The sequence below is a fragment of the Phascolarctos cinereus genome, unplaced genomic scaffold, assembly GCF_003287225.1.
Source record: "Phascolarctos cinereus isolate Bilbo 61053 unplaced genomic scaffold, phaCin_HiC Scaffold_3;HRSCAF=262, whole genome shotgun sequence".
NCBI classification, from domain to species: Eukaryota; Metazoa; Chordata; class Mammalia; order Diprotodontia; family Phascolarctidae; genus Phascolarctos; species Phascolarctos cinereus.
In genome coordinates, this window is record NW_027555736.1 from 187,037,435 (window position 1) to 187,181,613 (window position 144,179).

The 144,179-nt window shown below is 41.7% G+C and overlaps 4 protein-coding genes across 8 annotated transcripts in view; 1 reads left to right on the top strand and 3 right to left on the bottom strand.

Moving 5' to 3' along the window:
- Nucleotides 1-2,630: 2,630 nt before the first annotated feature.
- Nucleotides 2,631-33,423, bottom strand: PLA2G4F (phospholipase A2 group IVF). The gene is given in 23 exon segments (XM_021009410.2): nucleotides 2,631-4,587; nucleotides 4,691-4,930; nucleotides 5,793-5,979; nucleotides 9,761-9,927; nucleotides 10,811-11,005; nucleotides 11,656-11,718; nucleotides 11,721-11,762; nucleotides 12,193-12,330; nucleotides 12,572-12,686; nucleotides 14,007-14,229; nucleotides 14,567-14,703; nucleotides 18,176-18,311; nucleotides 18,668-18,705; nucleotides 19,448-19,552; nucleotides 21,466-21,617; nucleotides 22,276-22,342; nucleotides 22,962-23,004; nucleotides 23,790-23,830; nucleotides 28,338-28,466; nucleotides 28,652-28,788; nucleotides 29,515-29,587; nucleotides 30,575-30,854; nucleotides 31,299-33,423. Coding segments are annotated over 21 exon segments (2,508 nt in total). The 5' UTR covers nucleotides 30,686-30,854; nucleotides 31,299-33,423; the 3' UTR covers nucleotides 2,631-4,587; nucleotides 4,691-4,721.
- Nucleotides 33,424-34,252: 829 nt separating this feature from the next.
- On the bottom strand, nucleotides 34,253-95,166 carry VPS39 (VPS39 subunit of HOPS complex). 2 transcript variants are annotated; one of them, XM_021009298.2, is made up of 25 exons: nucleotides 94,930-95,166; nucleotides 87,124-87,189; nucleotides 84,081-84,145; nucleotides 83,727-83,769; nucleotides 80,625-80,719; nucleotides 77,752-77,850; nucleotides 77,047-77,139; nucleotides 74,054-74,237; nucleotides 69,936-70,056; nucleotides 69,711-69,831; nucleotides 65,037-65,166; nucleotides 55,512-55,654; nucleotides 53,365-53,508; nucleotides 52,137-52,278; nucleotides 51,912-51,998; nucleotides 51,517-51,590; nucleotides 47,702-47,800; nucleotides 46,526-46,643; nucleotides 45,567-45,695; nucleotides 41,174-41,276; nucleotides 40,839-40,884; nucleotides 39,131-39,280; nucleotides 38,708-38,842; nucleotides 38,328-38,419; nucleotides 34,253-36,752 (listed from the first exon to the last, which is right to left on the bottom strand). In XM_021009298.2, exons 1-25 carry the CDS (start codon nucleotides 95,000-95,002, stop codon nucleotides 36,677-36,679), a joined length of 2,628 nt encoding a protein of 875 aa, XP_020864957.2. In that variant the 5' UTR covers nucleotides 95,003-95,166; the 3' UTR covers nucleotides 34,253-36,676. The 2 variants fall into 2 exon arrangements, with proteins under 2 accessions (XP_020864957.2, XP_078007483.1); XM_078151357.1 differs by lacking the exons at nucleotides 80,625-80,719; nucleotides 83,727-83,769; nucleotides 84,081-84,145; nucleotides 87,124-87,189; nucleotides 94,930-95,166 and having other exon boundaries at nucleotides 77,047-77,164; nucleotides 77,752-77,823.
- A 1,808-nt stretch (nucleotides 95,167-96,974) lies between these two features.
- TMEM87A (transmembrane protein 87A) lies at nucleotides 96,975-127,253 on the bottom strand. 4 transcript variants are annotated; one of them, XM_078151362.1, is made up of 20 exons: nucleotides 126,926-127,253; nucleotides 124,538-124,601; nucleotides 120,789-120,880; nucleotides 119,155-119,271; nucleotides 117,647-117,700; nucleotides 117,520-117,564; nucleotides 114,932-115,049; nucleotides 114,225-114,286; nucleotides 112,569-112,752; nucleotides 111,628-111,727; nucleotides 110,607-110,700; nucleotides 108,883-108,955; nucleotides 107,386-107,490; nucleotides 103,402-103,460; nucleotides 102,831-102,934; nucleotides 101,836-101,909; nucleotides 101,478-101,539; nucleotides 100,199-100,251; nucleotides 99,490-99,520; nucleotides 96,975-98,232 (listed from the first exon to the last, which is right to left on the bottom strand). In XM_078151362.1, exons 1-20 carry the CDS (start codon nucleotides 127,157-127,159, stop codon nucleotides 98,191-98,193), a joined length of 1,767 nt encoding a protein of 588 aa, XP_078007488.1. In that variant the 5' UTR covers nucleotides 127,160-127,253; the 3' UTR covers nucleotides 96,975-98,190. The 4 variants fall into 4 exon arrangements, with proteins under 4 accessions (XP_078007488.1, XP_078007486.1, XP_078007487.1 ...); XM_078151360.1 differs by having other exon boundaries at nucleotides 100,199-100,254; XM_078151361.1 differs by lacking the exon at nucleotides 108,883-108,955 and adding an exon at nucleotides 109,634-109,709.
- Nucleotides 127,254-127,316: 63 nt separating this feature from the next.
- GANC (glucosidase alpha, neutral C) overlaps nucleotides 127,317-144,179 on the top strand; it is a 59,149-nt gene continuing 42,286 nt past the window's right edge. The window contains exons 1-5 of the mRNA XM_021009299.2: nucleotides 127,317-127,724; nucleotides 128,349-128,555; nucleotides 129,755-129,817; nucleotides 130,340-130,445; nucleotides 139,963-140,090. Coding sequence (XP_020864958.1) covers nucleotides 128,524-128,555; nucleotides 129,755-129,817; nucleotides 130,340-130,445; nucleotides 139,963-140,090 — 329 coding nt within the window. The 5' untranslated portion in view covers nucleotides 127,317-127,724; nucleotides 128,349-128,523. The remainder of the gene's footprint in view (nucleotides 127,725-128,348; nucleotides 128,556-129,754; nucleotides 129,818-130,339; nucleotides 130,446-139,962; nucleotides 140,091-144,179) is intronic.

Here is a 144,179-nt window from a genome sequence, read left to right on the forward strand (position 1 = left end):
TAGTCTGGGTAGCTAGTTCATGTCTAAGAAGAGGCCTGAGTGCCAACCAGGGATGTTGAGGAAAATAATCCCTTAATGAGTATGTGTGCTGGAAATAACATGAAAAACAACGGGAATAAGTTCAACACAAAACTTTATGGCAAGCTGTGGGGAAGGGGAGAAAGGGAAAACGAATAGGGGACCCAATACACAACTCAGGTATACACATTAACATAGAGTATAACTCACATAAGGGCAGCACTACGTTGGGGAGCACAGAGGCACAGCAGGAAGTGGGGTGCTCCAGTAGGAACGGGTGCTCCAAAGTGCTCTTCTGAAAGTGAGGTTCTTAAACTACGATTTTGGATGGCCGCTATGGAAGTGGCCCAACTGCTTATCAAGGGGTCAGGGCAAAATATTATTTTGGGGGGATGGTTATCAGGGAGAAAAACAAGCTGGTGGTAGACAAAATATTATTTGAGGGACTCAGCTGTACCTTCTTTTTTTTTCTTTTTTTTTGTGAGGCGATTGGTGTTAAGTGACTTGCCCAAGGTCACACAGCTAGTAAGTACCAAGCGTTTGGTCTGAGGCCGATTTGAACTCAGGTCCTCCTGACTCCAGGGCCAGTGCTCTATCCACTATGCCACCTAGCTGCCCCTGTACCAACTTTCAAAAAATGTTATTGTCAATATTTTTCCATGAGTATGTTCTGTAAACTTAAGCCTCTCCTAAGGGGAGACTGTCACGATGCCCTCAAAACTATTCACGCCTAATCTTAAAACAATGGTTTTCATGCATAGATTCTACAAGCTACAGCCTCCCTTAAGGAGAAACTGTCATGGTGGTCTCCAGACTTCCAGGCCCAATCTTCTAACTGTTTCTCTCTGATATTTTAGGAGCTTTTAACTAAGAATTGCTAATAAAAATTATCATCATAAAATCCCCTCACACACACAGTTAATGGAGACTCCAGTAAGAGAGAAATCCTAGTGTTTGAACAGAGATTTAGATCCCTGACCCAATTAAATTCAGAGTATTTCCAGTTAGTCACTGGCATCTTCCATTTGCCCTCCCTGGCACAGAATTCACATACAGACAGGTATCAATCATCAATTTTTTTTAGAATCAATTAGATTTATTTTAATGAAATAACACAAGAAAATAGAAACAGCTTTTTAAAAATAATGGGAAAAATCATATAGAAATATGTAGTAGCAGCAGACATTGGGTAGAGAAAGTTAGTAGAATAAAACCTCCTCAATTTTTAAAAGGGTGGTGAAAACCAGCAGCTTTGATCTGAATTCTTTGTTCTGAGGGGGCAGAAGTGTGTCTCTGAAGCCAGCCTGCTACGCTGAGTCCCTTACCCCAAGACTCACACAAGAACCCCTGCAGGACTTCAATTACTACCACACTGGTGCTGCTGCTGCTGCTGCTCCTCTGGATGTAAGATGCTCCTCTGGGTTCTGCATCTTCCACTCTCTGTTGACCAGCTAGTTGGAAGCTCCTGGTACAACCAAAACCTGCCTTCTAGCCTAGCCCTGTGATAGTTCCAATCTTTCTCAAGAAGAGGAGAGAATTCTTTCTCCCTGGGACTATGAATCCCCACATTCATAGCTCTTTCAAATCTTCTCCTCCCACCCCCTACCCTTCACTCATGGGAAAATCAATCCTAATAATACATCTAAAAACATAGTCACACTTGATTTGGGGGTCTATCTGATTTGAACCAAAAATTAGGATCTGTTCTAGGATAGATCCCAGAAGGCTGACACCAAACCAGATTCTCAGGGATGTCCTAGTTCCACCCTATACCCTGGCCCACCTCTGGTCTCTCCAAGGTTCTTCAGACTGGCAGGGCCCACAGCAAAAATGGTACCTTTGCTGTGGATTTTAATGGGCTTCCACTGGATGGGACCCCTTGTCCTTGTCAGACAACCATCCTACACCAGCCCCATCATACCCCATTACCAGTAAATCCAGTTTCAACCCAGAAGTCACTAATGGAAATCCATAAGCTTTAAGGATTTCTTCAGCCTGATCATACACAACCATATCCCTTAAATCAAGCTCTAAGACCTTGAAACTTGTCTAGGCTGGACCTAGGAAGGGATTGGAGGCCATCACTAGGGGAAGAGAAAGTCCCAAAGTCAGAATCTACCTGTACTCAAGTCATAAATGTGGAAAATCAAATATGCTTGAAGCCCTCCCTCCCTCCCATACTTTGCTCCCCAATCTAATCTGCTCTTCCTTCACCCCAAATTCATCCCTGCCTCTTCTGGCTTGTTTTCAGGTTAAACTATAGTACCACCCTTTTCCTCACTGCCCTTGTTGCTACAGTTTATGCCATGGTCCACCACAGCTCCTCTTCTTGCTATCCTAACCCTCATCCCCTTCCCAACTGGAAATATTTCCCCAATCATCAACTTCTATGCTGAATTGAGTCTTTTCCCCTAGCAGTGCCAAGGACCTCTCACAACACCCAATTCCTTCATAACTCTTCATCCTCTACAGCAGATGTATCAAACAGGAAACCTGTAGGCCTCACAAAGTCCACAACACTCCTCCTGAATCTGATTAAAATATAACTGGGAAATATTTTTTTTAAATGTGATTGGGATATATTTAACAAAATTAATGAAAATACAATAAAATGTAGATAACATACTGTGTATTTTATTTTATGCATTTAAAACATTATTTTGAGAAAGGGGTTGGTAGGCTTTAATCAGATTGCCAAAAAAGATCCATGACACAAAAAAGGTTAAGAGCTGCCAATTTTACAGATAACAAAAGTGATCAGAGAGGTTGCAACCTCTTTAAGTTCACATAGGTGAACAGAGCTGGGGTAGTCTTCTGATTCCAAATTAGGCATTTTCTTCCCAGCACCATACTGCTGACATTGGCTGGATCCCAACCCCTTCATCTTTCTTAAAGGTTCTGCTTGGCTAGAGCTCTTTCAGTCTGGCCAGCTAGAGAGGATGTGCTTAATCCTGGCCAGTTACAATCAGCTCGTGATTGCTGCTGGCATAGTCTACCCTTCCTTCCTCCCCTATCCATATATAACCTGGTCAGAATATGTCCCTTGCATATACTGCCTTAAAATCTGCCAGTCCTACTGGAGCTGTGAATCTCATGTGGATCAGGGGGAATTGGAGAAGAGGGAGACAGAGAGGGAGAGAGAGAGAGAGAGGGAGAGAGAGAGGGAGAGAGAGAGGGAGAGAGAGAGGGAGAGAGAGAGGGAGAGAGAGAGGGAGAGAGAGAGGGAGAGAGAGGGGGAGAGAGAGGGGGAGAGAGAGGGGGAGAGAGAGGGGGAGAGAGAGGGGAGAGAGAGAGAGGGAGAGGGAGAGGGAGAGTGAAAGGGAGACAAACAGAGAGAGTCAGTCCCAATCCATTACACACTCTGTCCTTCACAGCCTTGACCATGACATTCTCTGTGTGTGTCTCTCTCTCTTCTCTCTCCTACTATTACAAAGAATTCTATATTTGCGTAAGGAGGTGACTGTACTCCTCAGGAATGCTGCCCAAGTTCAAAGAGCCAAACAGGGGCAATTAGGGGCAGTTCTAGAACCTGCTGGCTTGGATTCTGCAAGGGGCTCCTGGGAATCTTAGTACAGCATAGAGGAGCTTAGAGAAGCAAAGGGAATGGAACTAAATTGGATGGTAGATTCAGAGACGCTGATCCTGCTGCCCTCCAGTTCCCAGCATTTCAGTGCCCATCGTCACAGGTCACTCAGAACTGGCACCCTGGGCTACTCAATGCAGAAGAGCTGGTGTCCAAGCATCTTTGGTGTTTGATCTTAGTCAATTCCCCGGGGGCCTGAGCTCTGGTTCTTGTTTTTTCTTTTTTTTTTTCCTTTTTGTGAGGCAATTGGGGTTAAGTAATTTGCCCTGAGTGTCACAGCTAGTAAGTGTTATGTGTCTGAGACCGGATTTGAACTCAGGCCCTCCTGACTCCAGGGCCAGTGCTCTCCACTGTACCACCTAGCTGCCCCCTGAGCTCTGGTTCTTACCTAACATCACAGATCTAAAGCTGGAAGAGTCTTCTAAAGGCAACCTCCCTCATTGTTGCAATGAGGAAACTAAGGTACAGGCAAGCCAAGTGAATTGTATAAGGTCATTCGGGTAGTAAGCATCACACGTAGCATTTGAACCCAGGCCTTCTGACTCCACAGCCTGTGTGCTTTCCACTACAACATATTTCAAGCTTTGCTGGGCTAGGTCCACAAGGAGCCTTTAGGGTTCTTACTTCTTCACAATGGAGGCTTTGACTGTCCAGGGATCTTTTGTGTGGAATTTGCATGGGGGCCCACTTAGCAGGAAAAAAAAAGAACTTTCTGAACCCTTCTCCCTCAGCCTGACTACTCTGGACAGGCACATGATGCAAGTGTGTACACACATATACACACAACCTTCTTTTCATGCTATATGTACACAACCATCTTCTATTTCCAAAGCAGTTTGAAAGTCTCCACCAGTCCCTGGAGAGATAAAATAGAAATCTCTGCCTCATGGAGGGAGAGGGATTCAAGAAGAGGATTCTACTCCAATCAGGCTTCCAGGCTAAAGCTGCTTAAAGCGTCTTGGGCCGTGGAGCTGCTGTGGCTGATCCTGGAGGAAGAGGAAAGAGATTATCTCCCTGCTAAGTCTCCTCCTCTCTCCCCCTCCCCATCCTCAGCATGCCTGCTTAGGACCCTCAGGGCCAGTGACTCACCCCAGAAGCTCCCCAGAGCCCCAGAAGATCCTCATCTCCCAGCCTGCCTCCGCTGCAGGGCCTTGCGTAGAGCAGACCGCACAACCTCAGCATTGTTGAGGACGTTGTATTTGTTCAGCACCACTAGTCGTTCAAACTCGTTTGGCTGGTAGGTGAAGTTCATCATTCCATAGGGAGAGTTCTGCTGCTTTATGTCAAAGCTGGCAAAGTCCTTCTCCTCTGGTGTCTCTCGCTCCACTCCTACAGTCAAAGGCGGCAGGCAGGGAAGGGACAGGGCAAAGTCAGGGGGTCTCTACTTTCTATAAAATTCAGCTGCCTAGTGCACAGACCACACCTCTTCCACTTGGAGAATCTGGGAAGGGTTCCCCAACCCAAGCTTTTCTACTCTGATTTCTACATCTGGAGGAGCTGGTGGGCACCTCTACCCAGCGTGAACTCACTGAAGTCCTTGAGCCCCAGCAGTGGGAGGGGAGCAGCAACCATGCTGGACTCATCTTGGATTTCTGGTATGGTCTACCTCAGTGCTTCTGCTGGGGGAACCATGTGAGTCAAGTGCCAGGCTTGGAATCAGCAAGACTGAAGTCTGAATCCCACCTCACACACTTACCAAGCAAGTCTTACCAAGCCTCAGTTGTTTCTTCTGAAAAATGGTAGGGGAAATAGCACCCACCTCCCAGGGTTGTTGTGAGGATGAAATAAATGTTTATAAAGCATTTGTAAATCTTAAAGCACAATACAAATACTAATTACTACCACCACCACCACCACTACTACTTGTTTGTTTAGTAATTTCCGACTCTTCGTGATCCCATTTGGGGTTTTCTTGGCAAAGATACTAGAGTGGTTTGCCATTTCCTGTTCCAACTCATTTGATAGACAAGGAAACTGAGGCAAAGAGGGTTAAATGAATTGCCCAGGGTCACACAGCTAATATCTGAGGTCAGATTTGAACTTCAGTCTTCCTGACTCCAAGCCCAGCACTCTATCCACGCACCACCCAGCTGCTCCTTTTCCTCCTACTACGATTATTATTACCACCATCACCTGCTTTCTGACCCCACTTAAGACGGCCAGCCAAGGTCCAGGTCCTCACCCATCCTACCTGGTGCCTTGTATTTTTGGAAGGTGCGATTCACGAGGGGGAAGTGTACAACAATGGGCACGCGGGGGTCCTCTGCATCCTCAAACACATAACACTCCTGGGGCTGTGACATGTCCTCATGTTTCAGCTCTATCTGAGGAAAGGGAATGTCTCGATCTTGGCAGTACTTCTCAGTTAGCTTCAGGACCTTGGACAGAAAAAAAAATCGTCTCTGGCTCTTCCTGTCCTTGCCCCAACACTCATTATCAAACCCTGTCACCCCACAAATAAGATCTAAGCTGCAGCCCTATGACAGAGGCTGGTGGGGGAGAGGAGGAAGGCTGTCTCTTTACCTATCAATAGCTGTGAAAGAGGTAGTAAGGCACAGGGGATAAAGACTGGACTTGGAGAGTCAGGAAGGCCTGGGTTCAAGCCCCATCTCAGACATGTCCTAGCTGTGTGACCCTGGACAAGTCACTTAACCTGTTATCTTCAGTTTCTTCATCTGTAATAGAGGTGCAATAATAGCTCCTACTCCTCACAGGGTTATAGTTGTGAGAACACGCTTCTTTGTCAACCTATTGTTGGCCGAGCTCATGCCAATGTCATTCATGGACATTGGTTGTTTTACAGGCTCCCTCCAACAGTAAGGCCATATCAACAAAATCTAATGTGATAAACTTGTTACCAGCCTTTAGCATGGTTCTCTGCTTATTCCAAAACCATTTCTGCGAGGTTTTGACTTGTTTGCCAATGTTCTAAGAATGTCTATCGATTTCCTCCTTCATTTTTGCTGTTAAATCTTTCAATGATTGTCTTGGGGTAATGGACCCTCTGTTTTATTAATATTGTATGGGTTTTCATTAAGATGCTTCCCAAATGTGTTCCCTTTTATTTACAATTCCAAAAGCATGCATTAAGACTAATATGGTGTAGGTATTAATTATTTTAAATATGTTCTTCCCTCCGACTTTAACCTAAGAATGTCAATCAGTCCCTTACGGTATTCCATCTCCTCCACACGCCCAATGCATCTTGCCTGGGGGAGACCAACATATGTGTAGATATTGTCTTTTTCTAGGGGTTCACTGTAACCTCTGAATTCAAACACAAAGACTTCAGTCTCAATCTTTCAACAGTATATATAAAGAATTGTACGTTTGCCAAGTCCAAATGACATTTTGATCTCATTGGAAAAAGATCCCATGAGATGTAGGAACTGATGAATTAATTATTTGGTGGAGTTATATAGCTCGATGCCTCCACATACATCAAGTGGCTAGTGTTTTGGTTCAACCCTTTAATTTGGAAGCCATCCTTAATTATACTTGGATGATAATGGATTTAAGGTTAGGCAGATCAGTTCATGTAAGTCTTTCCAGGTTTTTTCTGAAATCATTCTGCTTGTCATTTCTTACAACATAATACTATTATCATAATACTTTAATTTGTTTAGCCATTCCCATTTGATGGGCATCCTCTTTGATTTCCAATTCCTGACTATCCACTGTGCAACTAAGCTGCCCTTGTTTAATAATTACTGACTCAATAACATGTCGCATTTTATATTCTCAAAACTTTGAGGCACACCCTTTTCCTTCACAAACAATATATTGCCTTCCTATGTCTGGACAACATGTACATTGTTACCTGTACAAGAAGTCCAACACAATGACAAAAGTAATTTGGATCAAACAAGAAACAAAACTCACACCATTAACATAATGAACAACAGAAATTATGTAAGCATGGTTATACCACTGTATCATATACAACATGATACAATCTTGCATCATGATTTTTTTTATAATACATGTTGTGAATACCTTATAAAAAGGACACTAATGGCCTATATTTGGAAGAGTCCCTGCTGTTCTTACCCTTTGGTAATCAATACGTAATGTGTTCTGCTAAGAAAAGTAGCTGCTATGGGCAGCTAGGTGGCTCAGTGGATACAGTGCTGGGACTGGAGTCAGGAGGATCTGAATTCAAATGCAGCTCAGACATTTACTAGCTGTGTGACCCTGGGCAATTCACTTAACCCCTCTTTTGTCTCAGTTTCTCATCTATAAAATGAGCTGGAGAAGAAAATGGCAAACCACACCAGGACCTTTGCTAAGAAAACCTCAAACGGAGGTCACAAAGAGCCAAACACGACAGAACAACAAAAGAAAGATAGATTCCGGCTTACATCTGAGAGAAAACTGGTCAAGCACTTTACAAATACTTTGTGTACCACTGTGAAGTCTTTTAGCCAACAATTATGAATCTTGTCTGGCCCCACCACTTTCCAGTTCTGCAGTGATGTTGAGTCTGCCACCTTCCTTCATGTAAATTCTGTTGTTCATTACATTAATGTTATGTGGGTTTTCTGTTTGATCCAAATTCCTTTTATCATTATGTTAGACTTGCAACAATACAGACCTGTGGTTTCTTCACTGGGGGCTCTGTAAGGCAAAAGGCATTGGCAAAGACTGGTGGAGGGGGCAGCTAGGTAGTGCAGTGGATGGAACATTGGCCTTGAAGTCAGGAGGACCTGAGTTCAAATGCGACCTCAGACCAAACACTTGACACTTACTAGCTGTGTGACACTGGGCAAGTCACTTAACTCCAACTGTCTACAAAAAAAAAAGATTGGTGGAGAGGACTTGAGGTATTGAGAAGACTGGGGTGGGGGAGGGAGAGAGAAGGGAGATGAGGACAAGATGGCTATCTTCCAGTATGTGAAGGGTTGTCACATGGAAGATGGATTAGAATTTTCCTGGCCGGCCACAGAAAGCAGAAGTAGGAAGAGGAATGGGTTGAAATTGTAGAGATAAACTTCAGTTTGATGCAAGCAAAATCTTCCTAATGGTTATGGCTATCCCAAAGTGGAAGAGAATAGGCCCCTAGAAGGCAGAGGGTGCCTGTCCTGTGAGATCTTTAAAACAAATAACCCCATGCTGGGTATCTTGTGAAGGGGATTCTTGTTAAGGTATGGATTGTACTAAATGTCTTCTGAGTTCCTTTACACTCAGATGGCATCCTGTCTCAGCCCCTTTCTATATAGGATAGGACTGAGGGAAGGGTCTTAACAATAACTGACATTTATATAGCATTTTAAGATTTCCTAAGCAATTTTACATATTCAGGGTGTCCCAAAAGTCCTAGTGTAGTTGTAAGCTATTGACACTTAGACCCTGTATGATCTTATTTGATCCTCACAACAACCCTGGGAGGTAGGTGCTATTATTATTATTAGTATTACCCCCGTTTTAGAGATGAGGAAGCTGAGGTAGAGAGGTTAGGTGACTTGCCCAAGGTTACACCATCAAGTAAGTTTCTGAAGTGGAATTTGAACTCAGGGCTTCCTGATGTCTGTCACTCACTACACTGCCTAGCTGCCTCTGCTTCAGTTTGTGAGACAGGATGGACAGGGTCAGAGGGGCTCATCACCAACACTGTTATAACTGTGAAGGAAAAGTGGCTCTAGACAGAGCTGATGCAGGATCTCTACAAGTAAAGGATCTCATGCTAACCCTGAATGAATCACCTCTGGCCACTCTTTTCCCTCCTCCCGACCCCATCTCCAGCTTCCTTCTCCATTCTAACCACCATCCTCCTTCCCCAAAGGACTTTCCCTCAGCCAAGCAATTCTTTCTCCTCCCCCAACACACAACTGCCATCCTTAAAACTAACTCAGCAACTCCTCCCCTGCCAAAGCCTGGGTCTGTTCAATCCATCAATAACATTCATCAAGAACTTTCCATGTGCTGGCCACATTCTAGCTAAATCTATTCAAGAATCATACCCACTTCTGTGGCCAGGGCCCCCGCCACCAATTCATTCACCATGGCACCCCCAGGAGATGTACCAATTCACAAGCATCTGCACAGAAACCCAACATTTCCAAGGAAGGGTGAGGTGACTATCAAAATGAGCCAAGTCTGGCTGCTGGAGCATCACGCACACACGCACGTGCACACGCGCACACATACTTCAATTCCTACCTCGAATGGAGTTTCCAAGGAGTAGTCGAAGGACAAGATGACATCCACATCTCTCTGAGGCAGCAGAACCAGGGGGAATGGTGAGTTGATGGCAAAGCCTCCATCTACCAGGTAAAGGTACTCCCTCATGGGCGTTAGCTTATTGGGAAGAGTATCTGGGTGGCTGACTGGAAAGAAGGAAGGAAGGGAGGGAGGAAGAAAGGAAAGAAGGAAAAGAGGAAGGAAGGAAAGAAGGAAGGTAAAGAGGAAGGAAAGAAGGAAGGAAAAGAGGAAGGAAAGAAGGAAGGCAAAGAGGAAGGAAGGAAGGAAAGAACGAAGGAAGGAAAAGAGGAAGGAAAAAAAGGAAGGAAAGAAGAATTTAATAAATGTCTACTATGTGCCAGGCCTTGCACTAAACATTTTTGAGAACCTGGTTAGCTAGGCAGTATGGTAGATAAAGGGTCAGATATGGAGTTGGGAAGACCTGAGCTTAAAGTGTGTCTCAGACATTTCCTAGCAGAATGTGACCCCGAGCACATCATTTAACATCTCTTAGCCTCAGTTTCTTCATTTGTAAAAGGGGATAACAAAAGCACCTTTCTTACAGGATTATAGTGAGGACCAAATGAGCTAAGATGTAAAAGAGCTTTGCAAAGCTTAAAGCACTTTATAAATGGTGTTATTGTTACTGGCCCCAGTAAAAGGACTGTACTTGAGGACCCGGAGGGCCACATGTGGCCTCAAGGCCACAGGTTCCCCACCCCTGCATCTAGACTAATATGCAAGAGATGTATGTGAGGCTTGGGGCACAGGTTTGAACTCACAGTCCCTCCCTTCTTACCCTCTTCCCTTCTCCCTCTCCCAGAATCCCCCCTGGCTATGAGACAAAAGCATGGGGACAGAGAGAGAGAGAGAGAGAGAGAGAGAGAGAGAGAGAGAGAGAGAGAGAGAGAGAGTGAGAGAGTGAGAGAGACACCCTTGAGATCAGACATCTAAAGAGATACCCCCTTCACCCAGGAGACAAATTCACAAACAGGAAGGCTAACTGTCAGTGTCTTTTGGGGAAGTCACCTTTCTGAGCAAAAAATTCCTTGCTCTCAGTGTAGTGTTTGTGCAGGCAAAGTCCTCGGGTAAAATTGAAGTTTTCCCCAGAAGTGAAGCGGGTGGTGAAGAGATCCACAACGGTCTGGATGAAAATGCCTTGTGGGACATAGAACTGTGTCCTTAACTGGGCTGGGTTAAGCAGCTGTAGGGTCTCACAGTCATCTGAAGAAAAATGAGGATGGGGCAGAACTAGAAGTAAGATGGTAGGTATAACAATAATAACAGTAATAGCTAACATTTACATAGTGCTTATTAAGTGCCAGGCACGGTGTAAGCACTTTTATAAATATTATCTCATTTGAACCTCATAACAATCTTACTATAAGGGCTATCATCTCCATTTTACAGATGAGGAAACTGAGGCAAATTAGAAGTTAAGTGACTTGCCCAGGGTCACACAGCTAGTAAGCATCTGAGCTCAGATTTAAACTTAGATCTTCCTGATTCCTGGCCCAGTAACACAATTCACTGCACCAATCATAGTAGGGGATGATAGAAGGAAGATAGAGATGGGGTAGACGGTGGCAGGAATAGGGTGGTCAAGGTTCTGGTTTTAGATTGCCCCAGGCTGCCTCTAGTTCAGACCTTGAGTTTCTCTGTACTCTGCCTCTCCTCCCCCGCTTCTTTTTTCCCCTCCAGAGTTCTCCTGGTTTTAAAAGCTTCCTGAATTCAGTCCAATATCCAGATTCTCTATTGACTCTCTACCCTCACTTTCTACCAAAGACCCCAGGAATAGGAACCAAAGGTCAGTCAGGTCTCTGATCAATCACCTCCCTCCCCTCCCCTTTTTCCAGCCCCCCTCCCATGCCCACTTTTTTCAATAATGCTAGTCCTCTGAGAGTCCAGGAAGCTGATGCCAGAGCCCATTGTCTCTGGAAGATTTCATCCAGGTTGATAGCAAAGGCGCTACCCCACACACCTGCAGAATGAGAGGTGTAGGTAAGATGCTTGTGGTCAGGGCACTTCGTCCCTGGCTCCAAAACCCAAACCACAACTCATCTCTTTCCCGCTCCTCTCTCTAGACTTCCCTATCTAGCACCCACCCCACACACACAGAAGGAGAGCCCTGTGGCTGAGATATCAAAATACATGGCCCACAACACTCTTGAATGCTGCCAGCCCAAACCAGATTAAAATGTAAATGGGAAATATTTAACAAAATAATAAATAAAATATAGATTGTATTATATTTTAAAAAGAAATCAATAGGTGGCTAGCAAGGATCTTTATATACAGTTTAGTGGCCCCATTTCTTTTTGGGTTTGACACTATGGGATGGGGGGTACAGTGACTGAACCTATGCCCTGACCCCTCTCCCATCATACCTACCCCTCTGCTGCTGAACTTACCCTGCAGGTAGCAGATCCAGGGCTCTGGCCGAAACCTAAGCAGTCGCCCCATGAAGAATTCGGAGCCAAATAACTCTGTGGGGACAAAGGCCCCATATTTGGGAAGGCCAATCTCATAAGGAGTGAACTCACACCACTCTGAAAAGGATGGGAGGGAGTATTATCCAGAGAACCTCCCGGTGAAAGGGCCCTGCCTCCCATCCTCCATTCCTAGTATTTGAAACTGGGAACTCTCCTCAATCTTCCCACAGCCCCATTTTATGGCCATCCCCCAACATCTACAACTTTCCTAGTATACCCTTCCCAGTGATAATTCCCTCCATTCTCTATGGGGATCACTCCTGCCCCAACTTCCACCACCCTCCTCAACCCAGGAAACCTGCAAAATCCTGGCTGGACACATTCCTGTGGACGTTGATGCCTGCATAGATGGGGTAGGGATTCTGACCCTGAACAACTGCTGCCTGCTGGTCAGACAACCTGACTGGGTTTTCCTGGATGGGACAAAAGAAGGAGGCTCAGGCTTTGGGACAGAAAGACTGGAAGGGTTTCTGTCTCACTCCCCCCTCCCCAACCATGTCTTTGCCATCTTTGTGGCCTTGAGGTCCACATGCTCCCAGTATGCTCCAAGCCAGGTTACTAGCTTATTATAACCTCTGGCTGTGATGTTCACCCTCATTTTATTGGTTTGGATTTTTGAGGCCAGTTTTTTAGAGGCTACTTATTTCCTTCTAGACACCAGGGTCACAAAGGCCTGTTACCAGGCACCTTGGTATCTTGATTTACAGAAGCATAAGCCAAATTCTCCCATAAATACCACCCCTACCAGGCCTATGCTACAAAAGGATCAAAGAAAAAGGACCTATATTTATGTTTTCTCTATAGTGGCAAAGAACTAGAATCTGAAGGGGTACTCAATAGTTGAGAAATGACTGAACAAATTATGGTAAAAAAATGTGACGAAATACTACTGTGCTATAAGAAATGATGAAAAGGAAAGTTTCAGACAAACCTAGGAAGACTTGTATGAACCAGAGTAAAGTGAGCAGAATAAGGAAAACAATTTATACAGTTAACAACATTGTAAAGACAAATACAGTTATCCCTTCCACATTGTGACTTTTCCCATCATGGTTTTGGTATGTCATGAGCTGGCATAAGAAATTAAATGGGAATTTGGGGGGAGGTTTGTGAAAACCGCAAATGATACAAGAAGGCCAACAAACAACACAGAAAAAGTTTAGGAACTCAGAAACACGTAAAATATACATATGGTATTACATAGTATCAACCCAAATTCTGCAATAAAGTACTGTAAAAATCCCATAAAAGAAAAAGAAAAAAAATTCAGACTTCTCTGGCACAAAGGGAGGGCCAAAAAAATTTATGTGGTTTTTTCAGATGGTGAGGGCCCTGCGTCCCTAATCTCATGATATGGAACTGTAATTTTGAAAGACATTTGCACTCCAATCAATGCAATCACTAAACACACAACCCACCTCCTAACAAACTAGTGACTGACTCCAGGTACAAAATGAGACGTGTATGTTTAGGACACGGCCAATGCCTTTGTTTTGTTTAACTATGCATGTTTGTTACAAGGGTTTTACTTTGGGTTTTTTTTTGGGGGGGTGAAGAGAGAGAAAGTGGGAGAGAAAGAGAAAATAAATGCTTGTTAATTTAAAATTAAGTAAATTTTTTTAAGTAATTTTTTTTTAAAGAGTCAAGAAGCAATGGGGAGCAGGAAGTCACCTTGACTTCCCAGAGGGGAATCTGCCTCCTCCTCCTCCCTCCTCCCCTAGCTCTTCTCATACCCCCCGATGCAGGAAATACTCAATAAGGAGACCCCAAAGGTCAATGAGAGACACATTGAGGCCACTCTTCTCTCGGGCCATCAGCTGCTGGCTGTAATAGAGCAACCGGTCAGACGAGAAGGCTCCTATTTTGCTGCAGCACACGAAGTTTCTTGCTCGATTCGTTGGGCCCTGTAGCGATGTCTGGGACCAAGCAGGGTCTTTGTAGATGGTGGAAATGCACCTGGAGAACAGGGAGCCTCATCACTACAGGTCTGAGATGTTGACGGAGGAAGGAGAGAGGAAAAAAGCGGGGCAGTCCAGCCCAAGACACCAGGGGTCACTACCATCCCACTCACTCGTGTCTAGATCCATTCCTAAGGCAGGAACCTGAGCTTATGTATATGGGCATTGTTGGGCACCGAGGCCAATTTCCCTTCAGTGGGAGTGTTATGATACAAGCTATCTCCTCAGTGGTACCTGATCCCACAGCAGACATTCATTCCCGAGTCCTTGAGAGGATAGCGTGGCTCCTAAGTTGAGGAAGCCAGAGCCCTCTTGTCTTCTTGTCTGTCACCTACCAGGTAGAACCCGAGATCCCGCTCAAGTAGGTCACAGTATCCAGGAAACCCAGGTCCTGTAGCCCAGTCAGGCTGCCGTACAGGGATGTCATGGCTCTGGTCCCACCCCCAGTGCCCAGCACAGCCACCACTGGTACCTGAAGATCACATAGAAATTAATCAAATATGTATTAAGGAACTGTCTTTTGCCTCTTTTTGTATGCCCAGTGCTCAGTGTGGTGCCTGGCACATAGTAGGATCTTAACTTCATTGATTAATTGCCTACTATGTGCTAAGGCACTATGCTAAGTGCTGGAGACACAAAGACAAAAGGAAAGCACCTGCCCTAGAGGACTTTACATCCTAATGGAGGAGACCAAATTGCACAATAGATACAAAATAAATTAAGGTAATGTGGAGAGGGAGACCACTAATGGGTGGTGAAGGAGGATGGAGGAAGTGCAGGGGAAAGACCTGTCATAAGATGGTGCTTGAACTGAAACCAGCTGTTCCAAGAAGCAGAGATGAGGAGGGAGAGATCATTCCAAGCACTGGGGACCACCAATGTAAAGACACAGAGATGAGAGATGGAATAGCATGTGTAGATGGGGTGGGGATGAGACCAAATCCAAAATAGTTGAGGAAACACAAAAATCCACAAGATTCTCCCTTCCCCCTTCTACCCACCAAGAAAGTTCAATCAGGCTAAAGGCAATAAGCAAAAAACCCCACCAAGACACTAAAACTGATTAAAAGTAACTTATGATTTGACCCACAGCCCTCCAGGACATTGTTCTGCAAGTCCAGTTGGGGATAATGGGCTTCATTAGCAAGCCACAAATATGGGACCCAATATCAACCCACATCAGAGTATTGTATATTTTGGAGGGGGGCACAAATTTATTTTCCTACAGACAACCCCCTTCAAACCACCTAGGACTGCATTTACAACCAGAATTTATCCTCCAAATATTAACAGTAATGACAGTACTTGTCTCGATATGCCAGGATCATAGTCATGCCCTGCTACAACTATTGCTAATGGTCATTAGTCTGTTTGTTCACTGCTATGTGAGTCAAATCCAGACGGCCCCTTCTGTGCCAGGGAGTGCATGGATCTATACAGCACAGAGACACCTTCAACAGATCATCTCGGGAATGAGCTCAGAAGGATGCCAGATGATGCTCCCTTACAGTCGGAACAACCCGCATTTTTTTGTTGCTGCTGTTCAGTCGTCTGCAATGCTTTGTGACCAAATTTTGGGTTTTTATGAAAAGATACTAGAGTGGTTTGCCATTTCCTTCTCTAGTTCATTGGACAGATGAGGAAACTGAGGCAAACAGGGTGAAGTGACTTGCCCAGGGTCACACAGCTAGTAAGTGTGTGAGGCAGGACATGAACTCAGGAAGATGAGTTTTCCTGATTTGAAGTCCAGTACTCACCACACCATCTACTTGCCTCACCTGTAGTATAGCTGGAATAAACTTTAAATTACTGCTCCTTTTTTAATTTCACTTTCTGACTGCTCCTCTATCTGGCCTCATCTTTTTAAACTTTTTATTATTTGTTTATCACTACCCTCCTATTCATGAATATGTTCATCTGAGAAAACAAGTTCATACAGCTTTGGAGAATAAACACCTTTAAAAACTGAAATGTATACCACGATTAGGTCTGTTTCCCATAGTGGTCAGGGAAAAAGGAAAAGAACTTAGGGTCAGAGGTGGGGAGCCTGTGGCCTCGAGGTCACACGTGGCCCTCTAGGTCTTCAGGTGTGGCCTTCTGACTGTGTCCAAGTTTTACAGAATTAAAGGGACTTGAGGACCTGGAGGGCACAGGTTCCCCACCCCTGAAGATGTTCTAAAACATATATAACAGCTCTCTTTGTGGGGGCAGATTACTGGAAATTGAGGGAATGTCCATCAACTGAAGAACAGTTTAAATAGTATTGGTAAATACGTTTTTGGTAAATTGGTAATTTGGTGAATATTAAACAGTAAATATGATTGGGATAGAAACTGCTGTGCTGTAAGAAATGATGAGCAGGTTGATTTTAGAAAAATGTGGAAAGACTTGTAGGAAATAATGAAGAGCGAAATGAGCAGAACCAAGAAATGCTGGATACAGTCATAGCAATGCTGTTCAAAGAACAACTGTAAACAACTAAGTTACTCTGAGAATTGTAAATATTCAAATCAACTGCAAAGGCCCTATGAAGAAAGATGCTACCCACCTCCAGAGGTGATAAATAGAACTGATAAATAGAAGTATGCACAGCATACTTACATACATGCATACATACATATATACATATATATGTGTGTGTGTATGTGTGAGAAATGGTGGCCTTCTCCAGAACAGGGTGTACAGGGAGGGAAGGAGACAGTTCTGTTAGAAATAAATGTTTCTCTCTTGTATTTAATAACTAATTATTGTATCAGGATTTTTTTTCCCTTTTCTACTTCTTCCTCCAGAAACCAACCGGTGTGGGAAATCTCTCTTAAAGGTTTACCCAGGCCAAGATCTAATCAGACAGTAAAAGAAATTCTAAGTTTGGGCTAATGGGTGTATTCCTGCTCATTGTGTTTGCCCAGACAGGTCTGAGAAAATGTTGATTCTCCCTTTTGTCAAGACAGGTGATTATGGAAACTGATGTCTCTTTGACCAAGATCTGGGTGATACACATCATGTACCCCAAGACCCTCATTTTAATATAGCTCACCTCCCACTGGGTTATCCAATCAGCATTGTGGGCCACCCCTCAGAAACATCTACTCTTTGAAGGGTATATGAATTGTGAGCCTGCCACAATGATGGTCTTTGTTCTAAGAGGGATGGCCAAATGACCATCCTTTTATTAATAATGTGGTGGCCTTATTAATAAAATAATTAAATTACCCAGAAACTATGTCTCTTGAATCTTTTTAATCACCACAGTTAGGAACTGAAAATGTAACCAAAAAAATTAATTTTAAAAATATTAATAAGAATTAAAACTGTTATAAGAAAACAATTTCCAAGATTCAGAATTTTTTTTTAAAATGCAGCATGAATATTATGTGACCCACATCTTCACTCTAACTTGGGCAACAAGATTAAAACCATTCCTCACTATTCAAACATTGCCAAAGATCACATCTGAGTGGAGAGGGAGACAGATGCTAGGTTGTCTTGTATCAAATGAAACCACATTACTGTAGCAGCATCCATCTTGTTTAAACCTTCTACAATTAGAGATTTAGATGTCATGATATACTTTCTGACTCCAGCCATTTTCACTGGATGTCCCCTATGCCTCAAATGCACGCACTCACTCTCGCGCTCGCTCGAGCTCTCTCTTGCTCTCTCTCTCTCTCTCTCTCTCTCTCTTCATCTGGGTCTCCTGGTTTCCCTGATTTCCTTCAAGTCTCAGCTAAAATCCCACCTTCTACAGGAAGCCTTCCAATCTTTCTTAAGGTTAGTGCCTTCTCTCTGTTGATTATTTCCATTTATTCTGTACATAATTTGTACGTAGTTGTTTGCATGCTGAACTAAGGCACTGTGTGAAGCACAGGGATACATGGACAAGGCAGTCACCCCAAGGTAATAAGTCCCACTGACCCTGTAAGTCCAAGGGCTGTATTCCATACCTGATCATTTCGGGGGGCTTTGTCCAATTCCAGCACCTTCTGTAGAGCCTTCGACACCACCGGTTTCCTCCTGTCCAGGAACATCTGCTCCCCTTCGCACAGGTTGAAACCAAGGCGAAGATCAAGGTCCCTGGAGCTGCCCTCCATAAGAGAAGATAGTTGGGAATGCATACAGAGCTTGGAGGGCAAAGTCAGGCCCCTCCTTGCCCACAGGACCCCCTCTCTATAGAAGCAGCTCCAGTCTAGGCCCAGATCTGCTGTTTTCCATAGATAGACCCCAAGAGGTCCTCAGGAAGAGATTTCCCAACCAACCAAACATTACGGGCCGGCATTAGACAGCCTGAACTTAGTCGAGAGGGGGAAGGAAGAGCAAAGGGAACCGGGGGGGGGGGGGTGGATGCAGACAGGAGTGTTCATAGGAATGGCCCAGGGTACTGCCTGGGGACTCAACCCTGGATGGCCGTTGCCCATCTTCTCCTGGAGTCATCTCACCTTAGTTCTGCCTTGAGGCTCACAGTCAGCTCAAACGCCTGAAACAGAAAACAGCCCTGATCTTGAGCAACTGGCTCATGTTTACATACCCATCTCCTACTGCTACAATCTTCACTCCTCTCTATGTAATCCCAGCCCCCAATGTCAGAACTCATTTCTAGAGTAACTCTTGGGATCACAGAATTAGGGTTAGATGCAGCCAGGTGGAATCACAGACAGAGGCACAAGGAGGACTTGAGTTCAAATTCTGCCTCAGACATTTGCCATCTTTTTTAATCTCTTGGCCTCAGTTTCCTCATCTGTCAAATGGGGATAATACCACATAAAATGTCACAATATTTGTAGAATGCTTTGCAACCCTTAAAGTGCTATATGAATGCTAGTTATTAGTTGGAAAGGACCTTAGAGAGGTCAGTTAGTCTAGCCCCTTAATTTTACAAATTAGGAACCCAGTCCCAGAGCAGTTAAGTGACTTGCCTATGTCACAGCATATGTTAGGAAGGGAGATTTGAATCCAGGTCCCCTGGGTTCAGAGTCAGTACTGGTTCTACCCAGAAGGTGTCAGGGCTGTCACATATTACCACACCTTCCTTCCACCTGCCTTTACAGTTAGCACTGACCAAGCAAGACAACAGATCCTCAGAACTGCTCCTCATTCACCCAGGCCTGAACTCTACATAGACTGCCCCCAGACTCCATCTTGGCAATTCAGAGGACATGCAGAGATGATGAGATTTGCAGAATGTGGGGCAGCTAGGACCTCAGATGTTAGGATTTTACCTCTCCCAGAGCCACCAAATGCTGCACCTCCTGGTCCAGGGGTAATGAGGAAAGGGGTATCTCCTTTCTACCCAGTATCCTGGTTTGGGTCTCCATTTCAGGACTCTGGGGGAAAAGGAAACAACCATGTGAGACTCGTTAGGACAGAAGAGAAGCTGAAGGCAGAGACCACTGGGGTCCCCCAGAAAAGGCTGCCCCAGATCAGAAGCTCCTGAATAATGCAGTTTTTGTTTATTTGTTTGTCCAGACCTATTTATTTCATTGGTGCGGGCACCTGCTAGTGAACTCGCTACATTTTCCCCAAAATCCTCCCTTCTTTCAAATTTCCTTTTTACTATCAAGGACACCACCATCCCCCCATTGCCCAGGTATCAGCCTTGGCTCTCCTCACTCTCTCTCCCTACTACCCCCCAGATACAATCCATTGCCAAGGCCTGTCAATTTTATCTTCTAACCACCTCCCTTTACTCAACTCATTTGCCTCTGACACTGCCCTCCATCACCTCACACCTGGACTACTGCAATAGCCATCTAGTGGGTCTCACCACAAATCTCTCCCTCCTTCTGTCTAACCTCCACTCAGCTGTCAAAGTGACCTGCCCAAAGCGTAAGTCGGACATGTCATCCCCTTATTCGATAAACTCTAGCAGCTCCCTTCCACCTCTAGAATCAAATAGCAAATCTTCTGTTTGGCATTCAAAGCCCTTTTCAACCTGGTCTCCTCCTAGTTTTCCAGTTTTCTTACACCTTACCTAGCTCCAAATACTTTGTGATCCAGTTACAATGGCTTTCTTTCTGTCCCTCAAACAAGAAACTCTATCTCTTGACTGTGTATTTTCAATGGCTGTCCATCATGCCTGGAATTCTCTTCCCCCTCATCTCTGCCTCCTGGCTTCCTTCTAGTCCCAGCTAAAATCCTGCCTTCTATAAGCAGCTTTCCCAAACCCTCCCTTAATTCTAGCACCTTTCCTCTCCTGATTGTCTCAAATCCATCCCGTACATATGTTGTTTGTATATAGTTGTTTCTAAGATGTCTCCTCCATTAGGCAGTTCCCAGACAGCAAAGAAAGTTGTTTTCCCTTTCTTTGTATCTCTAGCACTTAATACAGGGCCTAGCCAACAGTGGGCATTTAATAAATGCTTGTTCACTGACTAATGGATGAGGAAATTTCTTCTATCCATGCAGGTCAATAATTTGTCTTGGGTCAAGAGTTCTTAACCATTTTCATGTCATGGACTCTTTTGGCAGTCCGGTCTGACAACTCCATGAGAGAAATTATTACTAATAACAAATGATTTGGCTTTTTTTACAGTCCTCATTTCAAAGTTCAATCTCTTGAAGGACATTGAATTAACTCTCCCCTCAGTCTTGGTCAGATACCACCCAACCTTACAAGGAATCTTTAATTTAAGGTGAATTCCACTCAGTAAAGCTTGGGTAGAGATAGGACCTTTTGTCTAGACTGCCCAAGGTTGGGCAGGTGGGTCTGAATATAGGATAGGCTCTCTGTCCAAGAATGACATGATGTCACTCTTAGCCCTCAATGGAGTGAGTTTACTTCGCTCTGTAAAGTCCACCTCTCATTAACTGTTAACCAATCAGAGTTGATTGCCATGCTCAGGGACATTGCTCTTCCAAGCCATGAGCCTGCCACCATAACTATCTTTGGCATTCAAGAGTGCCACTGACCTTTTATTAAAAATGCAAGCATTATTAATAAAATGACTAATTATCCAGAAATTCTTTCTCGAACTCTTTAAACACCACACCCTTCTGGCCTATATGCTACTTTTACTACCATCAATAACTCTGCTCTCATTGAACACTTACTGTATACTGCCCTCCCCACCATTTCCAAAGCCTAGCACGTAGCAAATACTCAAATATTTGTTGATTTCTTTCCTCCCCTAAAAAAAAGATGGAGAGTTTGCCACACTAAAACGTTAAATATAATAAAGATATTAATCAACGTAGGGAAATAGAGGTACACAGGACCAACAAAACGGGCCTCCCTCACCTGCTGCAAAACTATGTTCAGCTGGGATTGCAGGATAGGGTTCACATGAAAGATGAAAGTGTTTGAAGAGCCCTCCTCTTCAGGTGGATATTTGGGAAAGGACTGTGTCTTCTCATAGGCCCCAGGCACTGACACCTGTATCACCCTGTCTCCTGAGATCAAAGGGCCAAGAAGAAAAGGTTCAGGGGGTAATCCCAAAGACACCAAGTGCCCTACAGCTAACTCCTGTTCCTTGGCCTCATGGCCCTGGGCTGATGGCACTCCCCACGTGGCCAAGGCAAGAATACTAGTGGATAACCCAGGAATCCACAGGAAACTAGAATGATTGTAAGGGGAAGGTGATATATGACAGAAGAAGTTAAATGGGGGGGGGTAGAGCTCAGAGGTAGAGATAGTATAGGATCACAGACTTAAGAGCTGGCAGGGACCTTGGTGGCTGAGGCCAACCCTTTCATTTACCAATAAAGAAACTGAGGTTGAGAAACATTAGGTGACTTGCCCAGGGTCACACAGCTAGTATATGTCTCAGGCAAGAGTCATACCCAAGTCTTTCTGACTCCAAGTCAAGTTCCCTGACTCTCTCATGGCTGCTGGAAAGGACAGAGAAAGCTTTCCACCCTCTTCCTCCCGGCCTCTCTCTCAGGGCCACCAACCTGGATTCTATTCATTGCTATCACACAAAAAAGGTTGAGATTGGCAAATCCTCCAAGAAATTCCCCTTCTATCTCAGTTCCTTGAAAAGAGACCACTGAAAGCCTTAACTTTATCCAAGCAGAAAGTAAGAAACCAAAGGCAGCCAGAGAAACTCACCATCTTCCTGCCACAGGGCAAGAGTCTTTTCTTCTACAGTGCCTTGGATTCTCAGACAGGGATGGGCCTATGGATAAGGAGAGGACTAGAGGAATCATGGACAGGGCAGGTGAGCTGAAGAGGCCCCTCTCAAAGCATCTTTTAGTAGCCCCTTCACTCCTACTCAGGACTCATTACATTCTGTTCCTCACCAGAACAGGGTCTCCTGACCCAGTCCCTCGGGATTCCCATTCAGCCTCAGCCTTTCTAATGAAGAGCTTATTTGAAACCTCACCTAGGGATGTAGTTAATGTTGCTAGAATTTCAGAGCCCCAGGAAACCCTAGGAAACCAGTCCTAAGAAAGGGCCAGATGAGCCAAAGTCTTGAGGCAGAGAAGAGGCTAACACTGGTGACCTTTTTAAAGCAGGGACAGTGAGGAGGGACTGGTAGGGAGAAATCTGGGTCTTCATAATGCCTTTAGCCATCACAGAAGCCCAGGAGTCTGGAAGCTGAATTGCCCCCATGATGCTACCTACAGCCTCCCCAAACCTTCTGAGGATGGTGCCATCATTCTATCTAATTCTAACACTCAGAGATAGCTTAATCCTTGGTGATTAATATATAATGTATAAATGTATGAGGAGGGATTAAATAGATGCCCATCACCTAGCAACAGGATCTCCTCAAGCTCCTCTTCCCTACTCACCACCAGGACCCCATTAGTGATGACTTCAGAGGCAGGCACATTTCTGCAGAGAACAAGGAACTTATGGAACTGGGTGCTACTAAAACATCATAACCAAAACAGCTGAACAAGCCTAGGATGCTGGGTTCCCCATTCCCAAAGCTGGGGTAAGAGTTGAGTTCAAACAGTGGCATGCCAAGGATGGGGGGAACAGCAACGTCTTGGTTAGTCCTGATTTAAGGCCCCAGGAACCAGGGTGTTTCTGAAAATTAGGTCTGTGGACCCTAGAGTGGGAGCAAAATCCTATTCAAATCAGCACACAAAACAGTAACTAGGACAGTACCACTGGGCTTTTCCCCAGGGTGCTGACACACAAAGGAGCTGGTTCCCTCCCTTTATAATGGTTCTTCATGCACAGTTGGCAAGGGAGATTCCAGATGGATCCCCTGGAACACTGGGAAATGGGCTATACTTCTTTGGATTTTTTCCCCCATTCAGTTAGAGATGTAGATAGCTCCCAGGAAGCCAGGGGACAAGCAGAGGATTGAGAAATAGTTCTCTGACTACATAGAGAGAGGGGGCATATCAGGTTCCCAGCTGCACTGAAGTAGGGGTCATTCTTCTATGCACCAGGATCAAATGAAATAGGGCAACTCTCATACATTTCCGAGACGAGTAGTAAACTGGGAATCAGTCCCCTGGACCACAATCCCTCTCACCTCCCTTCTGTACTGAATTTGCCTCAGGGGCCAGAATTCATAGATTTTCACAGAATGACCCAAAGACTCACTTCATCTATGACAGTATGGCCTAAGTCTGAGGGCACAGACAGGATCTTCCAGAACTTACCCGTTTTCCAGGAGAAATTCTACCTGCAGTTCCTCTTTGTCCTGTAAGGAGGTGAATGAGCATAGTTAACCAGTTCAACTTTTAAATCCCCTGGCTTTTCAACCTAACCCTCTCCAAATTCCAGGCATGGAATACCCAAGTACTAATGGAAATGGAAAGAACTACCACCTAACAAAAAACCAAATGTTTCAGAATCTTGGTGCCAAAGAAAAGATATGAGAAGACACTTCCCCTCACTCTTTTGCAAAGGTCCATGGGTGTGGAACATTGCACAGAACATCTGGGGGTTTTGTAATGCATTATTTTCTTGATTTTTTTTTCTCTTCCTCTCTCTCTTTTTTTTTTTCTTTAGTTTTCTTTGTTGTAAGGACTGGCTTTCTGGGGAGACACATGGAGAATTCTTGGTGATGCAAAAACAAAAGATAATCAGTAAAAATCTACTTTTTTAAAAAGTATACTAAACTTTTTTTGCCTGTAATTCTTCACCTCTCAACCCCTTGCAATGTGACTTCTGACCCCCATCATTTGAGTGAAATTGCTCTCTCCAAATCACCAATGATCTTCACTGCCTGAGACTACATGAACTAATCTCTTCTTCCCTACTCCGGATCTCAGATCCCTTTCATATCCTCACTCCATCCACTGAGGATAAGGTGGTCCTTTCTCCTTTCCAAAGCCAAGTCCTTCTCCCTGCACCCTCAATATATCCTCTCCTCCAAGAGTGTGGCCCATCAATGTCTCCCTCTCTATTTCTCATCTTCAGTTACTCCCCTCCTAGCTTTTGCCCCGGTAGCTACAACATACTTCTATCTACCCCACCCTTACAAAAATAAAAATAAACTTCATTTGTCCCTGCCATCCCCTCTAGTTATCATCCTATACCTTCATTTTTATTGTTCAGTCATTTCAGTCATGGCCATTTGGGGTTTTCTTGGCAAAGATACTGGAGTGATTCGCCATCTCCTTTGCCAGCTCAAAATGAGTTCCCCGAACTCAGCAGATGAGGAAACTGAAGCCAACAGGATTAAGTGACTTGTCCAGGGTCACACAGCTAGTAAGCGTCTGAGGCTATATTTGAACTCAGGAAGATAAATCTACCAGACTCCAGGCTAGGCACTCTATCCACTATGCATCTAGCTGCCCTTCATTTTACAGATGAGGAAACTGAAGCTCAGAGAGGTTGTGACTTGCCCAAGGTCACACATAGGTAGTAACTGAGGCAGGATTTGAACTCGTTTCCTCTAACTCCAAATCCAAAAGCACATTCCATTGCACTACACTGCCTCTTTCACACACTCTAAGAGGCCTTTTCTCTATAGGTTAAAAGTCCATAAGATAGCAGTCAGAGTCTTACCTTGAAAGCCCTCTTTCTGTTACCTTTCTAGTACCCAAATACTAGTAGTAAGATCTTAGAATAAGAGTGATAATCAGGAATTATCTCTGGCTTCTGTAGGTGAGGATAACTCACTTGGACTAAGTAAGCCTGGATAGGAGGTAACCTAGTTCTACCACAGAAGGCAATATTAGGAGCAAGAAGGACAATTTTGCAAAGAGAAACTTCTGGGCTTGATGCAAAGAATACTCGAATCTTTTACCTAATCTTCTTTCCCCTCCTACAGTCCCACACAGCCAGATGTCTTCAAGTTAGTTCTTTGGGGTCCCCACAGCTCAATACGTCCAAATGAGACGCTTAATCCTTCCCCATAAACCTACTTGCTCCTTCTGCAAACTTCTTTATTTCTGTTAAGGCCACCATCATCCTCCCAGTCACCCAGCCTCACATCCTTGGAGGCATCTATGACTCACCCCCACAGTCAGTCAGTCGCCACATCTTGTCAATTGCATCTCCACAGTATCTTTCATACCCAAAGCCTTGTCTCTACTCACGTGTGCTACTTTAATAGCCAAAGTCCTGATCCGTCTCCTCGCTAATCCATCTTCCGTGCCTCCTAGACATTTTACCTCAAGAAGGTGAGCTCCTCGAGAAAGGAATGGGCCCTGCCTCAGTCAAACTCAGACAGATCTGTTAAAGACTTAGTTGAAAAGGCCAACATCCGCCACTGCATCCTGGGCCATCTCCAGTTGCCTTGATCTCCATCTGGCCACTGGAGCCAGATGTCTCCGGAGGAGAAAGTGACTTTGCACAGCCCTCCCTCACTTAAATCCAATTCACTTGGGTGTCCTGGCATCACCTCCCTGATATCATGGTTCTCTTTGAGAACGAAGCACAAGCAGCAGCAGCAACAATCTGGCTTTTCTATTTTTGTCCCTAGCACCAACACAGTGCTTTGCATGGAGTAAGCTTTAATGATTTCTCATCCATTCATTCACAGAGCAGCCAAAATAATTTTCCAAAGAAAAAAGCTAGATTATGTCACTTCTCCTTTTCAAAAATCTTCAGTGGCCCCCAAATTTCTACAGCAGAAGGTCTGAACTTCAGTTTTAAAAAAATATGTGTTGATAGCTATATTTTAATATAATTGACATTTTGATAATTATAAAATATAATTATAGTATTTTAATAATTTAATATAATTAAATATAATGTAATTAATTTTTTAATAATCTCATATATTTTAATTTACACATTTAAAAATCTTATTGTGAGGAGTCTAAATGCTTTACCAGACTGCCAAAAAGGCCCAAAACACACACACACAAAAGTTAAGGGGGCAGCGAGGTGGCGCAGTGGATAGAGCACCAGCCCTGAAGTCAGGAGGACCTGAGTTCAAATCCGGCCTCAGACCAAACACTTGACGCTTACTAGCTGTGTGACCCTGGGCAAGTCACTTAACCCCAACTGCCTAAAAAAAAAAAAGTTAAGAACTTCTGTTCTAGACCAGGGCTTCTTAAACTTTTTCCACTCAACACCCTTCAGCGCTTCTTAAACTGTGGGGTTGAGATCTACAGTTTAAGAAGTACTGTTACAATGAAATACAATCTCTTTAGCCTGGCATTTAAGGCCTTCATGGTCCTTACTTAATTAACCTTTCCAATTCTATTTCATATTACTCCCTTTCTTTTTTTTTTCAATTTATTTTCTTTTCAATTCAGGGAACAAAGCAAAATTTCCATAACACAATACAATAAAAAAGATTGCACATGAACCCGCAAAATCTATTACGTACAACTTGCTATTCCCTCCAAATATTATGTTAAATAATATTATGTAAATTTTATATATTACATTATGTAATTTTTTCCCTTTTTTCCTCCCTCTACCCCAATCCCCTAAGATGCCTACCATATGACACAAATAGATACGTATGTAAAATTATTCTATATATCATTTTATTTATCAGTTCTTTCTCTGAATGCAGATAGTGTCTCTCTTCATATGATCTTTCTTTCTTTCTTTCTTTCTTTTTCTTTCTTTCTTAGGCCATAGGATTAAATGACTTGCCCAGGGTCACACAGCTACTAAGTGTCAAGTGTCTGAAGCCAGATTTGAATTAAAGTCTTCCTGAATCCAGGGCCACTGCTCTACCCACAAGGCCACCTAGCTACCCCTTGACCTTTATTTCTAATTTGTGTACTTACAATAGTCAAAATGATTTAGTTACTCAAAGTCACTCTTAAAACAATGTTGCTGTATACAATGTTCTCTTGGTTCTGCTCACTTCGCTCTTCATCATTTCATGCATCTTTCCATGCCTTTCTAAGATCACTGAGTTCATCATTTCTTACAGCACAGCAGTATTCCTTCACAACCATACACCACAACTTGTTCGCCATTCCCCAATTCCCTTTCATAAGCCCTATATTCTTTTTTTGTTTTGGTGTGTGTGTGTGTGTGTGTGTGTGTGTGTGTGTGTGTGTGTGTGTGTGTGTGTGTGTGTGTGTGTGTGTGTGTGGCAGCTGGGGTTAAGTGACTTGCCCAAGGTCACACAGCTAGTGTCAAGTGTCTGGTCTGAGGCGGGATTTGAACTCAAGTCCTCCTGACTCCAGACCCAGCACTCTATCTACTGTGCCACCTAGCTGCCCCGAGCCCTACGTTCTTGTTAAGTTGGAATACTATCTGTTCTCTGAACTCAACATTTACAATCATGCCATCTCACAAGTCCAAAATGGATTCTTTCCTCATGGTTGCTCCTCACAATCTTGTTTTACTTCAAGATTTTGTTCAGGTGCTACCTATTTCCTCTGTGATGCCTCCTGCAAACTATTAGTGCCCTCTGCTACCTCAATTTTTGTTATATATATCTCCTAGTAGAATGTAAGCTCCTTGAGGGCAGGAATTGTATCTTTCTATCCCTGACACCTTACCCACAGTAGGAGTTTAGTAAATGCTTGTTATTCATGTGTAATATGGAAATATGCTTTGCATGACTGCACATGAATAACTTATGTGAAATTTTTTTGCCTTCTCAATGAGGGACAAAGGGAGGGAAGGAGAGAATTTGGAACTCAAAGTTTTAAGAAATGAATGTTTAAAAATGTTTTTATGTGTGATTGGGGGAAAAGATAAAATATTAAATTTTAAAAAGAATCCCTTAGAAAAACAAATGCTTGCTTTATTGATCTGAAAGTCAGGTGGGGTCGACTCACCTTTGGGTTGAACAGAAAGGTGTGATTGTGAGAATGGCCAGGCTCCAAGCCCCCAAGATCAAACATAACAGAGGCCAGTGGGTCACTTTGAAGAACATTTTCATCAAGGAGGGTGAGCTCCAGTACATTCTGAAACAGGAGAGGCAGCACATGGGAGTTGGTCATACAAAATGAAACAGCAGTGGAGTGGGATGGGGTAGGGGATTTCAGGAACAGCCTGGAACCAGCCCCTGAATGACTGGGCCACTGGAACAAAATCACAAAGCCCTCAGTTCTCCTCTCCTCTTCACTGCTTGACTTAACTAACTCCTCACCTTCACAGCATCATGGATCTGAAAGTGGAAGGTTTTATTCCACTCTGGATGGCTGCAGTTGGGAACCACCTTTGTCCGAGAAGTGAATGGCGAGGACGTAGGGAGTCGTACTTCCACAAAGCAGTCTGCCTCAGACACTGGAAGAGAGGGGTGGTAGGTGAGAGTAATCATCGTCCTACTTCCTATAGCTATGTGGCCTCTGTCCCTGAAGAAGTCATCTGGATAGTGAATAGTATGCTGCACGTGGAGTTAGGAAAACCTGAGTTCAACTCTGGCCTCAGGCAGCTACCTGTGTAACTCTGTAAATGACTCATTTAACCTCTCTTTGCCTCAGTTTCTTCATCTGTAAAATGGGGACAATAATACCTATTTCACAGAGTTGTTGTGAGGAGCAAATGAGATAAAATGTATATATTATATATGTACATATATACCATATACACTGAATATATAACTACGCTCAGGACTCATCAGGACTAGTTAACTGCTAGAACCTGCTGGGATGAGATGGGGAAGTCACAATTTTATCCCTTCCAGTGAGATGAAGAACCAGGCTTTACCATCTATCTGTCTTGTCTCTAAACCCTCCAGGCCCCGGGCACTTTCTTCTGACCAGCTACTGACTTGACCTAAGGATCTTACCATCTGAAAGCCAAACTTGCTTTTCTGTGTTATCTCCCCCAGTGAAGAGTTTGACCTTCTTGAAAGCAGGACTGACTCAGTTTTTCTATCTGTATTCCCAGCATTTAGCACAGCGATTGGCAAACAGTTAACACTTAATGAGTGCCTTTTCCATCCATTCATTCATTCGTTCACTCATTCAAAAGGAAAATGAAAGGAAATGAGATTAGTGGAAGACTCACACAGGTCTGTGCCCTTGACGTTTCTGGCTCTCATCACTTTCACCTGAAGGTCGTAATGCGGGTAGATCTCACGCTGCAATAACAGAAGCTTCTTAGACACAATCCCAGGGAGTCTGAAGGCCCAAACAACCTCTCTCTACATCATCCCATGCCCAAAAAAGCAGCAGCCCAGTCTCTGACTACAAAAGCATTAAAGTTCTGGACCATGAATGTTAGGGGGAGGGAGGTCCGAGGATCACACATGACGCTACAAACTCCTGATCCCCACTTGACTAGAACTGTCCCAGGCTGGGTAGCACCAAAGGCAGTTAGGGAGTCAATCTGCATAAACTGATCATATGCAAATGAAGCAACTAAGGCCCACCAGCTCCAAAGCAGAGGTCAAATGTCTCAACCTCCCACACAAGGTCGTAGAAATTTTGAGGTCATGGTGGGTCATGGCTTGAACAGGTCTGACTGGTTCTGGAAGAGCCTACAGTTCTAGATTCCTGGGTGGGGAGGGAAAAGGGGAGAGAGAAGGTGGGGAACGTTAAGCTGCTGCCAGGGAGTGAAACTTTTCCATCAAAAGACCAGGGGAGTGGGACACAGCAGACAGGGGCTAGGGATGGCAGAGAGGAGTTCTGATGACACTATGCCTTTTGGAAAGGAGCGAAAGGGTAGAATTCTAGAGATACCTCTACCCCTCCTTCCTCAGGCATTGTAATCAGGTACAAAGACTATGACTTTAAAAAACAAAAACACTAAAATAAAAAGCACATTAGTTATTCGACATTCGTTCCACAATAATACTGTTCCCCTTTGAGAACAGATAAGCATTTCCCAACCCTCTTCTCCATTCAATCTCGCCAAAGAATAACACTACCAAATTACCAGCGACCAGGATGAGATCAGAACACTCCTAAATGAAACAACCCTTTGCAAGGTTGGATTTGTGTTCACTTGGGTTCCCTGGATTCCGGAGCTGGGACTCTTCCTCCTTTGAAACCAAAGTCCCTGCCCACTTACCTCCAACTTCCATATTCCCCATTTCCTAAGGAAAAACTGCTACCAGTTTTATTACCTGCCAGTGTCTTAGCTGAAATCCCCTTTTTTCTCTCTTCTGGAACAGCACTGCACCCAGGACTGGCAGCACCCTGCCTACAAGCTGCCTTGGCAAACTGGTCCACAGCATAGCTAGGTGAAGATCAATTCTCAACAGCTGGTGCTGTCTGGACAGTATGCTCAGTTGTGACGGCAGGCAGTCAGTCACTCATTCAGCCTCTCCTCTAGTTAACATTTAACTTGCCTGACCGGCGACACCACCAGGTAAAATAGGGTGGGGCCAGGCATCTTGGCTAAGGCTAGAGATAGAGATAGAAATAGAGTAATTAGGCCCGGTAGTCTCTGCTCAGCCAACCTCCCCTGAATATGGTTCATCCAATTTACTAGGTGCCAAACGTATTCTTTACAGAGAAGAGACACAGTAGCCAATCTGGCCAGAGAACAACCTGACCCCTCAGGAGAATCCTCTCTCTTAGCAAAGACAGGAAGAAGGGCAATAGAAGAGATTATAGGTCTGTCTTTTCAGTAACCATCAGCCCTCAAGCTGTAACAGGAGGACCTCATATAAAAGCTAACCTTTACCTCAGGCAACCACTACCACCATTGACATAGAGGTAGAGTTATCAGAGCCATTTGTCTCCTGCAAACATCAGGCCATTCCTTTCCCAACCCTCATCCCCAAGGTGGAGTCTGGGAAGCAATATCTAAAAGTAAAATTATTCAGAGTAAAAAATAAGTAATACATAGGGCAAGTCGAGACTGGAAACTCAAGTGGTTGTATGTGTACCAATGAAGAAAGCTGTCTTTTCTTCTTAAGCTGAGGCACCAGCTCAAATCAAGAGGCCTTTGCCACCTTAAGGTGGCTTACCATACTACCATAGCTTCCATATGGCAGTATGCAGAACTCTGCAGAAATCACAATCCTAAAAACTAATTCCCCTGGTGAGGCTGTTGTCCACTAGAAGACAGCGCCACTAACAAGGTCTGATCTCAGACTTGGGAACTCGGGAACGTTCAGCTCCACTACAATAGTGCCATGCCTTCGCTCACGGCACTGGCCTTATTTGTCATTTTCAGATCAGCCCAGACAGCCTGCTGAATGCCATTCTGAGAGAAAACAGTAAAACAGAGACACAATTTGCCATCTTCTCCACTCATGGTGAACTACTCTGGTATCTTATTGTAGGGTAGAGGATGAATGGCCTGTCTCGGAGGAGACTGTTCATCAGCACCCCACCTATCACATGCCAATGCCTCACAATGATCATTATGATGACCCTGGACAAAGTGACAAGAGAGATGGGGAGCAGGATATGTGGCTGACTCCCAGAAGTAAAAGGTGGCCAAAAATAAGAGAAAAGGAGAATGTCTGGGTCCTTCACTTTTAGCTGCTCCAGGGAATAAAAGAGAAAGGGGAAAGACATTCACGACTCCTTCTTCCAAGAGGACTTGTGGCTCCTTCCCTTCTGTTTACAAACAAGTCCATAGTTCCCCCATTGTGTAAAACCCCTCACTTGATCCTGCTATCCCCCCAACATCCTATATCTCTTATGTCCTTAGTAGCTAACAGACTCCTAGAAAAGGCCATCTACACAAAGGTGCCTTCATTTTCACTCTTCTTACTCCATTAATCTCTTACAATCCGGCGTCCAACCTCTCTCCAAAGTTACCAATGATCTCTTAGGTGCCAAATCCAATGGCCTTTTTTCTCAATTCTCATTTTCCTTGACCGCTCTACAGCCTTTGACACCCCTCATCCCTCTCTCCTTCTTGATACTCTTCTCTCTAGGTTTTTGGGACAAACACTCTCTCCTGGTTCCCCCCCCCACCTATGTGACCACTCCTTCTCCCTCTCCTTTGCTGAATCCTTTTCCAGACCACACCCTCTGATTGTAAGTGGCCCTCAGTTTTCTCCCAAGCCCTCTTCTCTTCTCCCTCCATACTACATCAGTTGGTGATCTCATCAGCTCCCATGGATTTAATTAACCATTTTCTACCCTCGTGATTCTCTCTCATATCTACCTATTCTGCCCCAACCTCTCTGCCAACCTCCAATCTCTAATCTCCAACTGCCTTTCATCTCAAACTGGATGCACAATACACATCTTAAACGCAATGTACCCAAAACAATACTCTATCTTTCCTTCTAAATGCTCTCCCCCTCCTATCTTCCCTATTACTGTAGAAAGCGACACCATCCTCCCAGTGCCTCAGGCCCACTACCTAGGAGTCATCCTGGATCCTCACCATCTCTCACCCCCTACATCTAAGCTGTTACCAAGGCCTGGTGATTTTTACCTTTGCAACATCTCTTGAATTTGTTTCCTTCTCTCCTCTTGGCACCACCACCCCTCTGGTGCAGGCCCTCATCACCACATGCCTGCATTACTATAACAGCCTGCCAGTTAGTGGGTCTGTCTGCCTGAAGTCTCTCCCCATACCTAGATATCTTCCATTCAGCCACCAAAGGGATTTTCCTCAAGTGCAGATCATGATCATTCCGCTACTCAGTAAACTCCAGTGGCTCCCTATTGCCTCCAGAAGAAAGTATAAAACGCTCTGCTTGGCATTCAGAGTCATTTATAACATAGCCCTCTCCTACCTTTGCAGTCCTGACACCTTACTCCCCAAAACGTACTCTTCAACCCAATGACACTGGCCTCCTGGCCATTCCATGAACAAGACACTTAATCTGTCAGCATTCTCTCTGGCTCTCCCTCATGCCTGGAATGCTCTCCCTCCTCTGCTCCAACTACTGACCTCCCTGGCTTCCCTTAAGTCCCAACTAAAATCCCACCTGCTACAGGAAGCCTTCTCCAGCCCATCTAAATTCCAGTTCCTTCTCTGGTCATTACTTTCTATTTATCCTGTATATATTACATATTGTCTCACCATTAGATTGCAAGCTCCTTGGCACCAGAGACTGTCTTTTGCCTTTTTGTATCCCCAGAGCTTAGCACAGTACCAGGACACAGGTGCTCTAAAAAGCTGACTGATTTATTAATCGATACTGAAGAAACAGCAATGTGAAAAAAAGCCAAAGAGATAATGCTGTAATATAAACAATAACTCTGGAATTTCTGAAGTTATTTGCACCCTGCCATAATCACATTAGTACCAAAACCATTTATTTCCTTCCAACTGTCTTCCTGTCACCCTCCCCTTACTCTCCCCTACCCCTTAATTTTATAGAAGGAATGCCTTCCAGGGCACAGGAGGAGAAGGAGGAGGAGAAGGAGGAGGAGGAGGAGGCAGCGGTGGCAGAAGGGACAGATTACTTTTGAAGTCAATAGTAGAAGTGAGTGATGAGGGATAACTCAAAGACCTAGAGAAAACACACCTCTATGAAACATTCCAGACTCATTCCCTTCACTTTTAGCCCTAGCCCCAAATCACCCTCCTAGAGAGGGTAGGCTGGGGGAGAGGTGCCAGATCCTACCACAGGAGATGAAAGGGTTGGGCCAGATGAGCTCTAAGATTCCTTCCAGTTCTGAATCCTAGGATTTCATAACATGGAGGCAAGAATTAAAGTTGGATAAGCCACAACAGCTCAAATACATAAACCTGGCATTGTCCACACTTTACCCTGCCAGTGATCCCGACTTTCTTCTTAGCTCCAAGAAACATGTGAGCATGAAACATCATTTGCTTTTTGTTTTTCAACCAAACCCCACAAAGGAAAAAAAAACTAGAGATAGAAAGGTTCGTTAAATTTTATTATCATCATTATTGAAGGGAACAAGAGATCGTCGTCACCAGCTCACCCCATAAAGCTACGATCCCCCCACTGCCTTTCCCACACCTCACTTAGCAGCTGTGACAATTTCACACACAACTGAGATTACAGCAGGTCAAACCTCATGTTGGGTAGACTTCTGCCAAAAGCAGGTGCTAGGTAGGAGGATGGCCCAAAGAGGGCTAAAGGAAGAGGGATGGAGTTGACAAAGCAGCAGCTTGCTACATGTAAGACCACACATAATCTCTATTCTATTGCTTTGAACAAATCTGGCTCACAGTAAACAAAACCAGAGCCGGAAGGTGCTGGGCCAGTGCAGCATGTGCTCTAGGAGGGCTTCAGGAGGAAAGCTGAGGAGAGGCCTGTTACCCACCTCCAAGCTGCCTTCTTGGCAGCTGGCTCCCAGTCTCTCCTTTGCTGCCATGCACATACGGACAAACTGGTAACTGTCCCTGTCTCTTCCTGCTTACTTGCTTCACGGCTCTCCTGAAAGACGCCTCATTCTCGCTGACCCATTCCCAGTTGTCTCCATCACTGCTGTCAATAATTAGCCAAAATGTTATAGCTGAGCTGGGGGCTAATACTACATCTTGAGACAGTACACACAGGTCCATGTGGAGGACTAGGATCCCTTCAGTTCACAACTGGTCTCCCTTAGCAATAGAGTCTACAGACCCCCACACAAGCCTGAAGTCAATACTGACAGGGAAAGAGATGCCAAAATGCCACAGTGAAAATTCACTATATCATAAAGGAAACAGAGCTGGCCACTATGCTGCTTCCTCCAACGAGGAGGAAAGGAGCCACTGCTCTATCACTCAGCCCTGCTTCCCACAACCCACTAAAGGTATCAGGGCGACAAAACTGAAGTGGTCAAGTGTACAGAATCCCCATTAAGGTCAGGAAGCAGGACTCCTTATCCTTCATGTCCTCGGCCTGTCTATTGAGGCTGCGGAGATAGTAGGTCCTAATCCTTTTTTAAATGGGGGATGCTGCAAATTGTACTCCATGAAACCACAAGGAATCCTGCAGGTGGCAAGAATACAATCTAATCAGTGCTTTAGAGAACTTGCGGGAAAGGAGACAGGGGCTGGGGGTGGAGGTGGGGTGGAAAGAGGGAGGGGAGGATGTACTTTAAAAGCCCATTTTCACTGTTGCCTTTTTCTCCCATCCTCCCTGAATATGATCACAAATGTACTTGAGCTCTTGACTGAAGCTTTTCTCTAAACTTCTCAGAGACCCAGCCACCTACAATACTGCAACCCAATCCACCAGCTCCCTCCAAACATCAGCAGACTAATAATCAGGCTTATTCTTCATGGCATGCAAGCAGGAACTAGCCAGTGGCACAGCGAGGAGAGACCTGAAACAAGGCATAGCATCATCAACAAATATTAAACTAACTTTGCTACTGGTGAATGAGCCTTGGAGGAGCCAACACTGCAGGGGTGTATGAATATGATCTCACACCAAGCGCTCAGAAGCTGGTCCAGTCTTTATGATGTCATAACTTGGACCCACATTCTCCACTGGGATAGAGGGTGGATGTAGGACTCCTTTCCTAGAAAGGTAACGCCCTCCTGGTTTCCTGTTCATGAAGGGAGGAGTGATTGATTGTGCAGTGCAACTAGGACGTATTTACATCTCCCACCCACGTCCCCCTAACACCTGCAGGGATGATGCAAAAATTCTGGAGAATTAACCCCTTGCATGTCAAACGTAACACAGTGCCAAATACTAGTCATTTCTGACCTCAGGAATTGTGGAAAAAAGTGAGAAGGAAAAAGTAACCAAATGAAAGTGAGACAAATATAAAGGGGAGGGAGTACAGAGGAAAATGTCTTGGGACTGTCTAGCACCAACACTAGACAGGGCAAAAAACAAACATCCTTAAATAGAAAGCTAGCTGCTCTGTCTACACAGATGGCACAGCTCTTAGAATTTTCTCTTTTCACTGGACTCTCCAGTTAGCCTGGCCTCCAAGTCCTTGTGAAGACATGTATGTACCTTTATAAAAAAGGTTCTTAATGAAAAATTCCCCTTCAGTTACAAATGTTCAAAACAAGTTTTCTTAGTGTGTAATAATGCAAACACTGGAGGATGCGTCTACTTCACATCCTAAGTATCAAAGAGATTTTGTGAAGTTGCCAGCAACTTAACCGTACAAGTCATTTTTTTCCTCTTAAAAAGCCAACATTTTTGTTGTCAGGGTTAGGAGTAGTTAGTCCAGAGATGCTCCAGGCTGTAAGGTACCAAGTAGTGTCCAAATGAGAAGACTCCCCCTCCTCCTGGAGGCATTCTTGTTTCCTAAGGAGCTTCCACTCCTTCCGTTCTTCTGGGAAAGGCAGGAATTGTAGTCTGCTGACCTCAGAGCATGGCTCCAGTTCAGGTATCAGTCGGGTTGACCTCTTTGGAACAGAAGTAGTGCACAACCACTCCATTGGGGTACCTGGCAAACGCGCTGCGGGAGGAAGAAGAACGGAATGAGACTGGTCCCCAGAAAGGAAGCACCCTCCTTTACTAGGAAAAGCTTCCTGCCTTAAAACCGGTACAGAGGCAGCTCTGGTCAGCCTATGAAAATCAAGCTGCCTCCTGGACTACTTGGACTGACAGAGCCACCATTCATCTGTCTCTGACCAAAACAGGAGCAGAAACTGTGCCTATCTGCTTTGGTTTGTCAAGTATAGACCCAGAAAGAATTTAGTAATCTCTTCCAAGGCTGGAAGTACAAGAGAGTCTTAGATTCCTCAGAGTTCTCCATGATGCAAACATACTATATCTACTGTGCACATATCTCCTGTTAATCAACATGTTAATCAACAGCATGCAAACACCAAAAGCGGGCAGAGGGAACATGCAGGCCCATGTATCAAAGCTGGCTTAGCCTGCAGGCTTGTCCTGACAAAGTATCTGAAGAAACCAGACCTGAAGCCTCCCAGTCTTCCAGCTCCACTCCCACACAAAGGAAGTCACACAACATTTGCTTTGCAGAGTCATCTATACTGAAGCCCTGCAGGAATGGCAGGCTCACTCTCTGCTGAGACAGCCCGTTCCCTCTGTGGGCATGACCACTGCAGAGTTCTTCTTTATACTGAGTTGAAATCTGTGTTTCTGGCACTTCTACCCCTAGTGCTGGTTTTATCCTGCAGGGCTAAGGGGAACCAGTCTAATCCCTTCTCCACTATATCCTCCCTTAAGTCACTGCATCTCCAAGCTAAACAACCCCAGAATTCCTTCAGTTGTTTCTGATAGGCTATGGTTTTAACCACCCAGGACTCAATGCCCCAGACATGACCTGACTGCTTTGGACGATAACTGCATTAAATCTCTAAAATTTCAAAAAAGTAGCCAAGTCAGTCACCAGCTAGGTGTCTAATCTCTTTGGGCTGCTTAGTATAAGCCCATTTCAAAGGTCAAAATTCAAAATTATAAATCTGTCTTTTCAATAAATGAGCCTGGAAACAGAACAAGCATTTACTCCATCTGTTAAGGCCAGAGATGGCACAAAGGTGAATTTCAAACGGCTTAAAAGCAGTAGGGTACATCAGTAGCAATTGTGCCCACCTTTCAAGAAAAACAGAGATCCACCCCTATACATCAGTGGTCCTGAAACTGGCCCCCTCCTCCAAGATTTCCATAAGAAGCAGACTGTTCATTTTTTTAAATTCCATTTTCTTTTCTTTTAAGGTCCACATTATCTCCTTCCCACTTCCCTCCATTCTCTATTTTCCCAAGTTGAGAAAGCAAGAAAAACAAAACCTGTTACAAACACATGTATATAAAAATATAAGAAAATCTAGGAGGATTTTTAAAAATCCACTTCCTGTATTGCTTCATCCCTGATCAAGTCACTTCAGAACCAAGAGTCTGGGCATGGGAGCATTTCAATACTCATCCCTGCTTACTGTCTTCCCTGAGACAGTGTCTCCAAGGTACCCACCCAGTCCTAGGGGTCTAGGTGTGGAGCAAGGCTGCGGGTTGTTAGAGGAGAACCTGAAGAGGCAGAGGCCAGGCCAGGCCTGTCTGGGAGGCTCACCTGTTCCCTATCTTCTTCTTACACACCATGCACAACTTCTCCTCTGTGATGATACACTTCACTTGCTGGTGGAAAATGCGCTCCTCCTGGACCTGGAGGGACATGACCAAAACCCAACTGCATGTGAACCCCACGCAGCTATCCCCACAAGAAAGGAAGGCAGAAAAGTACATTTATGGCATCCCTGCTCCCTCCCTTTCCCCACCTTGGTTTTCACCAATTTCTTTCACTAAGAGAGCTGGGAACTAAAGGTCAAATTCATCTCTGGATGTGACCTATGTGTAAAGCACATGGCTGAAGGCACTCTGATGTCAGTTCACAGAAAGAGATCAGGACACAGACTCAGGCAGAGAATGAAGAAGAGCTCTGGTGTTCTGTACCCTTAGGAACTCCGCCTGAAGAAGGTTTTTGAGGACTTGATTGAAACGTTTCTTTTGTGCGTTTTCCTCCAGGACCTTCTCCAGAAAGATGCGTATCTCATTAATCTGAGTGTTGGCAGGAAGAAGGTTGATGGCCTGAGGGCAGAGGAACACAAAGGAGGGATGGTGAGCCATGCAGAACAGTGAAAGATGCAGAAACCTTTTCAAATAGCTGAACTTGTTTCTCTGTCCAGCCCTAATACTATGTATTCCTTCCCCTCAATTCAAAGAAGGTCAAATAGCTGAACTTGTTTCTCTGTCCAGCCCTAATGCTATGTATTCCTTCCCCTCAATTCAAAGAAGGTAAACTGATGGGGGGAGAGAAAGAGACAGAGGAGAGATAGAGACAGAGAGACAGAGAGACAGAGACAGGGTGATCCTGACCTTGGTGGTGTCCAGCTTGCTGTGATGTAATTCCAAAACCTGCAGAGCAGCCTGGAGATTAGCTTGGGGCTCCAGCAGCTCCATCTTGATTGGCCCCAGGCAGTGAACACTAGGTGGGGACAGATACATCCGAAGCAGGGACAGATATACCTGTTTCACATAAATCCAGTCAAAATATACCAATCAATTGACATTGAGTACTAGTGACCTTCAGAGAATCCCAAAATACCAGCTGAATCGGAGGGATGGTGAAAAGCTCAGTTTTATACAGAGGGAAGTCTAGAGGCAGTGGCTGTCATCTAGCTCACGGGAGTCACAGGATCATAGAGTTAAAGTTGAGAGGGACCTTAGAAGTCATGGAATCCAACTGCCTACCCTTAGACACGAAGAAACTAAGGCACAAGAGAGTTTAAGGGATTTCTTGCCTAGAGTCACACAGCTAGTGTCTTAAAAGTCATTAATTTTTATATATTTAAAATGTACATGACAAAATGACTGATATGGAAAAGTTTTACATAATTGCACATGTATAACCTATATCTGACTGTTTACCATCTCAGGAAAGGGAGAGGGGAAGGAGAGAATTTGGAACTCAAAATAAAAATGTTTTTTAAAATATATATAAAATTAAGTTGGCAATCAAAATAAAAAAAGGAGGAAAAACTAAGTGTAACTCAGTAAAGGTTTTTCCTTTATGCTGGGGTTTCAAAGCTGAGGCCCCAGTCTATGCCAAGGCCTTGATAGGTGAGAGCCAAGCCCCAACGGTGATTCAGTACAATGGACTGGTACCAGTTCTAAAACTGACTTGTACAACATCACTGTACCAAAATGAAAAGCTGAAAAGAGCAACCGCCAGGGAGTTAGGAGGCCCAGGCTCTCATTGTGCTCCAGTAATTGGATAACCTTTGACATATGCCATTTAGGCTCTGCTTTCTTCACCAATACAATGAAGAAGGATTAGATTAGATGATCTCTAAAGATTATCTTCAGCTCTAAAATTCTATGATCCTGATTCTTTTTTGTTGGGTTTTTGTTGGATTTTTTGGTTGGGCAATGGGGGTTAAGTGACTTGCCCAGCGTCACACAACTAGTAAGTGTTATGTGTCTGAGGCCGAATTTGAACTCAGGTCCTTCTGATTCCAGGGCCGGTGCTCTATCCACTGTGCCACCTAGCTGCCCCTATGATCCTGATTCCTTTTTTTTTTTTTAAAGGCAATTGGGGTTAAGTGACTTGCCCAGGGACACACAGCTACTAAGTGTCAAGTGTTTGGTCTGAGGCCAGATTTGAATTCAGGGCCGGTGCTCTACCCACTGCGCCACCTAGCTGCCCCTATGATCCTGCTTCTTAAAAAAAGCATATACCTAAATCTAGAGCATCATAGGAAGTAGGATAAATCAAGTCAACAAACATTTATTAAGCACCTACTACGTATGAAGCACTGTGCTAACTGCCGGGGATATAAAGAAAAACGGTGGCAGACAAGCGGCTCACTTTTAACTGTTCCTGGTTATAATGTTTGATCCACCTACAGATCAATCACAGGCATCGAAATCGCACCAACACACTGACCCACGCTATCTCAGCAATTCACTCCAATCAGAGTAACCTACGATCAACCTGAAGAGGGCTGGGTAGGTCGTGCACGGTCAGACACACGTGACCACATGCAATAACCACAAGACAGCCAGGACTGGGGTCACTACTCACATCTTTGTGGCCGTCTTTGTTACGGTCATAGTGTTTATGGCAGTACCTGGAAGTGAAACACAGCGAGTCAGAAACGGGATAAGGCCAGACAAAGTTTAATGGACTAAGGTAATTTCCATTCATCTAACAGCTTTATGATCTATTAGAGATTGCATTAGAACTGAGGGCCATTGTAGCAAACCATTTTCACTCTAGTGGGTACTCAACATAGGCAGCTGGCGTTCCTGTGGTGGGATGTTTCCAGCTACCCTTCTGGTCTCTTCTGATTCTAAATAACATACACCCAAATCTAGAAATTCACAGAAAGTATGATTAGGATCAGAGAGGTCACTTACTCTTCAGCCATCCTTGTATCCTTCAGAATGTGGACATAAATGAAGAGGGCTTGTTCATGTTTCCCCATTCGCCCCAAAAGGAGAGCTCTTTCCTCTAGGAGACCTACAAGAAAAATTTTTTAAAAATTTAACCCCATGCCATATCAACCAAACTACCTAAAAATTATTTTACAGAGCTAGAAAAAAAAATAACAAAATTCATCTGGAAGAACAAAAAGTCCAGAATATCAAGGGAATTAATCAAAAGAAATGCAAAGGAAGGTGGCCTAGCTGTCCAGATCTTAAATTGTATTATAAAGCAGCAATCATTAAAACTACTTGGTACTGACTAAGAAATAGAATGGTGGATCAGTGGAATATGTTAGGTATGCAAGACATAATAGTCAATGACTACAGTATTCTACTATTTAATAAATCCAAAGACCCCCAGCTTCTGGGATAAGAAATCACTATTTAGCAAAAACTGCTGGGAAAACTAGAAAAATGCACGGCAGAAACTGGACATAAACCAACATCTTACACCCAATACCAAGATAAAGTCAAAATGGGTACATGATTTAGATATAAAGAGTGATACTATAAGCAAACCAGGAGAGCAAGGAATAGTTTGCCTTTCAGATCTATGGAGAAGGGAAGAATTTATGACCAAACAAGAGATAGAGAACATTATGAAATGCAAAATGGATAATTTTGATTACATTAAATTGAAAAGTTTTTGTACAAAAAAAGCCAGTGCATCCAAGATTAGGAGGGAAGCAGAAAAATCGGAAAGAATTTTTACAACCAGTGTCTCTGATAAAGGCCTCATTTCTAAAATATATAAAGAACTTAGTCAAATTTATAAGAATACAAGTCATTCTCCAACTGATAAATGGTCAAAGGATATGAACAGGCAGTTTTCAGAGGAAGAAAATAAAGATATCTATAGTCATATGAATATTCTAAATCGCTATTGATTAGAGACATGCAAATCAAAACAACTCTGAGGCACCACATCACATCTATTAGATTGGCTAACATGACAAAACAGGAAAATGATAAATGTTGGAGAAGATGTGGGAAAATCGGAACATTAATGCATTGTTGGTAGAGTTGTGAACTGATCCAACCATTCTGGACAGCAATTTGGAACTATGCCCAAAGGGCTATAAAAATGTGCATACCCTTTGATCCAATACTTCTAGGTCTGTATCTCAAAGAGATCACAGAAATGGGAAAAGGACCTACATGTACAAAAATATTTATAGCGGCTCTTTCTGTGGTGGCAAAGAATTGGAAATTGAGGGGATGCCCATCAACTGGGGAATGGCTCAACAAGTTGTGGTATATGAATGTAATGGAATACTATTGTGCTATAAGAAATGATGAACAGGCTGATTTCAGAAAAATCTGGAAAGACTTGTATGGACTGATGCTAAGTGAAGCGAGCAGAACCAAGAGAACGTTGTACACAGTCACAGCCACCTTGTGCTATGACCAACTTTGATAGACTTGGTTCTTCTCAGCAATGCAAGGACCTAAGACATCTCCAAAAGTCTCATAATGGAAAATGCTCTTCACATCCAGAGAAAGAACAATGGAGTTTGAATTCAGATTGAAGCATACTATTTGCTCTTTTTTTTTCTTCTGTTTTGTTTCTTTTTTCTTGTGGTTCTTCCCATTAGTTCTAATGGTTCTTTACATCATAACTAATGGAAAAATATGCTTAACATGAATATATACGTAGAGCCTATATCAGACTGCACACTCTGGGGGGGGGCATGAGGAATAAGTGGGAGGGGGAGAAAATTTAAAATGCAAAAGCTTATGGAAATGAATGCTGAAAACTAAAAATAAATTAATTATAAAAAAAAATTAACCCCTACTGCAAGAGGAATGGCACAGCATGGGACTAGAATAAGAGAAGAGATATTATTTCTACTATTAAAGTTTTCCCCCCAAGGAGTTAATAACTAGAAACACTCAAAATATGAGCAATCACAGGACTGACCTGTACCCGAGTAAAGACAATTCACAATTTTTTCCAGGAAATCATATCAATCACTGAGTTTATGGTTCTACTGAATCAGAAAAGAATAAGCTCGGCCACAAACACATGCAATGGAACAAATTTAAACTTGGCTGGTGATAAATGTGTGAGCACACAGCCAAAGAGAGAAGGGAACGCTTTTAGACACAATGCGGTTACTCCACAGGGAAGAAATTGGAGCACAGATACCTAAACAAATGGACTGCATGTTTTCTTCACCAAGTTGCTGTGAGTTTCATTTCAACTCAATTCAACAAGCATTTACTAAGCACCTACTACATGGCAAACCCCTACTACATGGGGTACAAAGACAAAACAAATGTTCCCTGCCTTCGAGGCACTTACATTTTAGGTACAAAATAAAAACAAAGTAATTTGGGGGCGGGGGTAGGCCCAGAGTGGGAAAGGGTATTAACAACAGGAGAGATGGAAAAAGCCTCATGCAGGAGGCGGCACCTGAGCTGAGCCTAGAAAGGAGGTGAGAGTATGATTCCAGGGGACAGAGGTGAGAAAGGAAAGTATTCTCCTCTCTCACTGGTCAAAGGTGTGGAGGTTGGAGACAGAATGTCACGTACAGGGAACAGCAAGCAGGACAGCTTTGAATGGAACAGAGAGTGTGTGAGGAACAGCAGCAGGACACGGGCTCAGAAAGTCAGGGTAGAGCCAAACTGTGAAGGGCTTTAGATGCAAAGCAAAGACCTTGGAGCTCACTGAGCAGGGTGGTGGGAGTGGCGGTTGTTCAGTCATGTCTGACTCATCATGACCCCATTTGGGATTTTCTTGGCAAAGATACTGGAGAGCTTTGCCATTTCCTTCTCCAGCTCACTTGACAGATGAGCAAACCGAGGCAAACAGGGTTAGATGATTTGCCCAGGGTCACACAGCTAGTAAGTGTCTGAGGCTGGATTTGAACTCAGGTTTTCCTGACTCCAGGCTCAGCACTCTTTCCACTGTGCCACCTAGCTGCCCACTAAGCAGGGCACTGGCAAGGTAATATCTATCCTTTAGAGATCTCAGTGTGGAGCAGGATTTCAAGGAGTACAGAAGGGAAGCAGGAAGTCCAATGTGGAGGCCATTATACTAATCTAGGTGAAAGGGGAGAAGGGCCTGAAAAAGGGTGAGGACCATGTGCACTAGGGGGAAAAAAAAGGGGGATGGATGCAGCAGATTTTGTAGAGATAGAACTGACAAAACTTGGAAACTAACTGAACACTGGGGGTAACAGAGAGTGAAGAGTAGACAATGACTCCAAGGTTGTAACCTCAGTGACTGAAAGTTATGGTGGTGTTCATACTAACCTCAGGAATAGGAGGAACAGGAATAGGAATAGGGGAGGTTTGGGAAGGAGTCTGAGTGGAGTCTGAGATGCCTACTGGACAATGAAGTACAGTGTCCTGCCAACAGCTGGTGATGCAGGACATAAAAGATGGCCCAGCAAAGGACAGTATGCAGAAAGGTAAGAGGAGAACTGGAAGAGAATGGTAGGTATCACAAAAGGCAAGGAAAACCATGTCTAGGAAAAGGAAGTGGTTGTGTCTGAAGCTGCAGAGAGGTCAAAGATCAGGACTGAAGATTGGATTTAATAATTAAGAGACTGTTGATAACTGTGGTAAGAACAGCTTCAGTTTAGCATCTGAGAAGTTAGTAAGACATGAGGAAATGGAGGTAATGAGTATAAATGGCTTTTTCTAGAAATTTGGCTATGAAATGAAAGGGAGATAAAGAATTATAGTCTGAGGAGAAGAAAGAATCACGTTGTTTTTAAGAATGGGGGAGTGGTAATCTGGTCATATTTGTAGACAGCAGAGAAAGAGCTAGTGGATAAAGAGGGACTGAAGATTAGAAAGAAAGAGGGCACAAACAGAGAGAGAAACTCCCAGAGGAGACAGGGGGAATAGGATCAAAGGGCACAAGTACTGCAAAAGGGTTTGCCTTGGCAAGAAGGACCCCTTTTTTCTTTTTTTTCCTAAGACCCTATGGTACAGGAAGAGAGAACAAAGGACAGTGTTAAGGGAATCTGAGGTACAGAATGGAAAAGAAAAGGGAGCTCATGTTAGAAAGAAGAGAGAGGCAGAGTGGTATGGTAGGATGGTAGCTAAAAGAACTAGGTTTTAATACATATTTGCTGACTAAATGAATTAGATGACAATACTACTTACTTAATTACTATTTAAATACTTAGTTATGCAATGCAGGGTTAACAATACTGATTACATAAGAAAAGCTTCCTCAAAGGGTTGTTATGAGGATCAACATAAAACAACAAAAATGAAGGTGCTCTCTAAACCCTAAGGCCCTATACAAACACGAATTTGTGCCTTCCTGAAAACTGCAGTAGGTTGTGGCCTCCAGTTAGATACTCACCATCAAAAGGGAAGTCACAGATGAGCTGACTTGGATCATAGCAGCTAGAGATCTCCAGGAACATGAGGAGCTTCCGTCGGTATTCTCCCAGCTCACCCTCTTCCTCACCAGCAGGGACTGGAGTTTTATCTATGGGAAAACCAGGCTCAGTGCAAGAGAAGGTCCACAAGGGGGTAACGTCATAATCCCAATGAATAAAAAGAATGTCACACTCAGAATGAGCTACTTAAGTAGTAGTCTGTATGTACCACAAAAATACAAGACAGAAGCATGTCTTGTTTACCAGGTGAAAGGCCTGGCAACAACACTGGTTTCTTCCCAACACTGCAGTAGGCTGGCTCTAGGACTTCATCCTCTCCTTGGGGGTGGTTCTCAGAGATAGGGAGTAATTTATGTAGGCCAACCTGCAGTTCCTACTCTGACTTCTACCATTGGTTAACCTGGGCTCACTGACTCCTCCAAAAGGAGTCACTTGACAGATGAGCAAACCGAGGCAAACAGGGTTAGATGATTTGCCCAGGGTCACACAGCTAGTAAGTGTCTGAGGCTGGATTTGAACTCAGGTTATCCTGACTCCAGGCCCAGCACTCTTTTCACTGTGCCACCCAGGTGCCCACTAAGGAGGGTAGTGGCAAGGTAATATCTATCCTTTAGAGATCTCAATGTGGAGCAGGATTTCAAGGAGTACAGAAGGGAAGCAGGAAGTCCAATGTGGAGGCCATTATACTAATCTAGGTGAAAGGGGAGAAGGGCCTGAAAAAGGGTGAGGACCATGTCCAAAAAAAAGAAAAAAGAAAAAAGAAAATTCCAAAAGTTTTCTTCCCATAAAATGATTTGCTTTTACAAAGCTCAAATGTACAAGGTTTTGTGTTGCGTGCCACCACCCCGTGCTCCATGTTGACAAGTTCTATGCTTTCTCCAAGCCCATGAGACAACTAGGTTTTTAAGATCATCTATACCTGTAGGAAAGGAGCTAAGGTATTCCTTCATCAGTCCTTGGACCTTCTCACAGTACAGCTGGATAAGGCAGTTGTGGAACTCAGAACCCGTCTCTTCCCAGGTATGGATGATGTGTTCCTATGAAAAACAGGTTTGGCCTATATTTTCTATTTCAGTCATGTCCAACTTTTTGTGACCTCATTTGGGGTTTTCTTGGCAAAGATACTGGAGTGGTTTGCTATTTTCTCCTCTAGCTCACTTTACAGATGAGACAAACAGGATTAAGTGACTTTCCCAGGGTCACACAGCTAGTAAGTATCTGAGGCCAAATTTGAACTCAAGAAGATGAATCTTCTTGACTCCAGGCCTGGTACTCTACCTACCGTGCCACCTAGCTGCCCTTACACAGATAATTTAACTCAGATACCCCTGTAAAGTTTTACCCCTTGTAAAGCTTAATCAAGCTATAAATCTAAGTAGTAGCTTTTTATAAATTTCACTGTTAATTCTTTTGAGTTTCAGGAATGAATTGCCTGATTACCAGTCTTTTTAAATTTTAACCCATGAATTTACCTAGTTAATCCCAACAATCCTACCCTGTCCTAAGGTGTTTTCTTTTAGATATTTAAAACCTATTTGCTTCTCCTGTGATCATTACTGAATCAAGGTGGACCAATGTAGCACCGGAATTTCCATTAAGTCTTTCTTTTTCACCAATCACAGCTTGCCATAAATGTATGAAATGTCATGAAATGTATGAAGTGCCAAAACATCTACTCTGGGCACCAAATATAGTTTGCCAGAATGTCTCTTTCAAAGGATACTGAAGTAAATCTCTCATCTTACAATTCTACACATTCTTTTTTTAAATTCAATTTTATTTTCACAAAGATCTATCTACCTTCTCTCCCCCTTCCAACAATTCACTCCCAACCACTGATAAAGCAAGAAAAACAAAGCCCCTATTATAAACATGCACCATCAAGCAAAACAAATTCCCTCATTGGCCATGTCCAAAAACAATATGTCTAAGTCTTCACTCTAAGTCCACCACTTCTCTATCAGAAGGTGTCTATCCATTCTTAAAGGGCACAGACACCCATCTCACATGCCCCATGACCTGAACACCTGTGCTCCAGGATGGCTTAGTGGTGAACTTTATTAAATGAATTAGAAAAAAAAAAACAGCATCTTACCAAATAGGGAATAGCTAGGCCCTTAAAGTTTTCTATTAAAAAGTTCAGCACACGATCCCGTGGTAGAGCCTCCACCTCAGGGAGATCTTCAGTAAATATCTGTCAGAACAAAATATGTTTCCATCAGCAGAACCACTGCTGGACATCCCAAGCTGAGAGCTCAGGAAGATGGAGGCAGGTGGAGGAGTCACAGAATGTTTGATACAGGTAGGAGGAGAGCCTACCTGCCAGCTCAGAAGTCATCAACCTCAAACCCCTCATTTTTACAAAAGAGAAAACTGAGACCCAAAGAGTTACCCAGTATCACACAGCTGGTGTAACAGAACCAGGAACTGAACCCCAAATCTTGACTCCCAGTCAGCCCTGATGATCTTCTTTCCACTATACCATGTGCATTGTTGTCCTTAACTGCTCTATACAATGACTTAAACCCCCTAAGGACCTACCACAATATCAAATGGAGTCCCAAAAGAACAACCTGTCACTGGAATATAGGAATTTAAAATTAACTCCACCATTATCCAAGTCAGACACTCACTGACTCCACACATTGGTATAGTAAAAGGCTTCAATGTATATAGGCCAGTTACTAAGCATAATTTGAGGGGTGGAACCAAGAAGGTGGAGTAAAGGCAGGAACTCACCTGAGCTCTCCCCCAAAATCCTCCAAATACCTTTAAAAAATGACTCTAAACAAATTCTAGAGCAGGAGAATTCACAAAAAGACGGAGTAAAACAAATTTCCAGCCTAAGACAATTTGGAAAAGTCAGCAGGAAAGGTCTGCTGCACCAGGATGAGAGAAGAGCACAGTCCAGCTCAGGCCATGCCAGCGCAGACCCAGCCCCAGCAAACCCGGAGCAGGCTTCAGGGGAACTGAATCACTGGCAGCAGCGGCTTCCAGACCTCTCAGCCCACAGACACCAAAGATAATATAGAAGGTCAGCAAAAAAGGTTAGGTGCACCTGGGTGAGAGTAGAGCACAGTTCAGCACAGGTGGCATCAGCACAGGCCACACCAGCACAGCCTCGGCCTCAGCAAACCAGAGCAGGCCATGGGAATGACTGAATTTGCAATGGCAGCAACAGTGGCTGCTTCTGGAGCTCTCAGCCCACAGACAGTAAGGGAGTCAAACAACTGGTTAGAAGGAGATTACAGGGGTCTTTCTGCCAGCACTGAGGCAGGATGCTGTTGCTTTGCCCATCCTTGGATCCAGCTCACAGCCCTGGCTGGCAGTCCCAAGGCAAGGAGGAATACTAGCATAGCAGAGCTTGCAGGCAGAAGTGGGGAGGGGATGGGTGGAGGGGGCACTCCCCTCACAGTTCCAGGACAAAGTGCTTATGGTCACTCACAGACCAGAGCACAGACCAGGAGAGGAGTAAACACTTATCCTTAGATCACATCACCTTGGAAGAATTGAAAACTTACAGGTCCCTAGAGATAGCTGTGAAAACAGCTGCACAAAATCCCTGAAGCTTGAGATAGTGCACCCTCCACTCTGGAAGCAGAGCCCTACTTTAACAAACAGTGAAAAGTCAAGTCAAATAATAAGCTGGGAAAATGAGCAAGCAATGGAAAAACACTCTGACTACAGAAAGTTATTATGGTGACAAGAAAGATCAAAACACACTCATAAGAAGATAACACAAAGTTCCTACATCCAAAGCCTCTAAGAAAAATATGAATTGATCTCAGGCCATGGAAGGGCTCAAAAAGGATTTTGAAAATCAAGTAAGAGAGGTAGAGGAAAAACTGGGAAAAGAAATTAGAGTGATACAAGAAAATCATGAAAAACAAGTCAACAGCTTGGTAAAGAAGACCCAAAAAAACAATGAAGAAAATAACACTTAAAAAACAGACTAAGCTAAATGGCAAAAGAGGTCTGAAAAGCCAATGAGGAGGAGAATGACCTACAAACCAGAACTGGCCAAATGGAAAAGGAGGTCCAAAAGCCCACTGAAGAAAATAATTCCTTAAAAATTAGAATGGAGCAAATGGAAGCTAATGACTTTATCAGAAATCAAGAAACAATAAAAGAATGAAAAAAATAGAAGACAATGTGAAATATCTCACTGGAAAAACAACTGACCTGGAAAACAGATCCAGGAGAGATAATTTAAAAAGTTTTAGACTACCTAAAAGCCATGATGAAAAAAAAGAGCTTATACATCATCTTTCAAGAAATTATCAAGGAAAACTGCCCTAAGATTCTAGAACCAGAGGGTAAAACAGAAATGGAAAGAATCCACCAATCACCTCCTGAAAGATCCCAAAACGAAAACTGCCAGGAATATTATAGCCAAATCCCAGAATTCCCAGGTCAAGGAGAAAATACTGCAAGCAGTCAGAAAGAAACAATTCAAGTATGGTGCAGCCACAGTCAGGATAACACAAAATTTAGCTGCTTCTACATTAAAGGATCGGAGGGCTTGGAATATCATATTCTGGAGGGCAAAGGAGCTAGGATTACAATCAAGAATCGCCAACCCAGTAAAACTGAGTATAATCCTTCAGAGGGAAAAAAATGGACATTCAATGAGATAAAGGACTTTCAAGCATTTCTGATGAAAAGCCCAGAGTATTAGGGTAGTTAGAAGGAGTATATACAGACAGAGGGCACAGGTGTGCCCTGTGAAGGGATGATATCTAAAAAATAAAATTAAGGGTTGAAAGAAAAAAGTACTGGGAGAAAGAGAAAGGGAGAGGTAGAATGAGGTAAATAACCTCACATAAAAGAGGCAAGAAAAAGCTCTTACAGTGGAGGGGAAGAAGGGAGAGGTGAGGGGGAGTGAGTCTACTTTACTCTCACCAGAATTGGCTCAAAGAAGGAATAACATACACACGTAGTTGGGCAAAGAAATCTATCTTACCCTACAGGAAAGTAGGAGGGGAAGCGGATTAAGAGAAGTAGGGGTGGGGGATGGGAGAGGAATGATAGAAGAGAGAGCAGACTGAGGGAGAGAGTAGTCAGAAGCAAAACACTTTTGAGGAGGGACAAGGTGAAAGGAGAGAGAGAACAGAATAAACGGGGGGAGGAAACAGGACGGAGGGAAATACAGTTCTCATGGTTTTTCCCTTTTGTTCTGATTCTTTCTTTACAACATAACTAATGTGGAAATAAGTCTAATAGGATTGTACACATACAGCCTATATCAGACTGCATGCCTCCTTGGGGAGAGGAAAGGGAAGGGAGGGAGAAAAAAATTGGAAACTCAAAATCTTATAAAAGTGAATGTTGAAAACTATCTTTACATGCAATTAAGAAAAAATAAGATACTACAAAAAATTAATGGTAAAAAATAAGCATAATTTGAGAACTGTAACCTAATCCATGCAAAGCCTAAGTTAAATAGTTAAAAAATAAACACTTCCAATAACCCTCTTTCTCAATTTATAGTTTAAGGACTTCCCACAAAGCAAACAAGCAAAGAACACAGCTTTCTGCCAGAGAGAACCCCAAGGAATACGAGTAAGCTTTCTGGAGAGTCACAGCTCTTCCCCTCACCCAATGTTTAACCAAAGACCATGACCCTTCTATGACTCCCGTGTCAATCAACCAACCAACTAACCAAGAAGCATTTACTCAATGCTGATTGTATGTCAAGCACTGCGCCTCGTGCTGGGGTTGCAGGGACAACAACAGTCCCTGCCCTCAAGGAGCTTACATTCTCTTGCCAGTATACACAGAAGTGCATATATACAAGCACCTACAAAATATAAAACATAATTAAGCATTGATGGCGGTGACAGTTCTGTTACTGGAATAGGACACGACAAGAGAGTCCAGATAAGATGGGATGGAATTAAGAATACTTACTTTCAGCCCATCTTCTGGGAAGTCTCTCAGCACCCAGACAGAGTAGGAGAACACCAAATGCAAGTTCTCTGTGCCTAGAATAAGAAACAGAACATTTCACAAGAAGCTGGGGTGTCACAGCCCAGATGTGCCAAAATGCCCATTGTGCCTTGGTCTGAAAGCTAAAAGGACAAAGCAGCCCTAATGCCAGCTCCCTGCACACACCTGGTGCACCAGCTCCAAGTCCCACAAGAAAGCGGACACCAGCGCCGTCCCACAGAGGCCACAAGTCAAGCGCTCCCAGAGAAGAGAAACAAGACTGCCAAGAGTCAGACACCAACTAAAATGAGGTACCTTTCAACAAGCCGACCCCTTGTCCCTCTCCTGAATCTTGCTGCCCCAAAGGGGATGCTTACCCAGATGCTGAAGATACTGCACTGTCCTCTCATGGCCTTTCAGGGGGGAATTGGCTTTCTTAGACTGGTCCACCAGCACCTGCAGAGCTTGTGAGAAACCCCCAAAATGCTGTTATGAGCCAGTCCCACTCCTCAGAGAGTAGGCTACTTATTGCAGCCACACCATCCAGCCCATGGTCCCCAAGGGGCCCTGGCAGACAAATACTGAGAATCTGTTGGCATCACCTTTCTCATGAAGCCCCTTCTTCTCATAAAGGATGATCAGCTCACTGTACTTATGAGCCTTCTTCAACACGTGCTCACTTTCTTCAATGTGGCAATGATTGTTCTCCAGACGCAGCAATGGAGCCACCAGGGCCATGTTGGTCTACAGAAGGAGTGCAACGTAGAATCAGATTTTCTCCCTGAGGATCTTCCCCACTCCCTCCCTGTTCTCTAGGCCCACACAGTATTGGTCCTGTACTGGAGTACTGCACAAACAGAAAAAAGCTTGTGACACAGCTTAAGATCCAGAGGATATCAGCCTTAGGGGCAAAGGCCCAATGTTGTCTTATCAAGGTAGGTAAACCCACACAGCTGAAGCAGCAAGATGCCCTGAGGAAGCGAAAGGAGGTGGTATGTGCCAGGCAAGTCACTGCTACCACCCCCCTTCTGACCATAATGGAGATAAAAGCCCATGAGCCCTGAGAATGCTAGTAGCCCCCACCCCCAGACCACCAGTCTTGCTTCTGGCCTGGCCCCAAAAACCGTTACTGAGGGGAGAATGGACCCACCATTCTTGCCACAACCAACACTAATCACTGATCAACTGCTGTTGACAGGCAGGGGAGTCCGACAGCCCTTGGGACAGCTCTGCCTGCCAGACCCAGGGAGGGCAAGCTTTGTGTACAAGGAGCCAGCCATCCTCACCACCAAAGACACCAACCACTCACCAACTGCCGCTGACAAGCGGGTAAACTTAAAAGCCCCAGCAACAGCAACATCCTCCAGACCACTAGCCCTAGTTCCATCCTAGCTCCCAAAGCCATCATTCAAGAGGAGGATCGCTACAGAGAAGAGGCCACCCATTCCCACCAGCTGCCCCCTCTCGGGGCCACGAACCAGCCTTACCAAGGCAGTAAGGCACCTTAAAGGACAGTGTTTTTCAAACAGTAAGCACTTAATCAATGCTTTTTTCTTCATTTACTAACCCCTCTAGTTTTAACTTTCTGGGGAAAAAAATGTCTTCATGAGCTACCCTCTTCCCTACCTAGGGCTTTGCTAGAGCTGAAAAGAAACAAGCTTTCTTTAGGGCCACAGAGAGAAAGCCTATCTTATCGACCAAATGCCTGGATCATCAGAAACATGACAAACACTAGGACAACTGTTCCACTTCTCTGCCCAGGATGGTTTTGACTCGTTAGCACCAGGTGCCAGATGGCTTCCCTACTTGGTCTCAGGCACTGCCACTCGCCTGGAGGTAGCACTTCAGCAGCGTGGTATCTATGATCTGCAGGAGTTTCTTCTTGGACTTGATTGTGGGGGTGCCTTCCATGAGGGGGGAGGTACTCGACTGATGATCAGAGTCATTGAGCTTCTTCACCAGCTGGTTTCTTTTCTGAAAAGGCGATGAATGAAGCATAGAAAACCAAAGCTAAATATCCCCCAATCCCACCCCTTGGCCAGCAGGGGAAGTTCTCCTCAGGCCTACATGGCCACCTGCCATTTGGGATTTGGGGAATCCTGAGGCACTTTCTCAATGGTTAAAAAATTGTTTTGCTGCCACCCAAATCCCTTCTAACACCATGGAGCTCACAATCCCCGAATAACCCAAACCATCAGTAACCCAAAGGGCAATGGAGAGATGCATGGAGGGAACAAGCTGATTGGAGCCAATGACCAATGACGGCTTGTGCCCGAGGGGTGGCACAGAATATACCATAAAGGACATGCATGACTTTGGGGGCTGGTCACGCAGTGAAAAACGAGAGAGAGCAGCTAGAGAGGCCGAGCCCCACAGGGAGGCTGGGGGGGAAGCGGATGTAGACTGAACTGGTGATCTCAAGGATGCAGGCAATGCCAGCCAAGGACACCTCTCTCAGCCAAGGCAGACCATCACCTTCTCTGAAACTTAGAGCAGACAGCACATGAGGGTACAAACTGTGCCACCCAGAAGACAAACAGGGCCCAGGCTGCTAATTTCCTCCAGAGGCAACTTAGTGCAACTGGGGAGATGACTCTGCATGTGCCTTAGATCCCTCAATCGGAGGCATGTTTTCACGCCAAGCTGAAGATGTGTTCAAATCTTAGAAAGTTGCCTGGAGTCCTAGGGGGAAGGGGAGGACATGAAGTGACATGCTTGGGGTCACACAGCCAGGATGTGTCAGAGGCAGGATGTGAGGCCAGGTTTTCCTAACTCTTCTCCAGCCACCATACTCCAATGTCTCTACTGCACTCATACCCCTGAGATAGTAAAAGCACAAGGCCACCTCCAGAGGTGGATCCTTTTCAGAAGATTTACAAAAAGATATGGACAAAAAAAAAAGATATGGACAAGAGCCTCACAGAACCAAAAGGGTGAGAGGGCTTGTGGTCTGCACTGGGTATAAGAGTACACCCACACCTGTGGGATCATGGACCCCCTAAGTAGCTAACCTCATTTCCACCTTAATACGAGAGTCTGAGAATTATAAATAGCTACCAAATTGCCACTGATGAAATTTCTGCCAGGAAACTTGGTGCAACCCAGCTACATCCCACTGGAGCTAGGGAGATGACTCTGCATGTGCTTTAGATCCCTAAACTGGACACATGTGCAGAAAAGCACTCTCTCTGGCAGTATGCCCAATTCTAATGCCAGTACATGGGACAATCAGCCCTGTAACTCACAAGCTACAGTTTTCTCTTTACATCTAGAGGCAGAACGCCCCCTTCCCTTGGAGCTTATGCCAGGCAGAGCACGTGGGGAGGCTGACCTGGGGTCTCCTCACAGACTGCCTGTCAGCCACTGCTCAGGCAACACCCCAGCCTTTAGCTCACAAGACGGGCACATCTCTGCAATCTAATGCCAAGGGTGTGTCTAATGTACACAGCACAGGTAGGCCTGCCCTTATGCCCATTTCCCCAGAACCAGGATTGGAGAACAGCCAGCACAGCAAATGTTCTATAAATACCTCCAAGTGCTTACTGTAAAAAAAAGGCATAGAAACTGAGGCTTGTGGAAATTCTGTAAAAGAAAAAAAATGATTCTCAGAGGTATTAATACACTTCTGAGTGGGACCACTTGTAATAAGCGATAATCCAAGATGGCAGGAACTGAGCCATGGATGCTTGGGGCAAAATGGTACTTTTGGATTCCTTCAGAAATTACACTTACCTACTTTCCAAGGGTAGACACAGATTACTACGATGTAGACATAGCGAAGCTGAGAGTCATATATAAGAGGGGTCAGCTTTCACTCTTGTTCACAACTGAGACTCTTAGGCAAAAGAACTCATGAGAAATAGCCCAGAAAAGCAGTGGGTTATCCAAGGCCTTTGTGCCATCTGTTTGCAATCTTACCCATCACTGAAACTAGTGCTAGACAGAATTCCCAGGAAGCATCCCCAGTCCCTACTTACCTGAGTCAGGTAGTCAATTAGAGCCAAATGAGCCTTCTCTAGTTCAGCCCCAGAGAGCACTGGCAACGGGTTGGGATACTGCAGCTGCTTCCTATACTCAGTGGGCAGCAAATCAGGATACAAACCCATCACATGGGTAGGATCTACATGGAAGACAAACATGACTTCTATGAGAAGGGGTCCAGACTTTTTTTTTTCCTTGCACAGGACTGTCTCATCCAGTTGAATGAAAGACAAAAGCAATTCTTTCTGGGCAAGTTCAAAGCCTTAGTTTGAACCATCAGGACATGCAGTCAGTTATGCAGTCAGCATAACCTGTGTCTGTCCGGTTATTCAGCCAGGAAGACTATACAACGCCAAGAACTAAGAATAACTGTAAAGAGGTCACATTCACCAACCTGTAAACAATCCCTCAGCTAAAATGAATGAAAAAGCTTCAGCTACTCCATGCTATAACATAAACAACATTGGCAGAGATGGCAGATAATCTTTGTTCAGTTAGATCCATGACTGGAACCAAGGTCATTCTAAAAAATTATCTCATTTATAATCAAATTTATTAGACTTTCAAACATCAAAGTAACAAGCCAAGTCTTTAGCTACCCAGATCCTACGACAGTGTTTACTTAGGCCTTATCTTACAGGATCACAGTTTTACAAATGGAAAGTACCTCAGAGGCCATCTAATCTAACCTCCTCATTTTATAGATGTGGAAAGTGAGTCTAGAAAAAGAAAAATAACTTGCCCAGCACCACAGCTGAGCTGAGACTCAAACCCTGGCTACTGACTCCCAATTCTTGACACAGCACCAATCCAAGGACCTTGTGGTTACCAGTTCATCCAAAGTGGTACTCTGAATGTGCATACCCTTTAATCCAGCAATAGCACTTCTAGGGCTATATCCCAAAGAGATCAAACAAATGGGAAAAGGACCCATATGTACAAAAATATTCATAGCTCTTTTTGTGGTGGCAAAGAATTGGAAATTGAGAGGATGCCCATCAACTGGGGAATGGCTGAGCCAGTTGTGGTAAATGATTGTAATGGAATACTATTGTCCTATAAGAAATGATGAACAGGCTGACTTCAGAAAAACCTGGAAAGACCTATATGGTCTGATGCTGAGTGAAGTGAGCAGAACCAAGAGGACTTTGTACACAATAACAGCCATGTTATGCAATGACTAATATTGTTAAACTGAACCCTTCTCAGCATTACAAGGATCTAAGAACACCTCCAGAGGCCTCGGGATGGAAAATGCTGTCCACATCCAAAGAAAGAACTATGGAAGTCGAATCGCTATCACTTATTTTTACCTTCTGTTGAGTTTTGTTTCATCTTTCTGATGGTTCCTCCTATTGGTTTTAATTTTTACTTACAACTTCACTAATGTGAAAATATGTTTAATAGGAACGTAAATGTAAAACCTATATCAGGTTGTATGCCGTGCCATCTTGGGGAGGGTGGGGGGAGGAAGGGGGAGAAAAATTTTCAACTCAAAAGTATATGGAAGTGATTGTTGATGAATCAATAAATTAATAAAATTGAGGGGGAAAAAAGGCAAAGTGGTACTTTGATATGACAGAACAGTCTTAATTGTTAATAACTGTTCATGGGTAGGCAGGACCAACATGATAAAAATGACAATTTTATCTAAACTAATTTATATATTCAATGCCATCCCAATTAAATTACAAAAAAATATTTTACTGAATTAGAAAAAAGTAATAATAAAACTCATTTGGAAGAACAAAAAGTCAAGAATATCAAAGGAACTAAGGAACAAAATGTAAAGGAAGCAGGTTTAGCAGTACCAGACCTTACTATATAATAAGGCAGCAATTTTCAAAACTATATAGTACTGACTAAGGAATAGAAAGGTAGATCAGTGGAACAGAGTAGACATACAACTTACAGCAGCAAACAAATAGAGTAAACTTGTATTTGACAAGTCTAAAAACCTAAATTTTGGGGATAAGAATTCATTATTTGATAAAAATTGTTGGGAAAACTGGAAAGCACTCTGGTAGAAACTGGGCATAGACCAATATCTTACACCATTTACCAAGATAAGGTCAAAATGGATACATGACCTAGATATAAATAGAGATATTAAAAGAAAATCTGAAGAACACAGAACATATTACCTATCAGACTTATGGACAGGCAAACAACTTATGAATAAACAAGAGATAGAGAGGAGTCTTACTTTGTTCTTATATTCTACTAAATAACAATGAACTCCAGCAATCCTAGTAATCAAGTAATTATTGTCATAATCTTAAATCTGAATAAGAGAGATATGTGTAGGAGGGAAGAAAACTATAAACTAATAAGCTTCAGTATATGAGGTACCAAAGCATACATTAGGTGCAATTTAACTTCAACACATAAAATATACAAAGGGGAAGGAGAGGAATGCATATAAGGAAGGGCGTCAACAGGAGGAATAGAAAGATATGAGAATGTTTACTATTGAGCTGTCTGTGAGGTAAATGATTTCATCAGAGACAAAGCACTCAGAGTACCTTTGTCTTTCTTCATACTGTTGGGGGTTGAGGGAAGGGATGGGAGGAGGACGGCGTCAGGAGGAGTTCATATATTAACTTTTAATAGTTTTCTTGACTTTGCTGGGCTTTCCACTCCCATAACAATTTCCTTCCACAACAAGCTTTATGAAGTCCCACTATGTGTAAGGCATAGGGATGTAAAGACAAAAATCAAGCAGTCTCTGCCTTCAAGGAGTTTATAGCTTACCAGATAATACAACTTATCCATAGATATGCCAATACGAACTATATAAAATCACAGTAATTACATACTACCCTATTCTGGTCTATAGTCTCAAAATCTAACATTGCTTAAGCCTGAGCTAATATTTAACAAACATGATTACTGATTAGTTCATGGAATTTTCCAAGAGAAAATAATAACCATAATAAAACTAGTTATAGTAGCTCACATGTATACAGTTCTTTTAAACTTTGCAGAGCATATCACGTATACTATTTGATTTGATTCACATGACTACCCTCTGAGCTAGCTGCTATTATTATCCTAGGTATACAGATGAGGAAACTGAGGCTCAAAGATGTTAAGTGACTTGGCCAGGGTCACACAGCTAGTTAACTGATGGACAATTTTTGAGCATAGGTCTTTCTGATTCCAACTCCAGCACTCTGCACTGTGCTACCTAGCACCAGGGCCCTCATATCCAATGACCTACATTTAAATTAGGGATCCCTCTACGGAACTCAAGCAAGAAATAGGAAGGGATCTTCCCCTGCTCTACTAACCCAAATGCAGCACAGACATCTTTCAGTCCTTCTTTTATGGGCTCTACGTCAGTCTTGCTTGGGCAAGAGCTATAAAATAATGCCAAGACATTATGTAACCGTGAGGCAAAGCCAGACTCCACACCTAGCACTCTCTTTGAAAAGCAAGAAATTAATTATCCTCAAAACCTTCAATGATGTCAAATATCCAGAGATCCACTACAAAAAATGTTCCACTTAAGTTGGGCTACTGATGGTTTTTATAAAGGCAACAGTCCTACAAATAACCACCTCGATTTATAAAGCACCTTCATGCTTCACAACGTGCTCTTCTCACAACAATCTGTGACGTTAGCAGAGCAACTATTATCCCCATTTTACAAATGAATTAACTGAAGCTGGGATTAAATGAACTGCTCAGGGTCATGCAACTACTAAGTGTTAGAGTTAAGGACTTAAACCCAGATCCTTCTGAATCTTCCAGTCCAATGCTCTTTCCACTATACCATACTGCCATTTAAGGAAAGGCCACATCTGCTGGAGATCACAGGCTGTCGTTTGTTCTTCTTTCTCCAAAAGGACCATGACATCAGGGAGGTGATGCCATGACAAGCAAGAGAAATGGATTTTAAGTGAGGGAGGGCTGTGCAATATCCCCATCTGGATCCAGTTGCAAGATATAGATCAGGATGACTGGAGATAGCTCAGGATGCAGTGGGGGGACCTTGGCCTTTTCAAATAAGGTTTTTAACAGTTTTCAGTTTGGCTGAGGCAATGCCCATTCAGTGATTAAGCCTTAAAAAGAAATGAGGCAAACACTGTGTGATGACTGACTTTGATAGACTTGGCTCTTCTCAGCAATGCAAGGATCTAAGACAACTCCAAAGGACTCAAGATAGAAATGCTAGCCACATCCAGAGAAAGAGCTTTGGAGTCTGAATGAAGATGGAAGCACACTATTTGCTCTCCTTTTCCTTTGTTGTTTTGTTTTACTGCTTCATTCTCGTGGTTCCTCCCATTAGTTCTAATTGTTCTTTATATCATGACTAATGGGAAAATATGCTTAACATGAATGTGTAAGTAGAGCCTATATTACACTGCATGCTGTCTTGGGTGAGCAGAGGGGGAGGAGAGGGAGGTGGAGAAAATTTAAAACTCAAAACCTTATGGAAGTGAATGCTGAAAACTAAAAATAAAGTAATTATTTTAAAAAAGAAAAAGAAGAAAAAAAATAAGAAATGAGGCAAAAGACTCATGATGGAAAATGCTATCCACATCCAGAGAAAGGACTATGGAATCTGAATACAGATTGAAGCATACTATTTTCTCTTTCTTTTCTTGTTTTTTATTTTTTCTTTCTCATGGTTTTCCCCTTTTGTTCTGGTTCTTCTTTCACAACAAGACTAATGTGTAAATATGTTTAATATGATCATACATGTATAGCCTATATCAGATTGCATGCCATCGTGTAGGGATGGAGGAGGGGGATTAGAACTCAAAATCTTATAAAAGAGAATGCTGAAAACTATAGAAAGAAAGAAAGAAAGAAAGAAAGAAAGAAAGAAAGAAAGAAAGAAAGAAAGAAAGAAAGAAAGAGAGAAAGAGAGAGAAAAGAGAAAGAGAGAGAGAGAAAGAGAGAGAGAGAGAAAGAGAGAGAGAGAAAGAGAGAGAGAAGAAAGAGAGAGAGAGAAGAGAGAGAGAGAGAGAGAGAGAGAGAGAAGAGAGAGAAAGGAAGAAGGAAGGAAGGAAGGAAGGAAGGAAGGAAGGAAGAAGGAAGGAAGAAGGAAGGAAGGAAGGAAGGAAGGAAAAGAAGAGAAAGAAAGAAAGAAAGAAAGAAAGAAAGAAAGAAAGAAAGAAAAGAAAGAAAGAAAGAAAAGAAAAAAGAAAGAAAGAAAGAAAGAAAGAAAGGCAAAGAATGGACTCAAAAAAAAGAGATCTGAGAGGGGAAGATCCTCAGGGTTTCTGGCAAAACAGAAACAAATGCTATTCACATTCATTCTGGGATCTATTGTTGGCCAATCAATGACAACCAGACTAAAGGATAAAGCAACCAACGGTATTCACAGCACACACACACACACACACACACAACACATATATACACACACACACACACACACACACACTCTAATATCTGTCTAATTTACCTTGAGGTTTATAAGTTCTCTGGGCCTTTTTAAAAGGATTATATCTTCTATATGTCCCCCTGGTATGCCACCAGCACTTGATTTAACAATGACAAGATTATTCCTCTATTCCTTACAAGGAATATCAATGTGGTATTAGATTTAATTCACCATTCCATACCCATTTTTCAAGATTCTAAAGCTGGGGCAGCTAGGTGGTGCAGTGGATGGAGTACCAGCCCTGAAGTCAGGAAGACCTGAGTTCAAATTCGGTCTCAGACCAAACACTTGACACTTACTAGCTGTGTGACCCTGGGCAAGTCACTTAATCCCAACTGCCTTAGAAAAAAAAGATTCTAAAGCTATTATTAATAGGCTTTACAAAGCTTAGGATTTTTCTTCCATACCAAGTTATCCCATAGCATCTTCACTCAATCACCAAGAGGAATTCAATGACTAAATCTAGTGCCCCACTACTACCCAGCTCCACATCAACCAGAGCCGATTCCTTGGGAAGTTTCTCATCACTTCTCAACAATGGACACCAATTTTTAACTATACAGCTTCGCTATAAGACAGGCGTATTCGTGGTACAGGAGTTAAGAGCTCGGTATCCTCCTCGGCTTTCTCAAGTCCTCAGTGCCGCAGCACATCAGTTACAAACAGAGTCTAACACCACTTGATCCCCGTTCACCTGTAAAAGTGGTCTGACAGACTCTGTCTCCAAAGAAGAGATACAAAGCTGTACCTCCTTCCCTCCTCTGCAGAGGCAGGGAACTCTGAATGTTGTACACTGCACGTACTGCTGGACATGGGTGACTGGATGGGGAGTTTTGGTGAACTGCCTTCCCCTCCCCTCTTTTTATTTTTATGAAGAAGGGCTCACTAAGTAGGGGAGGAGGGAGGAATAGATTCACAAGTGAAGGAAATACAAAAATAAATATTCCAAATGAAAATGTTCAATTAAAAAAGGTCTGATACAGTGAGAACAAGGCCTTATACTCTTCGCAGAATTTCCTCTTTTCCCTAATATTTTCACTCTAAAGAAGGAGGACAAAGGAACAGAAAATCACATACACACTTGGCTCCTGGATCCAGATGATCCCATTCTCACCCTCACTTGCCAAAGCATAGCAACTCCTCCAAGTTTTTCAGCAATCAGTGGTAGAGTTCATTCCAACCTAGACCTAGGATCCTAACATTTCTTTCTCCTACATTCTATGTATGCAATTACTGAGTGTGCAGCCACCACCTCTATCAGAAAGATAATTTGCAAAATCACTGTCATTTTACACTTCTCCTTTAGGATCTCACAGGTTATTCCAGTGAAGTGTGAGTTCTGGCAGGCCCTACCAAGCCTGGAAGTCTTTGAATACACACCGGTAACTGATAGCATTTCTGTTGGCCAAGAACCAGTCTACCTAAATCCAAAGATTTTCCATCGTAGATTGGCTGCAAGGTGATTAATGTTTTGGCTACAATTCTTTAACACTATCTACTAAATTATAGAGAGGTTGCAATCTGTCAGTCAAGGGAGTACCCCTGCTGATGAAATTACAGATCTTTGAATTATTTAAGTGTTCACACTTAGGATACCCATTCTTTTCAAGTTTTAGAGCTGAGGACTTAAGCACCTTTGGTCCAGAGGAAAAAAGGTGGGATAGTCAATGGCCAGGTAGCTAATGCCATACCAACTCATTAGTCCAATATCTTTCCAGCTAGGTGGTGCAGCCGATAAAGCACTGGGCCTGAAGTCAGGAAGGCCTGAGTTCAAATCTGACCTCCAACAATGACTAGCTGTGTAACCCTGGGCAAGTCACTTTGTCTCTATTCGCTTCATCAATTTCCTCAGCTGAAAAATAAGGATAATAACCACCTACCTGCAGGGTTGTCTTGAGGACCAAATGAGATAATATTTGTAAACCACCTAGCACAGTGCCTGGCACACAGTAGGTGCTTTATAAATGCTTATTCTTTTTCTTTCCTAAAGAATTTAAAGTTCATTGGAACAGCAAACAAACGTCCCAGTGGAGACTGCTCAGTGAAAGTTACCGCCCTTTATCCCAGGCAATCCAGCCCAGAAATCTCCAGCTGAGGGGATGTGGAACAAAAACGAAGGTGAGGAAGAAAAGGGAGAAAGTCAGTCAAGGTGAGATTGAAAGAATAAGTACGATTCCCTTTCTTTCCTTTTTCATACCTTATCAGTGGTTGGAGTGGGAATGATAATAATAACAATCACTCACTTTTACATAGCCCATTAAGGTTTATGAAGCACTTCTGTCATAACAACGATGTGCTGGTATTATCACCCCCATTTTATAGATGAGGAAACTGAGACAGAGAGAAGTGAAGGGACTTTCGAAGTCACATTGCTACTAAGTGTCAGAACCAGGCCTCAAAGCCAGGTCTCTCCCAAGCCGAAGGCCAATGTTGGCTCTACTATTCCTGGATGTCTCCCCTCACCTGCTACTGCAGACAGAAGGCAAGGAGGGATAACAGCAAACGGAGCACATACTACTGCATGTAGACTTAATCTATACAAACTGATCAGAACTGAGCATACAAACACTCCAATCTTATAGTTCTGTGTAATAAGATGCTATAAATCACTGGCCCATAAGATCCTCGTTTTAGAGCTGGAAGGGACTTGGGAGGTCATCTGGCCTAATGCCCTTCATTTTACACATGAGGGGCCTGAGGGGGAAAAAGGCTTAATTGGCTCATTCTAGTGAACACAACCAGCAAATCGTAGGGCCGGCCAAGATTCACCCCCAGGAATTCTGACTCCAAATTCAGCTCTCTTTCTGTTGCCGGGGGAAGAATACTAGGACCCCATTGAGTAATTGCCTTCACAGGTGTTATGTGGGCCCGTACCACACTCTGAAATGGGACACAGACCATAGATAACCAGGCCAGTCAGTCAATTAAGCATTCAGCAAGTGCCTACTGCATACCAGGCAATGTGCAAAACACTGGGGGTTCAATGAAAGGCAAAAGACAGTCCCTTGCTCTCAACAAATTTATAGTCCAATGGGGAGATACATGTACAAACAAGATACATATAGGCTAAATTAGAGATAATATACAAGGGAAGGCAGTAGCACTAAGGAAGACTGGAAAAGACTTCTTGTGGAAGGTAGGATTTAGCTGTGACTTAAAGGAAGCCAAGGAAGTCAGGAGATGAAGATAAGAAGAAAGGGAGTTCCAGATATAGGAGATAGTAAGCGAAAATGCCTGGAATCAAGAGATTCCTGTGCAAGGAAAGGTGAAGAGGCCAGTGTCATCGAATTGAAAATTAAGGGGGGGGGCAGATTGAGGAGTGTGAGGGATAAGGAGACTGGAAAGGTAGGAAGGGAGGCTATGGGAAAACTTTAAAAGCCAGACAAAGCACTTTACATTTGGTTTTGGAAGAAACAGGGAGCCACTAGAACTGACTAAATGGGGCGGGGGGGGTGACATGGTCAGATCTATGCTTTAGGATCAATTTGGCAACTGAGTGGATGGACTGGAATGGGGAGAGACTTAAGGCAGGGAGGCCAACCAGCAGCATATTGGAAGAGTCCAGGCAAGAGGTGATGAGGGTCTGGACTAGGGTGTGTCAGAGGAAAGAAGGGAGTTTATAAAAGTGGGGTTATGAAGGCAGAGACAACAGGACTTGGCAAATAACTGGATGGGGGAGAGAGTGAAAAAAAGAATGAGGAGTCAAAGATGACACCTAGGTTGCAGGATTGGGTGACAGAGAGGATGATGGCACTCTCCACAGTAACAGGGAAGTCAGGAAGAGGGGATGTTTTGGAAACTGATTTTAAGATGTCTATGAGACATTCAGTACAAAACGTCCAACAGGCAGAGGAACGTAAGACTGGAAGACAGGAGAGAGGTTAGGGCTGGACAAATTAATCTGAGAATCATTTGCATCAAGATGACAGTTGCATTTATGGGAGCTGCTGGGATCGCCAATATCTGGCCAGATAATATGAGATTAAACTGTCAATAAATACTGCCACCTACAGAATCTTGCTAGGTAGCAGGATCAGTTCCTGGCAAGAGTCCTTATCCTTACCACAGGGTCCCAAATCCTGCTCTCCCATCGCTCGAATCCTAGCCCACGTCCGCTCCTCACCTGTGCCAAGTTTTGCAAAGACTTGCATGGACTCATCGAAACGCTTCTGACAAAAGAGGTTAAAAGCAAACAGGTTCTTAATGTGGTGGACCTGCTGTCGCTTTTCACTGTCGGAATCATCTTTCATTTCCTAATAGGAAGAAAGCAAAAATAGGGCTCAATGATCTTGGTCTTATTCAAAAAATAAACAATCAAAAACCACAACCAGACAAGGAAATTTCCTGGGTAATATAATAGCAGTGAAAAATAAACTTGTAAGGAGCCAAACATTTAAGTTTCCCTTTGTCCAGGCAGGCCACTGCGCCTGGGACATCAAGAAAATGGAACTGAGAAACCCACTGACTTGGGCTCCACCATGAATTCCTTTCTGTTTTCACCTCAACAGATGAAATATAGCTCTCTTCTCCTCTTCTCTGCTAGTAAGTGGTTTCTGTCCTCCTAAGACTAACATCTCACCCTCTACCCTAGATCCTATCCCTGCCCTCCTTCTCTTCCTCCTCCTCCAGGCTTCCTTTCCCCCCACAGGCTCCTTCCTTACACCTTGAAACATGCTCTCTTAGTCATCCCCCAAAACATAGCTCCTTTGACTCTTCTACATGCTTTCATCAGTATCTTTCCTTCCTTTCACTGGTCAACTATTGAAATGTTTTTAAGAATCACAGTCTCCACTTCCCATTTCAATCTGAATTCTATCACTATCATTTAAATGAAGCTTTGTTTGACTCTTTTCTTGCCAAATCCAATGGCCCTTTTCTTCATTCCTATCCTCTGAATTCTTTCTACAGGATCAATTTTAAAACTGGAAGGGATCTTGGAAGGTCATCAGGTCCAACTCCCTCACTGTACAGACAAGGAAACTGAGGCCCAGAGAGTGAATTGATGAAAGTCACATAGCTAGCAGGTATCTGAGACAGGATTAGAACAGGCCTTCCTGTCTCCAAGACTCTATTCACAGCACCTACCGGCCTCTCAATATACATGAGACTTAACTAGCCTTTTTGACTATCCTGCCTCCTGGCTGGTTTCTCTTTCCACTCCTAACTGCACATTCTTCCCTAAGGATCTGTTTTCTGCTTTTTTCTTTCATACTCCCTGTATTGGTCAGTTCATCCACTGACAGGTCTTCAGTTACTACCTCTATGCCAATGGTTCTCAAATCCACACCTTCAGCCCAGACCACACTCCAGTACTCTACTTCCAATGGAACATGGAAATCCCTCAGAGAGAGAAAGACAGAGAGAGAGAGAGAGAGAGAGAGAGAGAGAGAGAGAACGAACACTCCTGGTTCCCCTCCCACCTTTCTAAGCACCCTTCCATTTCCTTAAATGGCTCTTCATCCTCTTCCTAGTCACTTACTGTGGGTGTCTCAGAAGAGGGTGTGCTTGGTAGGGTCCTTTCTCTACCCTCCCTTCCAACAATCTCACTCAGTCTCAGGACTTCCATTTCCACTTCTACACAGCTGATTCCCATATTTCTATTTCAGGGCCCAGCCTTCTTTCTGAGCTCCAGACCTATACCTCCAGCTACCTAGAGAATATCTCCAGATGGAAGCCCCTACAGGTCCTTCAAACGTCCAAACTCATCTTTACCCAGCCTATAATATCTTGTTCTTTCTTCTCACTTCACCATTTTTATCTCTAACACCACCACTGATTTGGTCTCTCCTCCATGCACTCTATCTTACAGCTAAAACTCTCCTGAAGACTTCTAATGTTCATAAACCTCTGCTTTTGCCCAGGTTGATTCCTATGTCTGAAATGCCCTCCCTCCTCCTATTTCCTGAATGAACTCCCATCTCTCCTTAAAGCCCAAATCAAACTCTATTTCCTTCAATTCTCTGATCCCCTCAGTTGATGACAACCTTAAGACCTCACATAACATTTTTTAAAAATATCTAAAGCCAGTATCACGTATTATAGCTATATGTGTTGGTATATTATCTGCCCCCCCCAGACTATACATACCTTATCTCAACTCCAGCTTTCCCCCAACACCTAATGTTATGCTCAGCACACAGAAGGGACATAATATATGTTGACTGCATTTGCCTTTTGTAAAGGAGTGCGTCAACACATAAAAAACGGAATTTATCTTCTACTCAAAACTGGCTCCCTTTCCCAACTATACTATTTTGGTCAGACCCAACCTAGAAACTTGGCTCAGAGTCATCTTTGACTCTTCCCTTTCTCTTACCCCTTAAATCTAATCTGTTGACAAATCCTACAATTTCTTCATTCCAAGATCTCTATTCGTTCTGCTACTATCCTCGAATAGGCCCTCATCAACTCACAATGAGCATCTGGTCTAGCTTTCAAAGAATTCCGTAATCTCATCCCACCTGTCCATCCAACCTTATATCCCACTGCCCTGAATATATACCTTCTGTTTCAAGTCTGGCTGCTCTCTTTGGCAATGCCCAGCATCTATGCCTTTGCACATGCTGTTGGCTCTACCTGAAATGCTCCCTCTTTCCCCCAACCATCCTTCAAGGGGTAGCCCAAAAGCCATATATAGCTCATGAAGTCTTCTCCTACTATTCAAGCTTACACTCGGGTCTTCCTTTTCTAGACTCTCAACTGCATTTTAAATCAATAACAGAGTTTAGTACTAAATTGATCTCAAATATTTAATATTTGAGTTTTGTCTTTCCAACTAGAATAAAGCTCCTTATCTAAAATATATTATATAATGTTAAGCACATAACAGATAACAGATGGGGGTTAAGAGTCTTCAATTATGTCACGGGCTATTTTACAGTACTTAAAAATCAATTGTTCTTATCACCACTAAAACCAGAAGAGACAAACTATATAAAGAGGAATTTTTCATCAGACATCAGGAATTTCTGGTAGTTATATGCTAAAAGAGTTGCTTTTGGTTTTTATACTCTTAAATAAATTACTGAGAACCCTAAATAACTTTTGTTTATATGGGTTACATCTATCAGTATTTTTATGAGACACTGAAACTGATAATTTCAAAATATTTATTAATTTATTTTAAAAACAATAAACCCATAATATGTTAATGTAAATCACGTTTTCATGAAAAATAACTATTTTCCAAAACAACAAAAAAAATAGTGAGACTGGCAATGCTTTCCATAATTTAATAAACTTTTTTTATATCTGGCTTCATAAAAAACAGGTGGATTCTCATATGTGCTTCTACATTCAATTTGGCTGAAATGTATAAAGAAAATGCAGAAATGTAGTTGGAAAGGGGAGGAATATTTTAATAGACAAATAGTATCTTACTACAATTATAAACATAGTTTTGACCTCACAAATCCACTGAAAGGATCTCAAAGCCCGTCAGCAGTCTTTGGATCACACTTTAACAATGACTAGTTTAATAAACAGAGTAACAGTCTATAAGGCAGGAGGCCTGATCTTAGTCCTAGCTCTTCTTGAAAGTAGCTATGTGACTGTGGACAAGTCACACTCTCGAGACCTCAGTTTCCTCACCTAAAAATAAGGGGATTGGACTAAATGATCTCTAAGGCTCCTTCCAGATCTAACGTTTCAGGATTCCTCATAGGCAAACACTCTGCAGATATGCTAAAGCCACAGGGCAAGGTGACTTAACACCTCGAGATGTTTTTAGGTAAGCTGTGCTAGAACTACATTACTTCTATTACTACTATTAATGGTGATGATATTACTACCTTCATGAGTTCCTGATCCTGGCACCCAATAATCCAGCTCTGAGACACCATTCCAATTTTCCCTCTTATCTCAAGACCTTTCACCAACTTTAAGTTCCAGTTCCACACGTCACTATCCTGGGACCCTCATCTCTTCAACTTTTCCTGTTTCCGCGTCTTTGCTTATGTCAGTAATGCCCTAATACCTATGATGAACTTCTCCTCCATCTCTGTTGAAGCCCCACCACATCTTAAAGACTCAAATGAAATGTGACATCTTCCAGATGATTCTTCTTCATTCCCACTCTCAAGCTGAAAGTGATCTCTCTATCCACATCTATCATAGCACACTGTCTAGACCTCTTATTTCCATCTATTACATTCCTCCTTCTATTACTGTTATCTGTAAGGATATCTTTTACCCCATGAAACTACAAGCTACTTAAAGCCTGATCTGTGTCACAGCTATCTCTTCATTCCCAGATGGCATCTTGCATATGGTAGTCATCCAACAAGAAGTTTGTTGAATTGAAATGAATCACCTTATATTGGTATATATTTCCATTTTTCAAAGCACTTTCTTATTTTATTCTCACAACTATTTAATGAAGTACTATTATCCTCATTTCACATATGAAAAAACTGAAGACCCCAAAACTCAGGGGCTTTTAATCCCACATGCAGTTGACATCCAAGTGAGGGCTGGAATCAAAGTCTTCTAACTACAAGCCTATGCTTATGGCAGCAAAAATTGCAGTGTAATGTATCTGGAATTACAAGACTTAGGTTTGCATTTCAGCCCTACCACCTATGACCTGTGTGGCCTTGGGAAAGTCCCTTCATTTCTCCGGGCCTCAGTTTCTTCATCTGAAAAAGGAGGGGGATGGATCTGATGACTTTGAAGGGCCCTTCCATCTCTGGATGTGTGTGTTTACGAATGTGTGTGCCAAAGAAGAAAACATGCTTTGGCTTCCTAGTTACCTGCTCTCAAGGAAATTGAGGAATTCAGGAAGAAAAATGAAATTTACCGCCAGCTGCAGGGCCAGTTCAAACTGCTTGTCCTGAAGAAGCTGCTGGATCTGGGTTGCTATAGAGACAGGGATGAGCCGCCAGACAAAATGATTGCTGGCCACGTAGACGATGTCCGAACTGGAGGGTGAGCAAAAGCCGTGAACAGAGAAGCAAAGGATGAATGATGTGGCCTTTAGGTGCTGTGAAAGCTCTGGAGGATAAAGTAAGTGGCAAGTCCTCACCCTCCTGAGGTAATGAAGCGGGGTCTCTGTAACTCAATGCTCTGCACCAGCAGCCGGGGCTCAAATGTCCGGATCTCCACATACCGAGGCAACACGGCGATGATGTATGGAGGCTGGTGCTCTATGAAGGGGAGACACGACCTCACATGAGAAACAGCTCTGGTCTGAAGAAAGGGACGGGGGTTGGGATGGAGGTTTCCGAGCATGGCCATCATCTGGGATAAACACTTCACTCAAGTGGGAGTCTGGCTGACTGCTTCTCTTTGATTGCTGTCCAGCTCAGAGGAAGGACAAAGCTAGATGGATTTACAGGTAGTGACCTCACCCAACTCTAGCTATTTCCACTCAAAGAACTAACAGAACCCCAGCCCCTCAGAAGTATCACTCACTCCACTTTCCTACTGGCTGCTCAAGAGATAAGCAAGGAGAATGTGGTGAGATCAGCATAAGCTGCAGGCACCCTCTCACAACCTATGGGGGTGGGGTTAGGAGGAGAGCACGGATTACTTCCTTTAACCTGGGGTTACTTACAGAGGCCAAGGGGAGCAAAACACAGAGCACTGCCTCCATAGTGCTGTTCAACATAAAAGCCTCACCCAGAACAAAATAAACAGCACAGACCTTAACTGACACTCTGTTTTTAAGGAGGATTTTTCTTCTAAAGGTTTGGCACTAGGTCATCTCTTTCTTGCCTTTCTTATTACCAAGCTTTGCAACTCCAAATTCAATGCTCTTGTCCCTATCCCGCTTCAGCCTCTGCAGCATGGCTTGACTATACGTTTTTCTTACCTGAAGGTATCTTTATTGGTAAAGTGGGCTTTGTTGTTATTTGCTCTCTGGAACTGTTCAAACTATACTAGAGAATTTCAGAGCCTTCCTACAAGACAATTCTCTCCCCAAGCTGCTTAAAAACATGCCTGCCTCAGTTTTCAGAGGAAGAAACTAAAGCTATCTATAGTCATATGAAAAAATGGTCTAATTCACTATTGATTAGAGAAATGCAAATCAAAACAACTCTGAGGTACTACATCATACCTATCAGGTTGGCTACAGGAAAAGGATAAATGTTGGAGAAGATGTGGGAAAATTGGAACATTAATGCATTGTTGGTGGAGTTGTGAACTGATCCAACCATTTTAGAGAGCAATTTGGAACTAGGCCCAGAGGGCTATAAAAATGCACATACCATTTGACCTAGCAATATCACTTCTAGGGCTGTATCCCAAAGAGATCATAAAAATAGGAAAAGGGCCTACGGGTACAAAAATATTTATAGCACCTCTTTCTGTGGTGGCCAAGAATTGGAAATTGAGGGGATGCCCATCAACTGGGGAATAGCTGAACAAGTTGTGGCATATGAATGTAATGGAATAACTACTGTGCTATAAGAAATGATGAGCAGGCTGATTTCAGAAAAACCTGGAAAGACTTGTATGCTCTGATGCTGAGTGAAGTGAGCAGAATCAGAAGGTTGTACACAGTAACAGTCATGTTGTGGAATGACTAACTTTGAAAGACTTAGCTCTTCTCAGCAATGCAGGGATCTAAGACATCTCGAAAAGTCTCATGATGGAAAATGCTATCCACATCCCGAGAAAGAACTGTGGAGTTTGAATGCAGATCAAAGCATACTATTTGCTCTTTTTTTTCCTGCTGTTTTGTTTTGTTTCTTCATTCTTGTGGTTCCTCCTATTGGTTCTAATTCTTCTTTACAATATGACTAATGTGAAAATATGTTTAATAGGAATGTATATATAGAGCCCATATCAAATTGCACACTGTCTTGGGGAGGGAGGTGGAGAAAGAGGGGGAGAAAATTTAAAACCCAAAAACTTATGGATATGAATGTTGAAAACTAAAAATCAATTAATTTTAAAAAATAAAATTAAAATAAATTTTTAAAAATTTAAAAAAAAACCATGCCTATCTCTATCCTTCAAGGCTCTCCATTAAATACATCTATTTGACCTGTCTGATTTTGGCACAGTAGAAAGAGCAATGGGCCTGGAGTCCAGAAGACCTGAGTTCAAATCCAGCCTCAAACACTTACTAGCTATGTGACTCTAGGCAAGTCACTTAATCCTGTTTGCCTCAGTATCCTCATCCATAAAATGAGATGGAAAAGGAAACGGCAAACCATTCTAGTATCTTTGCCAAGAAAACCCCAAATGGGGTCACAAAGAGTCAGACACGAGTGAAAATGACTTAACAATAATAACAACAACCCCAATATAAACCTTCTGCTCTGGCTAGGCCAATATAAGGAGCTCACTGTCTTCATGCACCCACTGTCATTTCCCGTTTTCTTGCCTTTGCTCACGTTCTTTCTCCTGCCTAGAATATCTTTCCCCAGCCAGTGGATTAGAGTGGTCTTACCTGAAGGCAAGATATCTAGATGGCTCCAGACCATGCCTCACCTTTATCCCACCCCAAACATTCTGGGAAATCCTGCCACTTGGCTTATTACTGTACACATAACCCACTTCCTCTTTACATCACTTGCTCTAGAAATAGTAATCAAATTAATACTATATCTTCTTCTGAAAAGGGTGACGATAGATGGCCTTCAGGATCAGCTCATCTTTTGTCTTCTTGGGGCACAAACTCCCTTTGTCTGGCCACCAATCCCCTACATCTGTAGTCTTTCCTATTAGAACATAAGCCTGCAGAAAAGGGCTGTCCATTTTTGGAGTCCCCCTCAAGTCTCATCTCCACAAAACCTCTTTTGACTATCTATTCACAACTATCTTTCCCTCGACTGAATTTTGGACTACCTAATCCAGTCCTTGACTCTACACAGTAGCTTTGTGGCATTTTTCTGGTTGCTGCATGTAACAAAGCTTTGTCTCTCCCCAGGTAAACTATGAGCTTCTCAAAGGAAATGGGCAAACTTCTCAATTCCTTATAAACAGTCATAAGTTCTATAAAGTCTACTGCTTCTTACTGAAAATGAATCACATACAACGATGTGATACTTCTGATGCTTCTGATGATATCATCAGATCTGACAGACTAGATCAGAAGCAGGAAAAGAAAAGAAAAGAAAATTTTCAATTAACAGACCTCTATGAAGTCCTTTGAGTGTTTTTTAACAGTCTAGAAGACCCAAGCTCATTACCTTAGTGGCACTTACTATTTCATGAACAAGTAGCTTATTTAATTTCTAAACATCTGGCTAAAATCACAATAAAGCCCATTAACAAGGAGATGAAGGACAAAGAACTGGAAATATCAATAAATCACTTCCTAAAAATGTTACCCAGCTTGTATAATTTGATAAAGTAAAATAAGTAAGATCAGAAGAACAAAATACACAATGACTGCAATCATGTAAACAAAGGCAAAATACATTGTGACTGTAATAATATACCATAAAAATGAAAAAGCAGCCAAACCAAGATTAATTACAGAATCTAAACTTGAAACATAACCTGCCCCACCCCTTTAATAAGATGTGAGCAACTACACCAGCAGAATACTATAAACTATCAGATGCAGCTGTTTCGCTCATTTATGCTTCAACGTTTCTTTGTTAAAGGGAAGGGTTCAACAGGGAGGGAGGGCAGAAAGTGGGAAATGCTTGTAGTATAAAAGCCAATGGGCATCAGCAAAATTTAAATATACTTTATGGATGGATGTATATACAAAGTTGGGGAGGCATATTTGAATGGCTAGACAAAGACGTCTAGGGTGGATGAATAGGAACCATGGTCTGGGGCCATCCAGATGTAGTTTGCTCTTACTCACTGGCCAAGGAAGGGTACTGTAGCAAGGAGAAAGAGCATGAGCAAAGGCAACAAAATGGGAAACAACATGGGGTGCGTGAAGACAGTGACAACTACACATACCTATCTAACATGGTCATTTGGACTTTCCACTTCCCAAGCTCTTCTACTTTGGAAAAACACAGCTTCTAACAAACACTGGAATACTCAGTTTCTAATGACTCTAAAACACTCAACTGCTTGTAATAAGGGAAATGTGGTGGGTGATTAAAAACCACACCATACACAACTGAAGCTAACGATTCAGATTACATTCATTAGAGTCAACATGACAATGTGGGGGGAAGGGGGGAGGGGAGGAGGAGGAAGGGAACAGCTACTGCTGGCTCTCACCCATGGAAATTGGTATATCTGTCCAATTCAGGGCACATTTCTGCGTACAGTTGCCCTCCTCATTCAGGACCACAGTGAGATCGTCCTGACCAACGGCTACTTTTCCATCTGCCAAAGGTGCCACCAAGGGCTCCAGTTGCTTCCCTGTTGGAAAGAGCTCTTTGGTGGACCCTTTTCCATCCACCTACAAAAATAAAGCAAGAAGGAAGTTCAGTACCCCACATGTGACCCTGTTAGCTAGAATACTCTTGCTCAAAAACAGACAACCTAAGAATTAGAAAATTCTCAATACTGCTTTAGACCCTAAATACTACACAGAAGGATCATTCTTCCTCTTCTCTAACAGGACAATAGTAACTTTTTTGAGAGAGAAAAAGTATTATCAACCCTCATACTTTTAAAATATACATGTCCTCTTATGAGGAGGGCTTCAAACCATTCAGCCTCTGGGCTATGAGCCCAGGAATTGGCTCTACAATAGCAGGAAGATGGGAGTCCCAAAACAATTCAAGCCCACAAGCATTTCTTAATTGCCTACTAGTGTGCCAGGCACTGTGCTAAGCACTGTGAATACAAAGAAAGGCAAAAAACAAACAAGAAACCAGTCTCTGTTTTCCAGCTCATAGTCTAATGAGGGCCAACAACACACCATATACATCAAACAAATCTGCACATAAGCTAAGTAAGTGATAAGTCCATATAATGCATACAGTCAAATCTGTGAAGAGCAAGTCTCAAGATCTACGTTTGAGTGGAGGAGTTGAGAGGGAGAAATTTAAGCTGCGATTTTGAATGTCATAAGACCAGTAGTCTTTTTATAAACAGAGTCAACACACAAGTATAACCTATATAGAATTGATTGCCTTCTCAATGAGGTAGGGTGGGGATGGAGGAAGGGAGAAAATTTGGAAATCAGAGTTTCAAAAATGGATGCTAAAAATTGTTTTTACGTATAACTGGGGAAAAATAAAATACTAAATTAAAAAAGAAAAAATAAATAATGGGGGAAAAAATATAGTAAACTCTCAATTATCTGCATTGTTGGACATGAAGGAATGTTTGGGTAAGCCAAGAATTATTTGTGAGCAGGCCCTAGGGCAGAGCTGTAGATGTTAATCAACCACAGCTCCACCCTTTATAACCAGTGAGGTCCCAGACTAGAGCCTCACGTGATTCAGGCCCTTATCAGGGCCCAGTGAGTACAGGAATTGTGCCATTCCACCAGTGACCATCCATGCATATACTCCACTCCCCTCCTGCAGAGACCTCCTTCTGCCCTTTATTCAGGAAATGATAATCAAAACAACATTACCATCAATACATGAAAGGACACAACAATCTACTGCCCAAAGTTCCTCAGGATCCCTGTGATTCAAGGCTGTAGGCTGCCTAGGCAGAAGCTCCCTTCCCTAGATGGACATCTCTATTCCACTATGCTCCCTTTCCTTTGTGCCCTCTGGAAATCCCTCTATTTTTAACAGACTGTCTTTCCACTAAGCCTCTTCCTTTTGGGCTCTTTCCTTCTCTCCTTGCAATCATGGAAACTTTCCAGAGGAGCTGCATCCCTGACTGCTCTCTCTATGACCGGATGTATCTTCTTTTCTCAAAATCCCCTCTCCATCTCCCAAACCTTGCCACCAGGCCAGGAGGAGGAGGCATGCTTCTTCTTCAAAATCATGTCCAGGCCCTTCCTTACCACCACCACTGAACAACTCCTCCTCCACTTAGGTCCAGTCCTTCATACTATCACAGATTTAGAGAAGGAAGGGACCTAAGAAGTCATCTAACAATAACAATAATAATAATGGCTAGCATTTATACAGCACTTACTATATGCCAGGCACTGTGCTAAGCACGTCACAATTATTATTCAATTCCCTCATTTTACAGAGGATATATTACCTTTTCCAGATACTGTGGCCTGCAGATTATTCTCTGTCTTTTCTCAAGGAACTCAGAACCTGGCTCACAATCCTCCTTTCCACTCCAACCCCTGCCTTATCTCCTATTACTCCCTTCCCATATACTCTAGAGCAGGGGAAGGGAATGGTGGCCTCACGGGGGCCCTCTAGGTCTTCAAGTGTGGCCCTTGGACTGAATTCAAACTTCATGGAACAAATCCCCTTATAAAAGGATTTGTTCTATAAAATTTGGACTCAAAGGGCTGCATCTGAGGACCTAGAATGTGGCCTTAGGCCGCAGGTTGCCCACCCCTGCTCTAGAGTAGGGGGTTTTAATTTTTTTGTGAGTCACAGATTTCTTTGTGAGTCTGGTGAAGTCTACAGTTCCTTCTCAGAATAATGTTCTGAAGTACATAAACCAAAATGCATAGGTACAAAGGTAGCCAACTACATTGAAATATAATTAGCAAAATATTTTAAAAAGCAAGTTCATAGAACCTAGGTTAAGAACCTCTGCTCTCTAGTCTAGCCGAAGTGGACTACCCTCTGAACCACCCTAATACATTCCGAGTCCTACTACATACATCTCCTGTCTCTCTATCTTTGTTCACATTGTTCATAATGCTTACAATGGCCTCCCTTCACCTCTTTGCCTGATGAATTCTCACCTAGCCTTTAAAGTCCAGCACAAATAAAAGCAACCTCATTTCACAGAATCTTCCCTGATGCTCTTTGCTAATGACATTCGTCCTGGACTTCACAATGCACTTTTACACTTCTCTAATGCACTTAGCTACAAGAAAAAATATTAACAAAGTATTTGTGTTTGCATCATATCCCGCTACAACTGAAAGTAAGTCTAAATCCAACGAAGGAAGGGACGGTGTCTCTTCTAAACTTTTTGCCCTAGCACCTGTCAAAGTGCTTTGTACAGAGCTGGTGATTAATAAGTATTTGTTGAATTTAACTGTGTTGGAGAGTTGCATTTACTATGTGGATGCCTCTCCCACTCTGTCTGTGTACACAGTAGGATCTTTGCAAAAACAACACACTGCTCCAATTGTGTTCTGCTGTGTCAAGTTGAGGACTTACCCTTATTAGATAGTAGTCTCTCTTGAAACCCACACAAATGGAATTTTTACACCATGCCATGGACTTGGGCACATCTGGTACACTAAAGTCCCCCTGAAGAAAGAGGGAGTCAATTCATCTGGGAAAGATGTTAAGAATCAAAAATCATTATCTACTATCCCTATCCCCATTCTGAAAAAATAGGGCACAGCACAGTACTAAAAATTCCCCCTTAAAGGTAACTTCCTACCATATACTGAACAAGAGATGTCTGGCACGAGATAAATACCCACTGGCTTAACAAAGAATCCAAATGACTGAATTTGGCATTGACTGAATTTGTATCACATCTCTCTTTTAAAAGTGAGAACCCTGGAGAAATGAGTAACAGAATTATCATTTAGGAAGCCTTTTCTTTTTTTTTAAACAGCATCTGGGATTTCATCAGTGTAAAGAGCTCTCTATACTGAGGAACTTAATTATCAATGCAGCTCATCACCTGGGCCACAGAGAGATTAAGTAACTAGTCCAGGGCCATACAGTGCCTATATTGCCCGGTCTTCCTGATTCCAAAGCTAGCTTTCTATCCACTAGGTTATGCTGCCTCTGTCAGGGACAATTAGAACACTGAAATCTTGGATTTTTGCTACCAGCCAGTTGGAAGAACCTTCAGAGTGAATACCAACTTTAGCAGGGGCTCATGTCCTGACTGACAACTGAACTTACCTGCAATTCATAAAACTCTCTGTCCTTCCAGAAATACAGCTGGAGTTTCTTCTTCACGGCCACACACATCCGCAGCACCTCTTCACCTGTTTCAGTGTGCTGGTAAGAGAATCAAAAGCATTGACAGCATAGCAGGACAAACAGAGAAAATCATACTGTTACACCACAGAACTCCCAATTAGCTCACAGCTAAGATGCAGCTAAAAATTAACACTCCATTTATGTTAACAAAGAGTTACTTTAAGACAGTCTCAGTGATTCTCTTATAAAATTCATGTTATCAGAGGAGCCCAGCAGAATGCTGCTCATTCCCAAAATGTATCCACACACAGTGAGTGGGGAAAGACCTTCTTGGTTGTCTTTTCTCCAGGTTGTCACTGAAGGCACCAACACAAACAGGAGCTAATAAATGTTCTATCAACAATACAAGCCTCTGCCTGGGTAAATTATATTTCCTTTTCTTTCTGATGCCTCTCTCACGTACCTAAACATACGACTCTTAACACAACCCAGATTGGAGGTCAGCAATCTATAGCAAATGTGACCCAAACAACTCACAGGCTAATTTTCACAGTAGCTAGCTGCTGTCACCATGTTCCCTTGCCCTCTTCTCTCCTTGTTGTCCCCTCCCCCATCATCCAATTCCGGTTTCCAAATGTCAGCACAAAGTCAAGCTCTTCCATTTCCCACCAGATGAGCTCATAAGAGATGGAAGCTGACAAGCACTCAATCCCCCTCCTTCCTGTCACCATCCTGGAACACACCAGAAGGAAAGAGACCAAAAACTTTCCAGGACGAAGCACTTAAGATTACTAACCTATCACCTAGATAAGTCTTAAAAAACTATGTGTTGTGACCCTTCCAACTTGTGACACTAAAATCATATGCTATCCATCCATCTATATTATGTATACATACACATAATAAACACAGATATACATATGTATATGTATACACACAGAGAGAAAGATGTCATTTAGAAAAAACACTTGTTCACCATATTCCTTCTTCCTTTGTGCTGATCTCTCTCTCTCATCTCTTTTCAAACCTGACCCTAAATTCACCTCCCACAGGGAGCCTTTCTTGACTTATTCTACTCAGGTCTGATCCATTCCATAATTTTTTTCTTCTCCATATTATATTCCCAGTTGGTGAAATATTATTTATTTTTGCTGATATGTTGTTTGTTATTGTTATTACACACACCCCCCCATGTGCACTCAACATTTTACTAGTCCCTCAAAAAAACATCTATCCTGTGCAAGCAATGAACTTAGTACTAAGAAGGAGCACAAAGAAATCAAAAATGTGGTCTCTTCTCATAAGGAGTTAATCATTTAGTTGACAAGACCGAAATGTACCAACGTGAAATGAATCAGGAACAACAGCAAGCAACACATTAGCGGAAATAAAGTACAGGACCAACCGGTACATAAACATCAAAAGGATAAGAGTGAGAGACGGGATAAGACCTAAGCAGAAAACATTACAAAAGGCTCCCTATAGAGGCAAGTGGCTTTGGAGGCAGCTCTGAAAGGAGATGAGGCAGAGAAACCGGCAAAAAGGGAGAAAGAACATCGTGAACATACCTGTCTTTTCTAAATGAAATCACAGGCTTCCTGAGGACTATTTTGTGTACCTCATGGCTCAATGGTGACTATGGAAGTTGATTTAATGCTCCATTAACATGGTAACAATATAATCAATAGGGATTCTCTATGGCAAAACTTTAATCCTAGGCTGGCACACCATCATTCAGACTACTTTAGGCCTGGGTTCTTGAAGGCCATGTCAGTGGAGCAAAATCTACTTCAGCCATGTTGGAAAAGCTCTGATGACAGACTAAATCTGCTTTCTAAGGACTAGCTTAGCAAAGTACAATGAGGCTTATCATCAGGAGGTTGACCTACTGGTCACCCACCACAAAGAACGAAAAACCTTGGATAAGTTATTATCTGTGCCAATGAAAAGGATACCCCAACAATGATGAAAAATTCATTGAAATATTTAAGTAGGGGAAAAAGATCTACTATGTACTACCAGGGGTGGGGAACCTGCGGACTCAAGGTCCTCAAGTGCAGCCCTCTGACTGAATCCAAATTTCACAGAACAGATCCCCTTAATAAAAGGATTTGTTCTGTAAAACTTGGACTCAGTCAAAAGGCCACACCCTAGGACCTAGAAGGCCAAAGGCGGGTCTCGAGGCCACAGGTTCCTCACCCCTGTACTAGCCTGTAATTTTACCAGTACAGGGAAGTCCCAGGTGAGGAAACTACCTCTATTAATGTAGACTTATCCCTCACTGCAACTTATAGTTTTAATGGCCTAGAGCACTGGAGAGGTTAATGACTTGCCTGAGATGACACAAGTATGTATCAGAGGCAGGATTTGAACTCAGGTCTTCCATGTTCTAAAAAATGCTCTCTATTTACTCTGTCAAAGTGCCTCTCACATAAATACTTAAGCAGTGGTCCAAATATAGACCATATTTTTCCTCAAATCTGCTTTGCATAAAACCAAAGTTCAGTTTATAATTGTATTCTCAACATAGAGGACAACAAAAGTGATGAAGATAGAGAACAGTTATGATAAAAATGAATACTTAATGTTTATGTGACTGGAAGATAAAGTTTTACAGTAAAATTCTGATATAGTAATTTTGTGCAATTATTTTTCAGGATGTCTTTCTGTATTTTCTTTGCTTTTTAAAAAAAAGGTCATTTTAGTAGCATAGCTTATTTGGAGGTTGGCCTATATTCAAACCAAAACAAATATTATTTTTCATTTCTGCTATTTGGAAAACCCATGCCACTAACCTACTCCATTAAGTAAGAAACAGCTAAAGAACAATAAATTATCTTGCCTGTACTTACCTGGAGGTCACAGGTAAACAGAGATGCCCCCTTTGCCTTTGAAACAGTAGTGATTTGTTGAAATGTCAATAAGTCATGAACATATATGTTATTTTCTGTTTTAAAAGAGACATACAATTACTTTTCCATCATTTAATGGAGGAAAACAAGGGAAATGATACAGGAAGCCTTAGATCACACCTAAGAGCAAATCTTTACAAATACTGGTCACAGATGAATATATCAACAAAACTAAAAAATAAACATACTGTCTTTAGAGTAGGGGTTCTTAACCTTTTTTGTGTCCAGGGCCCCTTTGGCAATCTGGTGAATCCTATAGGTCCCATCTAAGAATGTTTTTAAATGCATAAAATAAAATACATAGAATCACAATGGACACCAATTATACTAAAATGCAATTATTTTTTTTAAAAAAATTTCAAAGACCCCAGATTAAGAACCCCTTGCCTAAAAGCAACAAAATTAAAAATTAATTTCAGCTTCAGACAAAGATGACTGATTCACTTTTATGTACCAACAAAAAAAAATTCAGGAAGTCACTGCCTCAGACTTCTGAACTTAGCCTTTCCTCAAATTACTCAACTTTTATTACATATCTCCTACATTCAAAGCACTATGTTAGGTGGCAGGAGGAGTACAATGGTGAAAAATGCAAGGTCCCTGACCAGACAGAACTTTCTAGCCTCCTGGGGTGTTGAGATGGGAGAGAGGACACAGGCACAAGTCAGTATAACACAAAGCAGGAAGTGACAGGTACAAAGCAAAGATCCAGACTGTGCTCAAGGAAAGAGAACTTCGGCGGCCATGTGGGGATGAGTAATCAGGGAAGGCTTCAAGGAGGAAGTGCCAACTGACCTGAGCCTAGAAGAGAAGGATTTTAATAGATAGAGAGGAACAGGAAGTGTGTTCCAAGCCTACATGATGGCATGGAGGTGAGAGACCGCAGGACAGAAGCGGGGCACAGCTAGGAGTCCAATTACCTGAAATGGAGAGGGAATGGAAAGGTGTAGTATGAAATAAGACCGAAAAAGGAACAGAGGCCAGGAGGTGAAGGGCCTTAAATCCACTCCCTCAGGTGTAGCTGAGTGACTTTGAAGTATTCTTTTGATCTTTTCCAAAGTCGGGAACTAAGAGATACAAAAGGTGACACAGCAGATAATGTCAGTATCCGAAAAGACCATGAAAAGCTAGTGCACTGGACTAGCTCTAAATTCAATAGGGATAAATATAAAGTGTTGCATTTGGGTTTAAGAAATCCACTTCGTAACTATATGACTGGGGAGACACGGATAGACAACAGCTATTCTAAAAAAGACATGGGGATTTAGTGGACTACAAACTCGATTATAAGTCAGCAATGGGATGTAGCAGCCAAGAAAATTAATGAGACCTTGGGCTGCACTAAGAAGAGCAGTTTCGGGGAATGGGGAAGTGACCGTTTCACCGTCTTCTGACTTTGTCAGACCTCATCTGGAACACCGTGTCCAGCTTGGGGTAGCTGGGGAGTGTCCAGAGACGGCGAAGGGCCTTGAATCCATTTCATAGGATGAGCAGCCGAGGGAAGTAAGCACGTTTACCTTGGAGAAGAGAAGACTTGGGGTAAACCTGATATTGGTCTTCAGCTATTTCAAGGCCTATCATATAGAAAAGGAACTAAACTTGTTCCATCTGGCCCCAGAAGGCAGAAGCAGGAGCAAAAGGGGAAAAGTTGAAAAGAGGAAAATTTAGGCTCGATGTCGGGAAAATCTTCCTAACAATCAGAGCAAGCCAAAAGTGGAATGGTCTCCCAAGAGATGGGAGTGGGGGGAGCCCTCCGACCCTTTGCAAGTCTTCGGGCAGAAACCTCTTGTTGGGGATGTTATGATGATGACACTTTTCACATATGGATTTGACGAGGAGGCCCCTGAAGTCCCTTCCAACTCTCAAATTCTTTGATTTTATGAAATCTATACTTCAAAAGGTAAACTTAGCTAAGATGGTAAGAAAGTAAAGTGGCAAGAAACTGATGTAGAAATGAAGGCAACAAGCACAGATAAACCTTTCTATGAGTCTGGCTGTAAGAGGAGAAAATCTACAGAACAGCAACCTGAGGAGACAGCAGGGCAAGTAAAGGTCATTTAAGGCTAGGGGAGAACTGGAGATCTAGTTGGTAGGAAAATAACCAATGGATAAGAGGAGACTGAAGAGAGGGAGGCCATGTTCAAGGAGATAGGAGGAGATGCAGCCAGAGATCAAAGTAAAGGAAAAGAAAGTGAGGGATAATTTTTAAAAAGTGTTGAGAGTGGCAGCTAGGTGGAGCAGTAGAGAGAGCACCAGCCCTGGAGTCAAGAGAACCTGAGTTCAAATCCAAGCCTCAGACATTTGACACTAAGTAGCTGTGTGACCCTGGGCAAGTCACTTAACCCCATTGCCTAGCCAAAAATAAACTAAAAGAGTGTTGAGGTGTGAGGTAGGGTAGAAGAGGGAGCTCAAGATGGATGTCCTATTTTTTTCGGCAAAGTAGGAGGGAAAAGAGTTCTTTGCTCAGAGACAGGGTAGAGGAGGTTGTATAGATGGTTTGAGGAGAGAGGAGAAGGTTTGGAATAGTCACTGTGAAGACACAATTAAGAACTACACTGCAGTAGAGTCAATTAAGGAAAACCAAAAGGATTTCCATGTAATAGTGAGAGCCCAGGTGAGATGAAATAAATCTGTAGTAAATCTAATCAGCATGGCTGCATGACTTCCTCTAGCAGCATTCAGCATCATGTGAGCATTCTAGGGTTGGAGTCTAGCTAAGCACAATGGGTGACTGGGTGAGAGGACAAGGGGGTCAAAGGGATCCCACATTCCATAGCTGACTGATTGCCCAAACATTCCAGGCTGTGAAGAGTAAAGCCAGAGAAAGGGTGATAGATGATCATCATTATCAGAACAGGCCCTCTACTGACCCCAACAACTAGAGGCCAGGACCTGAGCAGGATGACAGATCCTTTAGAGCTGGCCCTCTATGGCATCCAAAGATAGTAACTACCTCCAACTAAGTAAGAGTTAACCAGGTTGAGACATGACACATGACATAATGGAAACCCCAAAACACAAAAGAATCCTTTCTTCACTTACCTAACAAACTGACCAGAATCTTAAACTGGGAAACCACGTGGATCTGAAAGAAAAATAAGCAAATCATTTAACTCAAACAAAATATGTTGAAAATTTGCCCACCCTTGTTCATTTGGCTACAATACTGACAAAGGATGCACAGTGCTTCTTAAAGTCATGGGGATAATCTGTAGATTTTTTACATGTGACCACAACTTCTTGTGAGCTGTGTGCCCAGAGGGTTTCCCCGTCATGGGGAGAAACGGAAGGGACTGAAGCAGCTGGCAGAGATTACCACAAAAGGGAACACTTACACAGACATGGACCCCCACCTCCTTACAAGCTCTAGCCATGATTGCTGTCTTGGTTGCCCACCTGCTGAATCTTTTTGGAGAAGTTCTTGTTGGATTTTTCTAGAGTTACTTCAAATCTGTTGCAACCTATGAAAAAGAAATAATTGCATACAGTTCTAATGAAGGTATATATTAGCCAGCTCCCCCTGCCCACAAAACACAAACCAAAAACTCTATAAACTTCTTTGTATGAAATGTCAAAAAGACAAGCATTCATAGACTGAAAACTTCTTGTTGTCTTTGCTGAAAAGGGTGAAATGTTTGAACTTCAACTTGACAGGACAGGTTCTCATGCCCCTTCCCTCAACAGCAGAGCGAGATTCCCCAAGAAGAATTTAATTCGGCTGAAAGGAACTTGTGGGCCTGCAGAACTCACTCTTCCTATCTAACAAGGGCCTAGGCAAGAAATTCTGAAAGGAAGGGGCTTTCACAAAGTTATCAAATAAAAGAGCACACAAGCTCCAGGACCAACCCCAAAGAAGACTTTGGGTCTAGATAACTAAAGCCCAGGAACTACTCTACGGACCAGAGCACAGGACAGAACACACACTCAGCTCCAGCCCAAGGCTTAAAGCAGTTTCAGGCACCCAAACTTACTGCTAACTTTCTAGTGATGCCACAAATGTTGGTGCTGTTGCAAAAATAAATAAAATATTATATACCACAGAAATATGACTCCTGCCCAACCTGACTAAAAGTCAGCCTTAGAAATGTGTCAGGGAAAAAAAATTTCTCAGGAAACAAAGGGAAATAGCCCTAATATAAGTGATGGTGTGCATTTTTACTGTTAAACAGTTTTCACATTTTCCATATGGCTATCATACTATTCTCTATGCAACCTGTGATCACTCTTTGTGTTTGTTACCATGGCTACAACAGCAAAGGCCCTGTTTCACCTCCTACAGATGAAGCCCAAAAGTCTGTTGGAAACTCTAAATTACATATGGGGTGACATACTCCCCAGAAAGAAGAGGGAAGTCTTAGTTATGTCCTCCTTGATGTAATACTTTGCTTTTCACAAGTGGCTTATTTACTTTATCCAATAAGAATTGTCTTGGTATCTTGACAAAGCATAAAATGTAATAGGAGTAGGAGGCAGTGAGAAGGTATAGATGAAGGCCAACCTGATATCAACCTTTCTCACTTCCTCAAAGGATAGCCTGGTGTCAGTCCCATCTAGTCCAGTCCTGGAAAAGCTGTATAACTTCTAGATTTACATAAGAAGGCTCAGGTGTATTCAGGAGATAACACAGGATAGTGGAAAGAACACTAGGTTGAGATTCTGAGGACCTGGATCCAAATCCCACCTCTGATGCTGCCTACATGTGTGACTTTGGGCCAGTCACCTGACTTCTTTGGGTCTCAGTTTTTTGTTTTTTTGGCAAGGCAGTGGGGTTAAGTGATTTGCCCAGGGTCACACAGCTAGCGAGTGTCAAGTGTCTGAGGCCGGATTTGAACTCAGGTCCTCCTCATTTCAGGCCCAGTGCTCTATCCACTGTGCCACCTCGCTGCCCCTCTCAGTTTTTTTGAGCCTGTAAAATAAAGGGTTTGGATTAGATGGACTCTGAGGTCCCTTCCAGCTCTGATCCTATTCCTGAGGGAACCTATGATGGCTCTGGGATTCTAAAATGATCAAGTGACCTGGGTCCACTTTAGAGATAACCTGATTCTTCAGGTCACTTCTTGAACTACTCTGGCTTCCAAGGGCTCTTTGAAGCAGAAAGAGAACCTCTGGGCCACCATGATTCCAGACCTACATTACCAAGTGCTGGGCTAGAACTAGATACTTCCTAGGATCACCTGGGGAAAGAATGAAATTTCCTAAAGCACTTGATTAACTGTCAGATTTACCAATCCTCTGAGTTAGGTTAATATCACTATTCTCATTTACTTGGGGGATAAATGAAACACATGGAGACTAAACAATTCATCAGAGGTACCAAGGAGTATATATACCGTGACTATATGCCATATACTACCAAAAGTTGGCCATTTGCAACTTATGTCTATGTGCATATTACAAACATACATGTCAAATCTATAGACAGAAAACTTTAAAAGGGTGTAGGTAATGGTTTATTTTTTAGATGAGTTACAGGAGGAGCAGCTAGGTGGTGCAGTGGATAGAGCACCAGCCCTGGAGTCAGAAGGACCTGAGTCCAAGTCTGGCCTCAGACACATAACACTCACTTGCTGCGTGACCCTAGGCAAGTCACTTAACCCCAATTGCCTAAAAAAACTCACCAAAAGGAGAAACAATGAATGAAAATCCTACCTCTTACAGGAAGCCTTCCCCATTTAAAACAAAAAAATAAATAAAGATAAGTTATAGGAAGAGCTTGACAATAGAATCATTTCCAAACTATCCCATATTGTTATTGACAAAGGCTCAGAAAAATTAAGTGACCTGCCCAAAATCACACAGTAAAGTGGAAGACACAGGACTTCTAACCCCAGTTTTTCTGACCCCAGTCCAGCCCTTGTTCAAAGACACAATGAAATGTTTCACCATCAATGGAATAGCCAAGTGTCCTGACCAGGGCTCTGGAATGTCACCTTACAAGGGAGTAATGTCTTACAGGAGTTTAGATTTAAAAATGGATTGAAGGTCCCCTCAACCTCATGAACAGTTGAGGAAACCAAGGTCTAGAAAGGTCAAGTGACTTGCCCAAGGTCACAAAGACAATCAGTAGCAGTGCTAGGATTTTAGCCCAGGTCATCTGACTACAAATCCCATGCTCTCTAGATTGTCCCACTTCATCTTCACAACTTTGCAGGTTACCCAGGACACGTGGTTAATGATGGGTAGAACAAGAATCCAGGTCTGCTGACTCGCAATCCAGCGTTCTTTCCCCTAATCACCTCCTGGGAGCTTTTAAATGAACCACAGGTACCATGAATGAAGAGATCCCTGGATATTTGTCAAAGACCTAACTTAAGAGTCATGGAGTCACTGAGTTTTGGGGCTGAAAGAAATTTTGGATGACATCTTCTTGTCTACTATCTCCTACGACTAAAAAGAAGCCATTCAGGCCTTAGATCCCACTATGTTCTCTGCTACTCACCAACATCCTTCCGAATCCTGTAGAGGAGGAGATGACCTTGCTTGGTTCCTACAAGAAGCCATTCCTCTGGAAAGAAAGAGATGAAGTTCAGTGAGGCCTAATATAACCCTACTTCCTCCGTCCAATAATCCCCACATCAGAACACATAAGTGTACTGTGGAGAAGGTGAAAGATCAGAGCAGCTTTCAAAAGCTGTTATCTTGCAATGCTTGAGAGTGTATTCATTCAAGAGACCTCTAAGAATCAACTAATACATTTTTGTTAAGCCCAGCACTGTACTAGTCATTGTGGAAAATAAGAGAATTATAAGACACAGCACTGGCCCCAAATCTTTCAAAGATGTTTCAATAAATCCAGGACTTCTCTATGGAAACAGACGATTAAAAATGAAGACATTTTCAGTCTGAAAAGACAAATGCTGAAGAGATATGACTGATGTTTATAAAATCATAGATTATGAGCTAGAAAGAACTTCAGAGTCATCTAGATTCTAATCCATCCCCTTCATTTTACAAATCAAGAAAATGAGGCCTGGGAGAGTGAAGAGATTTGCACATGGTCACCTAAGTAGCAAATACAGGGATGCTCTGGAACCAGCCCCAGCACTTTGTCAGCCACAACGCAGTCTCCCCCAGGTATAATGGTTTAATTTGTTGAGGATGAAGTCAGAGAAGACCACTAACGACACCTTCTCACAACTGTCTTGGTACCAGTACGAAAGACTAAGTGCTGAATCACACATCATTAGGTATTTATTCTCCTTTGATGCTAAGTCAAAGAACTGATCCATTAGTGTAGAAAGAACAAATGAGGAACCTAATCTGGTTTGTTTGGTTTTTTTAAGTTCATTTCCTCAGCGTCTTGAGGACAGCTAATTCTTTTTTAAAAGCAAACAGTACATAAAAAGGAAAAGCAACATGTGTCTTTTGAGACTTTTAAGTGTCAATGAAAAATAACACTGAATTACTGGAGGATTCTATTGAAACAGAATATCAAAAAAAAGAATTCTACTGATAGCACTTGCATTTTAAAGAAAATATACTGTATTTACAACTATATATTTAAATATTAGTACAGCAGTTTGACACACAAATTACTAAATTTAAGAATATGAAAATCATATTAAATAAAAATTGAACAGATTGAATAAGAGAGAATTTTACCTTCATGTATAGTATACATAAAAATCTATAATAAGGCTAACTTAAGTTAAAAGTGCAAACCTCTGACTTTACAAAGGTGAAGGAGATGAAATTACATTAGGAGTAATATGTATATACTTACTATTTTTTCTACACCCAACAATTACTAGATAGATAGATGGATGAACAAATAGACAGATAACAGACAGAATATTTATTAAGTGTTTACTATGTGCCAGGCACAGTGCTAAATGCTAGGAATACAAATACAAATAAACAAGATAGTCTCTGCCCTGAAGGAGCTTACCTGGTAATGGAGGAAGACACCACACAATAAGAGCTGGTGGGTGAGAACAGAGATGGAAGCCTGATTCTGGCCAATATAAAGTAGAAGCTCACTATCAGAATCTAGAGTAGCTCCAGGGATGGGGTGCCCCAGAAATAACAAGAGGGAAAGACAGAACCTCAGGAAAAGGTAACATTACACACATTTGCTTTTCACTGACGAAAACAAAAAGACTGAAAACAGCAACTACCTCCTTCCCTTTTTTGTACAGGTATGGGACTATGGGTATAGATCACTAAATATATTGTCAGATTTGGTTGATGAACTGGTTAATTTCTTAATGGTTAGGGGAAAGGGATGAAGGTAATATGCATATCAATAACAATCAAAAGAGAAAAGAAAACAGACGGAAAACACCATTTATCTATACCCATACCAAGTTAGAGAGGGGAAGGGAACAAGCATTTATTAAGCTCCTACTATGAACTATGAGACAGGCACTGTGCTAAGTGCTTTACAAATATGATCTCATTTGATCCTTACAATACTCGTAGAAGGTAGGTGCTGTTATCATCCTCATTTTTTACAGTTGAGGAAACTGAGGCAAGCAGTGCCTGAGGCAAAGTCAGGCACACAGTTAAATGATTTGCCCAGGGTCACAAAGCTAGTGAGTGTTTGAGGCTAGAACTGAAGTCAGGTATTCCTCGCTTCAGACTCTGCACTCTATCCACTTCACCACCTAGCTGCCTCTTCCTTCTAGTACCCTAGAGAGTATAAGAAGAATGAAATAAAAGCACCCAAAAATTCACAGAAGACAAAATAAATGAAATGAGCTAGTGATAAAACCCATGGCCTCAAGACAATTAAACTCAAATGCATAAAGTATATGTAACAAACAAAGAAAACTAGCGATACTAACACAAGGAGGCAAATTTGACCTCACAGTTATCAGTGAGATTTGGTAGAATGAGACCTGCAGGGAAAAACAGGAAGCACAATCATTTCTTGACATCGTGATGGACCAAGAATGTGGAAATTCTCTCAACCCCGTGGCAGCCTAACAGCAGAAAGTAAGGAGGAGTAAAATATAACAAAGCAGATGGTTGCATCCACTATTGTAGCAACTATTTATTGTCCTTGGGTAAGAAATACCCGTAGTCTTGTCTAAGCGGTTACTCAACCCTGCAGTTTTGTCTAAAAAGATTTCTTTCACAACTGTAAAAGTATTTGTTACCTCCCCATGTCTCCTGCCCTTGAACAGGGAATGTCTTCTCACTCCAATAACAAACCCTGCCAATTGCATGGTAAATATGCCCCCAGAAACCTCACTTTTTTTCTTCGAATGAGGCCCCCATCCTCTGCCCTTCCCATTCCTGTGAAAAGCGTTAAATTCTTTGCTTTTGTTTTAGTCTCCAATCTTTGACCAATGGTCAATGGACACCGGACTCGTTAACAGGTAATGTCTACTCCGAGATGTCCCATTCCTCTCAACTGAGAGAATTCCCTAACAGATATATGAATGAAATATGGCTATAGAAAGGTATAGCTATTCAAAAGAAACAGAACAGATAAAAGGGTGGGGACAGAGTAGCACTATATATTAAATAAGATATAATCACAAGGAAATCCAAGAACCAAAGAAGGGGAAAGCATGGTAGAGAACATTTCAATGAAGATAAAAGAGGACTGATACTGTTATCAGAACATATTTTAACCCATCTGGACAGAAAGAGAAAACAGATAACAAGCCTAGCATAGAAGTATGATATGTAGTAGTGATTGAGGATTTCAATTATCCATATATCTGCTGGAGCTTCCCCTCTCTGCTAAAAGCAGAGCTCCTAAAAATGTGAATGATACCATCATTCAAAAGGTGGAAATTCCACTTTCGATCCAATCCTCACCAAAAGGAGGATCTAGTTTCAGTGTTGGAAGTGATGGAGACCTTGGTGAGGAAGTGGGCTCTCCATCTTTTAAGGAGGAATTTCTATTTTAGATCTGATTTTCACCAGCCAAGAGGAACTGGTTTCAGTGATGGAAGTGACAAGACCATATAGGGAAGTGAGCATGAGCATTCAATTAAAAATGTCTGACAGAGAAAAAAGACACACACAGCCTCACATGACCCCTAGATTTGGAAAGAGATTTTAAAAGGTTTGTGGAAAGGCCAGTTTGGATCCCATGGACTAAAAGTTCTGCAAGGAAGTCAGCCCAAGAGAGACAAGAAGTTCTCCAGAATGAAATTATCAAATGCATCAAGAGAAATACATCTTTCCACTGAGGAGAAAAAGGGGAGATCTATGTAGACTGATGGGAAGACACAGAGAACAAATCCCTCACCTTTGATTTTTAACCATGGAACCAAGGACAGCTAACCAAAAATGAATTCAAAAACAAGGCATAGTCTGACAAGAGGAGCGTCCAGGAATAGGTGGTAAAGTTCTGAATGAGCTGAGGCTGGCAACGAAAGCTAAGAACAAAGAGGGCTCTCTTAAAAGCTACACTAGGAAATGGAAGAGGATCAAGAGGCGATAGAACCTCTGCCTGAGCAATGAAAAGGTAAGAGCCGCTTAACTCCATTTTTTTTCTTTCTTTTTTTTTTTGCGAACAAAAATGATCTTATCTTCCAAGGATAAAACAAAAATGGCTCATAGTCAGTGGATATCCAAAATAAGTAGTGGTCCTGTGAATATTCCAATTTTTAAGTGTCTTTCCTAAAATGTGGTGCCTAGAACTGCATATTACATAGGAGATATGGTCTGACCAGGGCAAAGTTCTAGCAAGTATGTCTGGACTCCAGGTGACCCCATCAAGCACCTGTGGGGGCTGTGTTAGTTCTCACCTGACAAGGCTCAGTCTTGGGGCTTACGAAGCCTGGGCCTGTCTTGACTACCATTCTGGGCTTCAAAAATGGTTGGTAAAGAAAAGAGACAAGACCAAAAAATGAACCTGAAGCTTCCTTTGAAAATATAATGTGTCAATCACTGGAATAGCCTTGAAGATGATCCACCACCTTGGGGGAAAAAAAATTTGTAGCAAATATCTCTGCTAACAGTTTGGAAAGAATGCTCCAAATCACTCCTAGTAAGAGACATGCAAATCAAAATCATGAAGAGGTTTTATCTCAGACTTTGCAAATTGCCAAGATGACAAAAGGTGGGAATAGCCAACGTTGGAGGGATTGACAAGTGCACTAATACATCATTAGTAGCGCTGTAAATTAGTACAACCATTCTGGGAAACAGTTTGGAATGATGCAACTCAAGTGGCTAAAATGTCCATGCCATTTGACCCAGAGATTCTACAGCTAAGTATATGCCCCAAGAAGGTTGCTGATAAAAAAGAAAGGCTCTAAGTACACCAAAATATTTATAGCAACATTTTTTGTGGTAGCAAAGAACTGGAAACAAAATTAATACCCTTCAATTCAGGAATGGCTACACAAATTGTGGTGTATGAATGTAATGGACTATTACTGTGCTGTAAAAAATGACAAACATGATGAATGCAGAGAAGCATGGAAAGATTTATGTGAACTGATGCAAACTGAAGTAGAGCCAGAAAAATAAGATATATAATGACTACAATAAAGTAGAACAATTGAAACTGAATGTTGCAATGTTATAATGAATAAGAATGGCCTTAAAGAAGAAAAAAGATAAGATATGCCCCTCCTCCTTGGAAACTGCATATATTTTCAAGGTGTTAAACTTTTATTTTTCTCTTCTTCCTCTAAAAAAAAATAGAGGAGAGGAGAATGGGGGAAATAGTGGGGGAAATATAAGTGATGTAAGAAAAGATATCAATAAAAATCTACCTAAAAAAAGAGAGAAAAAGACCAAGTTTCATAGTGGCCTCTAAATCACAGCCAGTCCAAAACTGGGCTAGCTCTAATAATAAAGTGGTCAGAAGAGGTCCCCCTGGGAGTACAGGAACTAATTATTTTTAAAGACCTGCTGAGGGGATATGTGGAGGTTGAATGTATACCTCACTAGCTGCATGCTACGTGGCAGAGCAAACTTTTAGGCTTGATGGTTCTTCAATAGCCATAAGGAAAGTCCAAAAAACAATAGTCCACAAAATTTACCAGCCTTTCCCACAGTTGTTGGTATCATAGCAACACTGCCTCCAAAGGCAGTGAGCAAGCAAAACAATGTTTTAATAACACATTGTCCTGTTTTCCACTTCTACTAAAATGTTCCCTTGATCAAGCATCAAAGAAATCATAAAACACGGGGATAGGTTAGAGTGGCAGATATTATTCTTTAGGGACTGAAACTATCTGATCACTCTCACTCATTTATTTGGAATTTCTTAAGATAAACCATCTCTCTCTTTCAGATATGGATTTCATGTGATCTAACATTCCTTCTAAAGAGGGGAAAGTACAATATTCACATGACTTCGTCAATTTGCCTCACATTCTTGTAAGAAGGTACAGTATGTCAGTCTGCTGTACCTTTGGAAAACTTGAGGCACACAGATTTGAATTCAGGTTATATATATATCAAGGAGGGAGGGGGAAGGGGGGAAGGGGAGGGGGGGAGAGGGGAAGAGGGGGGGAGGGAGAGAGAGAGAGTGTGTGTATATGTGTGTGTAAAATGGTTATGACTAGGCTGCAGAGAGGACTAACTGTGCTGGGCATTCACCTGAACAAATATATAACATGATTCTTTCTCTCCTAGAAGTCAAGATTCTAAAGCAGTATACTTCATATACTATATTTACTACATATCACTCATATACAAACCACACACTCTATTAAGAGATTTTTTCCCTTGCTGTCCTAAATTTAATGGTAAAAGACCGTAGTCTCAAAGAGATTTTTATAGTAGGTGGGATCCTCTCTTGACTCCCAAAGTACAGATCAGTTTCTTAAAGGCTGCCTGATTTCAAGGAAAGTACAACACTTTTGAAGGCATGCGTATAAACTAGAAGTAGAATAATGGGGCAGAAGTGGTTACAGCAGATTTGCTTAGGTGATAGGTCAGTTTTTTTACCAGATGATTTTACACCTGCCAAGCAACACTCATTTCACTCACCTCCCAATGCATTGTAAGATCTAATTTGGGAAAAGGATTCTAATGTTAAAACCTGGAAGTTAATGGATTATCAGAGTTCACCTAAGCTCACCTGTTATAGTTGTCTGACCCAAGGCTTAATCCATTCATAGACAGAGGGCTAGGTTTAGCCTAGTCATGACCAAATAAACTGTCATTTCTTCATGAAAGGAGTATGTCAATTTACCATTCACCAAACTAGGTGTGTTGTTCTACTTGTTTTGCCTCCCTCATCAGAAGGCATAGACTAATAAAGGGAGTCTATGTTTGTATTTGTATCCCCAGAACTTAGCACAGCACTTGAGTCTCAGTAAACACTTAAAAAATGGTTTTCATTTATTTCCTTGGCTCAGTGAACTCAGTCCCAATTAGACCTGTATGTCACTCAGGTCAATCCAGAGGTATCAGGCCCAAATCTTTGCACTGGTCAATCCCAAATGGGTCACTGCAATATTTATGAGCTACATCTCATGACAATTTGGAATGACACTATGCCACCCACGATTTCAAACAATAAAGCTTGACTTCCTAGGATTACAGGTAGTAAAGAAAAATCAACGCTGGGCCTACCTCTCCCCAGTGCTTTCCCAATAACTCAAAAAAGGGTCTTTCTGGATAGCTAACTAAAACCAGTCCCTTACCTACAGAAAAAGAAAGATGGCAGTGAGATATCCATTAGCAGTCTTTGGTTAGAAGTGTAAACTAAATACTTCTAAATTAAAAAAAAAAAACTAAATCCAATAGGGAGGAATGCACCCCAGAGAAGACCCGATTCCTAAGGAAAAATTCAAACCCTTGACTAGTATACAATACGGGTGCTTAGCACAGTGCCTCAAAAGTCCGTTGGTTGGCTGATGTTTCGGCATGCGGGTGTCCTTCACTACCCCTGACTCTATTTGGTATGTATGTACTATTTGTACAGCCGGTTAGGTGCAAGTGCCTCAATTACAGGGGCTGTTGGCTTCACCTTCGCCTCTGTATGTGTGGCCCAATGCCAGGCACAAAGCAGGAGCTTAGGAAATGCATGACTGCTGGAGTGACAGCTCTGCTTACTTTCTCTTTACACTGACCCATCCAACTCCAAGGAACGTCAGGAACGACGCTGACTGAGGCTGTGAACTTATCCCCTCCACCTCCCCCAGCCACGGCCAAGTGGAAGCTCCCTCCGTCACCCACTGACTTCCCCGCCCTCCCACGACAGGTTTCGGACCCCGAGCGCTCTGCGACCCCGACCTGCCCCACGCCACGGGGCACCCCCCCATACACTCCCGCTGCGCACACGCTCTCACACACACACACACACGCCCCGCCCCCTCACCCCAGGCCGCCAGACAGTCGATCTGCAGCGGCAGCTTCTCCAGGATCGGCACCGGCTCGAAGGCGTCATGCATGGCAGCGGCGGGGGGGCCCGCGTCGCCGCGGCCGGGTCGTGAGCAGCGAACGAGCGGTCTCTGGCCGGGGGACGAGCCTTCGGCCTTGCCGGCCCGAGGGGAAGCGGAGGCGGGGACGGAGGAGGCGACAGCGGCGACAACTACAAACTTCCTGCTGCGATGGTGATGACACGCCCCTTCCGGCGCTGAGGCCCCGCCCCTTCCTCCAAAGTGCCCGCCTCCTGAACCCGGAATCACTGTCTCGATCGTGGTAACCGCCCACCAGTTTGGACGTCTCCGGAGTCCCGGGCTTCTTGACCTTTCTGGGGTCATGGATCCCTTTCTCAATGTAGTAAAGCCCATAGACCCCTTCTAATAAGAGTGGCCTTTTTTTTAATTGTTGGAAATGATAAATATCAGTTTAAAGTTAGTGAAAATGAGTAATTTTTCATCCCCCATCGGAGCACGTGGACTCTCTGAAGTCGATCCATGGACCTCTCACTCGGTGGGAGGCTCTCCCCGGTCACCCGGGCTCGAGGTGAGGGGCCTCCGGAAAAAGGCAGCGCCGCCCCCCCGCCCCGCTAGGCCATACCGCCCCATCTGAAGACAGGTAAGGCAGGAGGTGATGCCGGCCTTCTCTGCCATCAGGACCCCTAAAATGTGAGTGAAAAGCAAAATGGCCCAGCGGCTGTACTGGCACTCTCCCACCCCCGACAGTGTCCCAACTCCTGGACTGTCTTGGAGACTGAATGGGGCATCTCCCGCCCCGTCCCGGGCCTCTCTCAAGCTGCAGGTTCCAAGGGGCTCCTCTCTTACCTTCTCTACCGGGTTTCAAGAATTGTTTCCTTTAAAAAAAAACTTTCTGCCAAATGTTCTCTACTGTCCTCCAATAAATTCTACCTAAGAGCTTCCCCTTTGGACCTTGGGTGATGTGCATGCAACCTATTTCATCCCTCAATTCCCATCTGTATTATCAACCACCTTTTGGTTCCCTTATGCTAAACTCCATGCTTCCAAAATTCTCTTCTCTTTGATGAGTTTTCTATGCAAGTCCTGGTCCTAGAAATAATCTGAATGTGGTCAATATTCACCCAGAAGAAAATCAAGTCTAAAAACATTAAAAAGTGTTTAAAGTTCAGAGCAGAATAAGAATTCTGGACTAGGTATCAAGAAACATGAATTTGTAGTTCAACTCAGCAAGTATTTATTAAGTGCCTATGTGCCAAGCAGTGTGCATGTGAAACCTTGGTTTTACACATCTTTAGTTAATTACTGATCGGGGGCATGTCCATGGCCAGAAATGGAGGGAGAGCTGCAGCTACAGTGGCCCACTGGTATGATAGTCATCTGTTTTGGTGCAGCACTTTCTCATCTCTACTTTGTGATCCATCACATCTAACCACTGCTCCAGGAAAACAGGGAACTGTGCCCCAAACCCAACCCCCAAAAAAGTGATAGCGAGCCTGATCATAATTTTCATGCAAATGACATGATGTTATCAAATTTCAATAATCTAGACTGTCAGCAACGGGGGAAGAGAACTACCAGCCCCTGAGGTATGGACTAGACCCATATAAACTTCCTTGCTATTCCTGAGCAATTTAAAACCAAAAAATTGGCAGCATCATAGCTGGTGCTTCTCAATGCTATGGCACAAAATCAGAAGCATCAACAGCAAATTATAGCTACAGCCTTTTGACAGTAGATATTTAGGCAATTAACATGTGAAAGTAATTGGCTCTTCATATTTTTGTTTACTTGAAAAGAAGTTCCATCTGTGAAACTTCTGGTAATTCTGGCAGAGCTTGTACAACTCAAAAAGGATTGCTGACTTTTTTTTTTTAAGAAGCAGGTACTTGACCAACATGGTTTTTCATCCTAGAAAGCTAATAAAGGGTATGGAAATGAACATTTTCCCCATAACAGAAGGTACAAGAGTTTCAGAGACAAAAAGATCATTAAGAATAAGAGAAAATTTGAAAAATCAGAAATCTTTTGACTTTAAGGTTTTTAATATTAAAAAGTGGCATGAACTTTTCGTATTTAGAACAGAAATCCATAACTCGGGAAGGCAAAAGTTGAGAAAACTGTTAGAACAGAAATGGAGTCCTTAAAATGGTTTCTAATTCAGCAACTCCCCTTGTGACGCTTGTAAACATTCTTAACCAACACCAGAAACAGTAACAGTTCACCTTAATGTTTCCTACCCCAAACAGGGATATTCAACTAAGCTGGAAGGACCTGCTTCCTTTATAATCACCTGTCCTCTTCTGAAGCATTGCAGTACCTTCCAGCAGGAAGTTCACTCATATGCTCTCAGGTGGAAGAAATGCCTCTGCACCTGCTGCAATACCAGGGGAACACCTATTATCCCTGTAATGCCAGGGCAGACAAAGCATTGCATAGGAGATAGCAATGCAGCACTTAGAGGCTGTCAGAGCAGTAGTTAAAAGTTCTCAGGTGTGCACCACATTGCCAGCAATGGGATGTGTCACAACAGCAGACATCAAAAGAGTTAAGCTAATATTTTCTCTCTAAATTACATCTGAAATAGAAAAAATCTTTAATATACACCATTTTGTAAACAAAATTGCACTTGATTTCGCTTTAAAAAATGATCTGAATCTCACTGTTAACGTTTTCAAATCTTTCTATTTTTTTGGTACTTTTAATCACTGATAGTACTGGGGACTCCTTAACTCAAAGGGGCCCTTTCTGTCTCCCAACTAGCTCTGCAAGGTGTAACATTTGCTCCCCAGGAAACTGAAGGATAATTAATAACTTTCCCCATCACCTCTTCAAAAAAATAAATAAAACCATAGGCAGTTGCTTCTGGGCATTACATATTATGGACTTTGTCCCTTTGGTGTTAAAATTTTAGTCTGACAAATTAAATAGCTGAAACAAAACATGTAGTTTGCTTAAACATCCAAGTCAGGGATCTGGAGTAGAAGAGGGGGGAAGTGTAAATCAGAACCTTTTATAAGGATTTTGTTATTCTGTGACCTGTTTCCCAATGGGACGCTTGCCTGGTCGTAATGCCTGTCTCTCTCTCTCTCTCTCTCTCTCTCTCTCTCTCTCTCACAAGGAACAGATCAGGGGTGTGCCACTGCCTCCTTTCAGCCAGTGGGGCAGCGGCAGAAGTCTGACATAAATGCTGATCTCTTCCCTGATGCTAAACGAGCTCTGCCCTGAAAACTTTCCATTCTTCATTCCATTTTGGATCTTTCAAAGTGCGTGATCATTCTTTCCTAGAAGGGAAAAAAAAGGCTCATTTTAGAGGGACCATGGTTTCTTGTTCAAAATTTTTCTTTTTTAGATTAGGCATGTTGATATTTTAACGTACACATTCTAGAATATACATCCACCATAAGGACCTATTCATATCTTTTCAATATTTAAAGGGGCAGCATATAGTAGGAATTATATTTTCCATTGACAATTTTAAGAGCTGAATCAAATTGTACCTTTATAATGAGTAGACATGATTGCCAAGTATTGTGCAGTTATTCCAGGCAAAAAGCATAAAGATGAGAGAAGCTGGCAAAGGCAGGATTGCCATATGCACATAAGCTTATCTGCAACTGTACAGAGGGTTATGTCCCTCTAGTGACAGCCTTTGGAGGCAGTGCTGTTCTGGCAGGTGAGCAGACACTAGAAGTCTGCTGAAAAACAACCTTCATATGCAGGATTAACTTGGGTGGCTGTCCAAGAAGACTAGAAACTTGCCAGTATAACAGTCTATACACAAGTCCTAGAATACCAGATGTATTTGGTAGACTAAATTCTAGAGGCCAGAAAAGGACCTAGGACTCATACCTGTAGGCTTTGTTCTCAGTTTACACCAATAAGGAAACTGGGGAAAAGAGCAATCAAGGAACTTGTCTATCATCACACAGTAATTAGAAAGACCAAAAAAAACAATTGTACACGATCTAGTCCATCAAAATGACCTTCACAGCTTCCCAGAAAGCAAAAAGGACCTCGCTTACACATTTCTAAAACTACATCCAACATCTAGACTGCAAAAATTAACACACAGGAAAGTACACCCACTCTAGTCAATTATTTATAGACAATAATGGCATGTATAACCACAGACAATTAAAAACCCCATTTGCTTTTGGGGTACTGTATTATTTTTGTGACTGTTTAATTTTCCTTATTAAATTTAGTTTAATATTAAAATCATTTGTATTTCCTGAACACATCAGGTGAAAGTTATCTGAAAAAAACATTAGTAAATAGGGAGGAGTTAGGTTGGCCATATATAATTTACATAAAGATGTAGGTTGCTTTTATAACTTTTTAAAAGAGACACATATTTACATCAAAGTTTACGGGGGACCCAACCTTCCCTGAACACTTGAAAATTATATTTTTATTGTCTTGCTTTCCATATTTTTTTTCCTCAAAGATATTAGGTAAACAAAGTCAAAATAATCTCCTTGATGACTCCTGCATGTCATTAGATCAGAGAATTTACTTTAAAAAGTTTGTTTACTGACCTCATCAGAATCTAGAAGGGCTGGAAGTGCTCTGGAGAAGAAAAAAGACACCGACAGTTAGAGAATATAATGCTCTAAAAAATGGAATTAAGAATGCAACATTAAGCTTTTGCTACAACTACCTAGGGCCTTGTGTATACAAAAAATTCAGTGGGCCTTTCACAGCAAGAAATGTCATAAGAAATAAAATGGAATGGCACTGAAAAAAGCAGAACTAAGATTTTACATGCTAATTAATAGTATATTACACTTACAGCCCTGGTAAGAACTTACAGAACTTCAAAAAAATCATCTCTTCCATTATGTCATTTTAGGCAAGATTACCCCTTAAGCAACTCAACAGAAGTGTTTTTTTAAGAAAAACATTAAAGAAAAATATTAAGCAAATTTCATTTGAAGTTAGGAAATTCTTTTGTTTATCTGAAATGCTTCTTGCTGAATTTAAATCCATTTTCTCCTCTTCTGAGCACAAAATAAAAATAACTGATTATTATTTACTTTTACTGGGCCAACAACTTGGAACCTAAATTACTAATCAGCCTGTGTTAAATAATCTCAATTCCTTTAACTTTTCCTTAACATCACTTCTAGTACTTTAATCAATTTCTCTTCTGGTTGAACATTCTGTTATTTTAACCAATTCATCAACAAAGTAACAAAATCATCCTGGCTATTAAAAGCAATTTTTTGAGTCAATTCAAATACTCACACATCTGTCACAGAAGAAGGAACATTTTCTTCTACCCATTTCAAATCGTCTTCCTGCTGGAAGTCAAAATTTAGCAGGTATCACCAGAATGAAAATTGAACAACACAAGAATTAGGGTAGGTAATTAAAAAAAAAATTTACCTGGTAAGTACAAAAACACAATCAAAAACTACTGCAAATCCCAAAAAGCTCAATATTATTTTTATATTATGAAAAATAGCACCCCCAAAATACCAATAAAAACTACTATGCACTTTTAAATACCTTAAAGCTTTTTAAAAAATCTTTTTGAGCACCAAAGTCACATTAATTTAACAGAGGGGAGCTGCTAAGTCATGAAGAAATTCAGTGATTTTATTCCAAACTAAATAAATTAAAATTTTAATCTGATGCATTCTTGTACTCTGCTCTAATCATTGGTTTAAGTTTTTGCTGCTTTTCAAGTGCATATAAACAGATAGCTGATACCTTGTTTAATTAAATTAATTTCTATTCCCTGTTTCTTTTTCATTCAAGGTTGGTTAGCTAGAAGGGGAGGGATACAATAAGAAATGGCATTATAAAAACAAAAGGTAGCAATACAAACTAAAAATATTTTTAATAGTTTTAAAGATTTTCCATCCATATATGGTTATGTCATGAATGAACATTAAAAATTATAATGAATAAGGCACCCTTATGTGAGATAGAAGTGTAATATTTTTCTAAACTGATTAGCACTTATTAAGAAAATCTTAGTTATTGACAGAAAGCAGATCATCTTGGGTTATTATTGAGGTAAAGGGATATTTCTTCAGCTAAAGTGTGTATTATCACACCCAAGAATGGTGATTCCCTGATGAAAACTCCTGGACAAAAACCATTACACTGGTCTGAAATACTTTTACTACACAGTATGCATGAATTTTTTCAAAAACTAGCTGCCTACAAAGGACTTAAAAAGTCTTAAAATGAGAAATTAATTATAAGTAAATATTTGCCATCTTTTAGTTTTTTCTTTTCTCATAATTCAGACTATTTCCAAACTAAACTTGATTAAAACAAACTTTAATCAAAAATGGTCATAAAATCCAGATTAATTCAGCTTTGTCTACATTTTCAATACTGTTCCATGGAATACTTTAACAAAACATAAATTATGTGATGAGGTTAGATTTTGTTCACAATTCAGGAAATATACCAAAAAAAAAGGATTACAGTCAAATGAGTAAGGCTGTGGGACACTTCCCAGGGTATGGGAGAATAAAGAAGGGGACTGGAAGGTGGAGTTCATACTCACAGCTTTGTTCACTTTACTATTTCCATTTGGTTCTTGTTTCGTACTTCTCATTTTCATTCCTTCTGCAGAATGAAGGTATTAAAAACTAAATTGAACAGAGTGGTTAGCTCTATAGATAGACACAGACCAGCAAAGAATACAGAAACCGATCCAGAAGTACTGATATGTTAGTACTAACAGTACTAAACTGTTAAAGCACATGCCATGGATAAGAAAAATACTAGAAATGAAGGATGAGAAAGATCTAGTTTCCTTACATGAAATCATGTAAAGCTTAGAGTAAATTGCACCTATTACTCTAAATCTAAGATCCCATTTTTAGAAAGAAAAACACGGTCAAGGTGAAATTTATACCTACCAAAGCTTTCTTTCAGCATGGGCTCTTTCTGTTCATCATCTTCCTCTTCTTCGGACAATGGTGAAAAGGCAAACCTATTGGCAAAAATGTGGAAGAAAAAGGAGACAATATAAAGACTCCAATATTTGAGTTAGATGATGAAAAGGTCCAGTTTTCTAGGACTGCTTCTGTAGGTACATTTATGTTCATTCATAAAAAAAACAATTAAGTATCATAGAATTGTAGAGCTGAATGGCACCTCATCAGCAGTCTAGTCCAATCTGGAAAGGAACTCTCACTGTAACATACCCCAAAAGTGCACATCCAGGCTGTGCTTGGAGACAGCCAATAAGGGAGAAGCCACCGCCGTCCCAAGGCAGCTCGCTCCATTTTTGGACATCTCTAATAAGGAACGCTCTCTCTCCCCCCGGCCCCCAATGAAATTCTCAATTACCTCTCTCAACAAAAGGCAAAGATAGCTTAGATAAATACTCAGATAACTGAAAATTTTATTGAGCCAACCTAGAGATTCAACCTCTCCCTCCACCTCCAAGCCTTTAACCAATTAGAAAAACTGGCTGCTTTTAGTTTCATCATTTTTCTATGCCCAGTCTCCATTAACAGTGTTTATCAATGGTAAAATGCCCAAATTCAAAGCCAATGGGAGAGAAAAAGAAAGAAAGAGAAAAAAAAAAGGACTGGATAATTCTCAAAGTTATCTGACAGCTTATTCCCTAAGTAACTGAGAACTGATTATAGTTTCATAAAGCTAACTACCATCTAGATTATTAACTCCCCAAAACAGTCAAACAAGTTTTCATTATAGTTCCCTTATCCTTCCAAAGAAGAGTAAGGTATCCTCAATAAAAATCTAGACTTTATTCTGTAGGCTGGACAGCAGATGGGATGCTCAGTATATCTCCCATCTCTCTCTCTTCATCTACACATAAGATGCACTCTGAACTAGGAAGAACTAAAGTTCCTATCAACAAATGGTCCTGCTATGAGACTAGGACCTTTGGTTGTTCGCAGATGGTCTCCACAGAACCATGATGGCAAATAGGATCATCGAGAACAGCAACCGCCAGATGGCATCATCCACCCACAGCTCCTGCCAGTCCTGCCAAAAGGAAACAGGATTACTAACAATAGTGGAGTATTACCACACCACAGAATGGGCCACAAAATTAAATAGAGTGAGCCATTTTCCTACTCATCTCTTCAGGGCAGCCAGGTGGCACAGTGGATCAGAGTGCTGGGCCTGGAGTCAGCAAGGCCTCTCTTCCTGAGTTCAAATCCAGCCTCAGACATTTATTAGCTGTGTGACCCTGGGCAAGTCACTTAACCCTGTTTGCCTCAGTTCCTCAACTGCCAAATGAGCTGCAGAAGGAAATGGCAAACCACTCTACTATCTTTGACAGGAAAATCCCAAATAGGGACTACGAAGAGTCGAAATGACCCACTTATTCACAATACCCAGCAACAGACTCAGAACCAAAGCACAGATCTGACCCAAACGAGGAAGGGCCAACACATAGCCTACACGGAAGAGACAGCACCCTTAACAGGATACAGTTGGCAACTCACCGACTGACAATCCACTAGCCTGAACTTCATGGTAGTCCAGATGATGAATACGATAGATGCTAATGGGAAGCAAGGATGACAGATCAGAAAAGAGCCATTTTGGTTGACAATCCTATATGAGAGAATGTTTCTTAACCACCTCAGACCCAGTCTAGCTGGACCTCACCTATTTTTATCCCACCTGCAATGAGATTCGACTATAATTCTCCAACCAATTACTTTAGCCAGGGACAACTGACGGTGAAGGAAAAAAAAATTCAAGTATTCTAGTAAAACTTTACCTCAATCCTTTCAACTCATAATTTTTAAAGAACAGTGCTATCATTCTTCTGGCAGCTGAAATTATCCCTATATTTATGAATATAAGGCAATAAAGAACTGATGTGTTGAAAAACAGGACTGAAAGCATGAGACAATTTGAAAAGCTAAGTAACAATTCAATTCAACAAAAAGGAATAAGGGACTACATATAAGACACTGTACTAAGAGCTAGAAACAGAAAAAAAGAAAAACGCCAACTTGCACCTTCAAGGAGTTTACTATCTAAAAGTGAATTAGACAAGGAAAAAAAATTAATAATCCACTAAGAGGTGAGTAAGACCTACATGAGGATGGTGCCTATTTCAGCAACAAGGAAGGGACAGATGTAGGAGAGCCTCTACTAGTGCTAATCATTTCTTATCTTCATCAATCTTCCCAAATTCTTCTTTTTTGCCCAGTGTAGGCTTGGGGGATTTGTTTTGCCCAATCTAGACGGGAAAGAGGTTGATATAACAACACAAACCTGAAATAACAGCTCCCCCTGTAGGAGAGATATCATCCTTTCTAAAGAGCCAGGCAAATCAAAACTCAAAAGTTATACTTTTATTCAAAGATCCTATTTTTACATTACCTTCATTTCTAAATAGATCCCTCACTTCTCTCCCACCCAGCAAGCCATGCTTTGCAGCAAAAAAGAAAAAAAAAGTTCAGCAAAACTAACCAACATTTCAACCAAGTCTGACACTACATGGCACCATTCCACACATCGTTCCACACCCATTTGCCAACCTTTCTTTACAAAGAAGAAAGGTTCGTTTTCTCCTTTTTTCAAGGGGTCCAGACACCTAAGTCTTCCTTTATGCCCTATCTCCTGCCTTCTTACTTGGAGGCTTCAATTACATAATGATCAGTCTCCTCAAAAACCTGTCCTCTAAGTTCAACTTCCCTAACTTCCACATATCTTCACTCCACCATAACCACATTTCAGATGCCACCAACACTCCAAACTTTCCTCCATAATTTTTAAACACTTAATTCCCCTCCAATCACAATTTCCTTTCCTTCCATCTCTATCTTTAATTTACTCCCTACAAACTCTTCACCTTTATCATAACTTCTAATCTCTGTTACCCCAGTATGTCACCCCTGACATACTCACTTTCTTCCCTTTACAATCTAGACCTAGATGGTTAACTTTTTAAACTACACACTATCCTCCACTCTTGCCAAGCCTCAGCTCTGGAACACCTTGGCCACTGCCTTTCCTGCTCTCACTCCAAGATGCTAATTACCATTGAAGAAAGTCATGCAATGGTACCAGTAGGGGCTGCTACAAATTCCTGTTACCTAATAACTAATGAGATTTTGATGCTCTACAAAAATGCTTTTAGGCTTCCCTAATTGACTCTATTGTGCTCCCTACAGCTGCTAATACGAACCTTCTCTATCTCAAGCCCACAGCACCACTTCTATACCATTGTCTCCCAGATGCAGTTTAAAATAGCGTCAACCACTTCCTTTAAGGCTCCACTCCAATGCCCTTCTCCCATTAAGCTTTCCCACTCCTAAAATGACCTAATCTTTACTTCTTTGTCTCTGCAAGCTCCCTGGGCAGAAACCATCTTGTTTCGGTCTCCACACCCCCAGCAGCTAGCAAGTGCCTCGCACAGAAGTTTGTTATTTAAATTGAAGCATAAGACCAGTGAAGGCAACACCTGGACAAACATAACTGGCTGGACTGAAGCAAAGAATTTTATTACCAAAGACTGAGACTGCCTAATAAAACAGGATATTAAAAAGTCTTTGGCAATGAAACTGTGTAATAGTGAAATGCTTCATGTCACCAGCATCTATACAGTACTCTTCATAGTCTGTTTTACAATACTAAATAAAGTTAATCGCCAAGGCCACCATGAAACTAGGAAGTACAGCTAAGGAAACAGATAAAGTGACATAATTTTTTTTCCCAGATCACAAGGATAAGCAATAGCAAAGTTAATATAAAACCTCTCAATACAGGATCCAAACTCCTGCCAAAACTCTTAAGTCATGCTGCATTTTCCACTGAATAATTAACAAGTATTTAATGAATATTTCATATAGCCCATGCATTGTGCTAGGCGCTGTGGAGAATGGAAGTTTCACGAAAGAATCAGAAAACAAGACCCTGTGCTGAAAGATTTTAGAACCTACCAGAGAGACAAACAAAAATAGATACAAAATATAAAGGAATAACCTAAGTGGTCCTTACTAAAAGCACCATCACAGCTCTGTGAAGTGATGAGGAAAGGCTTCAAGGACCAAGTGGTACATGAGGTAAGTCCTCAAGCTGAGGAGAATCTGAAGAAGTCGGATAGGAGCCTTATATAGGAGCATCAACACAAGCAACTTACAGAGTTGGGAGTACAGAGTACCCAGGGCACACAATTAAGGCAACTGGCCTCACTGGAACAATCTGTGTGTATTCAACAAGAGTGGGAAATAACACTGGCTAGAAAAGATGGGAGGCTGTAGAGAAACCTGAAAACCAGGAAACCACATTCTGACTTGAGTCAGCAGGCAAGAGGTAGCCATTTGATGTTACTATGCAAGAGAAATTACATAGTGGAAGTTGTTATGGAAAGATTTGGCTGTAAGAGGACAGGAGTAAAGAGTCTTGGAGAAAAGAATCTAGCTCGAATGACGGCTATTGCTTAATGCAGGCGTCAGGTAATGAAAGATTACTTCCAGGAGATGGTGACAGTATAGACAGGGAAGGAAGAGGTGAATCTAAGCAGTATTTCAAAGATAACCAAATAAGACTTGATGACACACTGGCCTATAGAGAAGGCCAAAAAAAAAAAAAAAAAGAAGGAATCCAAGCTGACTCCAGGGTTTCTGATGCAGAAGACTGGAAGTACAAAAGAATCAACAGACACTGGACTGTTCTGGAGGAAAGATGACACATTTGGTTTTGAAATCCGGAGTTTAAGAAGAAAATGATTCTTAGGTAGTTAGAAATATGAATCTCAAGTATAAGTGAAAAAGTCACGGCTGGGAGAATACCCCCAACAGCTAGGTAATGTCTTGCACACATGTTTGTTAATTAAATTGAAGCATTTTACCTCATTGCTTGCCATGGAACTCAGACAATTTGTTATTTAGTTTTGACCTACTTTTTTCCCTCTTCTCCATTCTTTGTTACAAGGGATGGTTCAGTGAATAGGGAAAGGAAAAGGGATACATTTGGAAATGAAGGTGATATAAAAATATATCAATAAAAATTAACTTTTAAAAAAAAAGAGCTAGAGCTATAGCAACTTTGCTCAGCACAAAGGCAACAATAGCTGAAGTCATGAAATTAAATAAACTCAATAGAAGGGAGTTTCAGAAGACACCTATAGTCAGGAGGGCAGGAAGGATTTTCCAATTCTGAGCACTACTACAAGATCGATGACAAGTTGGGCTCCTTATCCTAATCCTTTATGTTTCATTTTCATAGAGCTCTATATTAAGAATCCAATTATGTTCCTCCATACATTTAAATTAAATCATTTGACTCCTTAGAAATTATTTGTTCTTTATACCTATTCTTCCTCTTCCTTTTCTGCACACCACTGAACCCTCATTGGGAACACTTAGCTAAATTTTGCACCACAGTACACCACAGTATACCACAGCAAGAGGCTGAAAATCCCTGGACAGATCTTATTTAGAAGGAGACGAAAACACTCCACGACTTACCTGCAACTGCTAAAATGAGAGTGTTGGTGAAATGGCGATACAGAGAGAGCTTCACAATGTTCCTCCGAAGTTTGAGAAGCTTCATTGTTTGAGTCAGGCTGATAAATATGTATTGATAGGTCAAGGAAGTCAAAGTTAGGTGAAATAACCAGGCTAGACTTCGATTTCTCAATCATTTTTGGTTTGTGGGCCACAAAATTCCTCACATTCCACCCTATCCCTACCAGCTCCCATTTATCATCACAAAGAAATACCACCAAAACTTGAGAGAATTAACAAGGAGAACTCTGTATGCAATGCTATACCAATTAGGAGTCAAAAAGACAAAAAGGGAAAGAAAAATGTGAAAAAAGAGGAAATATAAAAGGGAAGAAAGGAGGAAGAAAAAATCAAGAGCAAGAAATGAGATAAAGGAGAAAACACAAGCAGTAAATTCAAAATATTCAATTCAATATTTATTAAGTATGTACCATGTGCGAGGCACTGTGCTAGGCACTGGGGAGCCTCAAGGGGCATACAGTATTCTCCCATTGGAATGTAAGCTCCTTCAGAGCAGGTCCTGTCTTATTTTGGCTTGTATTTATATCCCCAGCACAATGCCTGGCAATAATAAGCATTTATTGCCTCAACTTCCCTTGCTTAATATTCTATTTCAAAACATGTTTGAGGATAGCAACGCACCCAAGCTAACAGCACTTCACAAAACCATGCATTCTCAACTTTACATTACATTAGCAAGCTATTCAAGAGAAAGGTATTACACAACAAAGGTATTACACAAACACCAGCCACAAAGAAGACCAACTAGAAATAACATCCAAAGTGGATACATATAATAGCTCTGACAAACCAGAAAAACAAACTTACAGAGAGCAGATTGGTTATCAGCGGCTCTACTGTGCAAACTTCAGTGTGCACATTTCTATACTGTGCAAACAAGCTATTGTTTATTCTGAAGCATTGCCTTGGTCAGCTTTATAGGCACACAACACATCCTGCTCAGGAAGTTTAAACCTTGCTAAACTGACATAAGGTTTTAAAACAGTCAAATCAACCTCATACTGCTCCTCAAGCCACACTATATGTAAGTCGGCCCATTTTCACAATTTCCCAGTGCTCTCACAAAGTGAGTTGCCAAAGTCTAAAGGTGGCGACTACCAACTCCAGGCTATTAATTCTTCTGACAGCTGCTCAAATATCATGTTGGCTTCACAGTTGAAAAGGCACAATCAAAGCGAAATGCTCACAACAATTCTCATTAAAAAAAAAAAAACTAGAAGCTAGTTCACATTCTTGTCTTACAGTCAGGCACCAGTACACTAGCTTCTGATACAATAAGCTTACCTGGGCTATCAAGCTGCAAGGTCTAAATAATACCCTGTCTCCTGCACTAAGGAGCAATCAACAAAACTGGCAAAGACTTGTTGCAGAAAAATCAATGAAAACCCAACTTGAGGGGGGAAAATGGGACTCCATCAATTAAGCCAATAAAGAAGGATATCCACCAGCACAGGGCAGTGTCTAGGAAAGCCAAGGGGATAAAGGCCAAGGAAGCAAGGTCAGTCTGGGCCTGGAGACAAAGAGAAAAAGGTAGTAAGAAAGAGATGACTGGATAGGCACAGGAAAGAAACTAGCACGTAATTCTATATACATATGAGCAAATCACCACTGACCCCTAATGTAGTTGGACTATTTTGGCACTTAATCTAAATCACAGCAGATAGAACCCACCTCTTAACTTCGCTCTACTAAACTTTCACCATGCATATTTCTCTGCGACCATTTCATGTCAGCTGAGATCTCATCCTCAAAATAAAACAACATTCCGCTAAGTGACAAAGGAGCTATTTCTAACATAGATGTATTATGGAGTAACTCTACCAACAGAAACACAGCCCTAGTATATAATCTCCATTAACCATCACTTCTCTTTCACTGTCATTAAAACTGAAAAAGGAAATAAAAACCAGGCTACTGGTCCTTCATAATTCTGCATTTCTAGCTGAAATGTTATTGTGCCCTACTCACGTCAGGAAAAATAAATACGTTATCATTATTTCATAAAGAATAATAACATATGCAAGTTTTCCAGAGACACAAACTAAAATGAAGGCTAACAAGCAGTGTTTCATTTGCAACACAAAATTTGCTGTGATCTGGTTAATTCTGATAGCATTAGCCTTTCATCAAAGAGCAGCTTCTTATGTAGTCTAATTCTTTACTCAACATCCAGGACGTTACTGAAAGGATATCCATAAAATAATACAGGCATCAATCGCGGAGAGGGCCAGGTTTGCTATCACAGCCAAAGAACCGTAAAAAGACTAAAGCAAGAGAAGCAGAAAGAAAACATAAAAGGATAAGGGGTTACAGTTTCTAAAAGTCCATGGAAAACTTGCTGACAGTGGGTAGTGAAATACTCAACAAATTGGCATCTCAAAGACACTTTGCCTCAGGGCCAACTTTTGTTGATACCCCCTAAGCCCAGTTTTCTTGGGGACAGAGCCTAGATAGCACACTTCTAAGAGCATATGATGGGGCTTCCCCTCTTCCATCCAGGTGTGTGTCTGACCGGAGAAACAAATCAGAATGAATCAGGGAAAGCAGTATATGCAGACTCATGTCCTTTTCCCATTCGAGAGGGAGTAAAAGACCACTCAGGGCTCAGGAGAGGTCTATCTTCCTCTCATATAACCTTCAGTGCTTTGGGAGTGAAGTGCTACCTTTTCCTATTAAATGAGGATAACTATTACATAATTCACTGGATGTTGTGAAACTTAATTGGCTGCACTTTAAGAATTGCTTTGAAAACAAAAAAGATAGAAGAAAAAAAGTACTGTTATTTAATAACGAAAAGCTCCACTGTCAAACAGAACCAGCAGCAACATGGTTCTAGGGTCTGTCATCCTGCAACAAGAGTGAGAGTCCTTCCATTGAAGAGAAAGACCTAAATACTAAATAGCAATCACTCAACTGGAGAGGATGGGACCACTCACTCTCATTCTCTCAAGTATTTCATAAGAAGCATGATTTAGAAGGAAGACTGAAAAGGAAAGTGGGTTATAGCTGCATTTTGAAAATTAGAGCCAAGGATCTCCACAGCAAAGTCATCTCCTCTGCCTCTTTTTGTTATGTTCTTCAACAACCCACTGCACCCCCTAAGGACAGAGACAAATTATACCTATGCTGACCATGAAAATTCAGATTAAGAAGTTACTGACCCCAGTAACTCTGAGGACACCTTCCATGCCGGAGAACAAAAGATAGAGAGCTCCTGCCACCACGACTTTGTGAAGAGTGACTCCAAGGCGAGGCCTAAAGGGGGGCGGAAAAAAGATAAAGCTGAGCAAGAACATCACAACACAATACAACCTGTTTCCCCTGAAACAAAATAAGGTTCAGCTAAGTATCAGACACTGCCCCATCAAGAAGAGAAAATAAATTCATTAGGGTGTAGAAAGCAGCTTAGACTCAAAGTGCTAGAAAACAATGGTTTTACATGGACAGCCTGGGACCACTGCACTTTACAAACACACTCCTCTGGGGTAATAATCTCAAATCCCAATCAAAGAGAAAAATTCCTTCTAGGGGTTTCTACTTGGAAAAAGGGAGTTTTGAGCCATACCTACCTAAGGCCTAAAAGGATCTATTCTTATTGATTTCACATCATTTCAACGGTATGCCATATGTGAGATGTCCTGTACGACGGAAGTAAACTCACTTTGCTGAACAAAAGTTCAACGCTATACTACCAATTACTGTTATAAATTTCTCTTAAGTTCCAAAGAGGGGGATGATATAGATCCAAGCAATAAAACCAAGAGATTAACAAGCACTGATTCAGTGCTTCCCAGTCCCAGGCATGTGTCAAGCACCCTGCTAGAACCTGGGGATACAGGAACAAAAAGGAAAGAGTCCCCACCTTCATGAGGCTCCCACTCTATCTAGGGAGATAACATTTACACATATAAAAAATAAGTATGTGCAAAATAAATGAAAGGGAATTATTTAGGGGACGAGGAGTAGGGAGGTGGTGGCAGAGATTTTACTTATCTTCACAAATACACGATGAAAAATTTGAGAGCCCTTTTCAGAAGACCACTTACCTCATAGTAACTGAAAAATCCTTACCCATCCCAACCATTCTCAAGGCTCTCTTACCAGGAGTCTGAAATTACCAGTTCTCATTATTCCTCCACTTTAAAGCGGCTTTTGCATTTCCTGTAGGAAGCTGCTACTTACTTGACTATCCCATAGCCCAGACTGACTATGATGACCAGAGTCCGAGCCAGGGATCGTTTCACTGCTGAAAGCAGCTCTGCAAGGATAAGGGCACCTTGGACTGTAGGGAAAAACATACGAGAGGAGAAGAAAATAGTGAATGAATGTGAATGTGGATCCTTAATTATCAATTCGCAGAAAAAGCAACTGCTAGTCCTAGGAAGAAGGAAATTTCCCTCTCAATTTCTCTCTTAGAGCCATCTAGGCTGATACCACTTATGATCCTATAGAGTGGACTCACCTACACAATCAGTACCTCTCAGAGAACATTCACAAAAGCTCCAACCTCTTTACTTTTTAAAGACGGCTTCTATGTGGGGCAACTAGGTGGCACGTGTACAGAGCACCAGCCCTGGAGTCAGGACAACCTGAGTTCAAGTCTGGCCTCAGACACATAACACTCACTAGCTCTGTGACTCTAGGCAAGTCACTTAACCCCAACTGCCTCAAAAACAGAAGAAAAAAAAAAGCTTCTATAAGAATGAAGTCAAGGCATTTCACATAGGTCTTTAGACCAAAAGGATTCACTGCTTTAGATTACTGATCTAATACTCTACCTAGTACAAGCCCCCTCTTACTCAGTTCATATTAATTTTCCTCTCTGAAATTTTCATTATCACTGCTGACATTTCACCTTGGTGTGCATATATCATATATTTTGTAGCAAGCTCACTACCATGGCCTGGTGCTGAAGACTCATATGTCTAAATGTTTGGGTCATCTGGCTTTGAGATCTGAAACAACATACTTCTGTTTCGGATTCAATAATCACAGTGATTTTGCATAAATCATTCATATAGTTGATCTGAATTTATCCTCGTACCATTTCCCCCCAAGAAAGTTCTTAAAAACCCAAGCTTTTAATCACACCCAAAGAACTATAAACCTTTGTAGTCACATACCAGACTCTCCTTTGTAGCGAACGTTCTGGAATTCTGCATAAAAGACTGCCTTCTCTAACATTCCCAGAAAGATAACGGCACCAATCCAAAACTGAATTCTCAGGAGATCTCGCCAGTAGCAAGCAGACCACGCCAGCCACAAAACACCAAACAGGACATACACGATACACATCACCATGAAGAACTGTCATCCAGATGGATAAGAGTTAAACAGGCAAATTAGGACTGAGGCCATTCCAAATTTCTAAATTTAGCAGCTACATATCCTTAGCAAAATATAAACTCTACCCATGACAATCATCTATTCAGGAGATGTTTTTATCAAATCACTTTTTTTTTGGACTTCACCAATACAAGCACAGGGAAGCACACAGGGAGACCACATAAGTGTGCTGCTGTCAAGGGCAACGTCACTCTTTCATTAAAGGTGGTTCTCTGGTTCAGTCTAAAAATACATGAAAATAGCAAACATTAAGGTGGAAAAAGAACTTGGCAAGGTTGAAGATAATCTGGAGCAATGAAACAAGGTGAAATGGTAAGTCTGAGAAAAGGAGAGGAGAAAGATAAAAATGCCATTTGACTCAGCAATACCACTCCTAGGTCCATACCCCAAAGGGATTAAAAAAAAAGAGGAAAAGGACTCATATGTATAAAAATATTAATAGCAGTTCTTTTCATGCTGGCAAAGAAGTAGAAAACAAGAGGGTGCCACTAAATGGGGAATGGCTGAATAAGCTACAGTGTATGGATGTGAAAGAATGCACAATGGTGCTATAAGAAATGAAAAAAGGGATGGTTTTAGAAAAACTTGGGCAAACTTGTATGACCTGATGCAAAGTGAAGTGAGCAGAACCAGAACAATTCATAATATAACAACAGTACTATAAAGACAACAATTTTTTTTTTAGGCAATTGGGGTTAAGTTACTTGCCCAGGGTCACACAGCTAGTTAAGTGTTAAGTGTTTGGTCTGAGGCCGGATCTGAACTCAGGTCCTCCTGACTTCAGGGCCGGTGCTCTATCCACTGTGCCACCTAGCTGCCCCCTAAAGACAAAAATTTTGAAAGATTTAAGAGACTCTGATTAAGACAAGGGAACCAACCACAGTTCCAGAGAATTCAGGATGAAACATGCTACCCACCTCCAGATAGAGAGGTGATGGACTCAAGAGTGCAAAGTGAAGCATTTAGGGAGTCAGAGGCCAAGTAGGACATAGCTAATGCAGGAATTTGCTTTCTTTTATTATATTATTTGTAATAATTTTGTTTTTCTTGCTTTCTCAATAGGTAGGAGAGAGGGAAATAGGAGGGAGAATTTGTAACTGAAAATAAATGAAACTGAATTAAAGAAAATTTGGATCAGGTGATGATGGCTTAGCTAAATCATATCCTCATGCTTCATAAAAAACAAACACCGGAAACCCTTTGTTTAAAAAAAAAACACCACCTAGTCTAACTCACTTAAAAAAGCTCACTTAACCAAAGTTAAGGAACTTGCTCAAAGTCACGTAACTAGTAGGAAGCAGAGTGAGCACTAGAAACAGTACATATGGCTACCTGCCTTCAACTTGTGAAACAGCACTACAGTATATCTGACAAATGCTCAAGGATGAATTAATTCATTCTGTTCAGGGGTTAAATAATATAACTTTACTTACAATCATGAGGGGATACTCTGCAAGAGAGAGGTATTCATAAGGACCCTTCACTTCCACAGTCACTGATTGAAAAACAAAAACAAAAACCCAGTATTAAAAGAATGGTAGGAAAACCAACAAAATCATCCTCTTATATTACCATAACGTAAGTAGATAAATTCTCATGAGACCATTTACTTGGACGTAATAGATTTAATTTAGTGCACATAACTGCTAGGAATCATCATACACCATTGCTAACTAAAAACATCATTACCAGGCATGTTTTCATTCTCTGTCTTTTAACCAGAAGCAAGTTTCCCCAAGTGGAAATCAAACCAAACTATCCATGTTGAGTTAAGTCACTGGACTATTAAGACCAAAAAGGGAGACAAAAAGACAGCACAGCACCACCATCCCCCACAAATGAACACCCTCAAGAAGAGAGGAGCACCCCTTCTTAAGAATGTGTGACAACTGCTATGGAGAGCTAGCATGTCACAACTGGTAAATGCAGTGTCACTTTCACGAATGCTGCAACTTCATTTTTCCCTTGCTCTCTATGGGAACGCAAAACTTCTTCACAAGCACAGGACTAAAGAATAATTATACATAAAGAAGACAGACTATTCTGTTCCTTACAGCAATTAAACAATGCACACAACACTAAAACTAAACACAATTATTAAGTATTAATATAAAAGCAAATAGAGGAATGGAAAACTTACTGGTAAAAAGTTTACTTTGGGGCGCTTCTTTCAAAGAATCCTTTGAGGATGAAATCCCAATCTGAACAATGAAGATATATGGCCCATCTTGCCAAGTTTTAATAGCAGCATTCGGTGACTGAAGAAAAAAAAATCTTTAAGTCTCGGAGAAATTAAGAATGCAAGCTACCCACAAGTCTTTAAATTTTATTATTAAAGCCTGCTGAGAAACAAGGGAAAAATTCCTTCAGTCTGGTGTATTACCATTAATTTTATGAATGCTTGAACATATTATGCGTGTATAACATATATGTGTGTGTATGTATACACATATACATGTATATAAATATATATGTACACATGCATGTAATAAAACAACACTGGTTTCAAAATGATTTTTAAAAAAAACAAGAAATTAAATAATTCTTGTTTTATTAAGTTTTTTGAAACACCTAGCACAGAACCACACAAAAGTGGTCATTTAATATTTCTTGATTATGGTAAGAGACAAAGATCAATCAAAAGCATTAAATGAAGTCAATTTTAAATTGATAATGCTCTCTTCAAAGTTATCAAAGATCCATTCATCTCCACATCAAATGGTCTTTTCTCAGTCCTTATCCTTCTTGAACTCTCTTCAGCCTCTAACACTATCAATCACCCTCTTCTTGAAATTCTTTTCTCTCCCGGTTTTCTTCTTGACCACTCCCTTCTTTCTCCTTTGCTGGATCTTCACACAGGTCATACCCACTAACCATGGGCGTCCCCCAAGGCTCTGTCCTGGGTCCCCTTCTCTTCGCCCTCTACATTATTTCACTTGAGATAGGTAGGATCTCTACGCAGATGATTCTCAGATCTATTTGTCTAACTTTTTTCCTGACCTCCAGTCTCATACCTCCAACTGCCTATTTTAGACACTTCCAGCTGGATGTCTCATAGACATCTTAAGTTCAACATGTCCCAGGCTGACCTCATTATCTTTCCCCCAAAACTCTCCCCTCTTCTTACCTTCCCTAATACTGTCGAGAGTGCCATCATCCTCCCAGTCCAATCCTCCTCCAAGAAGCTTCTCCCAGTCCCCCTTAATGCTAGCACCTTCCCTCTGTCAATTACCTCCAATTCATGCTGCATGTACCTTATCTGTACATAATAGTTTGCATGTTGTCTCTCCCATTAGAGTGTGAGCTCCTGGCACTGAGCACAGTGCCTGGAACACAGTAGGCACTTAAAGAAGTGGCAGCTGACTGCCATCCTAGAACACTAGGCTATATTTGACATGGGCTCTTTTTATCTTTGACCTGCCCTAATGGGAGAGACTGGAAAGGAAAAAATCTTTAAAAATTTTTACAACATGGTTAGTAACAACAATCCATAATATCAAGGTTGATTTTGTAGAGAAGGTAGTAGCTTTTTCTCAGTAATATACAACTCCAGGGTGCTCCTGTATGTCTTTCCTAAGACATGGCAATTAGAACTATTTATGATTGCAGGTGGGGTAAGCACATGATTTTTACAAGTCAGTCAATTAGCATTTATTAAGTGCCTCCCTTGTGTACTGTGGACCATTCTGTTTCTAGTATCTCTCAGTTAGAGGCCACATGGCATAGTAGCTAGCATTCTAGCCTTAGAATCAGGGGAACATAGGCTCAAATCCCACCTCCAACACTTACTACATGTGTGTGACCATGGACAAAGTCATCGAACATCTGAGCCTTGAGCCACTTTCTAAAACTAGAAAAGTGGTTTTCTGACACTGATTTATGAATATAGTATGACCTTCAACACAGATGGAAATCAAACCATTTGTCAAATTTGTATGTACCCCATGCTCACTTTAGTCACACAAAACTACATTAGTTCAAAAAGGACATCTGTTAAATTCCGCCTGAAAACCCTTCTTTCATGACTTTTAAAAAAAACGTTTACTGAATACAATCTAACATTAAAACTTAACTTGAACTCTGGCTACATGAAAAGATCCTTTGTGAGAGGGTCTTCTAATCAATACAGCAAACATTTGCTAACCACATAACAGCTGGCTGTAATGTATTTGAGAGCACTGTGCCATTTTAAAGGAAAGCAAAATGTTCCTTAGAAGCAAAGGCCAAAAGGCTCTAGAGCCTCACATGACTACCGACTACTACTTTTGAAAACCAGAACTATCTTCTCTCAGATTTGATGCCCTTAGGACAGAAATTAAGTCCTAAGCTGAACTTTAAGAATAATGTGGTCCTGCTTTATTTTTCATTATTTTAAAACTGCCTATCTGACAGCAGGATCAAAATGTTAAACCAGCCCAAGGACCTGACAATTTTATCTTATTTTCTATTCTTTGTTCTAAATTCTTCATCAGTGGCCTTTTCTATTGAATATATCTGACCAGCATGGATAAGACTGTGGGTACAACACAGACTTACTGGCTTGGGCCACAGGCCACATCAATAATCAATTTTCTAAATTCTCTTCCAAGTCACACGTCACAACAAAGACTGAAACTCTCTTTAGTTTCTTTTTAAATTGTAACATTGAAAAGCCAAATTCAAGAATATATTGAAGATAATTAAAATAGGTGACTTTCAATACTCCAAGCCCCCCACAAACATACTTACAGGCTTCTCTACAACAGCTGTATGGTTTGTTCCATTGTACCTAGCCTATAAACAGAGAAAAACATGATAAAGACTGAGAAACATCTGCTCTCCCTTCAGAGATTAAGAACTAAAGAAAAACAATTACCTCTTGTTTTCCTCCGGCTAGTACCACTGGATGCATAAAATCCCCAGAAAAACTCTATAAAAAAGTTTAAAAACTTAGAATTATCAAAAAGCTTTTAACAACAACCTTATGAAAACATGGTATATCAACACACCACAAAACTCTTATGACAAGAGAGACAATTCTAACTTCAAATGCAGCAAACTGCTAGTGACAAACAGAAGTATTCTTTATTGATGCTATACACAAGTGAATAAAGCCCTCTCTAGAATTAGGAAAACTGTATTAAAACCTAGCAGACAAACTCCTGACTAGATAACTACATCCCATTTATCATTTTGTCAGGTTCCTGCACATTGCCTTTTCCATAGGTATATTTCTGTCCTGAATAAATGGAACTGTTAACAGTGAGGTGTTATTTTGTTTTGATGGAGGGGAGAAGCACTATTTTATTAGCATAGTTAAGTCTGACCTTGCCAAGACAGCAGCAGTAGGGAGATCATAGGATCACAAACTTATGGCTGGGAGGGACCCTCCCTTAGAGACCATCTAATCCAACCCTGTCATTTTAGAAAGGAAGAAAACTGAAGGCCAAAGTAGTAAACTGACCTGGTTACACAAGTTAAGTAAATGGCAGAGTCAGGATTTGAAGTCAGGTTCTCTTAATGAAAACTCAGCACTCCTCCTACCATACCATATAGCCTCTTAGTAATGCTGGACTAGTAAGTCTGACTGGGGAGTGGAAAAGCTATAGATTTTTTGGCCTCCATAACAGAAGTTTTCAATTTATAGTCCCAAAGGACAGGGGATAACACACATAAATACTTTCATTTTACTTACTTTGCATCTTTCTCATTTTTTCCCTTTTTCCCCATAACTCTGACACCGTCAATCTCTCAAGGTCCACAAAATTCTAAATGCTGACATCTACACCACCATTCCAATTCTATTATCTGACTTTTCATCCTACTGTGACTAACCATTCAAAACTTCTTTGCCAGAAGCTATGCAACTGGCAACTTCTAAGACAAAGCCCAGTTTTCTATTACCTGTCCAAAGCAATTTACATGTTCCTTTGCAATATAAAATTTTTGAAGAACAGGACAAATAACGTGATTTGGGGGTAAAAAAGTCAAAGCCAATTAAAAACAAACAAAACTCCTCTCTACAAAACAAACAAATAACAACCCTGAAGCATTTTCAATTTCAGGTCAATAGTAATTAAGCCCAATAAGCCTGATTAGGAGTGAAGTATCAGTTACAAAGAAAGGACCTAAGAACTAAAGTTTAGGCTGTTTTTTCTATATTTACATGCCAAGAAAGCTATATCTCCTCTTTTTGAAATATAAGTCATTGATTGTGAAAGTATCAGTACATGCTTCCAATTTGTCCTTCCCAGGTAAAATGCTCCAAAATGACCCAGTAAAGCACAGAACGTGAACAATACAACATAAGAAGATTACCTCCCTCTCATTTTACCACCACCACACCTCCCCTTCCCTCCCCTCCCCTCCCATTGTAAATACTACCTGTGGTTTAAAGAGTTCACTGTAGTTCTGGAACAAGGTTGGTAACATTTCATAGGACCCAGGCCAACCGTGGCGCTCCTCCTTAGTGCTTCCAAAATACGTTTCCGCTTGTTCATCCTGACAAGACAAAAGACCAAGCACCAAATATATTTGTTGCCGAAAAGATCTACTTTTCATAAAAAGACCTTCAGAAGATAACAAAGGTGGACTCTGGGATGAATAAAGCATTGGGGTGTTCCTACCTGCCAAGAAATTAACATGACTTCAGATAGTAAAGTTATCTGATAACTTTTATAGCAACTCACGTTTATGCAGTCTAAATGTTACATGTTTTTGATGCTTTCCAAACACCTCACACCCACAGGAGGTAGGCAAGGAAAGGATAATTTTTAACCCTTTGTAAATAAGGAAACAGACCCAGAGAGGTTAAGTGGTCACACAGCAAGTCCTATTTCTAGGTAGAATTATTTCACAAAGAAGGGGAACAGTAACCAATTCAGGCTTGAAAATTGCAGGATTCTTTTCTTAACAATAACCAACAATTTCAAAGCTTTAGAATCCCCCAGGGGAAAATTCTGCAGAGACTTGGAAAGTTAAGACTTTTTAGAGTCCAAACAAAATGACATACTGGAAGAATAATTAACTTGCCCTAAAATGACAAAAAGATGTATACTTTCCCACAAGCTAACAGACCACAAAAGTATTCTAGCAATCCACAGCCTTCTATTCTTCTCATCCTAAATTCAGTCCCTCATCAACTCTTTGAGATTCACACCTAAATCTCAATCTCCAGAGCTCTGATCTCTCAAGTTTCATTCCTAAATTTCCAATTGGTTGATGAACATTGGTACTCAGCCATCACACCGTCATTCAAAATAACATTTATTACACTATTAGTTTGCATTATCTAAGAAGGGTTTGGTGAGCAAAAAAACTTCAACTCATACTTTGTCCCATTTCCTTCAAATTTCATATGAAAAGAATCTAAATTAATGAAGTTTTATTGTATATTCGATTAGAAATCTATTAAAAGACAGGCTATTTAAGCTGAGAACCCTGGAAATTCTACCATTATCTATCTTTCCCTCATCATTTCCCTAACCTTTTCTAAGTGTGACAAAACATGTGTATTTCTTCTCTTCAATTCTAAGAAACAGACCAAAAACACTTTATATAAATCTGAAAGTTAGGCATCAAAGGCTTAAGGTTTTATACCACAGGGCAGAGATCACTAAAACTTAGTTTATGACAAACTGGGATGGCCAAGGAGCATTTACAACTTTCAGATGAAGTCAAATCATCTTTGAGAAGAAATTACAGGAAAAATAAACAACAGAAAAAGGATTCCCCTGAGAATATATGAAAGAACTAGAAACAAAGACAAGATCTGACAAGCCTATCTACAGCAGCAGTGAAAAGACATTTCTTCAAATGAGGCAGTATCATAAATGGAGAAAGTACTTGACTGGGAGTCAAGACACTTGGGTCCTACTTCTGGTTCTACCAGTAACTGGCTGTGTGACATTGGGCAAATCATTTAACCTTTCTCTTTATCTGTAAAATGATGGGGACTGGACAAGGAGATCTCTCAGGTCACTGCCAGCTCTAATATTGTGTAATTCTACGTCACTTACCCCAAAGTTGAAGACTTCATTGTAACAGTTACAAGAACGCAAGTACCAGGTCACGTTGAAACTCAAGGATGGATCCAAAGGTTCTCCTTCAACTATAAAAGAAGAAATGTATATAAGTAAAGGCAATATCCACACAAAACAATTTCCCTATCACATTGCCACAAATCCCATTTACTCTGAAAACATTAAAGAACAGCATCCTCATTCAAATTAAGCTAAGTAGGGACATACTTTAAAAAAAAAAACACACATCTTCTTAAATCAGATATAACTGCTGCTGTCCAAAAGTATGGCCTAATAGGGTAGTCCTGCCCTATATTAGTGGTTTTCAATGTTGAGAGGCTAGATACTGTATTTCTTATGCCGAGAAACCTCCCCAATGCCTGGTGCTGTGTCACGGAAGATTCCATAGGTGACACAGCAGACACCAGTTATGTGTGTCAAGGCAAATCAATATTTATTAGCCACCTACTATACTGTCCTAGGCATTGTACCAAGTATTGAAGGAGGCACAAAAAGCAGACGACATGGTTCCTGCCCTTAAGATTTTCATCTAGAGAGGTAAGCTATAACTACACGACAAATTAAATGACTATAAAAGTTCTTAAAAGTACAATTCAATTCAAGCCAACATACACTTAGCGAAAGGAAGGCACTGTGCCAAGCACTAAGGAGCAATACAAAAACAAACAAAAACCCAGTAAGTAATGAAAACAGAAACAACTGTGGGGATGAGAAGAGAGCAGAGGTGACAAAGGCATGTATTTCATTTGAAAGGCCTATTTGTGTGTGAAGAAAGAGTAGGCCGGTCTGTGTGGAACACAGAGCCTGTGAAAAGTAGTGTGAAAGAAGTCTGTGTAAGTAGGTCAGAAGCAGATTGTGGAGGGCTTTAAATGTCATTCCAAGAAGTCAGTATTTTAGCCTAAAGGCATAAGGGAGTCACTGAAGATTTCCGAGAAGGGGAAGGACATGGTCAGAACACTGGCTGCAGTACGGTAGATGGATTCAGAGGACAGTACATAATTAACTGTTTAATGAATAGCATGGATAAGAGCCATTTGGCATTTAAAGCCCTTCCTAAACTGATCCCATTCTACCTTGTCAGTTTTCTTATACTTTATTTCCCCCTCCACACACTCTCTGATCCAGGGACACTGGCCACCTTGCTGCTCCTCATGCACAACATGCCAACTTCACCCGGCCTTTTCTCATTATGTCCTAGGCCAGCAATAGTCACCCTCCTAACCTCTACAGACTCACTTCCCTGACTTCTTTCCAAACTCAACCGAAATCTCACCTTCTGCAGGAGGCCTTCATAGAAGTTATTTGTGTGTTGTCTCCCACATTAGAAATTGAGCTCCCTGAGGGCAGGGACCACATTTTCACTTTTTTTATATCCCCAGTACCTGGGTTCTTCCACTTAGCACACATTAAGTACTTAATAAATGCTTGGTGACTGATTGATGCTATGAATTCAGAAAGAAAAAAAACACATGGAGAATGGAAGGGTCTTCAGGGAAGAGGAGGAACTAGTTAGATATTGAAGAATCATAGGATTTGAACCGTAAGAAAGATGCAGGACATTCCAGGCTAGTAGGGAATGAGATAATCAAGGACACAGAGACAAAAAAGTGCCAAACAGGACTGCATTTTTTCAAGGAACCATTCAGGGAACCCTAAGGCTCCCCTAAACAAAGTTTGAGAGCTAGTGATCCAAAGGAATGAGCCCTGGAGTCCAGAAATTTGGCCTGGGTGTAGTTCCTGCTGTGCCGATGACTGGGTGTGGACACCTGGGCAGGTCACTCAAGTTCTTGGTACCTTTCGCCTGGCACCTGTAGGAGTAGAGAAATACCGGCCCCTCCCTGCCTTTGGAAGTATGGTAAGGACCAATCTAACTACACCTATAAAATTACTTCTAGCTCTCAAGGAGATATTACATAAATCTGTTACTTCTTTTACAAACAAATTTCTACAGGGAGAAGGCATAAGAGAGATTTAAAATCACCGTAACATTTTACAGGGCATCATTAAGCTGCCTAAATGTAGCAATTAAAAGGTCTGTGGAAATTGTAAAAAACTACACTAGTCTTGAATTCTTCAGAGGAAAAAGTAGGATATTTTAGAAATCTGATCAATTAAAGGTCAATGCAGAACAAGTCAAAAAACTGGAGACATTCAACCAACCCTTGGCAACACTGACTTCAAGGATTTACCTATTATACCTTAAAGACAACCCACTCAGTGACTTGAAGAAACGTTAAGGCTTTAGGAGAAAATTTAAAGCAACCAAGTCAACTTCTATAGACCCCTTAGAAAGATGTATATAAATAACTACTAAAGACAACAAATCACGTAAGGGCAAAGAAAAAGTGCTGCAGAAATACGATGTAAATATTAATTACCCACACAAACTCCAAAAACACTATGAAATGTGGGTACTATATACAGCCTGAATAACTTTGAGATTTCATTTTTATATGAAAATTATAAATTGTGCACATTGTACAAAGGATGGGAAGCTAACACTTGTTCATTTGCTAGATCTTCTAAAGAAAAACCTGCTAATTCTAAAATCTACACAATAACCTCATTCAACAACAACATATCAAGAGAGTTATTTAATTTAAATAGAAATTTTCAAAGTTACCATCAGAAAAACCTATCACTTTTCCTATTCAGTATATCCTCATCTGCTATAACCTTAATACATATTGATCATAACTTTTTTCATTCAAAACTCATTTTACATACCTTCTTAAAATTATGAGTTGGGGGTAGGAAGGAAGACACTAAGAATAGTCTACCCTCTCTACACAAAGGTTCAAAAATGAATAAGACAGAAATAAAAGATGTATTTTCCCTAATCTGCTTTCAACTACCATGCTTCTTTCTAAAGGCAGAGTTTGAAACTAGATGTAAGCTTTTCTTTCATGCTCAATGGAATGCAATAAATAATCCTAAAAGATTAAAGTAAACCTATCTATTAAAACCTCTGGGGACCTGTAATATTATTTAAGTCCCTAATATAAGCCTTGGTCTATTGTTAAATATTTTTAAACTATCCTAAAAATGTCACATGAATATATTAATCATTGTCTCAAAAGATGAGGAACAGTCATAATTCCTAATAAAAGAATTTATCTTTGAATTATTGACAATACTCTTTCAAAACACCCAGGGAATGAAATCCTTTCCTCCTTATATAGAGAAAAAATAATGTAATGCTTACATTCGGAGCCAAATGTCCATATAACCTAAATGTAGGCCACAGATTTAGCATCCTACAACCACAGGCTTCAGAACTTGGCAAACATCTGACAAATGCACAAAGGTTTAGCAATGATACCGCTAGTGCTCAGCACAGCAAACAGACTGCACGGGCGTTCCAACTGCCAAATTACCAAATAAGTTTAAAGAATTACAAGTGTTGGTAGGAAATATGTAGGCAAAAGTTATTTAAAATCTCTCATGTTTAGACCTTAGTTTATATACTAAATGTGCACATGCCTAAACTCTGTAACCAAGGAGAGTTGAAACATCTCAACAAACCACTTTTTCTATACTTCAGCTTATTCATTTGAGTAAATACCCAATTTAATCCCATTTACTTACATAGACCCAATTTCAGAAAGCATAAAATATTTTCAGCACAAAGCAAAGTTAGAAAATTTCTCTTAATTATCAAAAGTACGGTGAACGTGGCCACCATTTTTTTAAAATCAGAAATCAGAGGGGATTTAAGGACTCACACTTCAAGATGATAGAAGTGTTGTTGAAGAGGATCTTTCCGAAACTAAAATACTTCTTCTTCTCCTGGAAAAAAAAAGGTAGAAAAATAAGGAAAGGCAGTATGGTATAGTAATTAGAAAGATGGCCATAGGGGCGGCTAGGTGGTGCAGCGGATAGAGCTTGGGCCTTGGAGTCAGGAGGACCTAAGTTCAAATATGGCTTCATACACATAACACTCACTAGCTGTGTGACCCTGGGCAAGTCATTTAACCCCACTGCCTCATCTAGGGGGAAAAAAAACCCAGAAAGATGGCCCTAGAGAGAGGAAGACCTGAGTCCATCCCTTTTCTGAGACATTCAGACTATGAGACACCAGACAAGTTACCAACCTAATTTCTCAGTGCCCTAAGCAATTCTCTAAGACTACAAATTTCTGAGGTGACAACCTCAGAGAAAGAAGTCCATTTCCACCTACTACACCCCAGTTCCTAGACCATTCAGGTCAGAGGTCTAGTTCCTGCCTCTGATAAGGATGGCTAGATTGGATCAGACCACTTGATAATACATTTTAACTTTCTCCAAAGAAGAACATCACTGGCTGAACAATCTAAATTTTGCAAAACCTCAAGATTAGTTTTCTTCATTAGGAGAAAGAAAAGAGGAAAAGCAATTATTAAACCCTACTTTGTGCCAGGCACTGTGCTAAGCACTTCACAAATATTATTTCATTTTAGCCTCACAAAAACCCTGGGAGGTAGATACTTTTATCAACCCCATCTTACAGTTGAAGAAAGTGAAATGAGCTGCCCCAGGTCACATACCTAGGGCACACACAGACCTGTAAGTGTCTGTGGTCATATATGAACTCAGGTCTTGCTAACTCCAAGCTCAGGACTCTATCCACTGTGACGCCAGCTGCCTACAGTTTTACTCACTTCTTTCCTTCTATGGCAACTCCTGTCACTGAGGCAGGTATGTTTTTATTTAACAGAATGTGAACTAAAAACTCTAGGAAGTCAATGGCCAAACATAGAGTTAAATTCATTTTCTGACTCGCTTTCCTCATTCAATTCATTTCCTTTCTGGAGGAGTCAGACCCAGTCTACTATTCAAATTAAACTGAAAAAACACTTGTTAAATGCCTATAATGTGATGAGCGGAATGCTTGAGGCCGAGGGCGATCCAAAGTTTAAAAGAGACATAATTCTTACACTCATGAAGCTTATTTAGCAGGGGTCTACAAGTACACACAAGAATAACAAAAAATACATCATATGTGAATTACTAAAGTGAAAAACAAGCACTTTGCAAAAAAAAAAGGTTCTGGGGAAAACGTCTTTACAGATTGAGAGACTTGGGCAGTGTGGGAAAAGGGACGGAAATCAAGGAAGCTTCTTCATAGAAAAAGTTTTCGAAAAGTGTAAATAAAGGTGTAGAAGTTCCTCTTCTAGGCCTAAATGCAGTATATTTTCAAATATAGTAGAAATAACATATCATGCTCATTATCAATAAGTTAAATTCCTAATTGGAGACTACAATTATCACCCTCCAAAGAACATTTCTAACACTTTAAGAGCTATGGGAAACAATGAGATCAGGTGTCCTCGCCTCCTCACGAGCCTGAACTGAGTTCTACACATGTCAGTGAGCAAAGAGTGTAAGTTAAGAATCAATATGATTTTCAATATGATGGGTTTTTTTAAATTTCCTGCCTGCATTCAATTTGTCCTGCACAAAAAGGGCATCTGACAGTATTCTGTGATTTCCAAAAAATCCATACCAAATTTCAGGATGAGGTGTGCCATTCTCTCCATTTTGGCCATACCCATGCTAAGATATGAGGCAATTACAAAGCAATGGACGTCCAAAGAGCTTCCATGCGGCCTGACTACACACCAAATACTCGGGGACAGTCCAGTTCATACACGGAAGCAAAGGCCATGAAAGAGGCCCTACTTCCTGAATCTCCAATCTAACCAGAAGCACTTGTAAAAAAGAAAGTTAACTATTACTAGACGACTCAATAAAAGAAAAGGTCTGTAATGGGATGGCAGAAAGAAAGATCTCTCTTTAGATAAGAGATCAATTTCTCTGTCCTCCAAGTCACGCCCAGACTTGGCGGCTCTTCCCTTACTTTTCTGATGGGAACCTGTTCCCTCCCTTCAGATGTGCCGCCGGCCTCCTCCCTCCCGCCCTCACTGTCATTCCTTCGGCCCCCTGACTATATCGCTCCTTTTTCTAAAGGAAAGCGGGCTCGGCTCCCGGGTCCCTGAGGGTCGGCGTCAGATGACACAGTGGGGCCCCAGGAATCCCAACCCCTCTAACTGGCTGAGTTCGCAAGAGTCCGGACTGGACCCCTCGGGCCACCGTAGTGCCAGCGTTGGGTCGCTACAGAGACGAACGCTCACCAAGTGCACCGGGACATGCCACTTGGATCTCTCGGCGGCGGCGGCCGGTCCTGGCCCCGCGCTTGGAAGAGACAGCGGGGACGGCAACGTCCCGAGAAGAAGCAGAGTGATAGGAGCCAGCCGAAGCCACGCAGCGACCGCCATCTTCGCGGCCATTGAGTGTCCAGAGACAGCGTCTCGCCTTCTTCCGGTCTCCCTCCCGCCTCTTTCCGGTCTTGCGCTAGGGGGAGGCATTATCCGGGTACTCCTAGGCTCTCCAAGCTCGTGTTTGGTTTTGACACGCTGATCGCACCCTCCCTTCCTCCAGCACCTTGGCCTTTCTGCGTGTTCAAGCGCAAGGCCTCGGACGTACTGCGCAAGCGCTGTTCCCTTTTGGGTCACCTTGGAGGTGTAAGGATGAGAGTTGATATCCCCGACCTCCGCCCAGGCTAGGTTCCTTGACCGCCTTTGAGGGTTGGACAGACTTTTAATACACTGCATTTCCCCCACGCCATCGTCTCCCCTCTTCCGTACCCCCGATAGACATATAGCGCCTTCAAGTTCAAAAGGAGCTTCCCCATCCCTCTTCCAGAAGATAAGCTTGGCTTTAGAGGGAGGCCCCTCAAAGAAAGGCTCCGCTGACCTTAGCATGGTAGAGAGGATGTTAGAGATCTCAGGACCGTAGCTAGCTTCACCGTCTTATTTTTACCGGTGAGGAAATTGAAGCCCAGAGGGGCAAAGGATTTACCCAGGTCACACAGCTAGCCAAGAAACTAAACCTTCCCGCCTCTAGCTTCAAATGACCCAAGATCGAGTGCAGGTGAGTATATCTGCGCCTGCAGACAAGAACTGAAAAGTGAACAAGCAGAGCCTGACCTCAAAGGCGCTGGGATTGTTCGGCACAGAACCTGGGAAGACAGTAGGTGCTTAAATACATTGTTGAATGAACACGTGGGACCTATGGTTATCACTCATCTATTAATATTTATTTTGTATCTTGGCCGTAGTGAGCGCTTAATAAACCGGACTTATTTTTCACCAGAGGCCAAATATGTCTCACTTTTTTTTCTTTTCTTTTTCAAACGAAGGAATCGAGCCCTAAAGAGGTTGCAATGATTTTTCCAAAGTCATTGGGCTATTAGAGGCGATGGAGTTTTACTAGGGGAGAATAAATCTAATAACTTCTAATCAAGTTCTACTACCCCGACCCATGTGGTGCATTGTGGAGTGATGGGCCAGTTTCTTAAGGGGGCTGGGGGGATGCCTAACTGCGTTCCAATCTGGCAAGCAGAGACAAGGAAAATGCTCTGCTTCTTTCTCTTCTCCTCCCTCCCAGGTGTCTCTGAAATAAGAGTTAAGGTTATTCCTCTCCTCCACCTTCTTTAGTTAAGGCCACCCCCTCCCCCAAGAGGGCCTGTATTTTGACAAGACTTCCTTTTCCCAGAAGCCTTTGGGAAGGTGGAGCCTGGGCTGTAATTGACTAAAGACCTTTGTGTGGATTTAAACGACCCCCACCCCACCCCACCCCCGCAGCTGGCGATGGAACCTGTTTTAGTGTGCGGAGCGGCGGAGCGGGTTTGAGCCCCAGTCATCGGGGTGCGTGGAGCTGGTGGGCGGTCATGGAAGCGGCCGGCGCCGAAGACGCCATCAGGTAAAAGGCTCCCGGCTCCCGCTGCAGCCTCGGCTCCAGGGAGGACACTTAATGAAAGGAAGGGGGATAGTCCCTCTGGCTAATGTGTTTTGTTTTTTTTTTTAAATGATTATTCTTCATGTTTGCAATCTTTTATTCGCCTCCATATTTATGTTCCATAACTGTGATACGAGTTGGTCATTATTTATTATCATCAACGCTTTATGATAGCCGGGGTACAGTGAGGTTGGCGGCGTTGGGGGGAATGGAAGGGCAGGGGCAGGGTTTGGCCAAGGTCACGGAACCTGCCTTTGATAGCGACGGGATTGGAAATCTGCAGGGTTGCTAAATTTCTGGGCTCTGTGCTTACCTGGTTCGACCCATTCCTCTTTTCTGTAGCAGTCACTCATAGTCATTCTCCAGACCTGAAAATAGGATTGAGAAAGTATTTCCAACCATCGATTTTTAAAAGCAGCTCATAGTGAATCGTGATCTAGAGTTGAAGGTTGATTACTCGCCTTATAGGCAGTCCTTTAGGCAAGTACACATTCCCGGACATGTTTGAGAAATTCGGGCTCAAATACAGGAGCCTTTGTAATCGTTGTGAATGTGCTGACTCGAGATATTCTAAGCCACACCTCTGCTCCAGTCAATTGTAATAAATAAATAGATGCGCAAGTTCACGTAGGTTATAATTATTTCAGCCTACCCAAGCTTACTGAAATCTGTTAGTGCCCGGCTTTGTTTTGTTCCTGAAGCACTTTTCTGTAACCTCATAACTAAGTACGTATCACCTTAAAAAGCAAAACGTTTTTTCCACTTTTGTTTCTATTATCACCCTCATAATCCAGATTGCTTTAGTGCAGTGGTGTCCCTTGACCAATAGTAAGCTGCACTCAGCTTTGCTCGGGATCTTATTTCTCCTATAGAATTCACGGAGTGTAAGTCCTGTGTGTAGGGTTTTCCTCTCAATTTTTTTTTCTGGGAGACAGCAAGATAACTAGGCATTATCATTTGGAAGTGTTACACTTGTGTTACTTTGGTATTTTATAATTAAGGTATTTTTTTTTCCTTTTGTGGCAGAATGTTGTCACAGAAGGTAAAGAATGGACTTCAAAAGGCATAGCTTTCTCTGTTCATATAATAACCAGATAAATTTAAAATATTAAATCTGGCAAAGACAATAGAAAGTCAAATTCTTAAAACTTTTTATCATTTAGCTTTCAAGATGAAGCTGTGGATAAAAGCCTCTTTAAGGACTGCAACAAAATTGGTTTCTACAGGTAAGGAAAGAGAATGTTTTGTGAAGCAACATTCCTGATAGCATTTCAGAACTGATGCTCATTAAACATTTGAGAAATTTTAGGTCATAAAAATAAAAATGTCCTTATAAATTAGCTAAATAATAATAATAGCTTCTTGGTTTCTTCTCTTTTTTAGCAATGAGAAAAATTTATGGGGGCATCTTATTGTTAATTCATTAAGCTACTGGATTAAACAGTGTGTGTCTTCCAATATGTCAATGTCTCAACACTAGCATGGACAGTTACCAAATATGTGACCCGTAAATGTCATCTATGAAAATGATCATATCTCCTCAAGAATTATAGCCAAAGGAGATAAAATATAATCCTTGGCCAGTGTGTTGTTTAATTTTCTTAGCATCTGAACTGGCCAGGCCTGTATAAATTAATGTCATTCTGAATTGGGACATATCAGAATGTGCATTTTCTCTGATAACACAGTAATCCCTTGAATTTTGCCAACCAAAAAGTACCTCTCTGACATCTTCTTGGTATCTGTAGACGTCAGAAGCTACTCCCAAGGAAGAATACCTATCGGGCATTACTGAGCTCAGTCACAACAGGCAAAGACAGCACCAAATTCCAGATCATCAATGAAGTGAATAAGGTGAGACCAGAGTTTCCCCAATAAAAGTTTTTGCTTCTGTAATTAATTGGGCGATATATAAGTATAATGCCTTTAAAAGAAATTGAAACTGCCTACAGTAGTCCAGAAATACACTGTTCCCTACACTGGTCCAGAAATACTTGGAGGTTTCAGGAGGGAGTAGGGAACAATATTACATGGGGGTGTCTATACCAGCACCAGTTTATTCTAATTTTTTGGACACTGTCCAGCTAAATATGCCAAATGGGAACAAAACAGCAAATTCAGAGTTTGCAGGCAATGAAAAACACTTTTGAGTATTTTACAATTTCAAGATTCAGTATCCTACAGAAAAATACTTTCAGTATCTTAAGTTTCAGAAATTCTAGTTCACTAAAATACTTTGGCTAGTGAGACATCATAATTATGCTGCTGGATAGTCTAAAGTGAGAGGACAGGAGCAGGTATTTGGTACTTGGCTCATGATTTTTTTCCCCTCAACATCTGTAGTCATTCTGATGCATAAAATGTCAGCCAAATTAAGCTGATCGAGTAGAGTATGATGCAGCTGGCAGAATCAGTGTGACAGGGGCCTGGGATGAATGTGTTTACCACAGGCACCATAAACGTCAGCAGTCTCTAAAAGCATCATGTGTCTCTATGATCTCAAAAACTAATCTAGCTCTGAAATACAATTTGTTTTAACTACTGAAAATATTTGGGGAAGTAACTCAGCCAGATTCATTTCAGTTTAAGCATTTAAGTACCCATCAAGGTACTAGGCATCTCTTACTTTGGTAATTCTGGGATAGAAGCTATAAAAAGATTTTTCCCTATCCCTATGCATATGAGAACCTTAATAGGGCTACCCCAGTCCCAAAATGTTTTCAAGAGCCCCCATTTCTGCCTCTGTAGCTCAGGGTCAGTCCTCTCAAAGCAGAATAGGTACCTATCACGACTTCAGAGGACATGTCCTTCACCTTAAAATAGGGAGTTTCCTTATTTTACTCTTGATACTACAACTGTCTAGGACTTCAGATTACAAAATAGAATTATGTAATTTGAAGTTATGGAACAACATCTAGGATTCCTGTAGCCACTTTATGCTAAGGGAATAGGGGAATAGATCTGGGATTCTCTCCAGAGTTTCCTTTCCAAAATTCAAATCAAGAGATATATCCAGAGTTATCCTGGCTATTAGAGGGTTGAAATCTTGGGCCTGCTGACTTACATAAATACCTTATAAAGCTCTTTTCTTCAGTTGCCTTACCTATTCAAATATATTGTTTATCACTTAATTTTCTTTAGCACCAAATACATACTGGCTTTCTAATTTCCAAGAGGAATTAATATCATTGCTTGGTATCTTCATTATCTTTGATTATTTACTTCAGAGTTCCCTATAACCAGCAAGCCACAGGCCCAGGGGAAGTAAGGCTGGGCCTACCATATTAAGCAGTCATATCTGATTCTAATCTAATGGCTACTTGGGGAGCAATCACATCTGATTCTAGTTTAATGGCCACTTGAGGATTTTGAGGTGACATTGCCCCCTTTTGGGAAGCCAGATAGAATCACCGACTCATAAGGGCTTCTGGCCTCACAAATGAAGAAGTAAACCCTGTAGCTGGCTCTCTAGTCACAAACCTTTGAGGAAGGGCAAAAGGCATTATGGGTTCAGGAAATGTGGGAGGTCCACAGAATAAAGGCCTCTTAAGAAGTCATCGGTCCTGCCTGCCCAAGCACTTGGTCAGCAGCCTTTTCCTTTCATCTTGTCCTCTCTTTCCATTGTGTTCACCATCCAGAAAAGAGGTGTCAAAGTAGGAGACGTGCATACTACTTTCTGTCTTAGGGAAGCCCAGTTAAATACATTGAGTACTTAACAGTCCATCCAAATGCTGAGATGTCTAGAGGTGTAGCAGTGTAAAAGAGGAAGGCAGGCTTCAAATGCACTGAAAAGTTCAGTGTTCCAAATTGAAAGCCCTCAAGGCAGCTTTCCTCAAGGTATTTGACACCAGTGCCAGAAGTGGTGGACTCCCCCACCACATTGCCTTTTACAACACTCTAGACCATTTGTCTGCAAACCCTTCTCCATGGACCCTGAATACTTGAAGGACAATGTTGTGCAGCTCAGACACAGAGACCAGAGCCTAGGAGAGTTGGACACCCTCATGGAAGAAGAAGCCAGAGTCCAGGAGGTCCCACAGGATCTCACCATAAGACAACACCCGACATGGTGGGAAGCAGAAGAGACTGATGTCAGCCACCTCCCCATCAAGACGGAAAATGATGAGGAACCCGTGGATCAGACTCCAGGTAATGGGAACTCTGGGGATGTGTAGGAAACTAGAGGTTCTGCGATCGCAGGCAAATGCACGTGAAGGTCGGGGGAATCTGCTGCTTCAGACCTTGGAGTTGTTCACCAGACTTATTTCTCAGTTTCACCTCTTTTGGTTGTGCCACACCCATCACTACATCACTGGGTCTGAGATGGGTGAACTAGGAGTCTATGTTGGCATTCCCCCGTTGTGATATGCTCGGTTTTCTTGAGGTGTCTGCCACACCCAGTGCTCCTGAAACTATTTCAGCATCTACTGGGAAAATAACTGAGCTTTAAATTAGTTTTTGAAATCCCAGAAATGAGCAGTCAGGATTCCTTAGCAAAGCTGTGGTCTGCTGATCCAAAGGGTTAAATGTTAGTCAAAGAGTGGGTCACTCACTTAAAATTATTTCAATGCAGGCATTCAGAAGGCATGTTCCATTGCATGAATTCCTTTATATTTGCTATGGATAATGGAAGATGGTAGAGCTATTCCAGGGTCAAAAGTTATTGGGTAGATTTGGAGATGGACAGTTCCTTGAAAGGCTGAGGGGAGGCTGATAGGAGAGTGGATTGTATGAACAGTTATGGGTTTGTTGAGAAAAATCTAAATAGTGTCTAATCAAAGAAGTGCTGGTTTCTTTTTTTAAGATTGGCTTTTCATTCTTTTTACCCTTACCTCTCCATTTGTAGTCATAGTCAGGTCTTGGCTTGAACTATAAAGAAGAGCTACCCTAAAAACGGGAGGGCAAAGATCTAAGGTACATTTAGATGTATTTATATTTATTTATAGATAGATAATATCTATTTATACTTATTTGAATCTATATATAGATATATAAATCTACATGTTTATATATATAGTGGGCAGGGGGTCACACACAATATAGAGAGATAGACTTCTCAAGCCAGTACTCCCTTGGAATAAACCTTTTACAATATTGCTTCATTCTGCATGGTGATCTTAGCTTTTAAATTTTCTTGCGGTGAGAATAGCCAGCCATCTGTCAAGTGTTTTACTTTCTTTTCAGGCTGTTCTCAAGATTTCGCTTGTAACACATCTTGCAGCTTCCTCAAGGAAGAAGATGTGCCTCTGAGCCCTTCTATGGCCACAGCAGGTGTGTCCTGCAAAGCAGAGCCTGAAAATGATAATTGCCAACCCCCCAGTTTTTTGCGCTTTGCCTCTTCTTCTAAGGCTGATGGGGATGGACCTTTCCCCAACCAGCCTCCTCCTCGGCGAATAAGGCAGAGGCGGCGCTCATTAGCCAACACGATCTCTGCTGAAATGGCCAGGAACAGGAGGTTAACATGGGATCTAGCCAGACGATCAGAGGCACATCTGGACAGGTTAATTGCCATTGGGGAAAGGGCTAATGCTCAACGTGAGGTTGACAATGTTCTCAGAAGAGAATCAGTGATAGCAGTAAACCAATTGGCTACAACTGTGGAGGGGGCAATAAGTGCCCTGCACCAATTTAATGAACTCCTGGACCATTCTCTAAACCCTGGAAAATCCTAACTATCTGCTGGGAAAACTGCTATTCCACTGTCCTGGACCTTTGCCTGGTCCCTGACATTGTGGTGGGAGGGACCTGATGCCAGCAGGAAAGGTAAGGTTCTACCTTCCTGGGAGAGTAGGAAGGTGGCATCACCTGGATCTCCTCCAGATAGTCATGGGATAGGTGTTCTGTGACTTACCCTGTTACGTGTTTTATTGTTCACCCATTGTCGGTCACGATTTTGGATAAATAAAATTTCATTTCTATACAATTGTGGAAAGTCTGCTTAATGAAGAAAAAAGCAAAGCACGTCTCCCACATTGATTCTAAATCACCCACACCTCTTTTTATTTTTTATTTTTTTTTCCCCATACATGGCTACAAGCTTTGGTGACTGGCAAACTGCCCCCACTTTAATTGTGTTTAGCAGAGGGAAGCTATAGGTTGGGGGAAAAGAATTACTGCTCTCTGCCCAGAACATTGGGTGTCTTGATAGCCATTCGAAAAATAAGCATACTGTTGTAGAATAAGAAAGAGAGGCGTCTGAAAGTGATTTAGGCCATTACACTTCAGGCATTCTATATAGATGGACGTTTTCTTGAAGATTTATAGGAAACCCAAATCCATGGTCTCCCTCACTAACCCATTTTTTATTTTGTTGTGCAGTCATGTCTGATTCATCGTGTCTGACTCCTCATGACCCCATTTGGAGGTTTTCTTGACAGAGATACTGAAGTGGTTTGCCATTTCCTTCTCCAGCTCATTTTCCGGATGAGGAAATTGAGGCAAACAGGGTTAAATGACTTGCCCAGCCTAGTAAGTATCTGAGGGCAGATTTGAACTCGGGTATTCCTGACCCCAGGCCCAGCCCTCAATTATCCACTTTGCCCACCTGGCTGCCCCACTGTGGAATTCTTTATTTAATCAGTTACAAATTCTGATAATGCTTAGCTCCCTTACATTAAGCTAAAATTCCCTTTGCAGCTTTAGTCTAGAGACTCTTATTAAAGTACAGCTGATCATCTGCATAACAGTTCATCGTTTAAATTACTGCCAGTCTCATTAATTCAGTTCCTATAACTTTGCTTCTTCGTTAGGCCTATTTTCTACCCCCTTTAATCATGTCATTGTTCTCCTTTGTCTCTTGATCTTTTTAAAACTATAAAAAAAGAGATTGAGAAGAAAGATAATAGAGCCAGCCAAATAGAAGGATGATTTGATAACTTTTCATATTATACTCTGTGTAGAAAGAGGCCAGGGTTTGTCCTTTTTTTTTCTTTTTTTATGTTAACTACTGTCCTTCATGAAAAGATCAGTTGAATTCAAACAGGCTAATTTTTGTTCAATCACGTCCAACTCTTCGTGATCCCATTTGGGCTTTTCTTGGCAGAGATACTGGAGCCATTTGCCATTTCCTTCTCCCGCTCATTTTACTGATGAGGGAACTGAGGCAAATGAGGTTAAGTGACTTGGCCAAGGGTCATATAGTTAAGTATCTGAGTAATACTAGTACTGTTACTAGAATAATACCAGTAAGCATCAGAGGCCAGATTTGAACAAATGAAGATTAGTCTTTCTGACTTAAGGCAGGGTGTCTATTCACTTTACCACCTAGCCTCCAAGCAAGGTAATTATTTGGTTCAATTCAGTGCATGTTAAAGTTTTACTATTTTCAAATAGTAGATACCTCTCAGAAACAGGTGAACAAGTAAAAGATAATTTGACTAGGAGGTGAAAAGTGACTTCCCATAAAAAGTGACACATAAATACGCCCAGCTCTGAAGGTATTCTGAGGTTTCTGAGAGGCCAAGGGGATGAGGAAGGGATTACCAGCCATGGGGTGGCTAGCCTGTACAGGGGCAGAGCTGGAAATTCAGGGACAGCAGGCAGGCTTGTTTGATTGATTTATATAGCAGCGTACAATCAAAGTAGAACATTTTATGACCATATTAGATGAAACTACCTTTACATTTCACAAATATGTGAATTTCACTAGTCTTTAGTTTTACATTTCAGACCTAGAAATTAAAAATCAACAGTGTCTAATAGAAACCCCTCTCTGATTTAGACAAAAAAAACATAAATAGTAAAAATTTGGAATTGAAGCAAAACAGTCACAGAATTTGGGAGGTGGAAGGTGCTATAGAAATCTAGTGAAACCTTTATCATTTTACAGATTGTTGTAAACTGAGTCCCAGAGACATTGTGACTTTCCTTATTGTGGAGGTTTTTGGTTTTCTGTTTTGTTTTCTGGTTTGTTTGGGGTTTTTTTGGAGGGGGGGGAGGAAATCAGAGTTGAGTGCCTTGTCCAGGGTCACACAAATAGTAAGTGTCTGAGGTTGGATTTGAACTCAGGACCTCATAACTCCAGGGCCGTTGCCCTTGTGACATTCTCTTAAAGGACAGTGTGACTTTTGCACAGTCCTCCCTCACTGAAATCAGAGTCAATTGCAAGTCGTGTCATCACATCCCTGATGTCATGGTCCTCTTCCAGGACGAAGGACAAACCACACACAAGAACAGCTGCCCTTTCAAAGTGGAGTAAGTAAAGCTTTTTGGAGACTAGATAGGTCTTCAACCAGACCTTGATTGAAGGCATAGGCATGGATTGATGAATAGAAGGAATCTATAGGCTATTTTAAGTGCCTGGAACAGCCTGAAGAAAGACACAAACCCAGTGCATACTGAGGATAATGAGGCAATCATCATACTTGGAAGAGATGATCTGTGTTGGGCCATAATGAGACTGGAATAAAGTTAGTTAGAACTATCTTGAGGTGGAAATCAGAACCTTGCGTACTAAGCTAAAGACTTTCAAATGAAGCAAAAGCAAACTTTTGGCCCTATTTATTGCATTTGAATGTAGTCATTGTGCTGAAACAAAACGTTGGCGTCCATTTGATCTTAACCACCAAAGTTACTGGGACTCCTTTGGGCTACGCCCTCAGGAATATATTAAATCATTGAAATGAGCACACGCTTGACTATCCATCCCAAAGAGATTAGTGATAATAATAAAAGACCTATATGTACAAAAATGTTCATAGTATAGTTTTTTGTGATTAAAAAAGAAACTGGCGAGGGAAGGGTTGGGGAAGGATTACCCAATGACGGAACAAATTGTGGTATATGAATAATGGAATTTTGCTACAAGATCAGCAATGATGGCTGTGATGACAAGAGAACCCTGGGAAGGCTTGTGTAAGTTGATACACCATGAACAAAGGCAAAGGCAGCCAAATAATGAATACAACATAAATAAAAAGTTAACTATAGCAATAAATCAAACATAACAGTTGGTAGTAGTGCTAGACTTATCAATTAAATAACATGTTCATCCCTTCTTCCTGTTAATAACTTTTGGGGAATATACTTTGTAAAAAGCAGTTATTGGATTTTTCTGGGAAATGTATGGATATGTCTCAATAAATTTGATTTTTTTAAAATAAATGTCAAGTTTGGGGTTTTTTAACAGTGGTTCTGGTAATACTATATAACTGCAAATCGTGGGGCGCCACAGCCCCTGAAAATCAAAATTGTAGATGACTCACAATTAGATTTGGACCTACATGGATTACAGCATATTGCCAGTGATGACAAGTATAAGATATACAGTTATCCCTTCCACATTGCAGCTTTCCCCACTGAAGTTCGATATATCTTGGGTTGGCGTAAGAAATTAAATGGGAATTTTTGGAGAGTTTTGCAGAAGCTGCAGATACACAAAGGCCAGCAAATGACAAAAAAATTTAGAAACTCAGAAATGTGTGAAATATATGTATAGTATTGTATGATATCAACATATTTTATCATTTAATACCATAATAATTCAAACTTCTTTGGTATGAAGGAAGGACCAAATAATTTTGTGTGGATTTTCCAGATCACAGGGGTGTCATCCCCCTAACCCCCATGACGTGGAAAGGATAACTATATCATTCAGGAAATACGTAGTTGGAAAAAGGTGGCCTGGTCCTATAGTGAGGCCAAAGAGTAACAGATGAATATGATTCAGGTGCTTCACTGATGCCTGCCACAAATTAAAAGGCCAAGAGGAAAGGCTTCTAATGTGTCAGCCTCTGCAGAAGGTGTTTGGGAGAACAGACAAGAATTACAGAGATAAAGAAAGCTTACATGGGTTGTGTGATGTCAATGAGATCACAGTTCTGGGAAGTATGAGACATGATGAGACAAACTGTAGGCAGCTGTAAAGTATGTGGTGGCCCAATTTTGTCCAGCTTAAGAGATGAGTCCTATTTAGAGAGGTTTCTATCCAGATGCCTCTGTATGATCACCCAAGTCTGACCCAGGAGAGCTGGAACTTGCTTACATGAACCAATTGTTAAATTTTCAGTGTGAACTTCAACATTTCCAGAATTGGCCAGTGCCACAAATCAAGGTTTGATTTATTGTTTAGTTCATAGTCTATTGAGGTATGGAATGTGGGCTGTATTGCTACTGAAACATTACAATATAATTGGGAAATATTTAACAAAAGAAAATACAACAGAATGTAGATAATGTTAATTTTTGGTTTTCTAAGTCAGTTTGCAGCACACAGGGATCGTTACGTACTCAGCCTTAGATAGCAATCCCTGTGAGCCACAGGTGGACAGAAAACCACATATTTACGTGTTTCTTTTTTATTAATATATCAGCACATTAAAATCAGAAAGGAGCTACATTTTACAGTTATCCCTTCTACATTGTGACTTTTTCCCTCGTGGTTTCTCTATATTGCAGGTCAGCATAAGAAATTAAATGGGAATTTTAGGGGAGTTTTGCAGAAGCTGCATATGATGAGTGAAGGCCAGCAGACAACAGTCTGTGACCAAATACTTAACCCGAATTTTATAATAAGGTACTCTAAAAAACCCCATAAAAGAAAAAGAAAAAGATTCAGACTTCTCCTCTGATATGAAAAAAGGGCCAAAAATTTTTACACAGATTCTCCAGATTGCAAGAGCGCCGCTACCTGAACCCCCAGGATGTGGAAGGAATACCTGTAATCTGTTTCAGGCTGCACTTAGAAGTGTTGTAGGCATCTGCCACTCTTGTGTCTTATGTTTGACATCTCTGGCCTAGATTTAAGAAAATGTTGGAGGAAATATTAATAATACAGATTAAACTTAAAAGTGTATCGGGTACTTTTTTTTCCTGAAGACCTTGTTAACATTTACCAGCACTTCTGATCCAACCAATTTCAAGTGCATAGAATTTCTATCCCTGGCCAGGCAAAAGGGTTTTGATTTTCTTTCGAATTCTACCCCATATCTATCCCCAAGTCTAATCCAAGCTTTCTCTGTGTTTCCTTGCACATAAACCCCACCCTCCAGGAATCAGCAATTCGAAATGGACCCTCAGTGTTCTATTTCCAATTGAGCTGAAGCTCACCCACTTCCCTGACCTGAGCATCAAAATTAACCTCGTCCTTAGCTTCTGAAAACACACTGTTCTCCTTCGAGCTCGTACAGGTACTTTTATCAGTTGCTCAGCAGGGTGTTAGTCATCCAATCTCATTACTCATCTAAGCACATCTTATCCCCTTCGAAGGAATATCCGGGAAGACATACAGTAATGGGCTTTTTGCCCTATTGTTACCTCAGGTTTCCAGGCTCTCTTTTTGCCAGAAGTGACCTAACCAATTATTCTGATTACCATTATAATTATGACTCGACCTGGTCATAATGCGGTAATCTGTTTATCCACTTGTTCCCAGGTTCCTCTCTTGGCTGAAATCTGTGAAATCGAGGGAAACATTTTCAGGTTTAAAATCAATGAAATGGCTCCCTTAAAACCAAGGTATGAAGTCTCTGATGTCTTTATACAGAAGCCAGTCAACAAAAGGTAGGTTAAGGAAGAGAGTATCTTAGATGCTCATTTTTTTTCCCCTTTATTATTGCTTCCAACAGTAGATCTATCTCATGCATGTCCGGTCCTTTCTTGGCAGTCTTTTTTTGCATCTGGAGACTGCTGTTAATTCTTAGCTAGCTCTCAGGGGCTGGTTTGCTAATTACCTATGCTGTTTTTGTCCTTTTCCACTTTCTGTCCTTTGTCTTAGTGCAGCTAAATGGCACAGTGGATAGAGCACTAAGCCTGGAGTCAGGACGACTCATCTTCATGAGTTCAAATCTGACTCCAGGCACGTATGAGCTGTGTGACCTTGGGCAAGTCATTTAACCCTGTTTGCCTCAGTTTCCTCATATGAAAAATGAGCTGGAGAAGGAAGTGGCAAACCACTCCAGTATCTTTGCCAAGAAAACCCCAAATGGGGTCACAAAGAGTCAGACACACCTGAACAACAACAACAAGTAAAGAGGCATAGCATCTGGCAACTGCTTCTTAATTCTCCAAACACAGTGGAGACTGGGAAATGTAAACAGCCTTGTCATAAGAACAGAAGCGTTTCATTCACCAGGCTCAAATGAGGAAGCGTTCCAGTCATGTAGCATGCTAGTAGTTTGTGTTGATGAAATGATAGATTTTTAAATCGTTCTTAATGTATGAATTAAGAGATCTGCCACATGGATTTTTATTCTAGATTTCTAAAACTTTTTATAGTCAAGTAACTTCTGAACTATCATTCCAAGAAGGTTTTAAAAATTCTTTGGGGAATGCAGCATTTTTTATATGCCCATAAAATTTTCATTAGCTCTAGATTTTGGAATGCTACTCTGTTCCATTATGACTGGTTATCTTTGTTATGCATATCATTTCATATATGGGTTAAGAGAATATAAGATTACCTTATAGTCACATCCCCTCATTAACACAAATTCCCATGAAAGCGTGAAGAAACGATTTAGTTTCTCTTTACATTAAATTCAACAAAGCCAGGCAGTCTTAAAGTCTCACCTCTGATAACACACTGTGTGACCCTGACCAAGTTGCTTTACTGAGTCCTCTGTCATCTCTCTGAGACTGTAAGCTGTGAGAGAGGTGCCAGCCCATATTGATGAAGGGATTTTCCTTACCTGGAATTCCCTACATCAGTGAAATTACAAATTCAGTGTCTGTACCCTATACTCTGTAATACTAATAGTAAGACCCATTGGTGGGCATGAGAAGAATTATGGCACTGTTCCCATCTCCCTTCCCCTTAAGGACCCCATTCTACTCTGGACCCACCCTCAAAAACCAAGTCCATACCCAGGGGGGGTTCAGCCCAACCACCTAAAATAAGGATTGGGCTCCTTTTCTCAAATTCTTAGACTCTTTCTGCCTCCTACACTGACACCCTAGGATAAATACTTAAAGCTTTGGTTTTGGCCCACGACTAAGGTCTCTCCAATGGGAGAACATGAATAGAAAGGTAGTCTATGTTTAATGTCAGGTACAAAACAGCTATTTCTTTCCTCTGTATGTACACACACACACACACACACACACACACACACACACTCACACTCTGAACTGAAAACCCTAATTGACAGAAAGTGTAAACAAGAAACAGTAACTTATAACTACAGCCAGGTCTTAATTAGTGTGAATAATGAATCCTGAAAAGTGGTCATACGTATTTGAATTCACACTGTTCAGTATTATAATCATGTAAAATATGGTCATTGGTTCCAGCCCAATGGAAATATTCAGTGCAAATTCAAATAATGTAACCATTTCACAGAATTCATTATTTGTGCTAATGGGGCCTGGCTATATCATTATTCCCGTTTCCAGGAGACGGAGACTTAAAACCATCAACATATAAAGTAATCAAAGGTATTGCTGGATCTTACATTTCACCTCAGCTCTGCATTATCCGAAAAATTCCCTCCGTGTACATATCTTCTGACAAATCAGGCCAGGAGTCTAGACCTTTTGAACTCACGAGGTAGCCTCCGAGGCTATAAATGTGCGTCTCAGTATCGCTGTGCAGTCACCTATGAACAGGCAAATGCACACAAAGCAGAAAGAGCTGGAGCTCTGAGGGCCAGTCTTAGTCTTGCCATAGGCTTTAAATGCCATGTGCTTGTAGCTCCTGTGTGGTTGGGGTGAAGTAAGGGCACCAGCCCCCTTCCTCACCCCTCCATGGAGAGTTGCTTTTTACATATGCATGTGGGGAAGCTGTTTCTCTTTTGTAACGGATATAGCACCCTACCCCACTTCCACTGGGGTTAGGAGTAGGGGGCCAACCAAGGAACTGTCCAGGATTTGCTGCATCATCCTAAGTACCAACTCATTCTGTGTTAAGCTCTGTGTCCCCCAGATTCCCAGGAAGTTGCCAGAAGAGTTAAACATGTGTTCTCTGGGATAGTCCATATAAGCCCACTGCCACAAAGGCTACATGGGATGAACCCCTGCCAGACTTTTATATGTGCATATTTTTCCCCCAGTGGACTGTGAACTCCTTGAGAATGGACTGTCTTTTGTTGTTATTTATATACCTAGAGTAGATTGTGTCATGGACCCCTTTGGCAGTGTGGTAAAATCTCTGGATATAGTTATCAAAATATTAAAAACATTTATGGATCGCAGGTTAAAAACCCCCATCCTAGGCCTAACATAATGCCTGGCACATAGTAGGTGCTTAAAGAATGATTTATGATTGGTTGACTGTTTATACTAGAGGCAATAAAAAGATTTTTGAGCGGGTGAGTGATATGATCAGACGCAAGCCTGAAGAAGATCGTTTTGTTAGCTGTGTGAGGATGGCTTGCTGAGGGGAGAAATAGGGGACCAATTAGGAGGCTATTGAAATAGCACAAGGGAGAGATGACAAAGGCCACTAGGTAGTGTAGTAGATAGAGTGCCAGGCCTGGAGTCAGGAAGACTCATCAAATCTGGCCTCAGACATTTAGTAGTGGTAGTCTGTCTGACTACCTGGCAAGTCACTTAACCCAGTTGGCCTCAGTTTCCTTATCTGGAAAATGAGCTGGAGAAGGAAATGGCAAACCACTCCAGTATCTCTGTCAAGAAGACTCCAAATGGAGTCACGAAGAGTCAGAAATGACTGAACAACAACAATTACTACTTTTGTTATTTGATGTTATTATCAAATTGTTTTGTTATTTTGTTAGTGGTAGTGGCCATATCTATAGAGAGACAGGTCAATAGCTATGAGAGATGTTATCAGAGTAGAATTGACAAGACTGGCCTGCAGAGTGGAGATGAGGGAGAAGGAAGCGTCAAGGATGACTTTGAGGTTGTGAGGTTGTGAAACCATATTTTTTAAAGCCTTGGCACATAAACGCTTAACTAAGTATAAGGCTCTAAACAGATAGTGCTTACCATTAGTACCTTGTATTAGTATTTTGATATTTCCATTATTTTTGTGATCGAAACAAAGCTGATTAGTCTTGTTATGATCATACAAACTTTATTGTCCGATATATTGTAGTAATACATTGTCAGGATATAAATCTTTGGTAAAATGGCAACTCTTTAGAAGTACCACCTTAAAATTAGCACCAAAGAATAACAGATCCTTATTTCCATATGATTTCCTATAAGTAAATGTGAAACCATTTCAGTAGCTGAGATAATAATTCTGTCAACTTAATTCAGATGCTTCTCACCTTTCACATTTGCTTTAGCTGTTCTGCTAGAATTGAATACTTACCTATTTTTTTCTATGTGGGTTTTTGTAATATTTCTGTGAAGTAAAATTGTTATAGCAGTAAAAGTTCCACAACTGGGAAATTTTATTTAATAGACTTCTGACCTGTGGTTAGTATTTGATGGTCTATTATTATGAACATCCTGGTACCACTTTAAATACTTTTCCTCTTAAATTCATGCTTCTAATTTAACACTAAACCCATTATTAACATATTTGGAGACAGATTGATGACATGTAACAGTGACATAAGGTCATGACAATAATAATAGCTGATAATATATATATATATATACATATATATAATATTTATAAGACATTTTATATTCATTATTGTGTGAACTACATACAGCAGCTCTGTGAGGCAGGTGTCACAGGGT

Excerpts from the sequence above, each read along its gene's own strand:
- TMEM87A (XM_078151359.1), bottom strand. The coding sequence starts at position 127,159 with ATGCCTCCCCCTAGCGCAAGACCGGAAAGAGGCGGGAGGGAGACCGGA. Across the intron at positions 111,728-112,568 it reads TCGCTACAAAGGAGAGTCTG|TCCAAGGTGCCCTTATCCTT; the intron begins GTATGTGACTAC and ends TTTTCCCTACAG. Across the intron at positions 107,491-109,633 it reads CTGTATTATTTTATGGATAT|TTATCAGCCTGACTCAAACA; the intron begins CCTTTCAGTAAC and ends ATCAATACATAT.
- VPS39 (XM_021009298.2), bottom strand. The coding sequence starts at position 95,002 with ATGCATGACGCCTTCGAGCCGGTGCCGATCCTGGAGAAGCTGCCGCTG. Across the intron at positions 47,801-51,516 it reads TCCCAGAAGATGGGCTGAAA|ATATTTACTGAAGATCTCCC; the intron begins GTAAGTATTCTT and ends TTGTTCTGACAG. Across the intron at positions 38,420-38,707 it reads TTCAGGCGGAGTTCCTAAGG|GTCCAGGAGGAGCGCATTTT; the intron begins GTACAGAACACC and ends ATGTCCCTCCAG.